Raw genomic sequence first — 141,799 nt, 5'->3', positions numbered from 1 at the left:
ACATGTATTATACTATATAGCTTTAACTAAATGATATCTGTTATTTAAACTTACATGCTGTTCAATAAAATGACATACACATGCATGTATTTACATTTATATGTACATTTGCTTTCCCTGTGATAACCCGTTGAAGATCCAATGTGTATGCACACCTTTGTAGGTGTTGCACGTCTCGTGTTAATTTCCCGAAAGGTGTTGTGTGAAAGATCGATAAATATAAAAAGAAGTTTTTAGTCCTCTTCCAACGAAGTCGAAAGGGACTTTAGGTTTGCACTCCGTCCGTACGTCAGTCCGGGAAGTCAATTTTCCTAACTTTGATTTCATTTGAATATGTTTTATTGCATGTATAATATACAACAGGCTTGAACACCAGTTCTAACAACTTACGAGGTTCTCACCTTAGATTAATTGATAACAATTGTCATAAAACATATGTATAGCCAAATAAATACATGTACTTATAGCATAAAGTGAATTACTATCATGACAATGTGCTTGAATTCAATATAAATTTGTGAACAGCATTAAAAAAAATTCATACACCAAATTGTCACTGCCCCAAAGTAAAATCCGTGTATCAATAATAGGTGAATCTTGTATTTGAAAGAGTTCGTTAAACATAACATGTCTTACTACTGAAAATCTTTTCCAAATAAAGAAAAAGCGATGTGCATCTTCTTTGATACCACAATCACAGTTAATATATTCGGCAATGTTTCTTCGGTGTAAGTCATAGTTAGCAAACAATCATGTCTTAATTTAGTATGAATTATATTTACTATTATTTTGCCGAGAAGAAAATGTTTTGAAATATTTATATTATTAGAAATGTTTTTCGGCGTAACTGAGAGATGGAGGTTGCTTTCTTTGTTTCGTTTGCTAAAGAGTTCCATTTGCGAATGACATCTGGAAAAAAAGAAGATTTATTATATATTTCTTGCTTAGTTTTAGAAAGTATATACATGAAGTCATATTCGTAACGAGTATTATAGCGCGATATATCTTTTCGAAAATTGTCAATGACATTGCCTAGATAATGTGGTAGAAGATTGAAGTGAATTCTATACATTGTCGTTAATTTTGCGATTTCCCGTCTTTTACAGTGGTTCCCAACCTCACCGTGGCCAAACGTCATTTGGATACAACCATTCTAACACAGGATACAATCGTGTTTTAACGCAGAGTACAACCAACCCTTACGGTAATTTAGCATGGGGAGTGTAGATGTCCGTGAGGACGGGTTAGAAAATGGCCCATATTTTCTTTACACGAATAATTTTAAAGAATTATATAGCCTATCAGGTGACGCAATGCATTCCGGTTAGATTGATATATAATATTCGGTCAGATCCCCTACCACGTGCTCAAACACTTGAACATTTCATGTAAATTGGTTTCTGTCGTTCGTTTTCTTCATATTTATAGAAAACAGAAAAAACCCACCTAAAATTCAATTACATCGGTGAAAAGACAACATCATTACAAATATATACCATAAATTTCAGAGAGAAAGCGCTGCGATTGAAACGTTTACCAATGATAAATAAAATATAAAAACACTGAATACGACCATTCTATGAAAGTATGACGTAGGATACAAATATTCTTTTAAAATACATTGACAATTTGCAACGATGCATGTTTTAATGCCTTTCGTGATGGCATCTGGCGTTTTCGTTATGTTTTACAATTTGAATATTGAACTTCATTGTTTTTTACGATGTAAATGATAACTGTTCCAAAGGGAAAGAAAATTTCAAGAGGGTTTTAGTACTACATTCCATGTCACCATTTTTAATAGCATGAAAGGTGAATATAACGAACAGTGATCAATCTCATAACTCCTATAAGCAATACAAAATAGATAGTTGGGCAAACACGGACCCCTGGACACACCAGAGGTGGGATCAGGTGCCTAGGAGGAGTAAGCATCCCCTGTCGAACGGTCACATTCGCCGTGAGCCCTATATCCTGATCAGGTAAACGCAGTTATCCGTAGTTCAAAATAAGTGTGACAAGAACGGTCTAACAATCGGTATGAAACACGTCAAACAGCATTTGACCCGATGATAGGTTGTATTGGCCAACTAGATTGCTTGTCGTAAGAGACGACTAGCATGTAAACCACAGGGGCCAAGCTCCTTGTGTTATTACTGCAGAAATGAATTAATTCTTCTATCTGTGGAAATTCCCAGCGAGCATAGTACAAGTATGTAAAACACAATTTCAATATCCACTAAGGTTAATGTCAATTGGCAAATTCGTAGTGTAAAAAGTTATAGAGGTCAGTTAAATCAGAAAAACATTTCCACCAAAGCGAAAATTCTAGACAAAGTCAGAGAAGGTAGTGTTGTTGAATTATATTTTAGTAACTACAAATAATCTCCAAACTTCTCAGCTGAAAACTGCTTCAAAGATGTCAGTATCATGTCTGAAATCACAATCGGTTAATGTTTTGAAGTGTAGAAATATGCCAGAGGACGTATTATGTGTTACTTATGCTCAAGCAATTTCCCCTGACAAACTACGTATTTGGCATATACGAGTAATGTATTCTACACCCGAAGAAAGTAAATATTGATAGTTATGAAGAAAACGTCTCTAATGGTTTTCTGTGCTTGAGTTAAAGAAACAATGAAATTTTCTCCGTGGCGATCCGGCTGCAAAATGTAGGCCTATGCTCGACACTTATGGCCATTGAGCAGGGAGGGATCTTTATCGTGTTACACCTACTGAGACACGGGGCATCGGCTTTTGTGGTATCATCCGAAGGACCACCCCATTTAGTCGCCTCTTACGATAAGCAAGGGATACTGAGGACCTATTCTAACCCTTCACCGGCAATGGTGACGTCTTCATACGAGCGAAATATTCTCGAGAGTCCCTCTAACAATATTCAATCAATCAAGAGCGAAATATTCTCGAGAGTCCCTCTAACAATATTCAATCAATCAATCCTTATGAAGAGCATCAATTGTTTACAAAATTGTACTGTTTTTCATTTATTACTACATGTAACGTTGATGTCAATTGGCTAGTTAGTAGAGTCTCGTGTGATTTATGTTCAATTGAAGGGAAACCTGGGAATACGGATAACGATATCATTTATTTTGAGATGACCACAAAAACAGAAAGTCGGTTCCGAGCACTTATTGTTGTTGATGTTTTTCATATGTACATATAATTATATCTATATTGAAAATTGTGTTTTCTATAAGGTTACATGTATCGTCTCATTCTTTATATAAGCATTTATATAGATGCATTAGGTATAATATAATCTTACTAGAATGTGACTTCCTAGTCACTGTTACCATATTAACTAACCAAACACAAATTAGCAGTAAGCCAGACTAGTTTTTCGGGCAGCCGAGAGTTTGATTAATAAACAAACTATACAGTGATTATAAATCATAGCAAATACAAAAATGAAATACAGCTTAATAACTATTTAGCGTTTACCCTCATCACAAACATTACTAACCAGAACAAATACATAGATAAAAAAGTATCAATATGAAAAAACTATGGAAATCTGTATCCATACGCCGGTGTTACTTAATAATGTCTAGAGAGTGAATACTGGACGTGTATTCTTTAGCTGTAATTTATCAATAAAAATACTATTTGATAAATTGTTGAAAATAAGGTGCGTCTGACCCCGTGAAAGCGCTGACTTTGCATGACTATTGTTAACCTACTCTACCTTGATATCTCTATAACGCTATCTGATTGGTCGTCCTATGACCACCCTGTGTATCATTACGCCAATACATTCGAATACGCTTCTATCATACAATTTTATACTTTAGTATAATATACTCTTTCTAGAATGTGACCTCTCAGTCACTGTTACCATATAAACTAACGACACAAAAATTAGCAGTAAGCCAGGCTAGCTTAGAATTACTGTTCAAAAATAAGTGTGATAAATAGAACATTAATAAACCATGAAGTTTGAAATTACAATATGTATATTTTCCTGTTTTTGTGAATGACTTGAAGCCCATATTTTGATTTGAACACCGCCTTGAAAAGAAAATCATTGGATGAAATGTCTACTTTCACCAAGTCTATGTAACGCTTCCATATTTTAATGAGACATGCTGAAGTCGAACCTTCCGCGAAGAAGTATAGTATTTCGTTTCCTTGTCTGTATTGATCTGTTTAGCTTTTCTGGATATTTATGTGAATGTAACCTTCTCTGTAAGAATATCTGAACAAGTTAGGGAACTCAATTCGTCAAAGCGAAGGAATCCTGCGAATGATAGAAGAATCATACACAAACCACGCACGTCTGATAAATCTGTACTATCGTTATACCTGTCACACAGCAGAATTAGATCACCAGTTGAAACTACTTCTTTTTTCACTGTTTTAGATTTGTTGTGTCTTTTTGTAACAAAAGTATAATATGTGGGATCTGGACGTCCTAAAATAGAATGCTTCCATTTTATCGAGTACATAGCACTTGGAACAACATGGTAAGAACATTTTGAATTAAGAAGGTGTGTTATGTATAATGCGACATCTAACGAGTTCGCTGGAATAGGTTGTTTTCCTTTTGAATTGATGAAATTGCACCATCGTTTGAAAGACAAAATACTTTTTGCTAGTGTAAATACTTGTTGACTTTAGTAGATAATCTCTCATTTTGGATGCCAATTCTGCATGGTCAACTCTATCGAGATCCAGTGCGGCTAATGAAAGCTTCTCTCTTATTGTTTGTTAAATATTTAACTCGGGAACAAAAAGATTCAAATGAAATGTTGATTTCTATAAATCTGTCACGTGTTTCCCCCAAATTTTGTCTATTTCGTTAAAAACTTATTTTAACACCCCAATCGTCACTATCAAAACATCTACTTAAAAATCTGCTTTTATATTGCTCTTTCTGGGAATCCAAACCATATTAAACTGAATATGTTTGGTTTCGCACTTTTTTCTATTTCCAATGCAAGCTTTTTGTAAGTGGGGTTTTTTGCTACCCACTTCTAAGATTCTACTAACATTCTTGCTGTCTGTATGCCAGGTCACTTGTTGACCTTGAGTACTTTGTCCTATGGTATTCAAACTCCTATTGACCGCCTCTAATTCCCTCCACGTTGAGCTTTGATTAGATTCCTCACTAGCCCACCAACCCAAAACATCTGGTATTTCCGGATTATTTGCAAATGCACCAAAATCGGAATCTCAGGCATCACTAAACAAATTTACATCTTACGAATGCTGGCCTTTTTTGATAAATTGACAGTTGAAACTTGTTACGTTTTTAACTCCAAAGAAATGAACTGTTGTAGAGCATGAGAATGTAAAAATAATTATAATAGAATTCCAGTTAATTCTATCCAAAATATCATGGTATAGAAATCGCGTTTGAGAACGCACCGCATTTCCTATAGCGGTTTCCATTGAAATGATTTGACCTACTATACTTGATTTACGTTTGACATGAAAACATGTGCACAGCTGTTGAACCTGTAACATAATCTCGTTAATACTTTAAAAAGCTTGTCAATCCTATTTTCTGTAGCTTTCAAGACACCTTGTTCTGTGTCCCAAACGTACCCTAACCATATGATATGACTTTGAGGCACTCAGACACATTTTGACTCTGCAATAATGAAACCCAATTCTAAAAGATCTTTTTAACCAACTGGCTAAAAGAAAAAGATATATTTCAGATGCCCCTCCTAGACCGTCGTCCAAATACATGAGAATGTTGATTCCCAGCGATATTCATTATTAAACTTCGCTCCCAATATTTTTTAAAATGTGAATGCTGCAGAAGAATACCAAAAGGTAGAACGTTAAAAACGAAAAAAATTGTTTTGCCATTCATTATCCATTCAAAACCTAAAAATGTTTTGTGGTGATCAGAAACTTCATTACCTCTTTTGATAATTTCTCTAGGAACCTTGACATCTTCCATTCTGAATAGAAAATTATGAATATGAACGTTAATATGTCCACAATCCTAGACCAATCTAGGTTTATTCAAAGTGTTGAACGCTACTGTCAAAGGATTTACTACAAAAGGTTTATCGCTGACTTCTGTCACGTAGCCCTTCTCTATTTCTAAAGAAACTATACGACAATTGTCCCTGGTTGATCTATTGTTGTTCAAATGAACACTTTCAGGTACATTTTTGAAAAGTATCCTATACCCGTTCTAAATGTCATCTAAAATATATTTATTTGCATTTATGCCATGCCATTTAGTCAAATGACTTTTCAATCGTCCAACTGGACTTACACTTTCGTCTACGTAACTTTCATATGATTTTATTTGTAATATTTGTTCATTTTCTCTGACTTAAAAACTACTCTTTCAGTAATTATGACTTAACGTTGATCCTATATGAAAGGTGAACATAACGAACAGTGATCAGTCTCATAACTCCTATAAGCAATACAAAATAGATAGTTGGGCAAATACGGACCCCTGGACACACCAGAGGTGGGATCAGGTGCCTAGGAGGAGTAAGCATCCCCTGTCGACCGGTCACATTCGCCGTGAGCCCTATATCCTGATCAAGTAAACGGAGTTAAACGTAGTCAAAATCAGTGTACCAAGAACGGCCTAACAATCGGTATGAAACACGTTAAAACAGCATTTGACCCAATGATAGGTTGTATTGGCAAACTAGATCGTTATAACGACCATAGAATTTGCGAAATGCTGACTTCAATCGAGATTGTTGAAACCCTGTACCATCAACTTGTTTGACAGTAGCTTGCCTCGATTTAAAAACTGACTATACGCAGAACAAGCTCTTGCGTATCCAATCAGTTGAGAGATATAAACACCATATGCAGGTGATAATGGAATATTGCTATATAAATATGGGAAGTTGATGATGGAGAAGCTGAATTCATCCCGTTTGTCATACAGTTGAGTTGTCAGTTTGCCGTTAATGTCTGTCTACTTTCAATAAAATAGCTAAGTATGAAGCAGAAGTGGACGACTCTGTAGTGTCTTTTATTTCGAACTCACAGGGATATATCGAATCGACATATGAATGAAAGTTATTATTGTTAATAGACTAAACGTCGTCGATATATCTAAATGACGAATTGAAGACCACAGGATGTGATGTTTTTCTTCTCACGTAGAAATTTTTGAATAAATTCTGCTTCATATGAATATAAAAACAGGTCATCTAACAAAGGAGCACAATTCGTGTCCATGGGAATTCCTACAGACTATTGGAAGTCCTGATCACCAAAGACCACGAAAATATTGTCAATGAGGAATTCTAGCATATTTTTTATTTCAACTTCAGAGTACTTGTGCGTGGAATCAGAGTGGTGTTTAACAAAGTAAGTTTTTGGATGGCTGATCACTAGATATGAATATTTCCTTTTTCCATTTTTGTTGAAGAAGCAACTGTCTATGATGTCAAAAAGTATAGTCTTTAATTTATCGTGAGGAATGGTCGTGTATAGTGTTGAAAAGTCATAGGTTTTGATGTTATTGATTTGGGAAAAGTAAATCCGCATCGGAATCAAGTGCCCGGCTTTTTATTGGACTCTGCCACGCTCGGCCAGGTTCACTGTCATGATCGTGTGCAGGATTGGACAAAACAAGATGGCAGACGGCAGTTCCGAACAAAGGTAGGCTCTTAAAACTCTTCATTTTACCGACTTATTAGGCGATGAATTTATGAATTAAAACACTGCCTGGCCAGGGAGGCATCATTAAGTTGATTGGTTGTTGGAATTCTTACTCATGTACACGTACAACTGTAAATTCATTGATCGAAGTTGACGATGTTGTCTCAATAGAACTCGAAGCGGGCGAAGATGTTTCTAATCATGTTTTCATGTATTTTAAGAAAGATAATTTCGGTAAAATAGACTCTGCAGATATCTTTTTATGAAAACTTGAAACAGTGTATGCGATTTGTCCCTTAAATTGCCTTGGTTAAATAGATATCTTGACTTGAACATTTGCTAATGTGCAGGATTGGACTATAGTCGTTTTTACGATAAACGTGCCGGATTGGACCTGATCATGACAGTGAGGTTATTGTCTACGAGACACGTGCTAACTCGCGAATGGGTGGATATTGTGTGCTCGGTCTGCTACTTCTTGCTTTATTTTTTTCTTTCATCTTTTTTCTGCTCTGCTTTCATTATTCTATTTCCGTCCTCTTCATCGGATGTCTACTCGTTTTGAGTGTATTCTTGCACTGTACGCCAACCGGCCTTGGAAGACTCGGTTAACTTTATCAGTTTTTGTCGATTGTTTAATAGTTCTATACCTTCTGTAATAGAGCCAAATGCTACTTCTGCTTTCCCTTCTGTAATGTTGTTTCTTGCGCTCGTCATTTGGTCTTTAACAGAATTGTTGAATTTAAATTGAGCCTCATTTACCTTTTTCTTGAAAGCAAAAAAACTGTCGTTCGCTGTTAGTAGTTTAGTAAGCTGCTGCTCGTGCTGAACTTTTTGCTGCTTCGCTGGCTTCTCTTCGAAACAATGAAGGATGAAGATAACGAACAATGATCGATCTCATAACTCCTATAAGCAATACAAAATAGAGAGTTGGACAAACACGGACCCCTGGACATACCAGAGGTGGGACCAGGTGCCTAGGAGGAGTAAGCATCCCCTGTCGACCGGTCACACTCGCCGTGTTACTGTTGTAATAAGTTTGTAATAACCTACGTGAATTATTTCATAAACGAATTAACTATGAGTCTGCGATTCTTCTGTTTTGAGACGTAACATTTGCGAGAAATACATTAAAGTGTTTTGGTGTGGTCACGACTGTGCGTGCGATATATTGGCGCTAGGAGGTATGTGCACATTTACATGTGAAATTGTAAACTACTATTTGTAAATTTAATGAAAGGTGAAGATAACGAACAGTGATCAATTTCATGTGCGTGACTGTATGCATTGCGTAAAGTGAATTATAGTCAATACAAATGACCAAACTTCGTAACTTCAGAAACATTCTACGTGAAAAAAAAATCTTTTGTTGTGGCCTTCATTTCGACATTTAGATATATCGACGTTGTTTTATCTATTAACAGTAATAATTTTTGTTCATATGTCGATTCGATATATCCCTGCGCGCTCGAAATAAAATACACCACAGAGTCGTCCACTTCTGCTTCATACTTAGAAATTTTATTGAAAGTAGATATTATCGGCAAACTAACAATTCAACTTTATGACAAACGGGATGATTTCAGCTTCTCCATCGTCATCTTCTCATATTTATGTAGCAATATTCTATTATCATCTGCATATGGTGTTTATATCTCTCAACTGATTCGATACATAGGAGCTTGATCTGCGTATGGTCAGCTTTTAAATTGAGGCAGGCTACTAACAAACAATTTGATGGTACAGGGTTTCAACAGTTTTGTTTAAAGTCAGCATTTCACAACTTCTGTGGTCGTTATAAGGATCTAGTTTGCCAATACAACCTGTCATTGGGTCAAATGCTGTTTGACGTGTTTCATACCGATTGTTAGACCGTTCTTGGCACACTGATTTTGACTACGGATAACTGCATTTACCTGATCAAGATATAGGAAAATAAAGCACTTATTTTGTGAATTATTTTGTGATTTTGCCCTTATTTTGGTGAATAAGGGCCCAGGTCTTTTGAATCCCTAACCTCTTACACAATTTGCTGGTGACCTTTGACTCAACGTTTCTCCCTATGACATATGTTAATGTAGCTCCATCCTCATGTGACTTATCAATATTAATGGTTAAAAATGGAAAAACTTTATTAATTTCCACTCAATAAGTTTAATTTGATTAACAACCAAAGACAATGTATATGTTGCCACCTTTTTAAAGATGTCAGACATACAAAAACAGAAGTATACATCAACATCAGAACATCACACATTTTTGTTAAACAGAATTATGAAAATAGATAAAAACTTGTGGAAATGACAAAATTTAAATATCAACAGTTTAAAAAAAACCTGCTAATTCATATATAGATTAATAGTACCAATGTATAATAGACATCCAGTAGAGGAAATTCCAGCATAGGAATTATTGCCCTTGACAACATTTTTAAAATTATAATAATTGATAATCTTAATGTAAAATATAAACTTTTTCAGTATTAATAGTTTACCAGACTTTTTTTTTTTTTTTATATCCAGTGAATAAAATTCCCCAGAAAGATATATTTCTATCATGCGCAAAGTTTAATTTATTAAGATTTTTGCAAAAACCTATGACATCACATGATCGATCAACTTAAAGGATTATTGTCCGTTACAATATGAAATCGATTCCCATAGAGATAATCATGTAATTTGTCATACAAAGCCCACCTTAGTGCTAAAAATTTCAAGTTTGTGTGGTGCATTATTTCTCTCACTTCGACGTAGACCCCTCCTTGCATAGACTATAACTCTCTTTGTATCTCCTTGTTCTTGGTAAAAGACAGGCCAAAGACATTAGAACTAGCATCTGTGTGTAGAATGAATGGTTTCCTGAAATCAACATATCCTAAAATTGGAAGGGATGTCAATTTCTCCTTTATTGTCTGGAAAGACTTTTCCCCTGAGTCGGTCCATCTCCAAGGAATTGTAGTTGTTTTCTTCTTAGCGACCTTCTTGTTGTGACTAGCCTTTTTAACAGGACTGGTCTGATGTCCTTTCAAAAGATTGTTAAGTGGGCACACAATTTTGGCAAAGTCTTACAAATTTCCTGTTCATGCAGTACCCGATGAAACCAAGAAACTGTTTAAGCTCTTTAACATTGTTGGGTGGTAGCCATTCCTTCACTGCTGAAACTTTTTCTGTATCTGTAGAAATTCCATCCTTTGAAATCATATGTCCTAAATGAAAGGCGAAGATAACGAACAGTGATCAATCGCATAACTCCTGTAAGCAATAAAATATAGAGTTGGGCAAACACGGACCTTTGGATATACCAGAGGTGGTACCAGGTGCCAAGGAGGAGTAAGTATCCCCTGTCGACCGGGCCCACCCGACGTCAGCCCTATATTTTGATCAGGTAAATGCAGTTATCCGTAGTCAAAATCAGTGTGCCAAGAACGGTCTAACAATCGGTATGAAACGCGTCAAACAGCATTTGACCTAATGATAGGTTGTATTGGCAAACTAGATCCTTATAACGACCACAGAAGTTGTGAAATGCTGACTTTAAACAAAACTGTTGAAACCCTGTACCATCAAATTGTTTGTTAGTAGCCTGAAGAAGCAACTGTCTATGATGTCAAAAAGTCTACTCTTTAATTTATCGTGAGGAATGGTCGTGTATAGTGTTGAAAAGTCATAGGTTTTAATGTTATTAATTTGGGAAAAATTCTGCGATTTCAAGTTTACTAAAAGTTCTTTAGAATTTTTTAGAATTCACATTCTTCAACACCACTTCTGGCATATGTAGTCGCACAGTAAGTTTGAAGTTTCTCCTTCACAGCTGTTAATATTTTCGTGAGGAGCAAAGATAGGGGCTTGGTAGAGCACTTACTGGATCCAGAACTGTATCTTTGTTTGTAAGGATTTTTATGTAGTTTAGGGATCCAGTAACATGTAAGACAAACCACACATATAAGTTCTCATACAAGAGGGTGACCGACCTTTAAGAGACAAATATGCTTTTAAAAAATTGCACAATGTGATCTAGTGGGGCTGGCCAAACAACTGGTAGTTGGAATTGATACCTGAACTGACTGAAGCTTTCACACGCTGTATTATAGGTCTGCTACGTTTTGTCAGCCATATATGCCTGCAGTAGTCTGCTAGCCTCTTCCCTTAAACCTGCCATTTTTCTGGGGGAAGTGGGGTAGGCACTGGATCTGCCCGAGGTGCTAATGCCCGAAATCGAGACCACTGACAACGAGAAATTGAATCTGCTATGGCATTTGATTTTGTATCTATATACTCGGCTCTGAATATGATATTAAAGGTTGGGGTTTGAAGCACAAATCGTCTGACCAAAACCATGACATCTGGAGACTTGTTTATTCATGATATAAACTACTGCTTGGTTATCAATATGAAACAATATCCTTTTGTTTGCCAGTAGGGCCCCCAAACTGATAGAGCAGCAGCCACCGGGAACATTTCCAAAAACGTCAAATCCTGAAGCCTACCTAGCACAGACCATTGGTGCGACCATCTGCCAAAAGCCCATTTGCCCTTAAAAACAATATACCACTCTCACCTCACTGACCACCAGCACTATCAGTGTAAAAATTAATAGTTCCATTAGCAACCCAAAATCTATCAGGAAATATAGTAACTCCATTGTACTGACTAAGGAATTGTAACCACATCTCCAAATCTAACTTCATGGCAGTAGATACCCTAATTTTGAAATTAGGCCTCCTAACTCCAATAGTAGCATCTATCAGCCTCCTATTGAAAGCTCGACCTGCGAATACGACCTGACAACCAAAGTTTAATGACCCAATAATAGATTGCAGGTCACATAGAGTAATTTTCTTAGCGCCAATGTAGTCCTGTATTATCTTAACCAACGCTGTCCATTTATCTTGAGGCAATCGCATCTGCATGGATAAGGTGTCGAATTCAACACCTAGAATAACTAAACAAATAGTTGCCTCAACTGTTTTGTCTGGAGCGATAGGGACAACAAGCCGGTCACTAACTTGGTGAAATACCTGTAAAGTGTGTCTACATCTGTCGTCTTGAAATGTCCCCCAAATAAAACATCGTCAAGGTAATGTATTATGTTATGGTTACCAGATGCCTTAGCCAGCAGCCAATGCAAAAGCGTGCTAAATTTGTTAAATAGAGCACAAGAAAGTTTCGAACCTAAAGGCAAGCATTTGTCATAATAATATTGACCATTACATTTAATGCCAAGTAGATCGAAGTCACCTGGGTTGGTGGGCAGTAAACTGAAAGCACTTTTCAGGTCAGTTTTAGCTAAACATGCCCCGACCTAAATTTTGGATCATAAGAACTGCTTCATCTACATTACTATATTTGATAGTACATCTGGTTAAATAAAGTAATTGACAGACCCGAATTGTGGATATGATAGATGATGAATCAAACGTTGGTCACCATCTTTTTGGGGTACAAGTCCGACTGGTGAAAGTCTTAAAGTAGGGAAAGGAATGACTTCAAAAGGACCTGCCATTCTACTCAAGCTAACTTCTTTATCTAACTTTTGTTTTACCACCATGTCCCGGTAAGAAAATGTTTAAACTATTAGATAAATGCTTTTAATCCATGGGCAGGCGCGACAACTCCTGTGACCTTGTTCAACTCCAAACATTTTGGCAACCATATATTTAATCATATTTTATAGCATGTAATCAAACTTGTACTGACACTGATCATCTGCAGCATTGTCCGGCCATATTTACAATTTTCATAGCAGAAGATATTTGGAATAGAAATCCATCAACATCGACATTATGCCGCCCAAGAAACGACGCAGAGCTACTGTTAACAGCAAAACGAAGAGCCGTAAAACGTATGGTACAGGGGTTAAAACCCGAAATGGAGGTGAAAGGGCGAGGTCAACAAAAACAAAGCCCAGGGTATCGGTGCTGTATGGTATGTGAAGCTCAAGCGGGACAGGGTCAACAGGTAACCATGTTATCAACTTTGTTGGTCACGATTCTATGTATCAGTCAGGCGAAAATCATGAAACATAAACAGGCTTACCGTTTGGTGAACGGGTCCAAGTCAGTCGGCCAAATGCCGAGTTAAGTATATTTGACTAAGTAGGATTTCATGTACCTCAGGCCATTAAATCTAAAATTTGGGCAGGGCAGTAGATTGATTTGCCCCTCCTTTTGAAGCAAGCCCGCGACTTGCGCACTGACCCCCATGTTACTGGGGAGCTTGTTATCAAGGATGGGCAAATCATGATTGAAAAGCAGCAGCTTAAAACTATAACCAACAATCATACTTGGACAACAGCTTTTATTATTTAAATGTCTATTTATTTAGAAGTTCTCAGACAGGGGTCAGGAACTGTTAAAATACATGCACAACATTCGCCTCGCAGCTAGCAGAGTGGGTCATGCTGGTTGGTCCAAATATGACGAGCAATATCGCCTTAAAAAGAGCGGTACCCATCCTCATCATGGAGGGTCGTGGATTCGGAATTATGGGTCATGTATATATCAGCCCCACAGCTTGAGCAGTCATCTCGGGTTACTGACAGGGATCCGGTCAACAATGGGAATAATTTTCCCTTTCGTAGCAATTTTAGACAAAAACAACAAATCGCACAGGGACATAAAACCCAGGACGGGGGACAAGGGGCCTAATATAACCAAGTCCCCAACAAAATTTCAAAGCCAATGGGTATCTGCAATGCCTTCAACAGGGGCTCCTGTTCTTTCAACCCCTGTAAGTTTCGACACCGATGCACGGCCTGTGGCGGACTACAACCTCAAGCAAAATGTCCCCAGTAGTGGAATTCACCCAAATTTGTACAGCTTAGCGTATACCCCCATCTAATATTTTGAGTTATGTAATGCGCTTTCATCATACCTTGTTATTCCAGATATAATTCAGAGCATGCATGCTTTTAAATGTTATTCTAGGTGTTGAATTCGACACCTTATCCATGCAGATGCGATTGCCTCAAGATAAATGGACAGCGTTGGTTAAGATAATACAGGACTGCATTGGTGCTAAGAAAATTACTCTACGTGACCTGCAATATGTTATTGGGTCATTAAACTTTGCTTGTCATGTCGTAGTCGCAGGTAAAGCTTTCATTAGGAGGCTGATAGACGCTACTATTGGAGTTAGGAGGCCTAATTTCAAAATTAGGGTATCTACTGCCATGAAGTTAGATTTGGAGATGTGGTTACAATTCCTTAGTCAGTACAATGGAGTTACTATATTTCCTGATAGATTTTGGGTTGCCAATGAAACTATTAATTTTTACATTGATAGAGCTGGTGGTCAGTCAGGTGGTTTTGGTATATTTTTTAAAGGGCAAATGGGCTTTTGGCAGATGGCCACACCAATGGTCTGTGCTAGGTAGGCTTCAGGATTTGACGTTCTTGGAAATGTTCCCGGTGGCTGCTGCTCTATCAGTTTGGGGGCCATTACTGCCAAACAAAAGGATATTGTTTCATATTGATAACCAAGCAGTTGTTTATATCATGAATAAACAAATCTCCAGATGTCATGGTTTTGGTCAGACGATTTGTGCTTCAAACCCTAACCTTTAATATCATATTCAGAGCCGAGTATATAGATACAAAATCAAATGCCATAGCAGATTCAATTTCTCGTTGTCAGTGGTCTCGATTTCGGGCATTAGCACCTCGGGCAGATCCAGTGCCTACCCCACTTCCCCCAGAAATAAGGCAGGTTTAAGGGAAGAGGCTAGCAGACTACTGCAGGCATATGCGGCTGACAAAACTTAGCAGACCTATAATACAGCGTGTGAAAGCTTCAGTCAGTTCAGGTATCAATTCCAACTACCAGTTGTTTGGCCAGCCCCACTAGATCACATTGTGCAATTTTTTAAAGCATATTTGTCTCTTAAAGGTCGGTCACCCTCTTGTATGAGAACTTATATGTGTTATTTGTCTTACATGTTACCGTACCTATACTGGATCCTTGTGCCTCGTTCACACGGATGCGCATTAAATTTTACTTCGCATCAAATTTGATGCGAAGTAAAATAATGCGCATTAAATTAATTCGAATTAAATAGCGTTCACACGGCGGTAATATTTAATGTGAAGTAAACTAATGCGCATTGAATTCGTATGCATCTCTATTAAAGGGTGCGCGAAATAAATTAAAGAATAGACTATGTTATTGAAATTATTTTTATAGATATTTTAATGAATATTGTGTAGATCTTTACAGAATTCTTTGTTCAAAACGCTATATAGGCCTACATGTAGTATACTACATGTTTAGAATTTAGGCCTACATACATAATTTTGATCTACACATAAGGAGTTTTTTGTCGTGTTTATTTATATGTTCCCAAGAAATTACTTGTTATTTCCTCCGATAACCAGCATTCAATCTAGACAATATATTGTTTCTTCATGGGCCCAATTTTAAAACTTCGGAACGTCTTTTTCACCATTCCGCTGACTACTGTTATGACGTAATTTTTATTTACTAATACGTATTATAAGTCTACTATGACGTCATATGGTATAAAAATTAACAATGAGCGGTATATATTTTAAAAAATGTAAAAAAGAAAATCATATTATCACTATTTTAAAACATTGTTGTATTTAAAAACAATTCCTTCCACATGTATTACTCAGTATGCCTATGCAGAGCACGGATTTACGTCTGACATTATCTAATGACATGCTGTTTGTACACGTTTTTAGTGATTATTATCATTTTGCTTAGTTTTTCGTACAAAACTAACATTAATATATATAGCTGACCATGGGTATGATGCATGTGACCCAAATTTGCCATTACGCATGCGTCTACATTTAATTCGAATTAGCTTCGCTTAGCGTTCACACGGAGCTAATGCGAAGTAAATTTAATTCGCATTAAATCGCGACGTCAATTTTAATTCGAAGTAAACTAATGCGCATTAAAATCTCCGTGTGAACGCGGTTCAGATTTAATTCGCATTAACTTACGTTTAATGCGAATTAAATTCTTCGTGTGAACGAGGCACTAAACTACATAAAAACCCTTACAAAGATGCATTGCTGGATCCAGTACGTGCTCTACCAAGCCCCTATCTTTGCTCCTCACGAAAATATTAACAGCTGTGAAGGAGAAACTTTAAACTTACTGTGCGACTACATATACCAGAAGTGGTGCTAATCAAATGTGGATTCTAAAAAATTCTAAAGAACTTTTAGTAAACTTGAAATCGCAGAATTTTTCCCAAATCAATAACATTAAAACCTATGACTTTTCAATACTATACACGACCATTCCTCACGATAAATTAAAGAGTAGACTTTTTGACATCATAGACAGTTGCTTCTTCAACAAAAATGGAAATATTTATATCTAGTGATCAGTCATCCAAAAAATTACTTTGTTAAACACCACTCTGATTCCACGCACAAGTACTCTGAAATTGAAATAAAAAACATGCTAGAATTCCTCATTGACAATATCTTCATGGTCTTTGGTGATCAGGTCTTCCAACAGTCTGTTGGGATTCCCATGGGCACTAATTGTGCTCCTTTGTTAGCTGACCTGTTTCTATATTCATATGAAGCAGAATTTATTAAAAAAAACTTCTACGCGAGAAGAAAACATCTCTCGCTGTGGCCTTCAATTCAACATTTAGATATATCGATGACGTTTTGTCTATTAACAATAATAGCTTTCATTCATATGTCGATATGATATCCCTGTGAGCTCGAAATAAAGGACACCACAGAGTTGTCCACTTCTGCTTCATACTTAGATATTTTATGGAAAGTAGACATTAACGGCAAACTGACAACTCAACTGTATGACAAACAGAATGATTTCCGCTTCTCCGTCGTCAACTTCCCATATTTATGTAGCAATATTCCATTATCATCTGCATATGGTGTTTATGTATCTCAACTGATTCGATATGCAAGAGCTTGTTCTGCGTATAGTCAGTTTTTAAATCGAGGTAAGCTACTGACAAACAAGTTGATGGTGCAGGGGTTTCAACAGTCTCGATTGAAGTAAGCATTTCGCAAATTCTATGGTCGTTATAACGATCTAGTTCGTCAGTACAATCTCGCATTGGGTCAAATGCTGTGTGACGTGTTTCATACCGATTGTTAAGCCGTTCTTGGCACACTGATTTTGACTGCGGATAACTCCGATTACCTGATCAGGATATAGGGCCCACGGTGGGTGTGACCGGTCAACAGGGATGCTTACTCCTCCTAGGCACCTGATCCCACCTCTGGTGTGTCCAGGGGTCCGTATTTGCCAAACTATCTATTTTGTATTGCTTATAGGAGTTATGCACAGGCACTCGACGTTTTAAATATCTATAATAAAAAAAATGTCTTCCTGTAAACATAATATTGACAAGGTATACCACGCCGCCATCTTGGTTTTCGTTTTTACCAGCTGCATCGCTTGAAAATTTCGGCGAAAAGTTTGATATAATACAATAATTAGACCCCTACCGTTTAGAAGCAACTCTGTCAAGGTCTTACCTCTCGCATCGTCATGGTGAACTGGAAATAAAGTCCATTTATCGGCTATAATCAACCGTCAAACATCGTCTACTGCTTCACAAATGCGAGAAATCGCTGAAAGGTGGACGTACGTTGACATAATTTTGGGATAGCCCTTTTTTCATTGGTCGATAAAATTAAAAATAGTAAATATTATAATTAGCAGTAAATATGTTCTAGTGAGCGAGGTAATAGATCTTGAACATTATTCTATTAATATATACTTTATTTATTTTTTTAAACGTTAAACATGATAACTTCACTTATTCATGCATTCGTTTCTGTTGAAAGTAAATTTCATAACGTAATAAGAAAACTTCAAAATTGAATTCACACACACACGCACCTACACGTGGGTATACTCTCAAACGTACACAGTGACATTTATACATCCAAATGTCCTGTCCTGCTTATCTGTAAATTTTCAGTGTTGTCACAATGGGTGACAAAACGTGGGTTGGAGTCGAACCAGGAAGAGGGGGGGGGGGGGGGGGTCATGAACATTTCCAATGTTATTTGGTAATGTGATAGATTTACTAAATTTCCCGTGTCAGCCTGTCCCGAAACCACACAATTGTGCCCGAGTTTTATTGTTTGCAGGACTGCAACTACCCTGCATTCAGTGCCCCCCCCCCCCCCCCCCCCGCACAAGCGTCAGTGGGTACATTAGCAAGGGAATTCTCATTCGCATAATGATGTCAACTTCCGTCCCTAGATCAGGAGTTATCGCATTTTGAGGAGCAGTAGACGATAGTTGATGCTTGGTTATATTTGATCAATGGACATTATTTCGAGTTTTTCATAACGATGCGAGAGATAAGATATTGACAGAGTTGTTGCTAGACGGTAGGGTTCTAATTATTGTATTATATCGAACTTTTCGCCGAAATTTTCAAGCGATGCAGCTGGTAAAAATGAAAACCAAGATGGCGGTGTGGTATACCTTGTCAATATATTATGTTTACAGGAAGACAATTTTTTATTATAGATATTTAAAACGTCGAGTGCCTGTGGAGTTATGAGATTGATCACTGTTTGTTATCTTCACCTTGCATGTTCAAAATTCAAGGCCTGGTGGACAATACCAAATCCTTCTTGGTCGCTAAAATTTTGGAGGGAGCCAACAGGCTCAAACAGACTCAAGACACTCGAGCTCTAATTACATATAACATCCTTATCAAGATCATGCAGGCACTGGGCAACATTTGTACATCAAGCTACGAAACTTGCCTATTTCAGACTGCATTTAACTTGGCGGGTTTTTTTAAATTCCTACGCGTTGGCGAATTAACAATTATATCACTTAAGAGTTCTGACAGAAGACGTAGTGACATCGATATTGTTAGATACAATGGCCGTCGCTTAATTAAGCTTACAATTCGACAATCCAAAACTGACCAGTCAGGTAGGTCATGTACTTTGTTTCTTTCAGAAACGGGGGATGTTGCCTGTCCTGTATCCGCACTTAGCCAGTATTTATCAGTCAGAAACATTGCCTTACCATCCAATAGTCCGCTGCTAGTGCATTTTAACGGTAATCCCCTCACGCGTTATCAGTTGCTGTTCTCTTGTCTAAATCTTTGAGTTTTTGTCATATTAGCAAAGCACGTTTTAAATCCCATTCTTTTCGTATTGGTGCTGCCACTGAGGCAGCAATGAGGGGCATTCCAGATCAAACAATCAAGCAGTGGGGAAGGTGGAAGTCGAGCGCTTACACCACATATATTAGATTTCCCTCATTCCAATTATTTACTAGCATTTGCTTACTTCATATGTACTAACAAACCTCAGGTTTTATAGGTGGAAAGAAAATCATTTGGGTGTTTGGTTCTTCAATCGTCTACTGGGCTGCACGCAGGAGGGAAGTACCTGAATTTGCAACTGTGCAACATCAGCATACTGTGGTTTGGAACTAGGGGAATGAAATGGGAAGACTTTGACTCCTTGTTTGAACAAATGTTAAAAACATATCCTCCCCCAGACTACCTGGTTGTACATCTGGGTTCCAATGATGTAGGAATTGTTCCTGCATTGGAACTTTTCCATTGCATCAAATGTTCGTTCTTAAGATGCAAATTGTTAGCACCCAACTTGACAATCATATGGTATGACATGCTACCACGTTTGTATTGGCACAGTGCCAACGATGCATCTAAGGTTGAGGCCGTCCGCAAGAATGTCACCCGCAAGGTCAAACAGTTTTTAAAACAAGAGGGGGCGTGGTAATTCGATACTCTTCAATCACATTTGCCAACAAACAGCTGTTCAGGTACGATGGAACCCATCTTAATGAGTTAGGTAACTCTATATTCCTCAACAATCTACAAGGGGGACTGGAAACCTTTCTGCTGTCTAAGTAGGACATCAAGGTCTATCCCGATGAAATATAGATTTGTTACCTCTCCCCCATGGCTTAAACTATATTTCTTCTCTTAAAAGTTGGGATTTTAAAATAGCTTATTGTCAAACTAATTATAATTACCATGGTTATAGCTGATAACGCTTGGTGGCGGGTGGGCTTGTATAGACAAGCCCATTTGGCGGAATTCGGGGATTACCATAAATGAGGATTTCTCTTATGTCTCGCTCAAAACTCTGGATAATCTATCCTCAGCACTGGGGAGGATTTGGGGCCACCTCAGTGGTACCTGAGGGACCGGCTTGGTCATTGCTGTACCAAGGACAAGTTTTTGGGTTTACCCCTGGGGGTCTTAACCAAGGTGTTCACCAGGTGAGGCAGGATAGAGTTAGCGCTCGAGTCAGAACTGAAATTCCTCATTGTATGTGGCGTTCACTCTTCAAAGGGGGTATACCAAGAGGTCTGTTCCCATCACAGTTACCTGTGGGGGCGCTTTGCGCCAGTGTCAAAGGGAAGTAATCCCTGGGTGCTTAGTGATTCCCCGGGTTGGTCGCAGGAGTAGATTTTAATTTTAAATTTATTGTGCCAAACACTCGCCACCAAATGTTGCAGTTTGTCAATAAATTTTTCAAATTTTACTGTTTCTCATCCTTTCTGCATCATTGATTAATATATTGATGTTTAGATTAAAGCAAATATAAAATGTCTATGTATGTCTTGTCAATGTGTGTGTCTATGTACGTTTATACGTGATATAATTGCTGTTTACAGGTTTTTCCTAGATATGATTAATAAATACATATATAAAGCTGGAACCCAAGTTATTGGATGTTAACACTGGCTACATAAATATAAACAGTTTAGGGCAATCCATCCATCTCTCTGTCAATAGCTAAAAGGTACAAAGTATCATTCGTTTGTTGCTTTGAAATAAAGCTTAGTGGTGAAGCATTCCTCCAACTGTTGAGTAGGCTCGATATTCGCGTAAGCTATTTCCGTTAAAAAAAAACCCAACAAGCGATAAAGTTTTAAAAGGGGGGGGGGGTGGAGAAAATCAAGCACATTTGAGCGTTTATTACCACAGCAAATTCTAGTAATTTTGACACTGACAAAGGTTAGAGAATGGAGAGAACACACAGTGTTTAGACCCCCCCCCCTCTCTCTCTCATGGCAAAACGTTTTAACACACAATAAAGTGTATACTTACATGGATTGAAATGGATTTTACGATAGATATATTTAGCATTCAGTAATACGTTCAAATAGGTTGTCCCTCTTGAGAATTTTTCACTCATGGAGACGTCACCATTGCCGGTGAAGAGCTGCAAAATTTAGTCCTATGATCGGCGCTTACGGCCTTTGAACAGTTTATCGTGCCACACCTGCTATGTCACGGGCCCTCGGATTTCGCGGTTTCATCCAAAGGACCAATAATCCCATTTAGTCGCTTTTTACGACAAGCAAGGGGTATTGAGGACCTTTTCTCACCCGGGCCCCCAAGGACTTTATACAAAAAGAATGGTATGTGTAAAACAACGATTGAACACTTCTTATGAAGTTATACTTTCAACATCTAAAGAGTGATACAAACTCTCAATTAATTTATATGAATTTTTGGTGATTTTTCCTGGAATGATAAAAAACTTTCAAACACTTAAATTAGAAAAAAATATATATCCGAGAAATATTTTGAATCGAAATTGAGATGAAATGGTCAAAATTCAGAAATAGTGCACATTTACAACTTTGAACCAAGCCCGATCAGAATTATTAAAAAGTAGTCATAGAGAACATCGTAATCAGAAAACTACATTTCATTGATGTAAAATGAATTTATAAAGGAAACTAATTTCTTAATGAAAAGTGCATACAGTTAGCAACAATTTGATTATTTTAGTAATTTCTATCAATTTTGATCGTGATCGGTACTTTTCTTTAGTGATATATCTGAAATTCGGTCATTTCTTTTTAAAATATATATCTCCGATATGTCTTTTTTCTAATTGACATGGGTTTTTTTCGGAAGATTTTATCCGTAGATTTAAAACATATTAACAAACAGCGTTTTCAATTTTCATAAATATTTTATTTTCTAAAACATTAGAACGTCTATCTGAGTCTTTCTGGCCTGTGTTATTAGATATTCATCTCACGCACCAAATGACAGCGAAAGTTGGGAATATCTTATTTGCAAAAACGGAGAAAAAACCCCACCAAAAATCATATAAAATAATTGAGAACGTGTATAACTTTTTCAATGATGAAATCATCCTTCATACGAGGTGCTTAAACGAGTCATTAAATAAAATTTTGGTGTAATGAGCCAGCTTAAGCTATCGCGACGGATGTGTAGTGAACAAGACTTGAATCGTCATTTTAAAAGGAAGTAAGAAAGAGGGCGTTACGGATGCCGACGGACTTTGACTGATTGAGGCGTTGCCAATAGCTTTACCACTAGACGAACGAGAACATTTGTATTTGGAATTAGAAAAATCTGTTCCAATCAAAAAATACTATCATTTTGAAAAAAATATGTAAATTTATCACTTATATCAACACTTTGATTACTTAACTTTCATGCGCTAGTCCTCCAGAATATGTACATTGCAGCATGTACATGTTCTTTGTGTACAGTATATGCATAGGTGTGTGTCTGTGTGTATGTATGTATGTATGTATGTATGTATATGTTTTGTTTTTTTCTTTCTTCTATTTTCCTTTTCTCTTTTGTTCTACTCTGGATACTGAATTTGTGTATTGTATACTGTAGTATTTGTATTTCTCTATACCTTTTGTTCTACTCTGGACATTGACTTTGTGTATTGTATACTGTAGTATTTGTATTTCTCTATACCTTTTGTTCTACTCTGGATACTGACTTTGTGTATTGTATACTGTAGTATTTGTATTTCTCTATACCTTTTTGTACATTGGTTTATGAGAATAAATCATCATGTAACAGTGTAAGAATTTAAATATCTTGGCATTATATTTCCAGATTAGGTTCTTTTTGCAAAGCAGAAAAAAAATATGCAATTACATGCGTAACCTGCACATATTTCCTGTTATTTATAGTCATTGCAAACACCATCTTCAAAATATATGCCCCGGTTATACGAAGAACTTAGGTGCATGCCTGAACAGTTCGGCGCTTCATCGGTAGTCGCGAAGGGAATCTTTACCCTGCGCTGGCGATTCGTATCTATCTGTATTTATTCACATTCTTATTATTAATAACTATTAAAGACATATTAATTTTATATCTGTTTTGCCTTAAATCATAAGTAATGAAGCTAATTTTCACCTACAATGTACATGTGTATGTAATATGATATAACCCAACTTGGGACAGTTTATAATTTTCAAGCTTCATACAACCCAAATCGATACCTCTCTTTAGAAATTTAATCAAATGCTTTTTTAAAAACACAATGTTGGCGCAATGTCTGAATGCACTGTGGCCCTTCGTTGGCCCAACATATTGGGGCAATGTTGGGCCAACGTAGTTATACATTTATGTTATTGTAGGGCCAACATTAGGCCAACATAGTATGTCGGAATGTAACGGAGGGGCCAACGTTGTAAAGGATCATGTATACAATGGAATTGCCAACATTGGGACGAACGTGGGCCAACTGTAAATGTAGGGCCAAAACTGGGCCAACAAATGGGAAAAAATGAAGTTTAACCTGAGCAAACAGATAATCCTGGAGAAGAACCAAGTTGATCATTTGCATAATAGTCATGTATTAAACCATTCTAGTGCCAACATTCATTATAATGGAGTATAATACTAGTATATTCACATCATGGATGACCTCTTCAGCATTATTCTAGACACTTAAATCCACTTTAGGTGAAGATCTAATAAAGCCTTTCTGATTGACATTTTAAAAAATCTTCCTTGCATCAAATGATATTTCTCAGGACATATCGGTCATTGTAAGAATTTTATAATTAGAAAATACAAAATAACATTCATTAAATGACTAATACTTTTAATCTTTGATATTTCTGGAATTTTAAATGTATCATAATTATTTTTCACCAGTTTAACATATTTAAGTAATGCTTCATTTGAATTTCCTTCTTTTTCACTTTCTTTCCTTTTCTCTTCATTCATCTTTTTTCTCGCTTCCCTTTTCTTTCTTCCCCATTCCCGGTCGGAGGCAAAGCGAAACCAGTCTTTTGTAATGTTATAAATTTCGCTGTCTGTTGCGGAAGCTGTAAGTCTGTTTTTCCGAACAGTTCCCGTAAAATAACAATTCTTAGACATACAGTAATGACATAATCTCATAGGCTTCAAGTACTTAAATCTTGAGACAAATGAAAAGTTAAATGTGCATTGTCTATATATTACAGTAATGGACAATATGTCGCCTACTGTTCATTTTGATCAAAAAGTTATACACCTACATGTGCAACTGAAAGGTGAAAAGCAATATTTTACAATTTTGAAATGGGGCAAAATGACAACTTATAATTTACTTGACAGCCAAATAATTTTCCAGGGGCTGCTTTCACCCAAATGAGATAAAATAAGGAAAATAATTCTTACTGGTTACCACATCATTGATTCTAAGTGAAGAAAATGCAATTTTTCCTCCCTTTCCTTTCCAGTTAATTCCAATGGCAAGGGTATTAGAAAAAAGGTAGGATAGGAGTCTTCTGGCTGTAGACTTCACATTCTCTCCTCCAATTGTGGATAAACTCTTTACCTAAATGTTTATGTTAAAGCTATTCATTGTATATATGACTTTTATGTCTTAAACCAACAACTGCATATCAAACATTTGATTACCTGTATTATGTACAAGATCGTTTGTGTTTGGCAGCAATATCTTAAAATCTAAAGTTTACAAGCAGGGGAAAACTTACCAGTTGATTAATAACTTCACCATCTTCCAACTTCTCCTCCAGTTTGTTCAAGTCCTCCCTTGTTTATAGAGGGAAAATGTTAAACTGGTTGGACTCTCCTTCCTCAACTGACTGGATCTCATAAGACTTTTTAAGGAGTGCTTGTAAGAGCTTGGTGTTTTGGTGAACTTGTGCTTTGATTTGCTCAAGGCAGGTCAGCATTTTAACGTCCATCGCTACAAAATGAACCCAGAGCAATAAGACAAAAGAAATGAAAATGGGAAATAAAATGGAACACAATATGATTATCAATTATTCAATTGTATCTTTGAAGTTTTGTCATTAGTACATGTACGTACCTGATGGTTGGGAGGGCTTTGATTTGTCAAACAGTGTTATTGTTGATGCCCTTTCACTATCTGGTGTTTTAGCCTGCTGATTTGTTTGGTTTGGTGAGGCATGGGTGTTCTCATCCTCAGAGACAGGCCATTCTGGCAAAGGAGGAAGTGGTGGTGGGACCCTTTGCTTCTTTCCTTTCCTTTGGGGATTTTCTTAGAGCAACTTTTGGCCTTTTCTGACTTACCGAATCATCATCTTCAGTCTCATCATCATCCTCACTTTCGTAGCGAGGGTTAACTCTGGGATATTAAAAAGTTATTCATTAATTCATTAACATATAACAGGATTTAATTCATTTACTTATGAGTGCTGCTCTGAGAAAAGATCAGTTATTAGAGCAAAGGTTAAATGATCAAGGTATCAGATCTTGCATATGTCTTTCCTTCAGGAAAGATTTATTGAATAAAATATACTAAAATACCTTCTCGTTCGTTTTTTCTGCAGACCATCTTCCTCTGCTTCAGTCTGCAGGTCAGATGTTTCTTCTGCTTTGGAGAATTTGTTTCTATCTTTCAAGTAATCATCTGTAAATTAGAGAATGCACATAACTATAAATAGCTTTAATACAATGTTCATATCAAAGCATTATTAAGTAACACTTCTTTTTTAGAACAAAAACAACACAATATGGTTTATCAACATTGTAAATCCACTTTGGCCTATATGTATGACTGACTTTATAATAAATAATAGGACCCATCCTTCAAAAATGCATTCATACCTGTCTGGTACAAGACTTTCACAGGGAAAAGTGTGAAGTCTGATGTAGGGGCCACCATTTGCTTAACAGCCATGTTAACTTTCGTAGAAGACTTGAAGATTGGCCAATAACATTGTTTATGGTTGGGTGTCAACCATTTGACTGGTACCACTTCCACCACCTTCTCATCAGTAAACTCAACTACTGCATACTTATACACATACCTGAACAAGGTAAATTATTTAAATGAAAAACAAATGCAAATTTAATAAGGTTCTGATTTCGAAATGCTTGATTTGTAACCAAAAATGGCAATGCTGACCTTGTGCTCACAGTTATGTACATGTAAAAAGATAAGATTAGCAACGTGTTAACATCTATTGCATCAAGTACATAAATCATTTATAAGTAAACTTCCTGGTAATAATTCTAATGTAGAACAAATAAATACTAATATGCCTACCACACGGCATCAGAAAAAGGTAGAGAAACAAAACTATTTCTATGCGGAAGTAGCACGCACTTTGCTTGTACATCACTCAGCTTTGCTGTATATATTCTGTCACTTGTTTGGGAGACTTTCAAAATACCAAGAAGACTAGACTGAAGTGGAACAGTAAAGAAGTCCTCTACGTGCGTAAATTTTTTGTATACAATGTAAACTTCAGATTCATCATGAACTAAGTTTTGCAGTAAACATATGTTCCCTCTGATCCTAACACAACTGTCTTTCTGATTAAGCTTGAAAACATTGTTTTCTGTTTTACCACAAGTATGCTGGGTTCCAGTTAACAAAAAATCTGGTAAAAGCCCTTGATTATGAACCCCTTTCAAAACAGGAAATAGTTTTGGCTCCTTTTCTACATTTATCTGCTCTGATAGCCTTCTAATAACTTGCTGAAGAGGAAAATGTGGTTTCCTAACTAAGCGCTTTAACTTTGACAGAAAGTTTTCAAATGGAAAGGATGAAATACACTCAAGGTTACCATATTTTGCAGCATATTTAGAAAGATGGACTAGTGCATGAACATTATAGAGAGCCATGTCATCACCATATATCTGACAGAAGTGAGTCACACATGCTTTGAGTAATTGCTCTGCATAGTCATTGTATGTCTGACAAAGTCCTTTGTTTATCAGAATATGAATTACTACAGATAGTAATAAAAAGTTTTTTGTACAAGTTTGGATGTAATAACTGGGCAAGAACAACAGGTCCCGTATATAGGAGAAATTGCCTAAATTCAGTTGCCTTCCACCTGTCAATTTCTTTAAGTGATCTTGGTTTTCTAGCAAACTCACTTGGTATGTGACCTTTCAGGTTAAGCAAAAGCCGAGAAATGTCTTGGATGACCCTTGTACCTAGTCTACATTGAAGAGGACCTTTAATCCACAACAGAAGTAATCGTTTCATTACTCTTAAGCACACAAAGTGCATATAGTCTATTGGAAATTGACTGATCATTCCTAACTGAATGTTAGAAAATGGAGACTGACCCGTATGATGATCTTCGTCCAATCTTTGCTCAAATGACTATCTGTTCTTAATGCAGCATTGACCTCTGGATATGTCATTTTTCCCATCCACTCACCATTTTGGACACATTTGTCACAACCATGGTACCCAGAGTAACTTTTTACTTTCTTCACAAATGTCCTAGCAGGGGTATCACAAATGACTGAGTGTATATTTATATTCAAATGTTTTCCCTCAAACTCAAATCCATTTTGCTTCAACTCATCATATTCATCAATGAATTGCCTTAAATATTCATCAAGATTATCTGGCTTGCTCATACCAGAGAAAAGTTCAATAATAAATGGACTTTTGTCATCAACATTATGGAGTTGTCCAAGGATAGGCCAAAACTGAAGGTTGGTACTTTTAAAGAGTGATAAGCCATCTGGTAAGAATTGGACAGAAGATTTTATTTTGTTCAAAAGACTGGAAATGATCCCAAAGTGGTAATACTGCCCACCACATGTTTCTTAAACATCATGTGTAAGTTTGGTTTTCAGTAAAGTACGAGGGTCCTTGGGCAGAAAAGGATGGTAAAGTATCAGTATAGCAAGCAACTTTGATAAGGTACTGTTTGGAACCTGATCACTTATTGCTCACTCTTGCAGTTTGCCTACTAAGCAAGTTTGGTCGTCATCCTCTGATGAGCTCTCGGAACTTACGTCACTCAAGTAATGACCAAAATGTAGTTCTGGAGGAAATTGATCAATATTAGCATCCTCTGTGTCAGAATCATCTAACATAATAATGTATAAAGTGCCTGAGGTGCCTAATTATGTCTTGGCCAAGTTGTCCATAAGTCTTTTAATTTCATTGGTGTTTTAGTTTTGTGTCTTGCGTTTTTATTGGTTTTGGGATTTGTTCCCTCCAAAAGTTCTTTGTGTCAGTTCATTCTTTGTCTGAAATTTGAAGTCCATAGATCAGTATATAAGTTTTGAATTGACATAGACCTAATAGTGCTACCTGAGACTGACTTTTCCTCTCAATTGGTAAGTTACTAAGTTTATTACTAATGATAATATACTTCTAATATATATCTAAAATGGTAAATCCTATAATTTTGCATTAAGATTAATTTCCTATGCACTTCATCCTGAGTAAAAGTATATAGTGAGAGATAATCATTTATTTTAACTATAAAGTGTAAATACATGTAGTTCAATTGTCTCACTATGATGTATCTTAATTAAGGGCCATATTTTTATGATAATTGCATTAGCAGCTAGTTGTAAGTTATTTGATTAATTTGCAGGTTTGAACTTTATATGGTGACATTTATTTATCACATTGGCAGTTCAACATTGTATATATTGGCATATTCCCATAGAATGGTATGTTTGGGTATTTTGAGTTACTGACTTAAATATTTCTCATAATGGATATTTTATATCAAAGTAATAACTGTAATTTTTGTATTATTATGATAAGCATAAGTGTACAGTAATTATTTTATCCATAGGCAAGAGTAAATATTGGGAAATGCATTTGTGTATTTAATGTTACATGTATAGCACTTTGTGAAAGACAAAGTTATCTCCCTTGAAGTATGTAAATATTGCTACCATTAATTGTATATCAATTAGTCTGTAAAAGTAACATTGTATTTTATGATTTATACATATGTTTGATTATTGTTATACAATTGTTACAGGGCTTTCTTTTCAAGCAACTTTATATATACTTTGCTGAATAAACGCATTGTTCAGAACCTCAACAGGAGTTGGTCATCATTAACTATTCGCAATCAACACCCTGTTACAAAATGGCGTCCAACGTGGCCCTGAGCGTTAAACAATAGGTCTAAATTCGTGACACAGAATCTACTTCACATACAACTGTTGACGTTTCAATATGGGTGAAAAATTCTCGAAGGAACGTAACCACCCCCTCCCATAAATCAATTAGTTTAGAAGCATATGGCGCACCATACTTTTGCCCTACGCACATGAAAACATTACACAGGTTAACATTTAGAATATTCCGGCAAGTGCACGTTTTAGTGTCCAATCGAGAGTTTAAGATGCATCGAATTTTCGTGTATGGGACATTGAAAACAGATCAGCCAAATCACCATGTGATATCAAAGGGTATCCAGGCAGGGGACTGCCAGTTTGACGGTTTGGGAATGACTGAGGCAAAATATCCCCTTGTTATAGCCTCGAGATACAACGTTCCATTCTTACTGGATGCGCCTAATGTGGTGAACTCTAAGGTGAGAAGATGTTTTTTCGTCCCGTTCTCCTTAAAACATGAAGCAATGTACCACATCAGGCATTTAATCACAACAGCTTAGACAGCCTTTACAAACGTTACTTGTGTACGGAAGACTATTTGTAACAAAATCATATTCTCAAATTAGAAATTTATGTACAAGTATTTCGCAAAGCCTATTATTCAGAAATTAACGCGCATGTTCTTTGTTGATATATTATTAATAATACAAGCAACAAAGACATTTATTCCGTGTGATACTATTCTATACACTAAAAATACTTATAGATTTTAACGCTCCGAATGAATTTCCATATATGTCAGGTAACTCAAGTTGTCTTTGTGACGCGTACGCTTGAGTAAGGAATATAAATATTGACAAAACATTGTAAGAGCATTTAGATTGGTAATGTGAACGTCCGAATTTCAGTGCAGGATTTAATGACCAGTCGGGAGTTTTAAGATGCATCGGGTTTTTGTATATGGGACATTGAAAACAGATCAGCCGAATCATCATGTGATCTCAAAGGGTATCCAGGCAGGGGACTGCCAGTTTGACGGTTTGGGAGTGACTGAGGCAAAATATTCCCTTGTTATAGCCTCCCAATACAATATCCCATTTTTGCTGGATGCGCGTAATGTGGTAAACTCTCAGGTGAGAAGGTATTTTTAATCCCGTTCTTCACAGGCCTTTACAGTCAGCATAACATCCACGATGTCTGTGTGTGGAACGCTCATTTAAAAGCAATCTGACTAAAGTGCAGATCAATATTATAAATATATAGAGTTTATATTATAATATAGGTCTGTACTTTAGCCAGATTGAATTTAAAGGGGCATTAACTAGGACGGAATTAATTCTGAACCGTGATTAATATACTTGAATGTGTTTTAAAAATTGAAGAAAAATTAATCTGGGAGTGAAAAAAGTTACCTCCAGTCAAATTTTATGATAGTTATGTAAAATTTCTCTGCAATAAATTATTTACGTCCATACAATAATTTTTTTTCCATTGTTACTATATAAATAAATATTTATTGTAATGTTGAAATTACAACAAAAGATTGCAGGATATTTGAATTTTAATATATCAGTGGTGATTGTTACGTACTGTGAAACAGTTTTAGTCATTTCTGTAACAATTTTGGTAAATATGACTTTGGCAGCTAATGCCCGTTTAACAAAATTATTTCCAAATTATACTTATATACTAATTCGCGAAGCCTATCGGACAGAAATTATAGGGTGCGTCTACTGTTGGTGTATTCCATATATGACGAGCTCGGTCCAATTATTACACAGTTGAGTCACGTGATTTGCTCTTCATCATCAGATCCAAATCGGTAGCGTGTGTCCCTACCCCTAGCTTCAGTCGCTGCTCTTACTCTCCTTGATATTGACCCCACCAAGGTGTTTATTAATCTTTGAGGGATATTATTCTACTCCTGAATAATAGCCTGTGTGAGTTGAGTGAAATTATATGGGACGATGACGCGCTTCCTATAACCCTCCTGTCCAGCTCGTCCCACAAATGCTCCATTGGGACAAATCTGGACTGTATGGTGACCATTCAAGAACTCGGACGTTGTTTTGAGTCAGAAAGTCACGACAAACCGTAGCAACATGGGGTTTCGCGTTGTCCTGCTACAACATAAGGTTTACGTTGATGGATAAGAGGAAGGGTGTGTGGTCTAAAGACCTGATGCCGCAACCGATGCCTAACTGGACACACTGGCCGACCATGACTGCCGACAGTTTGGCATACCGTCTCCGTCACTGTCTGAAATCGGTTACTGGGTTGCAAAAGACGTATGCTTAGTTGTTTTTTTTTATGTTATGACGGTCATCGAATCTCCCTGAGGCTTTGAGACGCCCAACTAAACGGGATATTATGGTCTCATTTACACGATATTGCTGGGCTACATGACGTAGTGAATGCCCCTGCATTATCAGAGTAATGGTCCCACCACTATCGACTTCACTTAATCATGGCATTTGTGGCGGAGTGGTTAGAGCATCACGCTCAAAATCACATGGCCTCTCACCTCTGTCGGCGCGGCTTCGAATCCCGCTCGCACCGTTAAGTGAGAAATTTCCCAGTTTACTTCCGGAATGTCGGTGGTCTCTTCCCAGGTACATTGTATCTGGGTTTTCTCTTCCACCAATTAAAACTGGGCGCCACCATATAGCTGAAAAATTGTTGAGTGTGGCGGAAAACATAAATCAATCAATCGCTCTACAATCGGTTAGAAAAGAAATGTTGTGGATCTTATCTATACTGTTCCAATGTTCGATTTATAATGATTAGTTTTTATCAGCACATATGGTGCAGGGTATCCCGGATGCACGCTTTCTTGAAAAATCCGCTGAAAGCATGCAGAGTCGAGTGGGTTACGATCGGCTGACTTTAAGGTGGGTCCTTAGTCCTGGATTTTTGGGGATTAGATATCATTTTAGCTCACCTGAGCTGAAAGCTCAAGTGAGCTTTTCTGACCACCCGTAGTCCGGCGTCCGTCCGTCTGTAAAGTTTTAACATTTTTGACTTCTTCTCAAAAACCACTAAGCCAATTTCAACCAAAGTTGACACAAAGCATCCTTAGATAAAGGGAATTCTAAATTGTTAAAATAAAGGGCCAGGCCACCTTCCAAGGGGAGATAATCAAGAAAAGGTAAAAATAGAGTAGGGTAATTAAAAAATCTTCTTCTCAAGAACCATTGGGCCAGAAAGAAATTTATAGATAAGCTTTATTAGGTAGTGCAGATTCTAAATTGTTAAAATCATGGCCCCCGAGAGTTGGATGGGGCCACAATAGGGGATCAAAGTTTTACATACAAATATATAGAAAAAATCTTTAAAAATCTTCCTCTCAAGAACCACTAAGCCAGAAAAGCTGATATTTACATGAAAGCTTTCTGACAAAATGAAGATTCAAGGTTGTTAAAATCCTGGCCCCCGGGGGTCGAATGGGGCCACAATAGGGGATCAAAGTTTTACATACAATTATATAGGGAAAATCTTTAAAAATCTTCTTCCCAAGAACCACTTGAGTCAGAAAAGCTGATATTTACATGAAAGCTTCTTAACATAGTGCAGAGTTAAGTTTGTTCAAATCATGGCCCCCGGGGGTAGGATGGGGCCACAATAGGGTATCAAAGTTTTACATACAAATATATAGGGAAAATCTTTAAAAATCTTCTCAAGAACCACTGAGCCAGAAAAGCTTATATTTACATGAAAGCTTCCTAACATAGTGCAGAGTTAAGTTTGTTCAAATCATGGCCCCTGGGGGTAGGATGGGGCCACAAGGGGGGATCAAAGTTTTACATACAAATATATAGGACTTTTTTAAAAAAATCTTCTCAAGAACCATTGAGCCAAAGAAGTTCACATTTACATGAAAGCTTTCTGACATAGTGTAGATTCAAGTTTGCAAAAACCATGGCCTCCAGGAGTAGGTTGGGGCCATAATAGGGACTACGGTTTTACATGCAAATATATATGGAAAGTATTCTGATATGGACCAAGGTGACTCAGTTGAGCGATGTGGGCCTCTTGTTGTGTTTGGAATCAATAAATTAACATTCAGAGCAATCTGACTAAAGTACAGACCTATATATATAATAATATAGGTCTGTACTTTAGTCAGATTGCATTCAGAGTAATGATAAGACAAAACAGTTAAGGATTTCCATATTAATTTTCATTACAGCCACTACTGAAGTCATGTACCCCTATGTAGATTTTTATGAAATTCATTGGAAACAGTTATTTGCTGTTATTTTAAAGTTAAAATAACAAAATATTTTTTGAATTGCATTTATTTATCAGGAAACATGTCAATAGCTAAAACACATGTTATTTTCGATATGTTCATCAAGTTTTAGAATAATATTTGCAAAATTATTGAATTAGCGTTATTCTCCAAAATGTTAAAAAAACAAAACAAATGTGGACACATTTTTCTTATAGCATGGTTTACATATAATTTTTTCTGTTTATATTAGTAGATGTACATCTGTTATAGTTATTTATGGGAAAAAATCCATACCTTTCCTTAATAATTGCAAATCTATAGCTTCCAGAGTATGTATACCCCCATAAAAAATTGAAGTCTGGCACCATACAGCTGAGCTATTCAAAATCACTTGTGGATTAAAATTTCATGTAATTTCATGAAAGGACACAGCTAATGATTCCTTATCACCTTGGTAAAATGTTTATGAAAAATAAAGGAAATCTATCACATAATAGACTTGATAAATAATTTAATGAAAACAGAGTTATTGTCCTTGGATTCAATATTTTGAACCATGTCATTGACTATTCAAATATAACTAAGACTTTTGAAATAGTTTATGGCTAACAGGATTTTTTACAATACCTATTGAAACAGACTCCAACAAAATTTATGTTCCAGTCATTAAATCATTGACTTTGTAAAATCTTAAGACATCACAGGAGTGTGGAACTACGTTAAGTAAAGAAAATGTTCAGTGCACGGAGGTAACCACTGCGGTGGCCGAGAGGTTAGAGCATTCGCCCCGCATGCGGAAGCCCGGGATTCGAATCCTGGCCGCGACAGACCTAAGTCGTTAAAACAGGTGGTGACAGTTCCATCGCCAAACGCTCGGCATCAGATGTGAATGTCACGGGTCCTCGGATGAAAAACGGAAGTAAGTGAGTGTGGCACGCTAAAGAACCCTCACTGCTCAATGGCCGTAAGCGCCAAGCATAGGCCTAAATTTGAAGCCCTTCACCGGTCTTGGTGATGTCTCCATATGAGTGAAAAATTCTCGAGAGAGACGTTAAGCAAGATACAAGCAAGCAATCAATCAGTGCATGGAAGTAGCCACCGTGACCAAACGTCATTTGGATACGACCATTCCTACGCAGGATACAATCATGCTTTACCAAACCTACGGCAGTTTACTATGGAGAGTGTAGATGTTCGTGAGGAGGGGTTAGGAAGTGGCCCATGTTTTTCTTCAAACAGATAATTCTTACGAATTACATAGCATATCAGGTGATGCAATGAATTCAGGTTTGAATGATATATAACATTTGGTCAGATCCCTTACCACTTGCTCAAACACTTCAACACAATTAGAAAATTTCGAGAAAATTGGTCTCAGTCGTTCGTTTTCTTAATTTTTTGTTAGCAAACAGAAAACCCCACCTAAAATTCAATTACATTAGTGAAAAGACAACATCATTACAAATATATACCATAAACGTCACGAAGAAAACTTTGAAATTAAGGCGATTAATATTAATGATAATTAAAGTATTTAAAAAATACCTGCGTAGGAATGGTTGTATCCAAATGACGTTTGTTCATGATGGTAGCTCAGTGTCAAAATTAATTAAATTTCGTCCACGTGTCTACAAGTTATATTACAAAAATCGAACTGGCGGTTTTTCCCTCCGCTAGTAAATGTATATATACATACATGTAGGCGACAAAACTCGGGGCATATTTGCAATCTACTGAGTATATGGTAGAGTTAAAATGTTATCAAAGCCATAAAGTTCTTTGTGAAAATGGTCAATAGTATCTATGTTTTACGTGCTTGAAATATTTTATTAAAGCTGTATGGTCCGAATTACAATATTTTTTTTCCATCTCGTAAAAACGCTATTAAATCACCGCACATATGTAATTATGAGGCTGTATGACATATCATACAATATTTCACCTGTTTTAACCAAACTTATTTGATTTCTAAACGATGTTTACAAATAACCGCGTCACTCTGCCATTTCAAGTAACAGTCACGTGACCAGTTCAAACTTTCCGATCATCGGTGGTCTTATCTGTGTAAAGCTGTGTATTTTGTTACAACAGTACCGTGCCATAAGTTTAATAGAAATAAAAATATCAAGTACTTTTTAGTAATTCGTTGTTTTACGCTCTTTCAGCCTTAAAACTAGACAGTTGCTTATGAGTTAATACATCATGTTGTGATTCCCCTGACGCGGGTGGGTCTATTTATAGACGTTTAACACTGTATAATGTATGGAATGATTTATATATATAGCACACTATATTTACTTTCTAAATAATATTCTCAGTTTTCTTTTACATGCAGATGTTTTCAAGCATGTAATTAAGGGAAAGTTAATAACTTTATAATGTAATTAATCTGCTTTAAAGTAATTATGTACAAAAATAATACATGAACATCGGGTCATACAGCTTTAAACAAATACAGAGAAATATTAATAATAAAATGACTTTCTTTTAAATTGAAGATAAAAGTAAATACAATTATTCTACAATGTTTACGACATTCATTTCCAGTTTAACAAACTTGATTGATTGTATGTTGTTTAGCGTCCCTCTCGAGAATTTTTCACTCATATGGAGACGTCACCAAGACCGGTGAAGGGCTTCAAATTTAAGCGTATGCTCGGCTCTAACGGCCATTGAACAGTACGGGTTATTTAGCGTGCCACACCTTGCATGATCGATGCTATAACTCTCAGGCGTCGGGACATACGTACCTGAGAGCTACAATATTTCACCATTTATAAAAAAAAACAAAAAAAAAAAACACACACACAAAAACCTGTAATTTATAACATATTTCTTTGTGTGTGTGGGGGGGGGGAGGGGGGGTGGCATTGGGCTCTTGTCACTGAATTCCTGCACTAACCCATTTTTCCTTTACAACTGCATCCAACCATACAACCAAACATTCAATGAAGCTCCATGTAGAGCGAAAACTCATGAGTTTCTTTTGTGTTGATGTAGCCCTGTCAGGTTGCAAGTTAAATCGAATCTCGTAATATTTCCACACTCGTGTGTTTCAATATTTTTTCTAGATTTAGAAACAATCTATAATGCCTGTGATTTAATTTAATATTTTTATTAAAATATTTTAGATGAAACCAATCCAGTTTGGTTAATAAAGAAGTGTTGAAAAATTAGATAGGTTTTAATATATAATAAAATTCACGGCTTTCGTTTTTAAGATCAACATCGCTCAGTCTTTTCCGGCATTTCGAGAAAAATCGTCAGAAATAAATACCAATCACATTCTCGGGCCTTTTTAGGCAAATGGAAAATAACCTCGAATGTATTACGATAACCTCGTTTTTTCTCTATATTATATGAATTCAAATTCAGTTAAGTCATGATTCTGTGGGGCTAGGGTGGAGTCGTAACATGGGGCAAAATTCTTAGTGGGAATCAGGAGGGTAATTTGTTTTTAACTTCTGAAGAACATCAGGGTATATGTGACTCAGGTTTTCATTGTGGTCTATGGATCTCTTGTTTAGATATCGATCCTGGAATTAGGGTGGGTCTAGAATAAGAAATCAAAGATTACATGATACATTAATATAGGGGGAAATGTTTAGAAGATCTCCAGAACAGGGAGGCGATGATGTAAACGTAGGTGAGAGTTGTGGTCCTTGGGCTTTTATTTCCTTTCACGAGGATTTCATCAACTCCGACAAAGGTTTATAATTCTGTAGACCGATTTGTTTCTGCGCTGGTGATGTTTTATCTGATCTATTTAAGACATTCATTAGACGGCGAGCAGATCTGCAATCACGACAGGGACTAATATACTCAGCGCAATGATCTTTGCCTTAATCATATGGAGGAGTAAATTGCCGTAAACATTATGTCACTCGAGAGAAATCTGTAATACAATGTACTTAGTATATCCAAGAATTAGCATTTGCTACAGACCGATTATCTTTTAAAAAACAAAAATACAGACCATTGTACTAAGGAACATTCCGCATGAAAATAGGACATTGATGTACCAATCTTTATAAACGATTCACAACTGTACATACATTCATTTCTTTTTCTTCCACAGAACGTTGAAGGCGAGGTATATTCTGTGAATGAGAAAATGCTGAGTCTTCTTGATGGGTTTGAGAGGCATCCTCAGTTCTACACCCGATGTGAAGTCCCAATTCTTATAAAAGACAAAACGGAGAAGATGTGGTGTTACTTAATGCAAAATTTCCGTGAACATCTCCTTCAGTTACCAACCACCCCGAACTATGATTCCGCGCTTCATGCTCCGTACCTGGGCGGCAAGGAACGGCCCGATAGAGAGGAAGACAGACGTGCTTTCATGTTAGAGATCAAAGAAAATATATGATGTTGATATTAATTTTACAACTACAAATATTTACAGAGTCATATGTTAAATAAATCTAAAAGAGCTATTGGCTTAAGTTTTGTATAAAAGGTTTATGTACATGCAAATGCATTATATGCGAAGTATACTGTTGGGTTGCACCACGGATTTGTCTGTCGTGTGTTGAATGCTTATAATCGAACCTCTTTTATTTGCACTTCTGGACCAATTTCTACCAAAGTTTGTTTTATAGCATCTGAAGGTTATGGACAACAAAACATAATGATTTAGTGACCCCTGACTACCTGGGCATTGAGGAGGGGGGGGGGGGGTTAAAACCTCTAAAATGACACAGTTTTTAAAATATATCCTCCAGTTTTAATTCAAGAAACCCAGCGGAGCAGCTTTGTGCATATCCATGATTAGCAGAGATACCCAAACTCATGTAGTGAAAATGTAGCACTATTATTTCGTTTCAAAAATTTGTTCTTGACTTCTAGGCATTTCGCAGGTCTTTCGGATGAGACTTTGGAAACCAAGGTTCCGTGCAGGCAAAATAAAGAACCCTCCCCGCTACGACCCTAGGTTCCATGCATACACCGTAGTTCTACATTTGTGGCACTTCATTTACAGTCTGTGACGTCTAAAAATGAATTTAAAATTCTCAAAGGGATGTAAAACAACACAAACAAACAAACAAACCATTCGTTAATTTCAGACATCACCAGTTGTGAGCGAAGTACCGCATATGTACAAAGACCTGTAGTGGTATGCATAGTATGAAATCCGGTTGAACCTATTTTTAAGAGATTAAAAAACATTGACTCGATCTAACAACTTAGTACCTCATTCTATAGGGTTGGTTATCTCGTTATAACGAGTTTGTATCTCATTATAACAAGTCAGTACATCGTCACGACGAGTTAGTTATCTTGATATAATGAGTTTGTATATCGTCATAACGAGTTAGTTTTCTCGCTATAATGAGTTCACATCTCTTTATTACAAGGTACATGTAGTTGCCGCCTCGTTATTACCAGTTATCTACGGAAACGTACAACCGCCTCGTGTTGTTGTGTTATACCTCAAAATGGCAAAATAAAATTAGTGTCATCTTTCAATGAAATGTTTATAACGTCAAAATTATGTCGACTTGTATTGACATCCGTAATTCATAAAGGTCTCATTGACCGAATGTTTTGTACATTATCTAAGGAATCGTAAAGATGGCGGTCCTATTGAGTGTTGTTAGAAAATATGATTATATTGCAAACACAAACACACAACCGGAGTTCATTATACCGTTATTACTAAAAAGGAGATTTATATTTAAAAAATAAATAAAGGGCAATAAACACCATGAAATCAAAACACGCAACGCATTCGATGATATTGACACGACAAAATCCTAATTTACCTTGTAGAAGAGGCCCGACCGAGGGTATTACAATTAAGAATTTTGATCATTTTCATTTAAAAAATATATTAAGTATGCTTATATGTGCATTTTTTATTAATATATTGATTTTTTTTAAATTCTAAAGATTCATTTCTACAATATTCGGAGTGGGAATAATAAAATACCTAAATCTAATTATGAACTATATCCTTGAAATCCCCCTCAACCAAAATGCGTGTGTCATCAAATTTTAACGGTCCATTGTTAAACAGCGCGACGCCGGGTAGATATAAAAGGAGTGAGCGAGTGAGTGCGAGTATTAGGAGACAACAGGTGATAGAAGTCACACCAAACAAGCGAAGCATGGAGTTCTTGAAAGTCCTCGTGGTTTTGTTCGTAGTTTTTCACGGTAAGATATTTTATAACTACATTTTCACTATTTGAAATGTATTCGAGTATCTTTGAGGTTTATATTTAGGGAGATTAAACCATTCGAACACGCACGAAATGTTATAAACGTATTTCCAGTATAGCGATATTCAACATCCAGAAGATTTCTGTTTTTCACATTCGTTCAGGTTCACTCTCGAAGCCTATTGGTTCTGATGATGAGCTACGTGTCATTGCCGGACAACTAGAGAGACTCGTAGGAAGCTTACGGCGGCTTGTAGATTATGTGGATATGCCAGAGTACTCGATGAGCGATACTGAAGCAAGAAGCGAGTCTACGTTAGAATACCCTATCCCAGGAACCAAATTGTTGGGGAAGCTGTTGATGCCATACTTCCGCAGTTTCCCAGATGGACCATATACATGTAAGGGCAAAACGTTTTAATCCAAAATAAGTATACAACAGGTTGGAAACACTTCCCCTATAGCGAGATATTCATGCTAAAACGCGATTATCCCTCTTTAGCGAGAAAGTAAACGGGCGTTTTTGGCGTCTTTATTGAAAATGGCAAATCCCGTGCAACGCTGAATAAGTGCGACGCACAATCAACATGATGCGAATTGTTTCTATGAAATTGACAACATAGTCAAGAAATTGCATATTAAAGTTGCTGCGTAAGAGAGTCTGAAATCGTTGGTGTTTTTGTTTTAATATATATTTGCATAAGTATCGGACATTTTAGCACTTTTCTTTTCACGTGAAACGCGAAGAGCTGTACCCCACCGGTGTTTTTCTCGATTGTACGGGGTATATTTACTCTCGCTAGAGGGGGATAATCGCGCGATTATCTCGCTATAGGGGAATTGTTCCCAACCTGTACAAGGATTGAATATAATTTTACTCTTCATTGCATCGTTTAATTCTTAGCGGAGATGTCTTTAACACAACACAACATTGTGGCAAAGTTGAGTGCATGGTACAGAAGTGATCAAATGATGTTCAGAGAACGGGCTTTCGACAACATTGCGGAGGAGCTCTTGAATGCCCATTTCCAGTGCGCAACTACAAAACTCAACCAAATAGTTTTCTGTAAGTATGGTAAAAGTGAACTGGATTACTGACGAATTTACTACAATTCATGATGCATAAATTTGTTTCATGGAGCCTAAAGCAATGCCAACGGGTTGTTTTTTACTTCAATACTTTTATTCCCCCGCCACAGTGGTCGGGGCATATAGTCTTCCCGTTGTCCGTCTTTCCTCAACACCCAATATTCCGAACTTTTTTTCTAAATGCCTTGGAGATATTAAACTGGTTTTAAGTTTTTTAGTTTTCTCCCGGTTTGTTGATTTTTGATGGTGTGCCCCTTTATCGTAGAAATGTATTTTATGGCTGTTAACAGGCCCACTCATAGACTATTTCTATCTACGTGGGTACTTATCTAGGTATTTAAACCTACACCAGGTAGCTATTTTTACCTACTTTTTCCTTTACTTGCATTTTGTGGCCAAACACACAAACAGCCCAATATGGTGTGTACCAAATTTCGTGCCGACACTTGGGTAAAAATCTCAAAGCATTGAAATCATCTAATTATGGTCCAGTTTTTATGAAATGATTTTTACCAAATGTAAAGGTACTGTAAGCAGTTCATATTTTGAAGTAGTAAATTCTAGACACCGAGGTTTGGTTAATTAAAGTCTACAATTTCTTTGTCTTCATAAATTAAAGAATAAATTCAATAACTACACGAGTTTAAAATATTTCGGTTAGAAAAATTTTAATACAGCATTATGTAATTTAGAGCTAATTTAATGTATATAACAATGATAAATGGCAAAATCATTACAATACTTTCGTCCATTCAAATACTACATGCGCATATGTAGGTATCGGTCAAACCTACAAGAACATTTATTAATTTTTTTATAGATGTTTTGAAGAACAAAGCACACGAGATGACGGAGAATGACCTGAACATGAATGTTCGCGTGAGGAAGATTCTCAAGAGCTGGATGGATACATCCAATGTGGATAATGTCGCACAGGAAATTGTTTTAGCAGCGCAGAAACAAACTTACGGGGAGATCATTGATCATATTGCATATTTCCAATTGGAAGGTATTTCTAAATCCTCGCTAATCTTCCAAGATATATAGAATTATATTCGAATTGATATTTTAAAATAGTGCTATAGTATTGTTACAATGTTTCAGATATCCTGGAATTCCTAGGGAAAATAAAAATGCTCATGAGGAGAGCTGAGCAGAATAAATGGTCCCCAGTCATGTTCGATGAGAAACTAAATCAACTTTTGACAGACCATGAATTTGTGTTTGAATGTCCGAGTATGGACGATCTATGGAGATTCCACCTCGAAATTGCCAGCCGTTTTCAGGAAAGGTAAGCTTGGATATAATTTTACATTATTTCTAGGAATAGATTTCTTGCTATTGTAAAATTCTGATTCACGGATACGGTTTTGAAATTCTAAAAATACACAATTGTGATAAATGTTTGATAGATTTCCTATCACCAAACCTTTAACGGAGACCAAAGTCTGGCTGAGGGAAGTTCTACCCACATACATAACTACGGACGCCACCCCAGCCATTACTGCCATCATCCAAGTGTACAAGGACTACGTCAAGTCGGTCATGTCCCAATTCAAGGAAGTGGAGAACCACATGATCAACGGAAATACAGCTGACATCGCAAACTTTATGTCTAAATATCTTGGTATGTTTTCCTTTTTGGTTTAAAAAAAAACTTGTACAGGGAAATTTCTTATCATGGAACCCGTGACAGGAAATAAACTTTATAAACTAGAAGACTGAACAATTTGTCCTTATCCTTATTTGATGGAAAATGTAATCAATTTCTTTAAACTCTTTTTAGGAATACAAAATTGTGAGTTGGGCAAACGTGCTAAGTAGAACAGCCTGCATACTTCAATATTTCTGGAGTCAACTGACCTTTATTATTACACGTATATCGCTGTAGTACTCATTTATTTTATGAATTTGATTGCAGCACCACATCAACTCCAATATCTGCGATCCGTCTTTGAATTCCTTAATACTAGGGATACCAGCAACGTCATGAAAATAGAAGAATTGGGAAATCCCCGGCAATCTTACAGATGCACAGAATTCAACGGAAGGTGTAATTGAGACATCAGGCATATCGACAAGTGAAATACAATCTGTGAAATCGCCTGAACATTTTCTAATGCATTCAAACTTCATAAGTTTTGAAAAATAAAATATCAAAAATGATGGAACGTGTTATTTAGTAAAGACGCATGAAATATTCTTTGTTAATTATTGACTTGCCAAGTAGCCTTTGATTGTTGATAAAGGCAGTGAAAATAGGACAGTGATGTGAATTTTAAAAAATGTCATTTATTTTGAAAATGACGGTTAAATAACGGAATAAGCTAATCGTGGTCAGAATGAGTCTAAAACAAAACAAAAATACAAGCAAGAAAATGCGTAATCGCATAGGTATGATTATGCAATCTGACCCCCTACAACACATAATAAAATATCGAAATAGAGCTGCGTGCAATCGGATAAGGTGGGTTCTCCTGACACCCCTGAGACCCTGTAGACATAACAACGTTATATAAAGTGGATGATGACGCGGTTAGCGCTCATGTTTAATTTTCACTCAACTTATACCGCACTATATATATATATATATATATATATATATATATACATTAAGATATATATATATGCAATCTGATGATGAGCGATGTTATAAGAGCTGTGTTTTCATATATATATATATATATATATTATATATACATGTATACTCAAGATAACCATCATAATCTGGAAAACACAGCTCTTATAACATCGCTCATCATCAGATACCTTCACCACACTATAGAACACAATCAAGCCGCATAAATGTGCATGATATAACTATACAATAAGATTTACGAAATCATAATGACATGTCTTTATCACCACAGTTCTTATAACATCGTCCATCATTTGACATCATCCATAGTCGCATAATAAACACATATGAAAATCACATTACTAAGAATGCATAATATACACTCGTGTGATAATACAAAATCCTATGCACAGTCCTATCAAAAACGAAAAATGTGTGTGTACTGGTTGAGCGCCAACACGTCGGAACAAATTCTTGCCTATAACCCATGAACCCGCCAAAAAAAGTCGCGACAAAGCGCCATCTACAGCGTCTCATATCAGGAGAAAATAATTCTACTCTAATTCATCAATTCAAACGAATAGAATTATATTTCTCCTGACACCTAACAACGCGTTATATAAAGTGGATGATGACGCGGTTAGCGCTCATGTCGAAAGATCAAAGAACGGGAATAAAAAATGGAAAAAAAAGTTAAAGACCCAAATTTTGACAAACCGAAAGTCTTTATTTTAACGTCTTTAATATAACCATCTTTGGCAGTCTACGACTTCCACCGACCATGTCTTTTGAATAGTCGTCTGGAATACCAAAATTTGCTGCAGCGGATGCACCGCCTGCCCTCAAACTATGTCACAATCTTTAATATTGTTAACAAGTGGGGATAAAGCAAGACAAAGGCTTATTGTCATTCCTGAATTTGAAAACATTTGAACACTTGACCAAGTTTCTAAACAAAAACGTTTCAGAATACTGAACAGAAAGATTGGCATATGAAAATAGTTTTTCTAAATTCAAGACTGGACAAAGTTTGGATCCTGTACGTGCTATGACTAACCAGTTCCCATCTCTGTAAATATCTGTTTTAATTTTCGATGAAAATTGACATATGTGATTCATGAAACGTAATGTCACAAATCTTAAGATTAAGTAATTCAGACACTCGGAGAAATCCAGCATATGAAAGTAAACACGCACAAATGGTTCGCTGAGAATTAAGATTTTCCTACTCCAATAAAGCCTCGTACATTTTGTAGATGAGATCTAGAGTTATCGGCTCCTTCTTGTGCACTGGTACAGCATTCTCTCAACAGAGGGCGCGTTACGCAAGCTTCACATACACCTCTGTCAACGCTTGGAATCACGTGACAATATAATCACATGGTATAAACAATCATTCTTGGTTTCCTTTCCCTTTAAAAGTTCGGGTAACAGGTGATACATCAGGCTCTTTTCATAGCCCACTGACACTTTAATAAGTACATATTTACCATTCAGCTGTTTGTCTCTTATTTTACAAGTTTTGTCATATTTTTACAGCCTTTCTTACGTTTGATTTCATTTTTACATTTAAATCTCCACAACGTGTATGTCCTACATTCATACGCATATTGGGAAGTAGTTCCAAATTTATGATCAGAAAACGGCGATTTTAAACAATTTACAGCAAGCATCAATTTAATAGCACTAAAAACATATCATAATATGACTAAATATTTAGTCCAAAACATAAATGTTGGATAATAGAAACTTTTACAAGATTTCTGTAAAAAGCCGTTGACAGAGATGTAGTGCGAGGAGCGCACGGAACTTTGGGTAGAGAATGCTGGTACAGATGTGCGTCTTTTGGCACCTTCAAACACATTCTTAACAAGATCGGAATCCGTCGGAGACTGTACACCAATCACTGAATGGGCCCATTTTATGCCGTAAAAAGCTTGCGTGACGGGACTGTGTGTCTTTGACTGTTGTGACAGGCAAGATAGATACAGAGCTACGTGGAGTGGCTTAGCCGGCAAACTCTCCTGAATATAATTATCACTCCCCCATTTTTTCCAGCGCATGAAAGCAGTGTAGTATCCTTTAACGGTTGATGCAGAACGACTTTCCGAAACAAGAGAAGCTACTTGTACCATTTTGCCAGCTCAGAAATATCATCCTTATAAGCCTGCAAAAACAAATGTAAAGATGGAATTTCAAAATGATATATATGCTAACGAATAATCATGCAAATAAGAAAGTACATCAATGAAAAAAAGTCAAATCTTATTGCTAACATCTTGAATGGGAGATTTATCTTCCCAAACATGGATCCAGCTTTTCCAGGCTCATAATAAACTTTATCAATAGGCAGCTCCACGTGAGCTATACCTTCCTTAATAAAACCATGACTGGTTTTTATCAGTTTCCGTGATTCTATGGGTTTTTTTTTACACATCTACCCTAGACATGATCAGTACGGGAATGTCTGATGTTGATTCAATTTCCTGGGCTGCCTAATCTTTGTTTTTGTTTGGAGTTGGTCCATTTTGTTAACTTATTCAAACTTGTTGTTTACATTATCTTTCTCTCAAACTTTGTTCATCTCTTACTTCGTTTACATACCTTATTTTCATTTATTTACTATTTATTTATTTTTTTGTATTTGTTACTTATTATTATCTTTTATAAATTACGCATGGTTAAAATAAAATCTCTCTGGGTACGAGTTAGCTTGACTATTTGTCAACGTAATTGGGTTAACTCGTTCCACTTGAGATTAATTAAGTTTATTGTTTTTCTTTTCGGACATTTTGGATCAGCTCTTTGGACGAATAAGGCATGTCCTAATTCGCTCCACTTTTAACATTGATTGGCAAGCCTAAAGACCAAAAACATGTAGTCTGCGTTGTAAATACGTTTGTAGATTAGTGTAGTTGTAGTGCTAGATGTATTTATATGTAGTTTTTGTTATTATGCTCTGTTGATATTGACCACATTATGTAATTGTTTTCGTTTGTCCTGAAGAAGGGACGGGGCGTCCCGAAAATTTGACAATCTCGTTGTTCGTGTCGGTCATTTTAGTGCTTTGTATATATATATATATATGTATGTATGTATGTATGTATGTATGTATGTATGTATGTACGTACGTACGTACGTACGTGTGTGTGTGTGGTGTGTGTACAGAGTGTATATATATATATATATATATATATATATATATATATATATGTATGTATGTATGTGTGTGTGTGTGTGTGTGTACAGAGTGTATGTATGTATATGTGTGTGTCTGTATGTGTGTGTGTCTATGTATGTATTTATCTGTATGTATATATCTGCATGTATCTATTTGCATGTGTCCTTATGTATGTATCTATACATATGTGTGTATGTATCATTGTCTGTATGTATATATATATATATACATATATATAATTCAATAAAAAAAGCAGGAAAATATACAGTTCCAAAATATATTTAAATCACTAGCGCTTTCTGGATTTTAACATCCATCCTCAGGTGAATACAAATTAATTTAAATAATATTATATATACATGCATATATATGTATTTATGAGATATTTAAATTGTCCAATTTCGGGACAGGGCTACATTTCCATATGATCTTCGTAATGGTGCATTTTTTTTATGAATAACCTTAAAATTTCTCTTGCCCTAACTATGATGAATTTCACACCAAAATAAATTGAGCATAAATCTGTATACTCCATCAAACAACACACACTGGAGCATACAGTTTAATTTATATTTTACCTACAAGGTCCAGACGGACAACGCCATACATGTACCATGATACAGATTCACCTGTTTATGCTAGGTCCAAACTTGGTACACATTCTCCTCGTGACACGTGGAGGACGCGTTTTGTTCTTCAAGGTCCAAAGGTCAATTTTGTAGTATCACTTAGTAGCAGAACATTGAAGGATTGATACAGACAGAACCGTTGGGTCTAGGACCGTCGAACGTTGGTATCACTAATTAAACATTGAACGTCAAACATGAAAACTCAATTGGTCTGGCATAGATAATTCCCACGTAGGTCAATAAGTTATATATGTAATTGCCATATGAACACTTGTTTGAAGTATTGTATATCGAGACATCACGTGTTTTAATATAATCATGTATTTTTACAATGAGCAATAATTGAATGTCTCGTATTTCACACTATTTTATGAAAAGACTCATAAATTTACAGAACTCTAAACTGCAGAAAAAAAAACCCGAAGCAGATGGTACCGTAAGAAAAAGTATCACATTCTCCGTCTAGACATTTAATTTTCTACTTGAAATAACTGCGATTTTTTCAAATACAAGGAAGTTATAAAGGTAATTAAACACTTTAATCGCAGATGCTAATGAATATGTTTTTGTACATTCGACACGAAGAGGAAATGGGACTCCATATTGACAGGAAATTACAGAATTAAGCATAAACACTTGAGGAGTTATAGATTTAATGACTGTTGCTGCCCTCAACAAGGAAACGTGACATTGCATCGTCAGTTGGTGGCTTCATGTGATCTATTTTATCAAATAGTGTTTTTACAGAGATTAATCAATAAAAAAGGATTTCTTTTTAGCTTTGCTGTTTTGTTAGTTTTTGCTTAACAAATCAAATTACATGTAGATAGAAAATACCGCATTTTTCACCATTCTTATTTTCAAATTAGTGTATTTGAAATAAACGGTTCAATAGATAAATTTCAAGTACTCGAATACAGATTTGTAGAGCATAATATCATTTTACAGACATGTCTTTCTACTTCTGTGTATAATCTAACCAACCATGACAAAAAAATCCCGAGGAGATACATACGATTCCTTGGTACAATTGCACGTGGTATCATAAAACGGGGAAGTATTATATTTAGCATTGGAATATACGTATCACGCTACCCGGAAATGTTCCGTATCTAATCGAAGGAATTTCACGGCATGGGATTTTGAGCGAATGATATATCTATTAAGCAGCAGTGTTTGATTATCAACAACGATGGGGGAACGTTCCTGGAGATGCAGCATAACAAATGACTTTATATTTGACAGAGTTTTAACGTCTGTAACTCCTGCAGAAGTTCTTGAAGAAGGCGATGACGATGAGGAGCAGGAGGAGGAGGAGCATGTACATGCTGATGCCGCTGATGGATTGTTTTCTAAGAACAGGGATTCATCCACTTCTGTATGTAAAACTTATACGGTACCAATTTTGATGTATGTATCATTTCAAATCTAATTCATTTTCTTATTCAGAGGCTAATTCATTTTCGTATTAAGAGATTGATTAATTTTCTTCTTAATCAGCAGCTCATTGCATATACCTTTCTGATCTATCTATCTGAATATCGAATAATTTCAAAGGAAATCTCGTTTCTTATTATATCATTTAGGATCTATTAATTATCTAAACACGTCTAAATGATCATAAAACGTCATATGATTTAATGAAACTTGTAGTTTTGACTCCCATTACCTGTGCAGCTCTTAGTGCGGATAATTCATTACACACGGATCTTGCATATTTCATTTGTTCTACAGAAATATGACCGAATGAAAAAGAACACATTTAGTTCATATCATCTAATATTTATTATTTCAATCTACTGAAGAATATTTCATTTTTTCAAGACATCGAGTAATTCAAGTAGTGACTCTGACGATTTGAGATCTAGAAGAAGAAATCGAAGAGCTAGAAATTTTCAGAGTCTTTGGAGCAGAGACACCATGTTCAGCCTTCAATCTACAAAACATCCTAGAAACCATGATGATGTGTATCACGTGGTCACGCAAGTTTATAGTGCAGCTCAAAACGAAATAAGGTACCAAAATTAGTTTGAAAATAGATCATTTGGCCTCTAACAGTTAAAATGAATAACACGTAGGATATTGCACAGCTATTACTATATCTGTATAGTGTGCTTCTCAAGGCTAAATCATCTAATTTACCTCATATATTATTTCAATAACTGTTTTATCATATGATTGAATAAATAAACATCGAAAACGGCTACTAAATAGTACGAGAAGACACCATCGAGCATCTTTGTTTACAGCTAGAGTGCAAGACTTCGTCAAAGGTAGTTAGATACGCGAGTAAAAATAAGCGATCCTATCAGATTAGAAATTCATGATTCATTTCTGGCCCGATGTTGGAAAAATTAAAGGTTACATTTACCTCAAAGGGACATGGAATTTAGCATAACAAAAGTTTTCTCTCTCTCTATTTTTTCTCTCTCCAGCCAACACGAATGCTCTGAAAAATTCAGTCATATAATGTTCATATCGATTTTTAGTAGCTTATATGGTAAACAAAAGTTTAAAATGAAAAGAAAAAGCGTCGCTCTAATCAACATTACGACGAGTAATATAACAAATAACAGTTAATAAGATAAATTAAAGACACGGTAACCTATTTCCTATTTACAACATTGTAAAAATAAAGTTGTTCTTTGAAATTTAGTTTTTCGTAATAGTTGTATTAGATAAGAATTACAGTATTTTAAAGTTATATCGCATCATGGCATGACAACATAACAACTTTCGATGTAGGGTAAATGACAGAATCATTGAAATCAATGAGAAAGATGTACGACGGAAAAGTATGCAAGAGATCGACATAATCTGGAAAGGACTCGCCAAAGCATCCAAAATAAAACTGGTAAGTGTAGGGAAATTTACAAGAACAGATAATGGCCAGAGCGTCAATCGTGTTTTATCTGGGGCGGATCGAGAATCAGAGTTGATGATCTGCAGAAATATCTGAAGAATTGATGTGGGAACTCCTGTTGGTCCAGGGTGAAATCCTATTGGGGGTCCAAAGGGCCTGAACCGCCATACGATTTTAAAATTTATCATGGTTTCAATTGCAAAAACTGATGTCTATGCTGTAATATCTTTTGGTTAAAGGGGATATCGCTAAATCCAATCCAAGTCCTCTCTACCCTATAAGCTTAACACGTGGTTAAACATGATTCACGCACTTTGTTCACGTTTTAGTCCTTTATTATACTGTTCCTTTTAACCATTGTAATAATATGCATTTTTATTTAATATATACCTACATGTATCACTAATCTGCGTTTTGATACTGTAAAATTCACACAGTGTGATTCCATTTTCCGGATCATCACACTGTGATTTTCTAATTCGTATTCTCTGAAACTGATGACGTCACATTGCATTAACGCAATTTTTTGTTGTTGTATTTTTAATGTTTTGTTGTTGTTGTTGAAAATATAGACCTAGTCACAAACAAAACTGCGTACACAAAAACTTATTTCACTGTATGTATGGCGTGTAAAACGTTGCACTATTATACTAATCTTCTTAGTCATATTCGAAAACTTGTAATTTATATTCTAAAACATATCATTTATATTCGAAAAGTTGCTATTCATATTCGATAATTTTATCATTCATATTCAAAAACGTTATTCTTATTCTAAAACGTGTTATTCATATTCAAAAACATGTCATTCTTATTCAATAACTTGTAATTCATATTCTAAACTTTTCATTCATATTCAAAAACATGTGATTCATATTCGATAATCTTATCATTCATATTCAAAAACATGTGATTTATATTCGATAATCTTATCATTCATATTCGATAATCATGTCATTCATATTCGATAATTATTTTATTTATATTCGACAATCATGTCATTCATATTCGATAATTTTGCTATTCATATTCAAAAGCATGTAATTCATATTCGATAATCATGTCATTCTTATTCGATAGTCATGTCATTCTTATTCGAGAATTTTTCAATTCTTATTCAATATAATTTGCATTGTGGGTAATATTATCTGTTTGTAAAGTCTCTGCTCATTGGGTGCATGTATGTGAAAACGAAAGTAGATTATGGTGTTACCATATCTGGATCATGTGTACGCAGCACATTCATAGGTAATGAATGTCTATTGATTGATTACAGAACTGCAAACTTCTAACAATGCTTACAAGATAAACTACATCAGTGCATGTAATGATGCCTGATATGCAGCAACTCCCGCCATTACCATACTTACTTTCACTTTTCAAACCAATGAAAATTCAGTTTACAACCGTCTCAAATTGCGTCATATTACCCAGGAGGCAAATTATATTGAATAAGAATAAAAAGATTATCGAATAAAAATGACATAATTATCGAATATGAATTACATGCTTTTGAATATGAATAGCAAGATTATCAAATATGAATGACATGATTGTCGAATATAAACAACATAATTATCGAATATGAATGAAATGATTATCGAATATGAATGATAAGATTATCGAATATAAATCACATGTCTTTGAATATGAATGATAAGATTATCAAATATGAATCACATGTTTTTGAATATGAATGATAAGATTATCGAATATGAATCACATGTTTTTGAATATGAATTATAAGATTATCGAATATGAATCACATGTTTTTGAATATGAATGAAAAGTCTAGAATATGAATAACAATTTATTGAATAAGAATGACATGTTTTTGAATATGAATAACACGTTTTAGAATAAAAATAACATGTTTTTGAATATGAATGATAAAATTATCGAATATGAATAACAACTTTTCGAATATGAATGATATCCATTAGAATATAAATTACAAGTTTCGAATATGAATAACAAGATTAATATAATAGTGCAACGTTTTACACGCCATATGTATGTTTCATAATATAGAATACATTTATTATCTTATAAACGTGGATTTAAAAATACATAAGGAGGTATATAATGTATTTATCATTACTACAGTAAGTTGATCCGCAGAGTTGGATCACTTCTCTATGGCAGGGGCGAATCATCAGATCAAACTCGACGCTTCGCGTCTCATGTGATCCGATGATCCGCGACTGTCAACTCGACAAGATCCTACACATCGGATCAAGTTACTGTAATAATGATATACATGTATTAAAGAATGCCCATATGATACATGTAGTAAGAAAGCACTAAAATATATCGGTTGATATATTTTAATACACACAACCAAACCATAATTAAGAAAGGAGTCAACGGTAAGCTGTTTATTTATTGTCTATTAATATCAAAATTTCAATGCGCTAATTTTTGTTTTAGAAAGTATGGCGGTGGGAAACTGACGGAGTTGGCCATAATGTTCGGGAATTAAAAATAGTTTTCGATCGCGTACATGTACATCCCGATTGCCTCATCCGGGAAATATCAAGGCTTTCACTAAGCGATAAAATTCCAAGAGCAGTCAAAAACTTTGTATGGACAAGTGATGAATTCATTCCATATCATATTCGTATTGCCAGTGAATCGGGAATTTATGTCTCTGCCAACAGTGAAAACATGACTTTATATGGCGAGCCAATGAAAGTGAATGATGGGAATAACCAATGTAATTATACTTTTACATGCAGTGTAGATAAACTTGTAATTCTGTTTCTTAAAAAACCCCAACAGGGTTGGTTTATCGTAGGAAACAAGTTTTGAGAAAATTTACAATCTGCTAAAGGAAAACTTATACTACGTCACTAGTTTGGTACATGTATGTCAGGTTATACAATGTAAATGGTAATGAAACCATTCATGATTTGATATGTAATAATTTCAAATTTTCGTATTGAAGCGCGAATATACATAGGCCTACATGTACACCTGCTTGATCATATCCTCATTGGGTTTTTTTTGTTTTTGTTTTTGTTTGTTTGTTTTGTTTTGTTTATACTAAAAATAAACCTCAAAAACTGTTACGGAAACGGTACTGTGTTGTCGGTAAAATGGTCATCATACCCTAAAAGAATATATGCCTACTCTGTATTAACGAAATATGAGACGATCCCAAACGGGGTATGTATTATAAATGATATGAAATATATTGTAAATTTACATATGAATCATATTTTAATACGATGTGGTATATCTACCAAGTGTTGTATTACGCTGATATTGTGGAACTTGTCATCCCAACATCTGTCTGTATCGTTTATAGTGATCGATGCGACGAGCTCGCTCCAATGATTACGCATTTGAGTCACGTGGTTTGCTCTTCATCAGTTGAAAAATGATGAGTATAACCTGTCATGCGTCTGCAAAAATGTCGCCGTCACTGCGGTATACTTCATGCACAGTCCCATATGTAAAACAAATAAATAGTTTGGAAAGTACCACAGACGTTATTAAAGCTTCTTCATACCTTCGTACGTTTTGTTCTTGATTGGTTTGAACGAAAGAGAAAGCAAACATAGCAGCTAATATGACGTCACAATGCACCGTTTACGTAGACAATGGGCAGTTGATGGTCTTAATACTAGTGTTGTCTATTCTAAAGGGTTAAACTTTATTTCCAATTATTGTTTGGAACTGGGAAGAAATTAATTAACTATACATATTTATTCAATTCATAATTTTCTCACAGTTAATTGGGAGATAAATTTTGATCATCCATCGGATTGAGCCATTAGTAATAAACGTTTTATAGACATTTATGCCTGGCTTCTTCTTTTGCCAAATTTATAGACTTTGGAAGTCCACAGTTGCGCAAGGGTGCAGTACCCCCGAAAAACGCAACAAACCCAAACAAAAAGATAAATAAGAAAACCACACTTCCCAAATAAAACCCTGCAAACAAACACATACAAATACCCCAATTCCAGAAAACAAGCACATAACAATAGTTAAAAAAAACATACCCACAAAATAAAAAAATTAAAAAAAACCAAATAAAAAACAAACACTTTTTTTTTAAAATTAGATAATTTTTGATAAAAGACTAATGCTCAACAAGAAAATAATGAATTATAGAGGATATTTTCCCAGAAACTTTATCCATCAACTATTGTATTTCAGTTCGTTTCCTGGTGCGATTCTTCAGCTGCATCATAGAGGATGACGTACACGGCTGCAATGCCAGGGTGGGTTTTGTGGTCCAGTATGGGAAAGATTTTGATGTGTCATCAGTCTTACCAGAGTCCACGTCCGTTCTGTTGAAGGTGAGTTTTTAATACAAGCAAACAATTAGGGAAAATATTGCCATTAATGGGCGTGATTTACTGGGAAAATTAAATTTTTATCTATTTATAGACATAAGTAATGGTGTTTTGAGAAAGTTTATAATAACATGAAAATAGAAATCTTATAACACGCAATCCAAGATTACTAGTGTTATTTCATAAAAAGCAAGCATATTGTAATCTATCTAAATAATAAAATGCTTTAAGCGGGTTATGTAATTTTTTTTCTGCAATGATTACTACCTTCATCCCCCGATGAAACAACAAAGAAAGACATGTTATTGTTTGTATTTATATTTTTATGTATTGTTTTAGAATATAAACTAGATTTAAGTATCAAAATACCATATGGTTGACCCATTCGTTACGTTTAACGGAACAGCCAATGCACTCTTTGACCTTGATGATTCTCCATATTTGGTAATGATTATACAGGCAGGTGGTACTGAAATCGGATCGAACTAGTTTGCAACAAACAGGCATTCATTGTCGCAGATGAAATCAGTGCCAATTTCAATAGAGATATATGAGAAAAGATTCAATGAATGAAAATATATAAAATAAATCAATAAAAGGGTTGAATTGGCATGTAAATCAAGGCATATTCTTTTATACAGCGCCACGTTCCCTACGACACAAAGAAATTAGACGAACGTTTCATCCTTAAACTACAGATTCCCAAAGAAGAGGACTTCTTCGAATCTCTTTCCTATAAAAGTAAGAATACAACAGAATTATACATGTATAACGTAAACAGATGTGAAATACAGATTATTTGACTTCGTGATGGAAATTCTGTCTATTATTTGTAGATATGTTTATGAAATACGACAATGAATCAAAGGAAATCAGAATGCAACACATGGATGGTCCTGGACCGAGTTACCTGTATGAGATGTTTGAGACACGGGGACCAAAATCTACGGCCAAATTCGATGTACCCACCGTATCGGAAATAGCCGACAACTTATTTGTGTTGGAACAAATCAAAGAATAAACAATGAACAGTCATTTTGTAAAGGTCAAACAACATGTTTATCAAATCTGAAGATGAGAGGGGGAAAAGCTTTAATTTTAGTATTACGAGAAAAGAGATTATACAGTGTGTTATGGGTTAGAATATTCTTAAATAAATTCAGCAGAAATCAATCACAAAGGTATTCAAAGATTTTAACACTATTTGCAAAGAAAAATATATCAGTAACAAATGACTAACTTCCAACAGATACACAGTATCAGTGTCCAATAGATACACAGTATCAGTGTCCAATATATACACAGTATCAGTGTCCAAAAGATACACAGTATCAGTGTCCAATAGATACACAGTATCAGTGTCCAATAGATACACAGTATCAGTATCCAATAGATACACAGTATCAGTGTCCAATAGATACACAGTATCAGTGTCCAATAGATACACAGTATCAGTGTCCAATATATACACAGTATCAGTGTCCAAAAGATACACAGTATCAGTGTCCAATAGATACACAGTATCAGTATCCAATAGATACACAGTATCAGTGTCCAATAGATACACAGTATCAGTGTCCAATAGATACACCGTATCAGTGTCCAATAGATACACAGTATCAGTGTCCAATAGATACACAGTATCAGTGTCCAATGTTGGTTTAATGCCGAGGTGAATTCCAACACGAGAAGGTAAACTGTAAGGAGAAAATAACGAACAGTGATCAATCTCTTATCTCCTTTAATGAATACAAAACAGAGACTTGCGCAAACACGGTCCCCTGGATATACCAGAGGTGGAACCAGGTGCCTAGGAGAAGTAAGCATCCCCTGTCGACCGGTCAAACCAGCCGTGAGCCCTATATCTTGATCAGGTAAACGTAGTTATCCGTAGTCACAATTATTGTGCCAAGAACGGTAACAATCACTATGGATCAAGTCAGACAGCATTCGATGGAATGAGTGGTTGTATTTATAGATTACTATAACGACCGTAGAATTTGCAAAATGCTGACTTTAAAACGACACTGTTGAAACCCCTGTACCATCAACTTGTTTGTCAGTAGCCTGCCTGTCACAAATCGGCTATTAAATCCAAACTCAGTCCAAAATCCTCAGATCTTATTTAATGCTTCCAAGTGATTAATCCAGTGCTTTTAAAATATTACAGTGTACATGCTGTTTTTTGGCTATAATAGCTCTAACACTTTATTGTTATTTCCGATTTCAAACATTTCGGTTGAGCATCACTGAAGAGACATTATTTGTCGAAATGCGCATCTGGTGCATCAAAATTGTTACCGTATAAGTTTAACATTTATACAAAAATGATGTTTGCTGACCTTTTGTTTGTTGAAAGTACATTGTTAGGCGAAAACAAGTGATAAGCAATCTTTATATTGAAGTGACATTGTTCTAATAATAGAATGACTCGAATCTTGTCTTGGTCACTGGTGTCAATTAAACACAAATGTTTTACAAAACAAATGTCATTGAGAGAAATGAATTCTAGTGTTTGCATTATACTGTGTCACTAGAAGAAAATAGCTCTAGTGTTTTGCATTATTCTAGTGTTAGTATTTTACAGTTTCACTAGATGAAAAGAGCTCTAATGTTTGAATAGTGCAGTAGCACTAAGTAAAAAGAGCTCTAGTGTTAATATTATACAGTTTCACTAGCTGAAAAGACCTCTAGTGTTGGCTTAGTACAGTGTCACTAGGAATAAAGAGCTCTAATGTTGGCTTAGTACAGTGTCACTAGAAGAATAGCGCTACAGCGTTTGCATTATCAGTTTAATTTCACGAAAAGAAATGAGATCCAGTTTGCATTATTCAATAAGACAGAAGTTCATCTCTAATATGAATTCTGTCGAGGATTGTGTCAGACGATGGGCTAAATATGAAAAAGAACTTGATACATTGTCAGAATGAATTAAAATTATAAGAGGAATATCAAAAACCCGCATTAGACATATTAAAACAAAAGTATGTACCACTTATCCTTTTGTGATTAGTAAACCAGAAGTGATAAGAGAATAGTAAGCATTCACGTCATTACTCGGTAGGCGGCGCGACTGTTCTAGGAGTGGTTAGAAGTGCGCTTAAATTCAAGCGTATGTATATGGAAACGTAAGTTCACAAGTCATGGATGAAACCTCTTCGCGTTATTCATGTTGGAAAGTCCCTCAGATAAAAACAGAGATGATAAAAAGAGGTGCAGTGACAACTGGTCGAAAACAGGGTCTTACAGACAGGTAAATAGTTCCTCTAATATTTACGATACGAAGTTAACAACCTTGAACTTCATCACCAGCTGATCACATAGTCATAGGTTTACCGAGTTGTGCATACGTCCCGCAAGGACGAAGTTGGATGTTCTTGGTTGTTGTTAATAAGTATAGTTGCCTGCTTCTTATGTAATCCCCTGAGCCAATTTTCCCTCAGTAGTTAATGATTGTGTAGAAATAACGGAAGTAGAGCTCTTTCATAATTTGTTAAAAACATTTAGTCTATGATGAAATACTGCAGAGGTATTAAGAACAAAATTTATTCATGATGCTATATTTTTCATTCAAAAGTTTTCGCTAAAAATAAACTTTGTGCTTTTGTCATTTCTGTACAACAGATTAATATTCACAGTATGATTTCATAATTACAGAATAATTCCATCATATTAATCTGTTGTACAGAAATCATACTGTGAATATTCCAATATCAGTGCTTTTAATTTCATCAAAACTGAACAAAAAATGAGTTCAGGAGAATTTGTTTTTAGATACATGTATCGGGTATATAAATTATAGATCAAATTTTCTATGGGTACTTACTTATAAGGCCAAAATATGTTTGTTTCAGGTCGCCTGACTCACCCTAGATATACTCACTGACCCTATTAATTTTTTTTCAATTTTCCAATTTAAATTTATCGATGTACGAACTATTACTCAAAATCATTTTGTTAAGAGTTAACAGTATCAACTACAACAATGGTGGCAAATCTTTTAGAAGCTGTTTCGTTGTCATGTAAGTAATTATAAAGAACTATCCGGTGGAAGATTAGGACTTCCACAAGAATACACATGTACAAAGTCACTCAAACCCCGAGTACAAGGGTAGTCTTTAGCCTAATAAACATTATATGGCGTATATACTATGCAATGCTTTTTGTCAAATATATTGTGTATGTGGTTGAATATTGTGTTTTGGGTAGAAGTAGCTGACACATTGATTACAAACAAATGAGTCACAATGTCCATGAATAAATACATGTAGGAAAGTGTGCACAAGTATTGTGCATATTCTGTACCACCTTTAAAAATTGGTATGGTTTCTGCTCTGTATATGATGTCCGACAACTTTGATATATGCTAAGACATATATTTATTGTAAATGTATATATATCAAAACCCGATCACATAATGTGTATTTTGTCAATGAATTAAACATTGTGCTCTGAACCCATTTTTATCTATTAAACACATTATATAACAACTGTAACTATAAAATTTTCATTGAAGGCACATATTTCTTTTTTATAATAAAAAATAAATAAATAAAAACCTACCTACCGACCCTTTTTTAAAATCAGAGACGACCTGAAACAAACATATTTTTTATTTGCCTAACCAAGTACTGAATGTCTAATTATAACATTTTGTGATACTATGCTCTATTGACATGTATTATTTGAAATTTATTAAGAAACTTGTTTGGTCGGAACAAGTTGTACACATGATTATCAGATACTATTTTATTGGTAAATTGGAGGCTTATGATAAAAATAAGAATTTCAAGGAAGATCCAATTTTACTACCAGAGCCCCTTGATGTTGGATGACCATCAATTACTTACTAATATCGATTTTATGGGTTCTTTGATAATAAAAAAAAAACAGCCCCAAGAAAACATTTTAACAAACTGTTGAGCTGTTTTGAGTCAGGTGACTCGTTCGCTCAAATGACAGCGAAATTTTGGTTTGACTACAATTGTGTGCTTGTATTATCGAATTGTGGAGTGATTGTTTCTTTTAATTGATATTAAGAAGTACAAGAAGCATCGTTTTATTGATGAATTATGAGTTTAACATTAAATTCAGCTCGCAAATATTTAAAATCGGTCCGAGCATGCCGCCTCCAGCTGGAGGGGCGAATTTCCAGTTTACGTAATGGCACTGGTTCTGACGTTTTCCTGGCACGGTAAATATCAAAATCATAAAAAAGCCAGAAAAACGTCAGATATTTCGGACTAGAGACAAAGATGCTAAGCTTCGTTTATCAAAATGTACATAAAGTCGGAAAAATAGAAATCAACTGAGCCGCGCAATAATTCACTAAGCAACAACGACAAATGCGACGTCTAGCTGTGAAGGTCGCCATCTTTAACATTAGTTCTATGGAGCCTAGCCAGTTTATGATTTATCAAAATATTGTATCGAAAGTGAAGTTTGTTATGATAGAAAATATGTATAGACTAGCTATGCATGAATGCGTATTTCGCTGCCCTTTAGAGATAGAGACAGCATAGAGAGTATGGACGATCTATGGCGATTCCACCAAGAAATTGCCAGCAGTTTTCAGAAAAGGTAAGCCTGAATGTTATTTTACATTATTTCTAGGAATCGATTTCTTGCTATTGTAAAATTCTGATTCACGAATTCTAAAAATACAAAAATTGTGGTAAATGTTTGATAGATTTCCTATCACCAAACCTTTAACGAAGACCAAAGTCTGGCTGAGCAAAGTTCTACCTACCTACATAACTACAGACGCCACCCCCGCGATTACTGCCATTCTCAAAGTGTACACTGACTACGTCAGATAGGCCATGTTCCACTTCAAGGAAGTAGAGAACCACATGAGCACCGGAAATACGGCTGACATCACAAACTTCATGTCTATATATCTTGGTATGATTGTTTTTTGTTGGTTTTAAAAAAAATTGTACAGGGAAATTTCTAATCATGGAACTAGTGACAAGAAATATAAACTAGAAGACAAAGAACAATTTGTCCTCATAATCCTTGTTACTTTGATGGAAAATGTAATCAATTTCTTAAACCCCTTTTAAGGAATACAAAATAGTGAGTTGGGCAAACATGCTTTGTAGAACGGCGTGCATACTTCAATATTTCTGGAATCAACTGACCTTTATATCTCATTACACGTATATCTCATAGTACTCATTTATTTTATGAATTTGATTGCAGCACCACATCAACTCCAGTATCTGCAATCTGTATTTGAATTCCTTAACACTAAGGATACCAGCACCGTCATGAAAATAGAAGAGTTGGGAAATCCCCGGCATTCTTACAGATGCACAGAATTCAACGAAAGGTGTGATTGAGACGACATCAGGCATATCGACAAGTGATGAAATACAATCTGTGAAATCGCCTGAACATTTTCTAATGCTTTCAAACTTCATAAGTTTTGAAAAATAAAATATCCAAAATGATAAACGTGTTATTACTTAGTAAAGACGCATGAAATATTCTTTGTTAGTTAATGACTTGCCAAGTAGCCTTTGCTTGTTTCTTGATAAAGGCAGTGAAAATAGGACAGTGATGTGAATTGAAAAGTCATTTATTTTGAAAATGACGAAGTTATATAACAGAATAAACTAGTGGGGGTCAGAATGAATCTAAAACAAATAAAACAAAAAATACAAGAACATATGTATCGCATAGGTATGATTATGCAATCTGACCCCCTATAACACATAATGAAATATCGAAATAGAGCTGCTTGCAATCAAATAAGGTGGGTTTTACAAATAAAACGGGCCACAATCCAATTGCAAATTGGATCCGCCCACCCAAAGGTAACTGGCAAGGCTGATGAACAAAATTATCAACAAAGCAGAAATAAACTCTACAAATACTATCTATATAATCTATATAAAAAGAAGTGACCGAGAACTACTCAAACCTCTGGGCATATGTACACACGTAATTCCACCCAAAAAGTATTTATGCAGAAAAATTGGACAGCAGACATCTCTGTAACACTAATGCATATATTATATAGATTTTTATACACTGTGGATTGGAATGATTGCATACACCCAAAATGATAGGTACAATAATATACCACCAATCGATAACTTCCACCAGGGTCAAAGAAAAAATTGGGTTGCAGCACATGAATTTGTGTCGATATCCAAAAATGTATACTAGCGGGAAAAAAAGAGAAACTGCATTATAAAATTTAGTATAATTTTTCTTTATTGTTTATATTTATAAAATCTAAACAATCGATAGAGGTGATGTTTTTTAACAATATCGGATAGTACCCGACTCGGATGCACGGACTTCTTCATGGTTAGTGTTCCGATGAACTCCAAAGTTTCTTGCTACGATATTTTGCGCCATTCCAGCTTGAAGCATCCCAACAGCACGATTACGTTGGTTTTCGCCGAATCGTGGCATGATAAGGGTAAATTTTGTCAAAACTAAAGTGCTTTCCTTAACGAATAGTGTCCAAACAAACCTTTTACATTTTTTACTCCAAACCGTTTTGGCCTGTAAAACTCATGCCTACGAACACTTCAATAAACATGTGTTCACACCATCCATTCATTATGGAGACTTTTCCAACAATCCGGTAACAATCGGGATCGACCACGTTCTGGGCGTCCTCGTGTGACGTCGCGTCGACAGGACAACCACATTAGACTTGTGTACCTGAGGAATCGTTTCCAAACAGCAAGTTTGACTCCTTGTAGCATTCCTGGACTTCGACCAATCAGTCTAGAACTGTGCGTAATTGTCTGCGCGAGCACAACATCAGACCAAGACTTACAGCGATGCGCCCAATACTGCTTCAATGTCATCGTATCGCTAGACTAGCCTGGTGCAGACGACATCTGCTATTCAGAATACAGGATTGTGCCAATAGTCTGTTCACTGATGAATCCAGATTTCATTTGGATCACAGTGACGGCCATTGTAGAGTGTATCGTCGCGTTGGGGAGCAGTACCACGACGCTTGTGTTGTGCAACGTCGACAATTCGGTGGAGGTAGCGTTATGGTGTGGGGTGGAATAACAGCATGTGGAAGGACCCCTCTACAAATTGTCAATGAAAATCTCACCGGCGTTCGCTATCGAGACGAATTATTCAGCGCCATGTGATACCCTTCATACGGAGACAGCAAATCCCATAACTCTGCAGCAAGACAACGTAAGGTCACATGTTGTACGTGTAGTCAGGAACTTTTTTTTTCAACAGAATGTCGATGTCTTGCCTAGACCAGCTGTTTCCCCCGATTTATCGCCGATCAAGCACGTCTGGGATGAAATGGAACGACGTCTACGCCGTTTACCAAATTAGCCAGTGACATTGGTTGATTTAGGCCAGGCTTTAACCAACATCTGGAACAACATCCTTCAAGCATTTTTGAACACTTTAGTGGCATCAATGAGGCGCCGTTCTCAAGCATGCGTGAATGCAAATGGTGGTCAACTTTGTTAATTCAAGTTCGAATACCAATGTCTTTCGAGTGAAATTGACGTTATTCGACGTTAACATTAATGGATTATGAAATGTTGTAACGAATATATTTGTTAACAGTATTACAAAAAATAAAATTTGTTCATTGTTATTTTTTTTTATATCATTTTTCATTATATCATATAATGCAGTTTCTTTTTTCCGCTATTATTATTATTATATATATATATATATATATATATATATATATATGTGTGTGTGTATTGAATAAAAAAATATTCCTCGTACATAAATATAATACTAGCGGAAAAAAGAAACAGTGCATTATATAATTTAATGAAAAATGATATTAAAAATATTAACAATGAACAATTTTATTTTTTGTAACATGACATTGCATCGTCAGTTGGTGGCTTCATGTTATTTTATCAAACAGTGTTTTTACAGAGATTAATCAATAAAAAGGTATTTCTTTTTAGCTTTGCTGTTTTGTTGTTTTTTGCGTATCAAATTAAATTACATGTAGATATAAAATACCGCATTTTTCACCATTCTTATTTTCAAATTAGTGTATTTGAAATAAACGGTTCAAAAGATAAATTTCAAGTTCTCGAATACAGATTTGTAGAGCATAATATCATTTTACAGACATGTCTCTCTACTTTTGTGTATAATCTAACCAACCATGAAAAAAAAAAACCACCTAGGAGTTACATACGATTCCTGGGTACAATTGCACGTGGTATCATAAAACGGGGAAGTATTATATTTAGCATTGGAATATACGTATCACGCTACCCGGAAATATTCCGTATGTAATCGAAGGAATTTCACGGCATGGGATTTTGAGCGAATGATATATCTATAAAGCAGCAGTGTTTGATTATCAACAATGATGGGGGAATGTTCCTGGACATGCAACATAACAGAGGACTTTGTATTGGACAGAGTTTTAACGTCTGTAACTCCTGCAGAAGTTCTTGAAGGAGATGACGACAAGGAGGAGGAGTCTGTACATGCTGATGACATTGATGGATTGTCTTGCATACCCTTTCCTAAGAACAGGGATTCATCGACTTCTGTATGTATCATTTCAAATCTAATTCATTTTCGTATTCAGAGGCTAATTAATTTTCTTCTTAATCAGCAGCTCATTGCATATACCTTTCTGATCTATCTATCTGAATATCGAATAATTTCAAAGGAAATCTCGTTTCTTATTATATCATTTAGGATCTATTAATTATCTAATCACGTCTAAAAGATCATAAAATGTCATATAATTTAATTAAACTTGTAGTTTTGACTCCCATTACCTGTGCAGCTCTTAGTGCGAATAATTCATTACACACGGATCTTGCATATTTCATCTGTTCTACAGAAATATGACCGAATGAAAAAGAATACATTTAGTTCATATTTTCTAATATTTATTATTTCAATCTACTGAAGAATATTTCATTTTTTCAAGACATCGAGTAATTCAAGTAGTGACTCTGACGATTTCATATCTACAAAAAATCGAAGAGCTAGAAATTTTCAGAGTCTTTGGAGCAGAGACACCATGTTCAGCCTTCAATCTGCAAAACATCCTAGAAACCATGATGATGTGTATCACGTGGTCACACAAGTTTATAGTGCAGCTCAAAACGAAATAAGGTACCAAAATTAGTTTGAAAATAGATCATTTGTCTCTAACAGTTAAAATGAATAACACGTAGGGTATTGCACAGCTATTACTATATCTGTATAGTGTGCTTCTCAAGGCTAAATCATCTAATTTACCTCATATATTATGTCAATAACTGTTTTATCATATGATTGAATAAATAAACGTCGAAAACGGCTACTAAATAGTACGAGAAGACACCATTGAGCATCTTTCTTTACAGTCAGAGTGCAAGACTTCGTCAAAGGTAGTTAGATACGCGAGTAAAAATAAGCGATCCTATCAGATTAGAAATTCATGATTCATTTCTGGCTCGATGTTGGAAAAATTAAAGGTTACATTTACCTCAAAGGGACATGGAATTTAACATAAGAAAAGTTTTCTCTCTCTCTATTTTTTTCCTCTCCAGCCAACACGAATGCTCTGAAAAATTCAGCCATATAATGTTCATATCGATTTTTAGTAGCTTATATGGTAAACAAAAGTTTAAAATGAAAAGAAAAAGCGTCGCTCTAATCAACATTACGACGAGTAATATAACAAATAACAGTTAATGAGATAAATTAAAGAAATGGTAACCTATTTCCTATTTACAACATTGTAAAAATAAAGTTGTTCTTTGAAATTTAGTTTTTCGTAATAGTTGTATTAGATAAGAATTGCGGTATTTTAAAAGTTATATCGCATCATGGCATGACAACATAATAACTTTCGATGTAGGGTAAATGACAGAATCATTGAAATCAATGAGAAAGATGTACGACGAAAAAGTATGCAAGAGATCGACATAATCTGGAAAGGACTCGCCAAAGCATCCAAAATAAAACTGGTAAGTGTAAGAAAATTTACAAAAACGGATAATGGCCAGATCGTCAATCGTGTTTTATCTGGGGCGGATCGAGAATCAGAGTTGATGATCTGCAGAAATATCTGATGGATTGATGTGGGAACTCCTGTTGGTCCAGGGTGAAATCCTATTGGGGGTCCAAAGGGCCTGAACCGCCATAAGATTTTAGAATTTATCATGGTTTCAATTGCAAAAACTGATGCCTATGCTATAATATATCTTGTGGTTAAAGGGAATATCGCTAAATCCAATCCAAGTCCCCTCTACCCTATAGAGCTTATCACGTGGCTAAACACGATTCATGCACTTTGTTCACGTTTTAGTCCTTTATTATACTGTTCCTTTTCACCATTGTAATAATATGCATTTTTATTTAATATATACCTGCATGTATCAATAATCTGCGTTTTGATACTTCAAAATTCACACAGTGTGATTCCATTTTCCGGATCATCACACTGTGATTTTCTAATTCGTATTCTCTGAAACTGATGACGTCACATTGGATCAACTTTGGTTGGTTTTTTTTTTGTTTTTTGTTTTTGTAATTTTAAATTTTTGTTATTGTTGTTGAAAATATAGACCTAGTCACAAACAAAACTGCGCACACAAAGACTTATTTCACTGTATGTTTGATAATATAGAATACATTTATTATCTTATAAACGTGGATTTAAAAATATATAAGGAGGTATATAATGTATTTATCATTACTACAATAAGTTGATCCGCAGAGTTGGATCACTTCTCGTTGGCAGGAGCGAATCATGTGATCCGATGATCCGTGCCTGTCAACTCGATGTGATCCGACTCATCTGATCAAGTTACTGTAATCATGATATACATGTATTAAAGAATACCCATATGATACACGTAGTATGAAAGCACTAAGATATATCGGTTCTTATATTTTAATACACACAACCAAACCATAATTAAGAAAGGAGTCAACGGTAAGCTGTTTGTTTATTGTCTATCAATATCAAAATATCAATGCGGTAATTTTTGTTTTAGAAAGTATGGCGGTGGAAATGTGACGGAGTTGGCCATATTGTTCGGGAATTAAAGATAGTTTTTCATCGCGTACGTCCCGATTGCCCCATCCGGGAAATATCAAGGCTTGCACTTAGCGATAAAATTCCAAGAGCAGTCAAAAACTTTGTATGGACAAGTGATGATTTCATTCCATATCATATTCGTATTGCCAGTGAATCGGGAATTTATTTCTTTGCCAACAGTGAAAACATGACTTTATATGGCGAGTCAATGAAAGAGAAAGCTGGGAATAACCAATGTAATTATACTTTTACATTAAATATCAACTGTTACTAGAAGCAGTGTAGATAGACTAGTAATTTTGTTAATTTTGTTTCTTAAAAAAAAAACGAACAGGATTGGTTTATCGTAGGAAACAAGTTTTGAGAAAATTTACAATCTGCTAAAGGAAAACTTGTACTATGTCACTAGTTTGGTACATATATGTCAGGTTATACAATGTAAATGGTAATGAAACCATTCATGATTTGATCTGTAATACTTTCAAATTTTCGTATTGAAGCGCGAATATACATAGGCCTACATGTACACCTGCTTGATCATATCCTCATTGTTTTTGTTTGTTTTGTTTATACTAAAATAAACCCTCAAAATTGTTACGAAAACTGTACTGTAGTGTCGGTATAATGGCCATCATACCCTAAAAGAATATACACAGACTATTTACGAAATATGAGACGATCCCAAACGGGGTATATATTATAAATGATATGAAATATATTGTAGATTTACATATGAATCATTTTAATACTATGTGGTATATCTACCAAGTGTTATATTACGCTGATATTGTGGAACTTGTCATCCCGTCTGTATCGTTTATAGCGAGCGATGCAACGAACTCGCTCCATTGATTACGCATTTGAGTCACTTGGCTTGCTCCTCATCAGTTGAAAAATGATGAGTATAACCTGTCATGCATCTGCAGAAATGTCGCCGTCACTGCGGTATACTTCATGGACAGTCCCGTATGAAAAACAAATAAACAGTTTGGAAAGTACCACAGACGTTATTAAAGCTTTCTCATACCTTCGTATGTTTTGTTCTTGATTGGTTTCAACGAAAGAGAAAGCAAACATTGCAGCTAATATGAGGTCACAAAGCACATATTTATTCAATTCATAATTTTCTCACAGTTAATTGGGAGATAAATTTTGATGATCTATCGGATAGAGCCATTAGTAATAAACTTTTTATAGACATTTCAAGCCTGATTTATTCTTTTGCCAAATTTATAGACTTTGGAAATCCACAGTTTCGCAAGGGTGCAGAACCCCCGAAAAAACACAAAAAACACCCCAAAAAGATGCATAAGAAAAGCACACTTACCAAATAAAACCCTGCAAACACACAGATACAAATACCCCAATTCCAGAAAACAAGCACATAACAATAGTAAAAAAAAAAACATACACCCACAAAATACAAAACAAAACAAAAAAAAACCAAAAAAAAAAAAAATAAAAAAATAAAAAACCAACAAAAAAAAAAAAAAAAACCAAACAAAAAAAAAACAAACAAAAAAACCCCAAACAAACAAATAAAAAACAAACAATTTTTTTTAAAATTAGATAATTTTTGATAAAAGACTAATGCTCAACTAGAAAATAATGAATTGTAGACGATATTTTCCCAGAAACTTTAGCCATCAACTATTGTATTTCAGTTCGTTTCCTAGTGCGATTCTTCAGCTGCATTATAGAGGATGACGTACACGGGTGCAATGCTAGGGTGGGTTTTGTGGTCCAGTATGGGAAAGATTTTGATGTGTCATCAGTCTTACCTGAGTCAACGTCCGTTCTGTTGAAGGTGAGTTTTGAATGCAAGAAAACAATTTGGGAAAATATTGCCATTAATGGGCGTGATTTATTGGGAAAATTAAATTTTTATCTATTTATAGATATAAGTAATAATGTTTTGAGAAAGTTTATAATAACATGAAAATAGAAATCTTATAACACACAATCCAAGATTACTAGTGTTATTTCATAAAAAGCAAGCATATTGTAATCTATCTAAATAATAAAATGCTTTAAGCGGGTTATGTAATTTTTTCTGCAATGATTATTACCTTCATCACCCGATGGAACAACAAAGAAAGACATGTTATTGTTTGTATCTATATTTTTATGTATTGTTTTAGAATATAAACTAGATTTAAGTATCAAAATACCATATGGCTGACCCATTCGTTACGTTAAACGGAACAGCCAATGCACTCGTTGACCTTGATGATTCTCCATATTTGGTAATGATTACACAGGCAGGTGGTACTGAAATCGGATCGAACTAGTTCGCAACAAACAGGCATTCATTGTCGCAGATGAAATCAGTGCCAATTTCAAGAGAGATATAAGAGAAAAGATTCAATGAATGAAAATATATAAAATAAATCAATAAAAGGGTTGAATTGGCATGTAAATCAAGGCATATTCTTTTATACAGCGCCACGTTCCCTATGACACAAAGAAATTAGACGAACGTTTCATCCTTAAACTACAGATTCCCAAAGAAGAGGACTTCTTCGAATCTCTTTCCTATAAAAGTAAGAATACAACCGAAATACACATGTGCAACGTAAACAGATGTGAAATACAGATTATTTGACTTCGTGATGGACCTTTTATCTATTATTTGTAGATATGTTTATGAAATACGACAATGAATCAAAGGAAATCAGAATGCAACAAATGGATGGTCCTGGACCGAGTTACCTGTATGAGATGTTTGAGACACGGGGACCAAAATCTACGGCCAAGTTCGATATACCCACCGTATCGGAAATAGCCGGCAACTTATTTGTGTTGGAACAAATCAAAGAATAAACAATGAACAATCATTTTGTTTGGTCAAACAACATGTTTATCAAATCTGAAGATGAGAGGGGGAAAAGCTTTAATTTTAGTATTACGAGAAAAGAGATTATACAGTGTGTTATGGGTTAGAATATTCTTAAATAAATTCAGCAGAAATCAATCACAAAGGTATTCAAAGATTTTAACACTATTTGCAAAGAAAAATATATCAATAACAAATGACTAACTTCCAACAGATACACAGTATCAGTGTCCAATAGATACACAGTATCAGTGTCCAATAGATACACAGTATCAGTGTCTAATAGATATACAGTATCAGTGTCCAATAGATACACAGTACCAGTGTCCAATAGATACACAATATCAGTGTCCAATAGATACACAGTATCAATGTCCAATAGATACAAAGTATCAGTGTCCAATAGATACACAGTATCAGTGTCCAATAGATACACAGTATCAGTGTCCAATAGATACACAGTACCAGTGTCGAATAGATACACAGTATCAATGTCCAATAGATACACAGTATGAGTGTCCAATAGATACACAGTATGAGTGTCCAATAGATACACAGTATGAGTGTCCAATAGATACACAGTATCAGTGTCCAATAGATATACAGTATCAGTGTCCAATAGATACACAGTATCAGTGTCCAATAGATACACAGTATCAGTGCCCAATAAATGCACAGTATCAGTGTCCAATAGATACACAGTATCAGTGTCCAATAGATATACAGTATCAGTGTCCAATAGATACACAGTATCAGTGTCCAATAGATATACAGTATCAGTGTCCAATAGATAAACAGTATCAGTGTCCAATAGATACACAGTATCAGTGTCCAATGTTGGTTTAATGCCGAGGTGAATTCCAACACGAGAATGTAAACTGTAAAGCGAAAATAATGAACAGTGAACAATCTCTTAACTCCTTTAAGGAAAACAAAACAGAGACTTGCGCAAACACGGTCCCCTGGATATACCAGAGGTGTGATCAGGTGTCTAGGAGGAGTAAGCATCCCATATCGACCGGTAACACCCGCCGTGAGCCCTATATCTTGATCAGGTAAACGTAGTTATCCGTAGTTACAATTAGTGTGCCAAGAACGGCCTAACAATCACTATGGAACAAGTCAGCCAGCATTCGGTAGAATGATTGGTTGTATTTTCAAACTAGATTACTGTAACGACCATAGCATTTGCGAAATGCTGACTTTAAAACGACACTGTTGAAACCCCTGTACCATCAACTTGTTTGTCAGTAGCCTGCCTGTCACAAATCCAAAATCAGTCCAAAATCCTCAGATCTTATTTAATGCTTCCAAGTGATTAATCCAATGCTTTTAAAATATTACAGTGTACATGTATTTATACAAAAATGAAGTCTGCTGACCTTTCGTTTGTAGAAAGTACATTGTTAGGCAAAGCAAGTGTTAAGCAATCTTTATATTGAAGTGACATTGTTCAAAAATAGAATGACTCGCATCTTGTCTTGGTCAATGGTTTCAATTAAACACAAATGTTTTACAAAATAAATGTCACTGGGAGAAATGAGTTCTAGTGTTTGCATTATACTGTGTCACTTGAAGAAAATAGCTCTGGTGTCAATCTGATTAAAACCAGATTCTGAGATCCGCTCACTTAGATCGCTACGCTAGGATCTGACGTAACCCCATAGGGGGTCATGTCCGCATGACCTTTCGTTTGGAATATTCATGAGAACTATCAGCCAGTCAGATTGCGCCATACAGACAATGATGGCTATTTAGGCGGTTCCTAACAATTCGTAAACAAATTGCTGTAATCTCTCTCCCAAGAAGTTTATTCCACACTGTAAATTTGTATATTCTCGCATAATGAATTTTAAACTTTCGCAATAATGCCTAATCTATTCCGTTCATTCAAACAACAAAACGTACAATATGAAATATACCCAAATTAAATTAATTGTGAATTCAGATTTATGTATGAATAGGGACGGGTACGAATTGAATAGTTTTCAAGATGGTTTACTTAAATAACGCGAGGAATATAACGCCAGTCGACGTAAACGGTGCATTGTGACGTCGCATCTAGCTGCGATATGTTTTCTTTCAAACCAAACAATTGTAACCACTTTCCTTTAATTGTGAACTCCATCGGGATTTTTTAGCGTTTGAATGAAAGAAAACCCGCAGAGAAAACAGACGTTGTTTAAATCGCATGTTTTGAAAGGTGTGCAGTCGTTTGTCAAACGCGCAGCCATTTTTTTTTTTTTTTGCATCTCTAACGTAAATAATGACGCAAAGGTTCATGGGAGAAAAATTATCGTTGTAATAAATCGACAGGGTCAATTTGATTGGCTTAACGAAAGGTCATGCGGACGTGACCCTATATGGGGGTTACGTCAGATCCTAGTGTAGCGATTTAAGTGAGCGGATCTCAGGATCTGGTTTCAATCAGATTGCTCTAGTGTTTGTATTATACTGTGTCACTAGAAGAAAATAGCTCTAGTGTTTGCATTATTCTAGTGTTACTATTATACAGTTTCACTAGATGGAAAGAGCTCTTATGTTCTAATTCGTTCCACTCAAACGAACATAAATTATTTACAACATAACAACACACATGTTAAAAGAAAGAATCGCTTACATATATGCTCGCATTTATTAAAATAAATATATTAGTTTTCATTTCAACTTCATCTGTAATAATAATAATAAAAAATACATATTAGTGGAAGCACATGATACATTCATAACTAAAACAATATCGTAACTTTGTGCAAACTGTGGGTGGAAGGGGGGTGTAAATGCGGCAAAGAAAAGCTTTCGAATGAGGAAAATCGTGCTTTGCTTGAATACCTGTTTTACAGGTTGAATGATAAAAATAGTAACCAATGGTAGTGGCTTGAAGTCATAACATAGAACACATGTTCTAGAACATATGATCAATTAATTTATGTTCTAATTCGTTCCACTCAAACGAACATAAATTATTTACAATATAACAACACACATGTTAAGAGAAAGAAGCGCTTATATGCTTGCACTTCGACAATAAAGAAAGAACTGCAGGGGGAAAAGGAGAGAAGAATTTACATATAGATGAATTAAATGCCTAAATTTTTCGAAACCGAAAGTTTTTCAACTAATTTTTCTTGAATGTAGCCGTCTTTGGCCTTTTAGACTTCCACCTACCATGTTTTTTGAAAAGTATATCCGTAATTCCGTGACTCGCAGCAGCTGTTGCACCGCCTGATCTTAAACTGTGTAGACCAAATTTTTTACAATCTAAGCCTAAAGATTTTAATGCACTAAGCAAAATTTCTCTTGCTCGAGTATAAGATAGTGGTTTATTTACACTTGTAAGAATGAACGATTTTGACTTCTTGCAAAAAAGTATAGATCTAAAGATAAATTCACTCGAGGAAGGCAACATATTTGCCTTATGTAAATATCTTTCTAACATAGTCACTGGACATGTGTTATGTGGTGTTCTGGAAATGACCACTGTACTACCTTCTTTGTATATATCTGTCTTACTTCTTTCTATAAACAAGGAAACATGAGATTCAAAAATACATATATTGGATCTTTTCAAGTTTATCAGTTCTGAAAAACGCAGAAAACCAGCGTAAGCTAACAAACACATGCAGCATAAGCGCAGATCCTGTAGAGAATCCGTTTCTTTTCCGAATTTTCCAACCAATTTTGATAGCACTTCCGGTGAAATCGGTTCCTTTTTTTCACAGTCTGGCTTGGTGACCTGATTGCAACCTCTTTAACCGATCTGACTAGAGTTGAATCACATGGATTTTTAAATCCTCCTAAAGAATGAGCCCAATTTATAGAGTAAATTGCTTCTTGAATTTTAGCTGTAGAGTTAAATTTTTCTGATAAATAAATCAAATAGGTTGCAATAGTGGATTCTGTAGCTGGTAATGGAATGACCCGAAGTTTAATAGAAGAGCACCACTTACAGAATGAAATGAAGGCGTACTTATATTTTTTACGTGTATTTTCCGCTTTGGCTTTCAAACAACACTCTGGAATTGCGTTTTTCAGAGCTGAAATGCTAGGATCTTCATTTGCCGAATTAGTGAAGATTTCCCGCCATCTACCAATAGAGAAGATGTCTGAAAAACGTAAACAATGCATATCAATTAATATCATGTAAAATCTGCAAGAGGTATGCAATGTCAAACGCAGTTATTATGTGCTTTTATTAATTCATGGACAAATTATGGATGTTGCCCATTTCCTATATTTCACGGTTCAACAGAATGCCATATGCATGGGACTCATGAATTTTAAATTCACTCTCTAAATCAAGTTATTGAATAGGATTTAAAACATTTCAATATCATTATATGTAAGTGTCCACTGGCTGCATCATGCTATGTACCGGTACCAGGAATTCAACATTTTTACTGTCTGCATCATGCTATGCAACAGGAACAATTTTAACTGGCTGCATCATGCTATGCTCCAGGAATTCAACATTTCACTGGCTATATCATGCTATGCACCAGAAATTCAGCTTTGACTATATCTCGCTTTGCACCAAAATTTCAAGATTTTCACTGGCTACATCATGCTATGCACCTGAAATGCAAATTTTACTGGCTGCATCTTGCTATGCAGCAAAATTTCAACATCTCCACTGCCTACATCATGCTATGCACCAGGAATTCAACGTTTTCACTGGCTGCATCTTGCTATACACCAGGAATAGGACATTTTCACTGGTTGCATCACGTTATGCACCAACATTTCAACATTTCCACTGGCTGAATCATGCTATTCACCAGGAATTCAATATCAAAACATATAAAGTTCCATTGGCTGTATTATATTATGCCCCAGGAGTAAATTTAATAACAAAAAATTCAACTCATTCAAAACGAGTTCATTTCCTTCGGAGTTCAAAACACAATCCCATGACAACCTTGACATAATCTTAGTATAACAATAGCGTGTCATGATGCTACATACATTTCAAAAGCTGGGGATAGTGAAATAATTTTCCCCGTAACCTTTGCAAGTTGCCTCGCTGTGACTTTAGGCATAGTCTTTAAAACACACTCTAAGGAGGTCTTAAATCACCAATGCGTTTGTGACGGATAGACAATCATTCAAAATTCCAATTAAGTCCAAGGCATTCTATAGTCTGGATAGGTTGAAAAACAGATTTTTCAAAATTAATCTGAAACCCAGCCTTCTTCAAAGTATTTTGAATGAATTTTGACACATTTTCACATTGATATTTGGAATCTGACATGGCTAGACCGTCGTCTGAATACAAAACAATGTCTATGGAATTTTCCCGGAAGTATTTGACAATTGGGCGCAGGCATTTTGTAAAGATAAACGGTGCTGTAGTAAGACCAAAAGGTAACACTGAAACAATAAAATTTTCTAGCTATGAGAACCCAAAATCTGTTTGAGACTTTGGCGAAACATCGATATGGTGATATTCTGAACGCAAATCAAATTTAACACAAAAACAATCTTTCTGAAATATTCTAAAGCTACTTTCCAGTCTCCAAATTTAACATGTTGTATCTAAAATACTCAAATCCAATATTAAGCGTTTTTTATTTTTGTTTTCTGCCAGGTTTAAAGGACTAACAAAGAAAGGCTGGAAAGGAACTTTGACAATACATTCAGACAAACGTACATGTAGCTCCTGAACAGAAGTGGAGACAAAATAATGATTACTCAATGCAGACTTGTTCTTAGACATACACATTGAGGGTGGATTGAATAGAAAAGGAATATCATAACCCGATCTTATAATTCTAAGATAGAACCATACGTATTGATACTATCCCAAACGATATATGTCGATACAAACTTTTCTTTATGCCTTCTGTAGACAAACAACACTTTCTTTATTGATTACATCAAACTATTCAATGTGTTGAAGAATAGCATTATCACCGCAATCACAAGTAATATCAAACTACTTATCTTCCACTTCATTTTTGTTGTTGCATTGATGGGAGGTCGTTGTTGCCGGCTGGGCATTTATTTTTCCAGTGGCCGTATTTAAAACACCTGAAACACATGTCGGTTGGTTGTGGGGTACTCTGTTTCCGACGAAAAAAGAATTGTGGGTAGGGGAGAAAAGGCTGAGAAGCACCAGTAGAAGCAGGGGTTTGCATGGCCAGTTGGGCGGCGGATCCAGCTACGGCGGACACAATTTCTGTTCTAGGATACGCTCTGATTCGGATATGACCTGTTCTTGGACCGATACTGCTTAACAAATTTGAGGGCACGGTTTTCAGCGCTTCTAATCTTCCTTTTCATCGTCCGAATTGTCGGCTATGTCGCTTGCTTTGTATTCATTCACGGTTTTCCAGCCTGCTGGGGACGAGTCGGCGATCCTTATGTGTTTGTTCCTCGTATCGATGTCTAGGTAGATTTCGTTGATTATAGAAATGGATTGATGGACACTCTTAGAATGGCTATTTTCTCTAGTTTTCTTACTTTATCTTTCAGGTCTTCCTTGAATTCGTACTGAATCATGTTTCCTTCATTTTTGAGCTTACTACTCACATTATCTTTTACCTTGTTTTGAATCAATTCAGAGTTCTGTGACTGTTCCGTTTGCAATTTTACTATACGTGTGGTTTTTTATGATTGTTGTAAATAAACTAACCACGTCTGTCAAATCTGGTGAAAATTCGCTTTGTTCAGTTTCTTTTCTGATTTCCAAATCACCGGAATTATCATGTCGAGACATCTGAAGTGTAAATGCGGCAAAGAAAAACCTTCCAATGAGGAAGATCTTGCTTTGCTTGAATACCTGTTTTACAGGTTGAATAATAAAGATAGTAACCAGTGGTAGTGCCTTTAATTTAAATCATAACATACATGTAGAACACGTGTTCTAGAACATATGATAAATTAATTAGTGTTTGAATAGTACAGTAGCACTAAGTGAAAAGAGCTCTTGTGTTTTTATTATAGTTTCACTAGATGAAAAGAGCTCCAGTGTTGGCTTAGTACAGTGTCACTAGAAAAAAAGAGCTCTAGTGTTTCTATTATACAGTGTCACTAGGAGAAGAGCGCTACAGCGTTTGCATTATCAGTTTCACTAAGAGAAATGAGATCCAGTGTTTGCATTATTCAATAAGACAGAAGTTCATCTCTAATATGAATTATGTCGACGATTATGTCAGACGATGGGCTAAATATGAAAAAGAACTTGATACATTGTCAGAATGAATTAAAATTATCAGAGGAATATCAACAACCCGAATTAGACATATTAAAACAAAAGTATGTACCACTTATCCTTTTGTGATTAGCAAACCAGAAGTGATAAAACAATTAGATAAGTTACATGAGGAATATGTTTTGGTTCCAGCGGACAAAGCTTTCCAAATATTGTCTTTGCTTGTAAGGCTCATTATTACAACTGTATTTCAAACGAACGTGGCTTTAATTCCACTTTTTGTAATCATACTTATACTCCAACCGCCCTTTCGAAAAACGAAATTCTTCAAAACCATGCTTCAGTTTTAGACACATTTAATATCTCAGTCAAGGGGTCGGATGAATATGAGTTACCGTACCTATACTGGGTTCCTAAACTTCATAAACACCCTTTTAAACAAAGATACATTGCTGCGTCCAGTAAATGTTCTACCAAGCCCCTATCTTTGCTCCTCACGAAAATATTTACAGCTGTGAAGGAGAAACTTCAATCGTACTGTGCGACTACATGTGCCAGAAGTGGTGTAAATCAAAAACGGATTCTAAAAAAAAAAAATTAAAGAACTTTTAGTAAACTTGAAATCGCAAAACTTTTCTCAAATCAACAACATAAAAACGTATGGCTTTTCAACACTTTACACTACAATTCCTCATGATGAATTAAAGTCTAGTCTTTTTGACATCAGACACTTGCCTCATCAACAAAAATGAAAAACGCAAATATTCCTATCTAGTGATCAGTCATCCAAACATTTACTTTCTTAAACGTCATTCTGATTCCACGCACAAGTACTCTGAAGTTGAAATTTAAAAAAAAAATATGCTGGAGTTTCTCATTGGCATGGTCTTTGGTGATCAGGTCTTCCAACAAACTACTGGAATCCCCATGGACACGAATTGTGCTCATTTGCTAGCTGACCTGTTTTTATATGTTCCCATGAGGCAGAATTTATTTAAAAACTTCTACACGGGAAGAAAAAATATTTTGCTGTGGCCTTCAAATTCAACATTTATATATATCGACGACATATTCTCTATTATCAAAAATAATTTTCATTCATATCTCGATTCGAAATAAAAGACACCACAGAGTCGTCCACTCCTGCTTCATACTTATATATTTTATTGAAAGTAGTTATTAACGGCAAACTAACAACTCAACTTTTTGACAATCGGGATGATTTCAGCTTCTCCATCGTCAACTCCCATATATATGTAGCAATATTCCATTTCCACCTACATATGGTGTTTATATATCTCAAATGATTCGATACGCAAGAGCTTGTACTGCGTATGGTCAGTCAATCAAAGCGAAGCGGATTATAAAAAAGCGTAAACTGACCCAAACCAAATTATACTCGTATAACTTGCCCCCAGAATTAAAGTCATTCCTTATAATTTAATACAAGAGACAAATATGCTAACCTTCGTTTATCAAAATGTACGTAAAGTAGGAAAAATAGAAATCAACTGAGCCGCGCAATGATTCACTTAGCAACAACGACGAAACGCGACGTCTAGCTGTGAAGGTCGCCATATTTAATCTTAGTTCTATGGAGCCTAGCCAGTTTATGATTTATCAAAATATTGTATCGAAAGTGAAGTTTGTCATGATAGAAAATATGTACATGTATAGACTAGCTATGCATGCAATGCGTATTTCGCTGTCCTTTAGAGATAGAGACAGCATAGAGAGTATGGATGATCTATGGCGATTCCACCATGAAATTGCCAGCAGTCTTCAGGAAAGGTAAGCCTGAATGTGATTTTACATTATTTCTAGGAATCGATTTCTTGCTATTGTAAAATTCTGATTCACGAATTCTAAAAATACATAATTGTGATAAACGTTTGATAGATTTCCTATCACCAAACCTTTAACGGAGATCAAAGTCTGGCTGAGCAAAGTTCTACCTACCTACATAACTACAGACACCACCCCCGCCATTACTGTCATTCTCAAAGTGTCCACTGACTACGTCAAGTCGGCCATGTTCCACTTCAAGGAAGTAGAGAACCACATGAGCACCGGAAATACAGCTGACATCACAAACTTCATGTCTATATATCTTGGTGTTTTTTTGTCGGTTTAGAAAAATTGTATAGGGAAATTTCTAATCATGGAACCAGTGACAGGAAATATAAACTTTATAAACTTCAAAGAACAATTTGTCCTTATAATCCTTGTTCCTTTGATGGAAAGTGTAATCAATTTCTTAAACTCCTTTTAAGGAATACAAAATAGTGAGTTGGGCAAACATGCTTTGTAGAACGGCGTGCATGCTTCAATATTTCTGGAATCAACTGACCTTTATATCTCATTACACGTATATCTCATAGTACTCATTTATTTTATGAATTTGATTGCAGCACCACATCAACTCCAGTATCTGCAATCTGTATTTGAATTCCTTAACACTAAGGATACCAGCACCGTCATGAAAATAGAAGAGTTGGGAAATCCCCGGCAATCTTACAGATGCACAAAATTCAACGGAAGGTGTGATTGCGACGACTTCAGGAATATCGACAAGTGATGAAATACAATCTGTGAAATCGCCTGAACATTTTCTAATGCTTTCAAACTTCATAAGTTTTGAAAAATAAAATATCCAAAATGATAAACGTGTTATTACTTAGAAAAGACGCATGAAATATTCTTTGTTAGTTAATGACTTGCCAAGTAGCCTTTGCTTGTTTCTTGATAAAGGCAGTGAAAATAGGACAGTGACGTGAATTGAAAAGTCATTTATTTTGAAAATGACGAAGTTATATAACAGAATAAACTAGTGGGGGGTCAGAATGAGTCTAAAGCAAATAAAACAAAAATACAAGAACATATGTATCGCATAGGTATGATTATGCAATCTGACCCCCTACAACACATAATGAAATATCGAAATAGAGCTGCCTGCAATCAAATTAGGTGGGTTTTACAAATAAAACGGGCCACAATCCAATTGCAAATTGGATCCGCCCACCCAAAGGCAACTGGCAAGGCTGATGAACAAAATTATCAACAAAGCAGAAATAAACTCTACAAATACTATCTACATGTATATAATCCATATAAAAAGAAGTGACCGAGAATTACTCAAACCTCTGGGCATATGTATACATGTAATTGCACCAAAAAGTATTTATGCTGAAAAATTGGACAGCAGACATCTCTATGACACTCATGCATATATTATATAGATTTTCATACACTGTGGATTGGAATGATTGCATACATAAAGAAGTGGTTTGAAACACCATCAACCCAAAAATGATAGGTACAATAATATACCACCAATCGATAACTTGCAACAGAGTCAAAGAAAAAATTTGGTTGCAGCGCATGAATTTGTGTCGATATCCAAAAATATATACTAACGGGAAAAAAAGAGAAACTGCATTATAAAATTTAGTATACTTTTTCTATATTGTTTATATTTATAAAATCTAAACAATCGATAGAGGTGATGTTTTTGAACAATATCGGATAGTACCCGACTCAGATGCACGGACGTTTTCATGGTTAGTGTTCCGATGAACTCCAAAGTATCTTGCTACAATATTTTGTGCCATTCCAGCTTGAAGCATCCCAACAGCACGATTACATTGGTTTTCGCCGAGTTGTAGCATGACAAGGGTAAATTTTGTCAAAACTAAAGTGCTTTCCTTAACGAATAGTGTCCAAACAAACCTTTTACATTTCTTACTACAAACAGTTTTGGCCTGTAAAATTCGTGCGTACGAACACTTCAATAAACATGTGTTCACACCATCCATTCATTATGGAGACTTTTCCAACAATCTGGTAACACTCGGGATCGACCACGTTCTGGGCGTCCTCGTGTGACGTCGCGTCGACAGGACAACCACATTAGACTTGTGTACATGAGGAATCGTTTCCAGACAGCAAGTTTGACTGCTCGTAGCATTCCTGGACTTCGACTGACCAGTCTAAGAACTGTGCGTAATCGTCTGCACGAGCACAACATCAGACCAAGACGTGCAGCGATGCGCACAATACTGCTTCAATGTCATCGTTTCGCTAGACTAGCCTGGTGCAGACGACATCTGCTATTCAGAATACAAGATTGGGTCAATATTCTGTTCACTGATGAATCCAGATTCCATTTGGATCGCAGTGATGGCCATTGTAGAGTGTATCGTCGCGGTGGGGAGAGGTACCAGGACGCTTGTGTTGTACAACGTCGACAATTCGGTGGAGGTAGCGTTATGGTGTGGGGTGGAATAACAGCAAGTGGAAGGACCCCTCTACAAATTGTCAATGAAAATCTCACCGGCGTACGCTATCGAGACGAATAATTCAGTGTCATGTGATACTTTTCATACAGAGACAGCAAAATCACATAACTCTCCAGCAAGACAACGCAAGGTCACATGTTGCACGTGTAGTCAGGGACCTTTTTTCAACAGAATGTAGATGTCTTGCCATGGCCAGCTGTTTCACCCGATTTATCGCCGATCGAGAACGTCTAGGATGAAATGGAACGACGTCTACACCGTTTACCAAATCAGCCAGTGACATTGGTTGATTTAGGCCAGGTTTTAACCAACATCTGGAACAACATCCTTCAAGCATTTCCGAACACTTTAGTGGCATCAATGAGGCGCCGTTTTCAAGCATGCGTGAATGCAAATGGTGGTCAACTTTGTTAATTCAAATTCGAATACCAATGTCTTTCGGGTGTGCTGAAATTGACGTCATTATTTAGAGCTTTATATATATATATATATATATATATATATATATATATATATATATATATATCCAAATTGTATTTTTAAAAAATCACAAAATCACAGTGTCCGGTATAAGATATTAAAAGAAATAGAATAAACAGTACACAAAGTTAAAATTTTAACGCAAGCGCTTTCATTTTTTAATCCTCAGGCGTTACATTTTAGAATAGTTTTGAAATGCCCTGACGTCATAAAATAACAAAATTAGCCTTGTATACCTTTTATGACGTCCTGAAAACGGACAAAACTATTTTAAAATGTAACGCCTGAGGTTTATGAAATGAATGCGATTGCGTTAAAATGTTAACTTTGTGTACTGTTTATTCTATTTCTTTTAATGTGTATATATATATATATATATATATATGTGTGTGTGTGTGTGTGTGTGTGTGTGTGTGTGTGTGTGTGTGTGTGTGTGTGTGTGTGTGTGTGTGTGTACAGAGTGTATGTATGTATGTATATGTACGTATGTGTGTATGTATATGTGTCTTTATGTGTGTGTTTCTATGTATGTATTTATCTGTATGTATTTATCTGCATGTATCTATCTGTATGTGTCGTTATATAATATGTGTGTATATGTATGTATCTATATGTATGTGTCGTTATGTATGTGTGTATATGTATGTATCTGTATGTATGTGTGTAGGTATCATTGTGTGTATGCATGTATGTGTGTATGTATATATGCATGTATATATGTATATATTTTCAAATTAGTGTATTTGAAATAAACGGTTCATAAGATAAATTTCAAGTACTCGAATACAGATTTGTAGAGCATAATATCATATTATAGACATGTCTCTCTACTTTTGTGTATAATCTAACCAACCATGAAAAAAAAAATACCGTGAAGCTACATACGACTCTTGGGTACAGTTGTACGTGGTATCATAGAACGGGGAAGTATTATATTCAGCATTGGAATATACGTATGACGCTACCCGGAAATGTTCCGTATCTAATCGAAGGAATTTCACGGCATGGGATTTTGAGCGAATGATATATCCGTTAAGCAGCAGTGTTTGATTATTAACAATGATGGGGGGACGTTCCTGTACATGCAACATAACAGAGGACTTTGTATTGGACAGAGTTTTAACGTCTGTAACTCCTGCAGAAGTTCTTGAAGGAGATGACGACGAGGAGGAGGAGTCTGTACATGCTGATGCCATTGATGGATTGCTTTGCATACCCTTTCCTAAGAACAGGGATTCATCCACTTCTGTATGTATCATTTCAAATCTAATTCATTTTCTTATTCAGAGGCTAGTTAATTTTCTTCTTAATCAGCAGCTCATTGCATATAACTTTCTGATCAATCTAATTGAATATCGAATAATTTCAAAGGAAACCTCGTTTCTTATTACATCATTTAGGATCTATTAATTATCTAAACACGTCTAAATGATCATAAAACGTCATATGATTTAATTAAACTTGTAGTTTTGACTCCCATTACCTGTGCAGCTTTTAGTGCGGATAATTCATTACACACGGATCTTGCATATTTCATCTGTTCTACAGAAATATGACCGAATGAAAAAGAATACATTTAGTTCATTTTTTCTAATATTTATGTCTTCCCTTCAAAGGGGAGACATTGTTTTTGCCATTTTTCTTCTTATTAAGATATTCCGTTTCAGACGGAAGACCTTATAGTGATTGTACTGTTTATTATTATTCTTTTGTTTTCACTGACGATTTCCCAGAGATGACTGGATGGATTTTCTTGAAATTTTCATGAATAATAGAGAATAGAAATACCTCCAGAATTTTTTTTTCATTTTTTCTAAATTCACTTCCGTTTGTCAGATATGTCCGATTTCCGTTTTTTCAAAAATATTTGTCCGCGTGAGATCTCAGAAACGGTAAAAGATTAAGATACCAAACTTACAGGAGTGATATACTGTAAGGAGTAGGCGAGCCAGTTTGGGTTAAGCACGTCCGCTGTCACTTCCTGTCGTCACCGGAAGTGATCAAAGAAATAGAAAATTTCAACTTTTCTTTTTTTATATATAAAAACTTGCATCACTTTATTACATCTCTGTTGCAGTTTCGAAATATGTAAGTCCCACAGGAAACAAAAACGACAACTTCCGGTTATAAGAGAAAATCGAAATAAATTGGATGTTTTTATTTCCCATAAATCTCGCTTGTGAATGAAGTATTTGAAATAATTTTCAAATATGTTACTGACAATATCTTGAGTAACGTCAAATATTTGTGTAAAATCTACTTCCGGTCGCGCGATTTCCTGTCCTAAAAATTAGATTTTTTTTTTACGAAAATGCTTAGCAACAGTAAGCAAGTGAAGTCTAAAACTTTTAGGAGTGATAGTCACTCCTCAGCAAATTTGCATCATGTGAAAATCGTACGTCATTGTCACTTCCGGTCGCGGCAGGAAGTGATGTAATTATCATTATTATTATTTTTGTTTTCCCCTTGATTTCTCAGAGATGGCTGGACGGATTTTCTTGAAATTTTCAGGGATGATAGAGAATGAAAATACCCCGAGTTGTTTTTTTTCTCTCCATTTTTTTTTTCAAAATTCACTTCCGGTCGTCAGATATGTCCAATTTCTTTTTTTTTTTTTTGGAAGAGATCTTGTCCGTGGGAGATCTCGGAAACGGTTATAGATTAAGGCACCAAACTTTCAGGAATGATAGATCATGACAAGTAGGTTTGTCGAATATGATTAACTCCATCAGCCGTCACTTCCTGTCCTCACCGGAAGTGATCAAAGAAGTCGAATATTTCAGACTTTTTTTTGACGTAAAATGAACACTAGTTTATTGTTTCATTCTTGTAGTTTTGAAATATGTTGATCCTACCGGAATCAAAAACGGCAACTTCCGGTTTTAAGAGAAAAACCGGAAAAATAGAGTTTTTGACTATGCCTTAATCTCGCTTGTATATGGAGTATTACAAATGTCACAATTTGTGATAATGGCATGGAAATAATCCCTCGCTGCAAACCGTTCTTTGAAGAAAGATCAAGAGTAGGTGCAAATAAGTTTATTATCGTGCTCACTAATATAGCAAGTAACATCTACACTCATACACATGCATGCACACAACAACACTCATACACACAAAAACAAAACAAAAAAATATGAATTTACAGACGATTACACGTGTACCCGACTAAAGCTAAATGTTACGTTATGTTGCCTTATGTAAGAAAACCAGCAGACTTGTTTCTCGAATTCGAAATATGTTACACAGGATGGCGAAACAAAATACGTTGACTAAAGAGTTACCACACTTTACACAACAGTCGTTGGCTGTCTTCAGGTGACACTTTGTCCATCACTTGCTCAACGTTTCTGTAGCCGTGAACGTATTTCCTGTATTTCTATAGGTCGTTCTCCAACGCTGTTCAAATATCTCAGAACACCATGTTATACATGTTGCGAGCACCTGCTCGAGCCATACAATAACACACATAGCTGGTCACCTATAATTACACAGTAACAATCGGGATTTTTACATATATTATATACTAAAACTTGCATATGTCGGGTATATTGTGTAATACAAATAAACTGGTTACATAAATTCAAAAATAGTAACAAAATTCCCTAACGTAAACAAAAATAAACAGTTCACACTCACCGCTGTCGAAATGCTCAAAATTGTGTTCTCACTTTCCACACAGGAACATCATTCGAACACCCGTACTAAATGTACATACAACGCAGGCCCAGTAAACCACACAGGTAAAACTCTTGACCACACAGGTCTATCATTTCCACACATTGGGCGGACACACCTTCCCACTTCCACGGCCTGGTCAGAACTAACACGTAAGCATTTACAAACCGGTCTGATAGCCGTGACAAGCTATTCGTAACGATTATATGGTGAGAACATACTATGGAATGCCATAACAAGCATAATAAAACAAACTCAAATTGTGACAATAAATGATTTTGTTGTATGTTATTGACATTGCAAATGTCTAGAGTAACCTAAACTATTTTGGTGAAATCTACTTCCGGTCGCGAGATTTGCAGTCTTCAAAATGAGAATTTGTTGAAGCTAATACTCTGCAAATGTGAGCAACTGAAGTCTCAAGTTTTCAAGACTGATAGTCATTCATCAGTGTGTTTGCATTATGTGAGAATCGTACGTGGCCGTCACTTCCGGTCGTGACAGGAAGCGATATAAAAATATAATTTTTTGATTTTTTTTTTTGGACAGGTATTGGGGCTAATATGGATGATGATTAGGTCTTGTTCATGTAAAATATGTCCACCGGAAGTGCCGACCGAAAAACCCGGAAGTTGTCTCAAACATGGATATTTTTGTCGAAAGTTAAAAGTATGATTAGTTGAGAATTATTAAGGTGTAGAATGAAATATTTATTCGATTGGAGCTCTTCCGGTCATGACCGAAGGGAATAAAGACAACAGGAAAGTAATTCAGAAAATAAGACTTTTCACTTTTTAAATAGAGCTTTCCCTTTTTTGTCGACACGATTTCTCAGAGATGGCTGAATAATTTTTTTTCAGTCGTTGATTATGTCCGATTATGCTCCAATGCATTTCACAAAACTGGAACCGAATGTGACTTAAGCAATCTGAACTGCAGTTTATTTCCAACACTGATGGCCTTGATATCAACGGATAATGTGTGAAGAAAATGAACATTCAATTGTACTGAATGGCTTTTGAACTTCCAATCTCGACAGGAAGTAGTATAACGGAAGACCTACTCATTACTAGTAATGAGTTTCTAGTTATTATTTCGTCTCCAAACACTAAGTGTCGGAGACATATTGTTTTTGCTCCGTTTCTTATTCTTATTTTTAAGGTCTTCCGTCTCAACGGAAGACCTTATAGTGATTCTTATGTTTCTTTTCCTCTATTATTAAGCTCTTCCGTCTCAACGGAAGACCTTATAGTGATTCTTATGTTTCTTTTCCTCTATTATTAAGGTATTCCGTCTCAACGGAAGACCTTATAGTGATTCTTATGTTTCTTTTCCTCTATTATTAAGGTCTTCCGTTACCAACGGAAGACCTTCTCGTGATTCTACTGTTTATTATTATGTCTCCGAACACAAAGTGTCGGAGGCATATTGTTTTTGCTCCGTTTCTTATTATTATGTCTCCGAACACAAAGTGTCGGAGACATATTGTTTTTGCTCCGTTTCTTATTATGTCTCCGAACACAAAGTGTCGGAGATATATTGTTTTTGCTCCGTTTCTTATTAAGGTCTCCCGTTCTTCACGGAAGACCTTATTGTGATTCTACTGTTTCTTATTAAGGTATTCCGTTCTTCACGGAAGACCTTATAGTGATTCTACTGTTTCTTATTAGGGTCTTCCGTCTCTAACGGAAGACTCTTCTATTATTCTATTGTTTCTTTTTCACTTTTTAAAATTATTATTAGGTCTTCCATCTTCAGCGGAAGACCCTTCTATTATTCTATTGTTGATTTTTCACGTTTCTTCTTATTAAGGTCTTCCGTTCTTCACGGAAGACCTTATAGTGATTCTACTGTTTCTTATTAAGGTCTTCCGTTCTTCACGGAAGACCTTATAGTGATTCTACTGTTTCTTATTATTATTAAGGTCTTCCGTTCTTCACGGAAGACCTTATAGTGATTCTACTGTTTCTTATTAAGGTCTTCCGTTCTTCACGGAAGACCTTATAGTGATTCTACTGTTTCTTATTATGTTCCCCAAACTTCAAACTTTGTGAGCTGATAGGGGGTTTTTAGGAGGGGTGACATCAACTTTTCAAATTTTCAAAATGGCCGCCGTTTCAAAATGGCGGCCAAAAAACCTAAAAAAATCAAGGTTGTCGGATTTCAACCAAATTCTATTTCTAGGGTACTTTAGTGACCCCGAGTCCATTTCCACCATCAAATTTTTTTTTTGAGCCGCCATTTTCAAAATGGCCGCCATATACTGAAATATTTGAAAGTGTTAAAATCTGTACAACATTTGGGTTCTGGGGTAAATTGAGGGTCTACAATTCATTTCTAGCATCAGTATTTCCTTCCAATCTATTTTCAGATTTTTCAAAATGGCCGCCATTGAAGAAAATGGCGGCCAAAAAATCAAGTCCGTCGGATTTCAACCAAATTTAGTTTCTAGGGTTTAATTGAGAATCCTCATCTGGGATAAAAAAAAAAAAACCATTTCTGACAAGGGGAGGTGTTCGGAGACATTTGTGTTGGCATCCCAACACAGTTATAGCTCGTTATTCTTATTATGTCTCCGAACACAAATTATGTCTCCGAACACAAAGTGTCGGAGACATATTGTTTTTGCTCCGTTTCTTATTATTATGTCTCCGAACACAAAGTGTCGGAGACATATTGGTTTTGCTCCGTTTCCTATTATTATTATTTTCTTCTTCTTATTATTATTATTCCTCTTCTTTAGTGCGAAATTTGTCCGACCGATTTTGTGAAAGTGCTTCGACAGATCCACTTCAAACTTTGTGAGCTGATAGGGGGTCACTAGGAGGGGTGCATTCAACTTTTCAAATTTTCAAAATGGCCGCCGTTTCAAGATGGCAGCCAAAAAACGTCAAAAACTCTAGGTTGTCGGATTTCAACCAAATTCAATTTCTAGGGTACTTTAGTGACCCCAAGTCCATTTCCACCATCAAATTTTTTTTTGAGCTGCCATTTTCAAAATGCCCGCCATATACCGAAATATTTCAAAAAGTTGAAATCTTTACAACATTTGGGTTCTGGGTTAAATTGAGGGTCCACAATTCATTACTAGCATCCGTATTTCCTTCCAATCTATTTTCAAATGTTTCAAAATACGTTTCATTGAAGAAAATGGCGGCCAAATTACAAGTCCGTCGGATTTTAACCAAATTTAGTTTCTAGGGTTTTTAGAGGATCCTGAGTGCATATCCGGTATCAAAAAGCATTTCTGACATAGGGAGGTGTTCGGAGACATTTGTGTTGGCATCCCAACACAGTTATAGCTCGTTATTATTATTATTATTATTATTTTCTTCTTATTTTTCCTCTTCTTTAGTGAGAAATTTGTCCGCGCGATTTTATGAACATGCTTCGACTGATCCACTTCAAACTTTGTGAGCTGATAGAGGGTCATTAGAAGGGGTGCAATCAACTTTTCAAAATGGCCGCCGTTTCAAGTCCATCGGATTTCAACCAAATTTAGTTTCTAGGGTTTTTGGAGGATCCTGAGTGCATATCTGGCATCAATAAGCATTTCTGACATGGGGAGGTGTTCGGAGACATTTGTGTTGGCATCCCAACACAGTTATAGCTCGTTATTCTTATTCTTTTCTTCTTATTTTTCCTCTTCTTTAGTGAGAAATTTTTCCGACCGATTTTGTGAAAGTGCTTCGACAGATCCACTTCAAACTTTGTGAGCTGATAGGGGGTCACTAGGAGGGGTGCATTCAACTTTTCAAATTTTCAAAATGGCCGCCGTTTCAAGATGGCGGCCAAAAAACGTCAAAAACTCAAGGTTGTCGGATTTCAACCAAATTCGATTTCTAGGGTAATATGGTCACCCCGAGTCCATTTCCACCATGAAATTTTTTTTGAGCCGCCATTTTCAAAATGGCGCCATATACCGAAATATTTCAAAGTGTTAAAATCTCTACAATATTTGGGTTCTGGGGTTAATGGAGGGTCCACAATTCATTTCTAGCATCAGTATTTCCTTCCAATCAATTTTCAAATGTTTCAAAATGGCTGCCATTGAAGAAACTGGCGGCCAAAAATCACGTCCGTCGGATTTCAACCAAATTCAGTTTTTAGGGTTTTTTGAGAATCCTGAGTGCATATCTGACATCAAAAAGCATTTCTGACATGGGGAGGTGTTCGGAGACATTTGTGTTGGCATCCCAACACAGTTATAGCTCGTTAGTCTTATTTTCTTCTTATTATTATTCCTCTTCTTTCCTGAGAAATTTGTCCGCTCGATTGTATGAAAATGCTTCAACAGATCCACTTCAAACTTTGTGAACTTATAGGGGTTCATGAGGAGGGGTGCAATCAACTTTCGAAATTTTCAAAATGGCCGCCGTTTCAAAATGGCGGCCAAAAACGTCAAAAAATCAAGACTTGAGCCGCCATTTTCAAAATACCGAAATATTTCAAACTGTTAAAATATCTACAACATTTGGGTTCTGGGGTATATGGAGGGTCCACAGTTCATTTCTAACTACAAGTCCCAAATACTTCCGTAAAAACTAAGGTAATGATAGCAGAATGGCACACTGCTAAATACCATTTTCGACGATTCCTAAGATAAAACAATAAACTGTAATGGATCAAACTTTTTCGACCGGAAATTCCTCATAAATTCGTCAAACTAAACCAAATGTTCCAGAACCAGTGAGAATTAACCCAAAGCTCAGCCAAGAATTAAAATTAAGACCGATTACTCGAGCCAAAATACGAAAATTACCCAGCCCATTAACACCCCTAACCCTCTACCCTCAAAGCCACGCCTCCTCGGAAAAAGTTGGATAACAAAACATGACACTTCCTGACGTGGTATCTCGACTGCTGGAACCATACAAACTCCAATAAATGCCTATTGAAGGAATTATGGAAAGAAAAATTCAACGCCGAATACATCTGAGACAAAACCAGTCAATTATTTACATGAAAATGGAATGGAGTGTGATTGACTTAAAGGTAACCAAACAATAACTTTTGGTTAGGCTTGACATTGAGAATAAACAACAACGAACCGATCAACAATCTGCAAGTCCGAACTTAAATTGAGATTGTGGACAGTTATCGGAAACAAAAACTGCAATTAAATGCAACTAATGATATGGAACTAGGGTCTCTGTGCTATGGAAATTGCTAAATATCAAAAGAACGACAAGGTGAGAATATACTGCGACTCGCACGCTGTGATGCTGGTTCTAGCACAAACCTGAAAAGTGTGTACGAAATAGCATATAGCGCTCCACGTCACGTACGTTGTCGGAATCATCTGTAAACTACATAAAATAAAAAGAGGCAAATTGCTGAAATAGCAAGAATACCACGTAATTGCATAGGGATGTTAATAATAGATAAGTACTATGAAGTTAATAACTCTGCATAAATTGACGGGTGAGGTCCTTGGTACCTAAAATTGTGATCGTGCGTAGTAAAAACCCGTGAACCCCTGTGACCGTGATTAGCCATGCCTACCCTGAAACTTGGGCCCAATAATGCCTAGCAAGTAAACCTAGCTAGATAATGTAGTGGTTGGCCACATTGCAAATTGAACCTCGTGGTAGGTTGAGGTCTGAGCCCCTGGTCTATGCAGTACCGACATGGCACAATCAGGTATACCTGAACGTTATCCAGGTTCATCTCTGTATGACATGTAATTGAATAAATACAAGTAACGCGACATAATGAACTGATTACAGAATAGGACGAATTAAGAGTAAGCAAGCCTTGGAATTTGTATCATGATCTGACTATGTGGTGCCCTTTGCTTGACCGACTCGCTGGCCATGCCTATGAAAGGTCATGAAACCTACGTTAACCAAGTACCTTAAATCATGAATGGCATTTTGGCCAAATAGATACAATCAAAATTGTGCCATAGGTTTGCCATTGGGATACATAATAATAGAGCACCGGCAATGCTAGGTATATTAGGTGGTGTAGGACATGACCAGGATATGAATTTACATATGGCGGCTCCCAGAAGATACATACAGAAACTAAGTATGGTATCGCCCTATGGGCTATGTTGTGCGAGTGCTTTACGACAGTCGGTAGAATTCGAACTAAGTGAATATTAAGGAATATCAAATAAATGCAGCGACTCACCATGTTGACCTTGAGAAGGGATGGTAGCCTTCGTCAGAGATTAGACAACTATCGCCGGCTGAATAGGTACCTCCTGCCTTCAGGGGAGGGGGAAGACCAGCGTTGTCGATAAAAATCGCTCCCCGCAAAGCGGCCGAGCACAGGCCAAAATTTGGAAACCCATCGCCGACAGTGGTGACGATTCTATTCAGGTTGACCTTGAGAAAGGCGAGTAGCGTTCGCCCGGGATTAAACCTCCATCACCGGCTGAATGGGTACCTCCTGCATTTAAAAGAGGGGGGGGGGGGTGACCATAACGTGCCGTGTTTCACTGCCTTGCCCTCCTAGTCTCAGACTCAAGTCCCGTGGGGATCCAGGATAGAAAGGTCCACAGCACCCATCGCAGTTGTAACTGGCCGTCAAATTAAACCGCGGGTCCGAGTCACAGGTGGCACGATAAAAATCGCTGAGGCTGAGGCTCCCCGCTAAGTGGCCGAGAAAACGCCTAACTCAGGTCAAAGTTTAGCAACCCATCGCCGACAGTGGTGACGATTCCATTGTTGGAAGATATGTTTTATTGTATTGCTTATAGGAATTAGATAGGTCACAGTTCGTTATCTTCACCATGGACAAAACAAATCAAAAACCAATCGATCGGTATTGCTTCTATCTGTCCTTTTTTTTTTTTTTTTTTTTGCTTCATCCTGTTGCTGCACTGGTAAAGGATTGTTTGGCTGCGTATACGATTGCACGATGTTAATAAATTAGCTCGATGGCAATGGATTGTCATTAAGAAAATCATTTTTCACAATGTGTTGAATCTAAGGTTTGAGCAGAATGAAAAGTTAACTCGTTCCCCGTTGGGCGGAATTGTAAGAGGCAAGATAGTTCGAACCAGGTTTATTTCGTAAACGGTACGAACTGTATTAGCCAATCTTAATTAATTGTGGACTATTTGATATGTATCAAATAATCTTGATTATTGTTCTTTTTCTTACCGATTTTGTGCACGCGATTTCTCTAAAACGGCTTGATAGATTTTTATGAAACTTTCAGGAAAGATGTAAAATTTGATTGTCTACAACGGTCTTTTATTGGTTTTGCAAAAATCACTTCCTGTCGCAAATTACGGCCGAATTTCCGTTTTTCGAATGATATTTTGTACTGGCGTTTTTTCATAAACGGTTAAAGATTGAGTCTTCAAACTTTCAGGGATGATAGATTATGAATTGTAGCTGTGCAATAAGGTATTATTTTTGCCATCCGTCACTTCTGGCCGTCACCGGAAGTGAACAAAAGAAACGTCAAATTTCAAAATTATGCTTTTGAAACAAAACTTGAGTAGACTAGTTAGGTCTCTTTCGGCGTTTCAGAAAATGTTAGACTTACCGGAAGTTTAACCAGCAACTTCCGGTTTTCAGAGAAAAACTTTTAAAAAACGGTCTTTCTTTGTCCTTGTATATCTCGATTATTTATGAACCATTTACTACGATATTTACAGATATTATTGAAATTATCCATCTCAAAAGAACCCTGCACCACCATTTCAAAATTCACTTCCGGTCACAAGTTGCGGTTGAATTTCTGTTTTTCAAATGATAATTTGTCCGGGCGTTTTCTCATAAACGATTTAAGATTGAGTCTATAAACTTTCAGGGATCATAGATGGTGACTTGTGGCTCTGTAATAAAGGTTTATCATTATCATCCGTCACTTCCGGCCGTTACCGGAAGTAAACAGAAGAGACGCCAAATTTCAAAATTATGCTTTTGAAACAAAACTTACATAGATTATTAGGTCTCTTGTGGAGTTTCAGAAAATGTTAGTCTTATCGGAAGTTTAATCAGCAACTTCCGGTTTTTAGAGAAAAACTTCGGAAAAATGGTTTTTCTTTGCTATCATATCTCTCGCTTATAAAGCAAGTGTTTTTATGATTTTCACATATATAATTGACATTATCCATCTTCAAAGTATAGTGAATTATTGTTGTTGTTTTTTTCGAAATTCACTTCCGTTCGTTAAATATGTACGATTTCCGCGGTTTTTTCTCCAAGTGTTTTCTCATAACTACTCAAAGATTGAGTCTTGAAGCTTTCAGGAAAGTTAGATAGTGACTTGTAGATGTGACATACGTGTTTCAACTTTCTTGCTGTCACTTCCGTCATCCACCGGAAGTACCATAAAAATATGTAATATTTCATTTTTAAAATTCTAATCCTCATAAAATTATTTAATAGAATGTAATAAGTCATATCATTTCCACCGGAAGTTGGTTGTTCGAAACCGGAAGTTGTCCAAAAACTCAGTATTTTTTATGGAAATTTTTAGTGTGGCTTCCTACGTGGTTCAATTGGAATTTTTAGTCGTTTTATGGACTACCGAGATACTCGAAAGTGAATGAACCAAAACCGAAATTGTTTACAATTGATAAATCACGTCTTACATGTATGTGTTTATTTCTTTCATGTATAGTCGTTCTTCAAGGTCCTATCTCGTCAGAAATTGGACGGAAGACCTATTCGTTGCTCGCAACGAGATCATTTCTAGTCTTCTTCTTATTCCTCTTCTTTCCAGAGAAATTTGTCCGCGCGATATTATGAAAGTGCTTCGACAGATCCACTTCAAACTTTGTGAGATGATAGGGGGTCATGAGGAGGGGTGCAATCACCTTTCGAAATTTTCAAAATGGCCGCCGTTTCAAAATGGCCGTCAAAAACGCCAAAAAATCAAGGTTGTCGGATTTCAACCAAATAATTTGGTGACCCCGAGTTCATTCCCACCATCCAAATTTTTTTTTGAGCCGCCATTTTCAAAATGGCCGCCATATACCAAAATATTTGAAAATGTTAAAATCTCTACAACATTTAGTTTCTGGGCTAATTGGAGGGTCCACAGTTCATTTCTAGCATCAGTTTTTCCTTCCAATCTATTTTCAAATGCTTCAAAATGGCCACCATTGAAGAAAATGGCGGCCAAAAATCAGGTCCGTAGGATTTCAACCAAATTTAGTTTCTAGAGTGTTTTGAGGATCCTGAGTGCATATCTGGCATCAAAAACCATTTCTGACATGGGGAGGTGTTCGGAGACATTTGTATTGGCATCCCAACACAGTTATAGCTCGTTCTTATTATTAGTTTCTTCTTCTTATACTTATTATTCCTCTTCTTTAGTGAGAAATTTGTCCGCGCGATTTTGTGAAAGTGCTTCGACAGATCCATTTCAAACTTTGTGAGCTGATAGGAGGTCACTAGGAGGGGTGCAATCAACTTTTCAAATTTTTAAAATGGCCGCCGTTTCAAGATGGCGGCCAAAAAACGTCAAAAACTCAAGGTTGTCGGATTTCAACCAAATTCTATTTTTTGGGCAGTGACCCCAAGTCCATTTCCACCATCAAAATTATTTTTGGAGTCGTCATTTTCAAAATGGCCGTCATATATCGAAATATTTCAAAGTGTTTAAATATTATACAACATTTGGGTTCTGGGGTAAATGGAAGGTCCATAGTTCATTTCTAGCATCAGTATTCCCTTCCAATCTATTTTTCAAATGTTTCAAAATGGCCGCCATTGAAGAAAATGGCGGCCAAAAAACAAGTCCGTCGGATTTCAACCAAATTTAGTTTCTAGGGTTTTTGGAGGATCCTGAGTGCATATCTGGCATCAAAAATCCTTTCTGACATGGGGAGGTGTTCGGAGACATTTGTATTGGCATCCCAACACAGTTATAGCTCGTTCTTATTATTACTTTCTTCTTATTTTTCCTCTTCTTTAGTGAGAAATTTGTCCGCGCGATTTTATGAACATGCTTCGACTGTTCCACTTCAAACTTTGTGAGCTGATAGGGGGTCACTAGGAGGGGTGCATTTAACTTTTCGAATTTTCAAAACCTCAAACACTCAAGGTTGTCGGATTTAAACCAAATTCCATTTCTAGGGTAATTTAGTGACCCCAAGTCCATTTCCACTATCAAATTTTTTTTAAGCCGCTATTTTCAAAATGGCCGCCATAATGGAGGATCCACAGTTCATTTCTAGCATCAGTATTCCCTTCCAATCAATTTTTCAATCTATTTTTCAAATGTTTCAAAATGGTCGCCATTGTACAAAATGGCGGCCAAAAAACAAGTCCGTCGGATTTCAACCAAATTTAGTTTCTAGGGTTTTTTGAGGATCCTGAGTGCATATCTGGCATCAAAAACCATTTCTGACATGGGGAGGTGTTCGGAGACATTTGTGTTGGCATCCCAACACAGTTATAGCTCGTTATTATTTTCTTCTTATTTTTCCTCTTCTTTAGTGAGAAAATTGTCCGCGCGATTTTATGAAAGTGCTTCGACAGATCCACTTCAAACTTTATGAGCTGATAGGAGGTCACTAGGAGGGGTGCAATCAAGTTTTCAAAATGGCCGCCGTTTCAAAATGGCCGCCAAAAAACGTCAAAAAATCAAGGTTATCGAATTTCAACCAATTTTTATTTCTGGGGTAATTTGGTGACCCCGAGTCCATTTCCACCATCAAGTTTTTTTTTAGCCGCCATTTTGAAAATGGTCGCCATATACCGAAATATTTGAAAGTGTTAAAATCTGTACAACATTTGGGTTCTTGGGTAAATTGAGGGTCCACAATTCATTTCTAACATCAGTATTTCCTTCCAATCAATTTTCAAATGTTTCAAAATGGCCGCCATTGAAGAAAATGGCGGCCAAAAATCAAGTCCCTCGGATTTCAACCAAATTTAGTTTCTAGGGTTTTTGGAGGATCCTGAGTGCATATCTGACATCAAAATCCATTTCTGACATGGGGAGGTGTTCGGAGACATTTGTGTTGGCATCCCAACACAGTTATAGCTCATTATTCTTATTCTTATTCTTCAACCAAATTTTGTCAAGGCCCTAACTAGAGAACCCTTTGACTTTAAGACTTCAAACTTGGAACATAAGGAGATGGTATGGAGAAGGGGTGCCCGCCCCCACAACTTTTGACCTTGACCCACTTATAAAGTCAGGGTCAATCTTTTACGTCAACATATAGTCCAGACGAATAGCTGGGAACCCTTTGACATTACGATTTCAAACTTGGAACGTGGCAAGAGGACATACATGTAGATACAAGGTACACTGCACCAAAATGTTTGTCCAGACCAAAAGCTCACTTGAAAACCGTTTGACATTAAAACTTCAAACTTGGAATATGGCGAGATGATATGGAAGAGTGCACCAAATTTTTTTACCTTAACCTCTTTCTACATTCAAGGCCAAATTAAGAAAAACATGAATTGACCATAACTTTAGAACGCTTTGACATTAAGACTTCAAACTTAGAATATGAGAAGGGGGAATGAGAAAAGGAGGAATTCCACCAAAATTTTTGACATTGACCCATTTATAAAGTCAAGACATTAAAACTTTAAACTTGGAATATGGAGAGGTTATATGGAAGAGGGGTACACACCACAAACATTTTTGACCTTCATCCACTTACAGTGTCAAGGTCACTCTTTTACATCAAGACTATAACCTAAGAACTATTTGACATTAGGATTTCAAACTTACAACTTAGAAAGCAGATACTGTACCAAAATCTTTAACCTTGACCCATTTCTTCATTCAAGATCACTCTTTTACATCAAAGTATAGTCAAGACTATAACCTGAGAACCCTATGACATTAGGATTTCAAACTTACAACATGGAAAGCAGACATTAAGACAAAATGTACTGTACCTTGACCCATTTCTTCATTCAATGTCATGTTTAAAAAAGCTTTTTTATGATTTTTATGATTTCATAACTAAGATTTGTTTGACATCAAGACTGCAAACTTGTAATATGGAAAGGCAATATTGAAGAGGGGGTGCACATCACCAACATTTTTTACCTTGACCTACTAGTCCTACTTACATTGTCAAGGTCACTCTTTTACATGAATATATAGTCCAGACCATAACCTGAGAACCCTTTGACTTTAGGTTTTCAAACTTACAACATGGAAGGCAGATTTAAGACAAGATGTACTGTACCAATTTTTTTTTACCTTGACCCATTCCTTGGAAAGCAGACATTAAGACGAGATGAGATCATGGTTAAATGCATTGCAGGAAATTTTTATCTTGACCCATTTCTGAAGCACTCATTATTGTTGCCCCGGTTATTAGACAATCAAACTTTGAAGGGGAGACATCTCTAGTTTTGTTTTGTTTTTTTTGTAAAAAAACAATACCCACTAGTTATTATTTCAATCTACTGAAGCATATTTCATTCTTTCAAGGCATCGAGTAATTCAAGAAGTGACTCTGACGATTTGAGATCTATAAGAACAAATAGAAGAGCTAGACGTTTTCAGAGTCTTTGGAGCAGAGACAACCTGTTCAGCCTTCAATCTGCAAAACAACCTAGAAACAACGGTGATATGTATCACATTGTCACGCAAGTTTATGGTGCAGCTCAAAACGAAATAAGGTACCAAAATTAGTTTGAAAATAGATCATTTGTCTCTAACAGTTAAAATGAATAACACGTAGGGTATTGCACAGCTATTACTATATCTGTATAGTGCTTCTCAAGGCTAAATCATCTAATTTACCTCATATATCATGTCAATAACTGTTTTATCATATGATTGAATAAATAAACATCGAAAACGGTTACTAAATAGTACGAGAAGACACCATCAAGCATCTTTGTTTACAGCTAAAGTGCAAGACATCGTCGAAGGTTGTTAAAGACGCGAGTAAAAACAATCGATCCTATCAAATTAGAAATTCATGATTCATTTTTGGCACAATTTTGGAAAAATTAAAGGTTAAATTTACCTCAAAGGCACACAGAATTTAGCATAACAAAAGTTTTTCTCTCCATTTTTTCTCTATACCCAACACGAATTCAGTCATATTATGTTCATATCGATTTTCAGTAGTTCATATGGTAAACAAAGATTCAAAATGAAAAGAAAAAAAACGTCGCTATAATTAACATTACGACGAATAATATAACAAATAAAAGTTAATAAGACAAGTTAAAGAAGCGGTAACCTATTTCCTATTTACAATATTGTAAAAAAAAAAAAAAGAGTTGTTCTTTAAAATTTAGTTTTTCGTAATAGCTGTATTATATATATAAGAATTATGGTATTTTAAAAGTTATACCGCATCATGGCATGACAACATAACAACTTTCGATGCAGGGTAAATGACAGAATCATTGAAATCAATGAGAAAGATGTGCGACGAAAAAGTAAGCAAGAAATCGACATACTCTGGAAAGGACTCGCCAAAGCATCCAAAATAAAACTGGTAAGCTGTAAGAAAATTTACAAAAACGGATAATGGAGGATCAGTCGTTTTTTATCTGGGGCGGATCGAGAATCAGAGTTGATGATCTGCAGAAATATCTGATAGATTGATGCCGAAACTCCAGTTGGTCAAGGGTGAAATCCTATTGGGGGTCCAAAGGGCCTGAACCGCCATACGATTTTAGAATTTATCATGGTTTCAATTGTAAAAACTGATGTTTATGCTATAATATCTTTTGGTTAAAGGGGATATCGCTAAATCCAATCCAAGTCCCCTCTACCCTATAGAGCTTATCACGTGCCTAAACACGATTCACGGACTTTATTCACGTTTTAGTCCTTTATTATACTGTTCCTTTTTACCATTGTAATATTATGCATTTTTAATTAATATATACCTACATGTATCACTAATCTGCGTTTTGATACTGTAAAATTCACACAGTGTGATTCCATTTTCCGGATCATCACACTGTGATTTTCTAATTCGTATTCTCTGAAACTGATGACGTCACATTGCATCAACGCAATTTTTGTTGTTGTATTTTTAATGTTTTGTTGTTGTTGAAAATATAGACCTAATCACAAACAAAACTGCGTACACAAAAACTGATTTCACTGTATGTTTGTGTTTTTGATAATATGGAATATATTTATTATCTTATAAACGTGGATTTAAAAATATATAAGGAGGTATATAATGTATTTATTGATCATTACTACAGTAACTTGATCCGAAGAGTTGGATCACGTCTCGTTGACAGGAACGGATCATCAGATCAAACTCTACGTTTCGCGTCTCGTGTGATCTGATGATCCGCGCCTGTCAACTCGACAAGATCCTACTCATCGGATCAAGTTACTGTAATAATGATATACATGTATTAAAGAATGTCCATATGATACATGTATTAAGAAAGCACCAAAATATATCGGTTGATATATTTTAATACACACAACCAAACCATAATTAAGAAAGGAGTCAACGGTAAGCTGTTTATTCATTGTCTATCAATATCAAAATATCAATGCAGTAATTTTTGTTTCAGAAAGTATGGCGGTGGGAAAATGACGGAGTTGGCCATAATGTTCGGGAATTAAAGATAGTTTTCCATCGTGTACATCCCGATTGCCTCATCCGGGAAATATCAATACTATCACTTAGGGATAAAGTTCCAAAAGCAGTCAAAAACTTTGTATGGACAAGTGAATTCATTCCATATCATATTCGTATTGCCAGTGAATCGGGAATTTATGTCTTTGCCAACATTGAAAACATGACTTTATATGGCGAGCCAATGAAAGAGAAAGCTAAGAATAACCAATGTAATTATACTTTTGCATTAAATATCAACTGCTACTAGAAGCAATGTAGATAGACTGTAGTAATTCTGTTTCTTAAAATAAAACCAACAGGATTGGTTTATCGTAGGAAACAAGGTGGGAGAAAACTTACAATCTGCTAAAGGAAAACTTATACTACGTCACTAGTTTGGTACATGTATATATATGTCAGGTTATATAATGTAAATGGTAATGAAACCATTCATGATTTGATATGTAATAATTTCAAATTTTCGTATTGAAGCGCGAATTTACATAGGCCTACACGTACACCTGCTTAATCATATCCGCATTTTTGTTTGTTTGTTTGTTTATTTTGTTTTTACTAAAAATAAACCCCAAAAACTGTTACGGAAACGGTACCGTGTTGTCGGTATAATGGCCACCATACCCTAAAAGAATATACACAGACTATTTACGAAATATGAGACGATCCCAAACGGGGTATATATTATAAATGATATGAAATATATTGTAGATTTACATATGAATCATATTTTAATACTATGTGGTATATTTACCAAGTGTTGTATTACGGTGATAGTGTGGAACTTGTCATTCCGAAATTTCTCGCGGATAATTTGTCTGTATCGTTTATAGCGATCGATGCGACGAGCTCGCTCCAATGATTACGCATTTGAATCACGTGGTTTGCTCTTCATCAGTTGAAAAATGACGAGTATAACATGTGATGCGTCTGTAAAAATGTAGCTGTCACTGCGGTATACTTCATGAACAGTCCCGTATGTAAAACAAATAAATAGTTTGGAAAGTACCACAACTGTTATCAAATTCCAGATAAACTTTCTCATACCTTCGTACGTTTTTTTCTTGATCGGTTTGAACAAAAGAGAAAACAAACATCGCAGCTAATATGACGTCACAATGCACCGTTTACATAGACAATGGGCCGCGTTATATTCCCAGCGTTTAAAATGAATAGGCATAAAGTCTTGTTGCAAGATATCTCAACGGTCACACCATAAAACATCAATCGGATAACGCATTCGTCCTTTTCCGTAACCGGTAAGAAGACTCGGACGTGGATCGGCGCAGGAATTGCATCAAATCGATGTATTTCTTCGCCGGAAGCGCGCCTGTCGATGAGGTTAGAAGGCCAGAACCGAATCCCTGTATAAAGTGTTACTCATATTTTTGCCATAGATTCAGTTTTGGTATCACTAACGTCTTATTCACTCTAATACATAAACATATAAGTGGAAAATGATAGTGGTAGAATATCTAAGATACGTATGATATCTTAGATGCATTTGAAAGCTCGAGTTTCATATTGTAACGGACGACTTTGACGTCATAGTTGCATTTGTGTATACATGGCAACATACTTTGATGGCGTCGATCCATATACGAGATTCATTTGCTGTTACGGAAATAGCCGAGTAGTTACGATTGCATAAAACATATTATTATACCTCAGTATGAGAATTCTATGCAACGCGTAATCTGATTGGTCTAGACGGTCACATGCCAGGGATGACAAAACTTCATATCTCCCTCTCAAACATCATATCTCCCTATCATATTTACCCCTTGGGCAGCCTCGTTCATTTTCCATAAATTTAACGTCAAGGTAGACAAACTGTATTGTGACGTCACAATATGTCCGAGTCATTCTACTTTCATAGTTCGTAAGGCACAAAATATGCGGGTCTCTGATATACAGTTGAATGCATGGTTTTGGTTGATACAAAAACAAGCAAGTAAATCAGCATTCAAGGAGAATGGAAATACACAAACAGGTTATCATATCTGATTATCACTGTATTTCGTTGTTTGTACCTTCTACCGTAATACGTTGACGGCGCGGTGCGTGTTACCGTTAGGACGATCTCAGCTACATACACTGTATATAGATGAGCGGACTCCAATTTAAAATGCACTTTTGAGTTTTGCTTTGTTTCGGTAAAATAAAGAAGTTGCCCTCGGGGAATATGATTTTTCTTGGGTGAATAAATCTTCATATCACCCGAACATTCATGCAATAAATGTATATTAATTGATGTTATCCGCATATCAGTACTTAGTACCCCATCACGAAACCCGTAATAAAAACTATCGACGAACTCTAATCTCCAGCAATAACAAACCGCAATTTGCGCCACATAGCATGTGTCCATTTTCAGTATAAACTGTGGATTTTTACATGTTGCACGTGACGTCAACAATCGAATCCGGCGTCAATGAATACGTTTCTCAGCTGGTTTCTGACACAGACAATTTCATATATCGTCATCATGACTGCAAAATGACGAACAGATAGGTAAACATTAATGGTGATCGCTGATGGGAGTTAATGATCTTAATACTAGTGTTGTCTATTCTAAAGGGTTAAACTTTATGTAAGGGATACAAGACGAAGATGGTCTATTATGTCAGATACGGGACTGGCACGAGCCGCGTAGCGGCGAGTGATCAGTCCCGTATCTGACACGATAGACCATCGAGTCTTGTATCTTACTTAAAACATTGTTCTATCTAAAACCAAATGCATTCAAACGCACACAAAAAACCCACGTACAAATAATCATTGGTATAGACAAATATATTTACACCTTTCGTCTCTGATTTGTTTTTAATAATTTTGATATATTAGGAATTCATAAACTTTAATGACACACAAGGTCAAATCTTGTCTTTAATTCACAAAAAACTGTTAGCTCATCATTTCAATTGTCATAATACGGTACTCCTCAAAACAGGGTTTTGTTCTTCATGGAAAGCGATTCGAACGCTTCTATTGTCTGAAGACTGTACTCAACAAAACAGATTTTCTTTTTGGGTGAATGAGGGGACGTAAAGGGTGTTCGGAAAGAATGTTTTAGATAAAACAAAACATTGATTTCCCCCGTTCCTTTCTGGGAACCCTAATAATATGATACTGACACGTAGGCTTATAACTGGTATAAAAATAGAAGCCGCATCCGTCTTTTATCATTTAGTCCGGGTGCCTTGAAGAAATGGACTCAGATGATGACTACCCTCTTACTCAAAATAAATTTCGCAATACTACTACGGATTTAGCAGACGAGAATTCTGATGCTATTTTGAATGATATTCTAGATTTAGAGGAAGAAAGAAGGAAGAACCCAAATTTTAAATTGAACTGATATATCAGATGCAGACAATGACCTCTTAGTTCAGGCCTCACAGGAAATAGAGAAAGTGGACAATTTCGAGCGATTTGCATTGCCTTTACAGGAACACGATGTACAAGACTTTGTTTTGAACTCCAAACCTGTCAATACCATTAACAAGACACGTTGGGCAGTGAGCGTCTTTAATTCTTGGAAAACCGCGCGGAAATGGCACGGCGAACTTCTGACTATGTCAAATGAACATTTGAATTTGGCATTGAAATTCTTTATTCTTGAAGTACGAAATAAGGCAGGAAAAGAGTACTATCCGAATACAGTGTATGAAATAATCATATCACTGCAGCATCATTTGAGAGCAAATAAAAGATTCGTCAGGTCATCTGCGATTCGCAACTACAAACGCACCTCCGATTAACAATGAGAGTGTTAGTGATTTAATTCAGAAACCGTCCACAGTGTCCCCGTCGGAGCCGAAAAAAGTGAAGCTCAATGAAAGTGTTTCCTTTGGATCGAGAAAAGAAATAAACATCACTGCCGGGGATGTAACAGTGAATTTGCGACTTTAATGTGCATGTGTTTAAATGAATGATTGTGACATGGATTTATAACTGTGGTGCCTTAACGATTTCATATCCGGATTATATCGGATTATTCATGAAACACTCATTTCGTATAATTTACTGGAATATTTTATGCCTTGAATATTGTATTTGATAAATAATAAATATGTTTTCTCGAACAACAAAGACTGGTCTTTGTTCCTGGTTTTTACTGCCAGTCCAGTATTTTTCATAATATTGGCCTGCTCTTAATAATACTGGACTGCTCTTAATAATACTGGACTATGTTCAGTACAGTATGAAAAATAAAGTACTGTCAAAACAATGAACTGACGTCACAACAATGTTTTAATTCCAATTATTGTTTGGAACTGGGAAGAAATTAATTAACTTGGTTGCATACACATATTTATTCAATTCAAAATTTTCTCGCAGTTAATTGGGAGAGAAATTTTGATGATCCATCAGATTGAAGCACTAGTAATAATTTTTTATAGACATTTCAAGTCTGGTTTATTCTTTTGCCAAATTCGTAGACTTCGAAGTCCACAGTTGCGCAAGGGTGTAGTACCCCCCCCCCCCCCCCCCACACACACACACACACAAAAAACCCGCAACAAAACCAAACAAAAAGACAAAAACTAAAACCATACTCCCCAAATAAAACCCTACAAACAAACGCATACAAATACCCCGATTCCAGAATACAAGCATATAACAATGGTTAAAAAAACCATACAACCCCAAAATACAACAACAAATAAATAAATGAATAATAAAAAAAAATTTTAAAAACCAAAAAAAAAAAAAAAAAACAAACAAACAAATAAAAAAAAACATTTTTTTTAAAAATTAGATATTAACTTTTGATAAAAGACTAATGTTCAAAAAGAAAATAATGAATTGTAGATGATATTTTTCAGAAACTTTATCCACCAACTTTTGTATTTCAGTTCGTTTCCTGGTGCGATTCTTCAGCTGTATCATAGAGGAGGAAGTGCACGGCTGCAATGCCAGGGTGGGTTTTGTGGTCCAGTATGGGAAAGATTTTGATGTGTCATCAGTCTTACCAGAGTCAACGTCCGTTCTGTTGAAGGTGAGTTTTGAATGCAAGAAAAGAATTTGGGGAAATATTGTCATTAATGAGCGTGATTTATTGGGAAAATTAAAAATTTTAATAGTGCGGAAATCAAAAAAATAGCTATTAATATCTATTTACACATATAAGTAATGGTGTTTTGAGAAAGTATATAATAACATGAAAATAGAAATGTTATAACACCAATCCAAGATTATTGGTTTAAGCGGGTTATGTAATTTTTTTCTGCAATGAATACTACCTTCATCACCCGATGAAACAACAAAGAAAGACATGTTATTGTTTGTATTTATATTTTTATATATTGTTTTAGAATATAAACTAGATTTATGTATCAAAATACCATATGGTTGACCCATTTGTTACGTTAAACGGAACAGTCAATGCACTCTTTGACCTTGATGATTCTCCATATTTGGTACTGAAATCGGATCGAACTAGTTTGCAACAAACAGGCATGCAATGTCGCAGATGAAATCAGTGCCAATTTCAATAGAAATATAAGAGAAAAGATTCAATGAGAGTAAACATATACAATAAATCAATAAAAGGGTTTAATTGACATGTAAATCAAGGCATATTCTTTTTATACAGCGCCATGTTCCCTACGACACAAAGAAATTAGACGAACGTTTCATCCTTAAACTACAGATTCCCAAAGAAGAGGACTTCTTCGAATCTCTTTCCTATAAAAGTAAGAATACAACAGAATAACACATGTATAAAGTCAACAGATGTGAAATACAGATTATTTGACTTCGTGATGGAAATTCTATCTATTATTTGTAGATATGTTTATGAAATACGACAATGAAACAAAGGAAATCAGAATGCAACAAATGGATGGTCCTGGACCAAGTTACTTGAATGAGATGTTTAGGTCACGGGGATCAATATCTAGATCAGGTAGGGCCAGGTGTGTTTCGTTCGATATACCCACCGTATCGGAAAGAGACGACAACTTATTTGTGTTGGAACAAATCAAAGAATAAACAATGAACAGTAATTTTGTAATGGTCAAACAACATGTTTATCAAATCTGAAGATGAGAGGGGAAAGACCTTTAATTTTAGTATTATACAGTGACATTAGGAGAAAAGAGATTATACAGTGTGTTATGGGTTAGAATATTCTTAAATAAATTCAGCAGAAATCAATCACAAAAATATTCAAAGATTTTAACACTATTTGCAAAGAAAAATATATCAATAACAAATGACTAATTTGCAATAGATACACAGTATCAGTGTCCAATAGATACACAGTATCAGTGTCCAAAAGATACACAGTATCAGTGTCCAATAGATATACAGTATCAGTGTCCAATAAATACACAGTATCAGTGTCCAATAGATACACAGTATCAGTGTCCAATGTTGGTTTAATGCCGAGGTGAATTCCAACACGGGAATATAAACTGTAAGGCGAAAAATAATGAAACAGTGATCAATCTCTTAACTCCTTTAAGGAATACAAAACAGAGACTTGTGCAAACACGGACCCCTGGATATACCAGAGGTGGGATCAGGTGCCTAGGAGGAGTAAGCATCCCCTGTCGACCGGTCACACCCGCCGTGAGCCCTATATCTTGGTCAGGTAAACGTAGTTATCCGTAGTCGCAATTAGTGTGCCAAGAACGGCCTAACAATCAGTATGGAACCAGTCAGACAGCATTCGGTAGAATGATTGGTTGTATTTTCAAACTAGATTACTGTAACGACCATAGCATTTGCGAAATGCTGACTTTAAAACGACACTGTTGAAACCCCTGTACCATCAACTTGTTTGGCAGTAGCCTGCCTGTCACAAATCGGCTATTAAATCCAAAATCAGTCCAAAACCCTCAGATCTTATTTAATGCTTCCAAGTGATTAATCCAGTGCTTTTAAAATATTACAGTGTACAGTGGAGCCTCGTTAATCCGGGCACTTTGGTTCCCAGCAAAATCGTCCGGATAAATGAAGCGTCCGGATAATTGAATCGCATATTTTCTATCTTTACATAAGTAACCAATATAAGTCTACTTTATTGATGCATAGTGAATTAAACACATTCTATCATTGGATTTGACCATTTGCATTAGTAAATAAATTATGATAATTTTAACATTTACATGTATTTCAAAGCACTAAAATCTAATGTACGTGTTAAGTGTATTTGCCCGTGCTTACATTGTGCATATGAGCCCTACAAATAAATATACAAAACTGTGTACCGTATGCACTAAAACAAATAATGAAGCACTTTATGTAACTATAAGTAAATAAATCATTACATTAGTAACTAACATAATCATTCATACTTCAAACATTTCATCACACTTTTACTTCTTAAAGAGGCCAGTAATTTCCATATGTCACGATTCACGTGTTCGGCGGTCTGTGAAAACAATCTTCATCGTCCAAAGTTGATATAAGAATTCCGTGATTACCATATCAGTTAACAATATTCTTTAACCAAAATTCAATCTGCCAGAGTTTATATTTCTTACTCTATAATTATCCAAGCCAATATCGGGAGAACAAAATCATTTAAGCTCGTAATATCAAGGCCTACTACTGCTTTGATCTAGCCACGCGCACCTACTGTTTTCATGATGCGATAATAACGGAACAAAACTCGGGTGAAACTAACATTACGGGTACATACAAAATTTAATTGTCATTTTCCTTAAAATGGTAATTTTCTCACTTCTACGCAGAGTTTAAAAATTCAAAAGCAATAAAGCTCTACAACATCGTAACAAGAATCAATCGTACACAGGTACATTCTACATGCGTGACATTCTAAACGTTAAAAACTTACTACATATACATGTGCATAAACATGCATGTATATTTCACGCCAATTAACAATATAAAATCCAGAATCTAGAAGTATAATCTACACTCTTATGTGCGAAAATTGGCAATACCATGTCACGATCGGCACGTGCTATCTAATTGACATATCATCACACACCACCTAATTATAGGGAGGTGTTGACAGGGTACAGGTAATCGCTTCAATTAGACAGTTTGGCTTGTTTTCTTTATAATTTGCGCCTTGCTGAAATTGTCCAACACAGACCTTCCCTAAACAAAATTACCGTCCGGATTAACGGTACAATTTTCAATGCATTATTACGGAAGCCCATTAGTGCAAACCAAAACTAAATAAAAAACGAAATTATTATATAAAAAACGAAATTATTATATAAAAAACGAAATTATTAAATAAAAAACGAAATTATTATATAAAAAACGAAAACTAAATAAAAAACGAAATTATTATATAAAAAACGAAATTATTATATAAAAAACGAAAACTAAATAAAAAACGAAATTATTATATAAAAAACGAAATTATTATATAAAAAACGAAATTAATAAATAAAAACGAAAATATTAAATAAAAAACGAAATCAAGAACAGTTTTTGAGAATATAATGTGTGTGTGTCAGTGGAGCTTAACAAGGAAGGAAACATGGCTCCTAATTCTTTGATTTACTGCGATTTCATCATCGCCAATGGAGTTTTACAGAAATCTAATGACATTACAAATTAGCCAACTTATCCATTCACTACACGTTTATCTACTATGTTCGCTGAGAGGTCCCAAACCTCGTGTATCGGATTACAGGATTTCTCCAAACTTACTTCAACACTAGCCCCCATAAATCTAAGAATATATATGGCTCCCATCAGCCACATACCTCAACAATCACTTGACTCTACACTAATTAAGTGTTTCGGCGGTGTGAAAATTGAGCAAATTGATTGGATTGATCGATAGATTGAAGTTTAGCTGCATGCAGATCCGCCTCATCAGAAGTCTATTTGCACTTCACAATTATCATGCAGGTTGATTATTCTGAAATGAAGGTGTGAGCATCTCCCTTAAATTTTTATTGCGTTGGTATGAACCACACTATAGGTACAATGTAGAACAGAGAAAACGTCTTTGTCTCTCTGGAGGGTGTGCCATTAATTTAAAAGCTTTTGCTTTTTGGTGGGTAATAGCTATTTTATTTATTGGGGACCTATATAGTGGAAGTTTCATAATATAGTAAAAGTATCCGGCCATGATTTATTCGCTATAGCAAATTCTGCTCATCAACTGCTTAAATTCACGTGTGAAATATCTGTAAATAAAATGCATTTCTTGGGCAGTACGGTGTATAGAGGAAAGTGATTTGAGGCAACTCGCATTCTAGATTTGAAAACGTACATCAAACCTACAAATTGGAACGAAAAAGTGCACATTATCCTTCAGTTTATAAGCGATTTATAAAAGGTGAAACTATTTGCCATATTTACTGGTAAATTAGCCGACGAATATACCACTTTATCTTAGAATGTAAATTACTATCCGCTCTACGGAAAGAATTTTGGGTTCCTAGATATTGTCATGTACCAAATACACCGAAATGTAAAGAGTTAATGACAACATGAAACCTAAAACAGTTTTTAAAAAAAGCAACTATGTATATCCATAAGTTAGTCTGCTGTCCTTCCTAAGATGTATATATATTAAATTATATGCATTATGTCCTCCACCTTTATTTTGTGCTAATGCACATACATGTGTATGTATTAGTTATATACTTGTACCCTTGCCAATGTTGTTTAAATACTAACTTATATATTTATGTACCTCGTGTACCATTGTATGAATGATTTGAGTGAATAAATTAATTGAAATGATTGAAGAAATTCTTAAAGATTTCAAAACAAACCCTCTAAAGAGGGGCTATAGTGATAATTAAATCAATAAAAAAAGTACAAGTGGTACTTGATAACTAGGATCGAGCCACCTCTGTTATCCGTTGTAAATAAAAGCAAAAAACCGGGTATACCCCTTGTTTTTATCACCAAATACAACCCACCAAAAAGCAAAAGCTTTTGAATTAATGGCACACCCTCCAGAGAGACAAAGACGTTTTCTCTGTTCTACATTGTACCTATAGTGTGGTTCATACCAACGCAATAAAAATTTAAGGGAGATGCTCACACCTTCATTTCAGAATAATCAACCTGCATGATAATTGTGAAGTGCAAATAGACTTCTGATGAGGCGGATCTGCATGCAGCTAAACTTCAATCTATCGATCAATCCAATCAATTCGCTCAATTTTCACACCGCCGAAACACTTAATTAGTGTAGAGTCAAGTGATTGTTGAGGTATGTGGCTGATGGGAGCCATATATATTCTTAGATTTATGGGGGCTAGTGTTGAAGTAAGTTTGGAGAAATCCTGTAATCCGATACACGAGGTTTGGGACCTTTCAGCGAACATAGTAGATAAACGTGTAGTGAATGGATAAGTTGGCTAATTTGTAATGTCATTAGATTTCTGTAAAACTCCATTGGCGATGATGAAATCGCAGTAAATCAAAGAATTAGGAGCCATGTTTCCTTCCTTGTTAAGCTCCACTGACACACACACATTATATTCTCAAAAACTGTTCTTGATTTCGTTTTTTATTTAATATTTTCGTTTTTATTTATTAATTTCGTTTTTTATTTAATAATTTCGTTTTTTATATAATAATTTCGTTTTTTATTTAGTTTTCGTTTTTTATATAATAATTTCGTTTTTTATATAATAATTTCGTTTTTTATTTAGTTTTCGTTTTTATATAATAATTTCGTTTTTTATTTAATAATTTCGTTTTTTATATAATAATTTCGTTTTTTATATAATAATTTCGTTTTTTATTTAGTTTTCGTTTTTTATATAATAATTTCGTTTTTTATATAATAATTTCGTTTTTTATTTAGTTTTCGTTTTTTATATAATAATTTCGTTTTTTATTTAATAATTTCGTTTTTTATATAATAATTTCGTTTTTTATATAATAATTTCGTTTTTTATTTAGTTTTGGTTTGCACTAATGGGCTTCCGTACATTATGACGTTTTGTAGTAAAAAGTGACCGTCCGGATCCGGAACGCGAATTTCCGGATTAATGATGCAAAATAATGTATAAAAATTCCGTTCCCTAGAAAAATCGTCCGGAAGGTGAAGCGTCCGGATTAATGGCGTCTGGATTACCGAGGCTCCACTGTACATGTATTTATACAAAAATGAAGTTTGCTGACCTTTCGTTTGTAGAAAGTACATTGTTAGGCAAAGCAAATGTTTATCAATCTTTATATTAAAGTGACATTGTTCTAAAAATAGAATGATTCGAATCTTGTCTTGGTCACTAGTGTCAATTAAACACAAATCTTTTACAAAACAAATGTCACTAAGAGAAATGAGATCCAGTGTTTGCATTATTCAATAAGACGGAACTTCATCTCTAAAATGAATTATGTCGAGGATTATGTCAGACGATGGGCTAAATATGAAAAAGAACTTGATACATTGTCAGAATGAATTAAAATTATAAGAGGAATATCAACAACCCGCATTAGACATATTAAAACAAAAGTATGTACCACTTATCCTTTTGTGATTAGTAAACCAGAAGTGATAAAAGAATTAGATAAGTTACATGAGGAATATGTTTTGGTTCCAGCGGACAAAGCTTTCCAAATATTGTCTTTGCTTGTAAGGCTCATTATTACAACTGTATTTCAAACGAACGTGGCTTTAATTCCACTTTTTGTAATCGTACTTATACTCCAACCGCCCTTTCGAAAAACGAAATTCTTCAAAACCATGCTACAGTTTTAGACACATTTAATATCTCAGTCAAGGGGTCGGATGAATATGAGTTACCGTATTTATACTGGATTCCTAAACTTCATAAAAACCCTTACAAACAAAGATACATTGCTGGGTCCAGTAAATGTTCTACCAAGCCCCTATATTTGCTCCTCATGAATATATTTACAGCTGTGAAGGAGAAACTTCAATCGTACTGTGCGACTACATGTGCCATGAGTGGTGTAAATCAAATGCGGATTCTAAAAAATTCTAAAGAACTTTTAGAAAACTTGAAATCGCAAAACTTTTCTCAAATCAACAACATAAAAACGTATGACTTTTCAACACTTTACACGACCATTCCTCATGATGAATTAAAGACTATACTTTTTGACATCAGACAGTTGCTTCATCAACAAAAATGAAAAACGCAAATATTCCTATCTAGTGATCAGTCATCCAAAATATTAATTTCTTAAACGTCATTCCGATGCCACGCACAAGTACTCTGAAGTTGAAATTCGAAATAAAAGACACCACAGAGTCGTCAACTCCTGTTTCATACTTAGATATTTTATTGAAAGTAGTTATTAACGGCAAACTAACAACTCAACTTTATGACAATCGGGATGATTTCAGCTTCTCCATCGTCAACTCCCATATCTATGTAGCAATATTCCATTTCCACCTACATATGGTGTTTATTTCTCTCAACTGATTCGATACGCAAGAGCTTGTACTGCGTATGGTCAGTCAATCAAAGCGAAGCGGATTATAAAAAAGCGTAAACTGACCCAACCCAGGTTATACTCGTATAACTTGCCCCCAGAATTAAAGTAATTCCTTATGATTTAATGCAAGTGACAAAGATGCTAACCTTCGTTTATCAAAATGTACATAAAGTCGGAAAAATAGAAATCAACTGAGCCGCGCAATGATTCACTTAGCAACAACGACGAAACGCGACGTCTAGCTATGAAGGTCACCATCTTTAATCTTAGTTCTATGGAGTCTAGCCAGTTTATGATTTATCAAAATATGGTATCAAAGGTGAAGTTTGTCATGATAGAAAATATGTATAGACTAGCTATGCATGCAATGCGTATTTTGCTGTCCTTTAGAGATAGAGATTGACTTTGAAGTTGCTCATCTTCGACAGATTGAGAAAATACGGGAAATTGCATTGTTTAGGCCTAGGCCTACCCAAAATAAATCTTCAAATATCTTCACATTAACTCTGTGAAAACTTCTACTACATGAAAACTTACCCTTGTGTGCAAAGTTGTCGCTAATAGTAAATCCGACACAAGAAAATATGTAAGCAAGTGACAAATCGCGATCCACATGTCAATGTGTCTGACGCCAGGTGATAAAATGTGACGTTTGAATTTTTGTTTGCTTTGTTGAAAAATGGACCAAGCAATGAAACACCCTCACGTTTTTCCCCAGTGAGAAATGTATTTCAAAATGAACAGGGTAATGCTTACTTGGCAAATCATTAATTTGAATATGATATCTTTGTTTTAATCTATCATTCGACCATACATATAGCAAAAGATGTTTTACAACAGTGATTTGCGTACAAGTAGATGCTAACATTGACAACGAGAAAACAACATGTGTATCAAGCCGAAGTATCTTATTGTACACGTTGACTTTCTATTGCATCGAAGGCTGAAAACAGTGCTGCGATGTAAATTTAGAGAGAGAGAAAAAAATAGTTCCGGCTTCTGGTTGTCAAGGGTGTGTCCCCATACGAAACCAGATAATGCAAAAATAACTTGTGTTCTTCAATTGGAATTTGACCAGTCAGAGACAAGGATACAATAAGAATTAAATTATTTTATGTTGTTCTAGTATTGAAATCTAAATAAAAACAAAAACAAACAAGATGCACATAATATAAATTTGCTACGTTTGAGAATCTTTTAACCGTGTTTCAATGGAATTTAATTAACGTTTACAAAGGAAATAACCATGTGTAAAACAGGCTGGTTACATTTGTTAACACTGCTTTTAAAATAATGAGAAAGTTTAGTTTGGAACAATGTTGATGTGCAACTAAAAATTCCCAAAGTTTTGCTCTATGTGAATTCAATCAGCTATTTCCAAGCATTATTGACTTCATCTTGGCCCAGAAGATACTTCTCTTTGAAATTAAAGAAACAGAATTACTGTAAACGTATTGTATTTGGCGTGTACGATATTTGGTGGAAATCGTTTTTTCAACAAGTTAGCGTAGATTGGATTTAGCGCATTCCTGAATTACTTTAAACATCTAGATTTACGGATGGCATTTAGCGATGTACTTGATTTAGCGGAAGCTGCGTTCCGCCAAAGTCGCTAAATAGAATACACAGCCAAATGTAATACATTTACAGTATGTAATCTCTCATAGCATAAAATCTTTAAAATAGGTCATATTATATGAAGACTAAAAAATTGCTTCAGTTTATGGGAAGAATATAGCAACCAAATCTGACGATGCAACTTTTGTACATTTTGTATTATATTTCAGTGAAGACAACCAATTTATAATAGGACACAACAAAGGGTAAATGATGACAACTCTAGAAAAATTATTCCATTCGGACTAAATCTTAATTGCGATTTTTTTTATCACGCGGGTCGCGGTAGCCTAATAGCTAGAGTAGGACGCTCGCTTGGTAACCAGGAGGTCCTCGATAATTCGCGATCTCAGCGCCGCGTGAAATTGAAGACGTTGACATAGGAAGTGTCCGTTCCTTCTCTAAGGTCCGGTATTAGAAATAAAAGTTACTGTTCATTCGGGTATGACCTTAAGAATGGAGGTCTTGCGCCAGGTCAAACTTTGTGGCACTTCACCTTAAGCTGGTAACGTCTCTGCAGGAGTGAAAATTCTCGAATTGGACATAAAACAACATACCAACAACAAAAAAACCCTGGTGGATATGCACATCATCTGATCATTCTTCGGGAGTTTTATCAAAATAACATATCCACAATATAGGCACATCCCCCATACAAGGAAATATTTTAAAAACCACAAATATTCCTGGGTATATCAGATTACTGCTAATCTTCCTTCTTCTTTCTACCCAGTTCCTTTTTACCTTTTTACGGATATGATTATGTGTTATAGAATCTTTCATATAAAGAGGTAAAGCTAAGTCAGTAATCAATTGACTAGCAGGAAATTTGTATTTATGTTCGTGTGACAAGAGGAAATACACTTAATGCTAGTCCATCTTTAAACTTTTATTTGTGTTCGTATTAGAAATTTGTGAAGGTGAAATCATTTCCGCATAAGTAGAGGACGTAATACGGGTTTATATATTTATTGATACAAACTCGTGATGGCGGCGGTGAACGTCGGACCTTCATCATGGACGTGTGAAGTAGTGGGGGACTTTACCCCGGTATTTGACAACTTCCTATTGTGTATGATGACCCCCCCCCCCTTTTTTTCCCCAGTGAGAAATGTATTTCAAAATGAACAGGGTAATGCTTACTTGGCATATCATTAATTTGAATATAAAATCTTTGTTTTAATCTATCATTCGACCATACATATAGAGAAAGATATTTTACAACAGTGATTTACGTACAAGTAGATGCTAACATTGACAACGAGAAAACAACATGTATATTAAACCGAAGTATCTTATTGTACACGTTGACTTTCTATTGCATCGAAGGCTGAAAACAGTGCTGAGATGTAAATTTAGAGAGAGAAAAAAAAAATAGTTCCGGCTTCTGGTTGTCAAGGGTGTGTCCCCATACCAAACCAGGTTATGCAAAAATAACTTGCGTTCCTCAATTGGAATTTGACCAATTAGAGACAAGGATACAATAAGAATTAAATTATTTTTTGTTGTTTGGGTTGTTTTTTTTTTTTGTCTTACTCTCTGACTACAGATATGTACAATCACTCTTACTAGTTATTATCAAAGATAGAGATGAAAAATTTTTAGTATTGAAATCTAAATAAAAACAAAAACATACAAGATGCACATGATATAAATTTGCTACGTTTGAGAATCTTTTAACCGTGTTTCAATGGAATTTAATTAACGTTTACACAGGAAATAACCAGGTGTGAAACAGGCCGGTTACATTTCTTTACACTCCTTTTAAAATAATGAGAAAGTTTAGTTTGGAACAATGTTGATGTGCAACTAAAAATTCCCAAAGTTTTGCTCTATGTGAATTTAATCAGCTATTTCCAAGCATTATTGACTTCATCTTGACCCAGAAGATACTTCTCTTTGAAATTAAAGAAATAGAATTATGTAATCTCTCATAGCATAAAATCTTTAAAATAGGTCATATTATGTGAAGACTAAAAAATTGCTTCAGTTTATGGGAAAAATATAGCAACCAAATCTGACGATGCAACTTTTGTACATTTTGTATTATATTTCAGTGAAGACAACCAATTTATAATAGGACACAACAAAGGGTAAATGATGACAACTCTAGAAAAATTATTCCATTCGGACTAAATCTTAATTGCGATTTTTTTTATCACGCGGGTCGCGGTAACCTAATAGCTAGAGTAGGACGCTCGCTTGGTAACCAAGAGGTCCTCGATAATTCGCGATCTCAGCGCCGCGTGAAATTGAAGACGTTAATTGCATGCTATGTACAATATTGTATTATATATTACGAATTACTTTTCTACAATACACATGTTGTGTTTATTTGAGAGTAAATAATTTTGTTGTTGAAAGTTACTGTTCATTCGCGTATGACCTTAAGAATGGAGGTCTTGCGCCAGGTCAAACTTTGTGGCAATTCACCTTATCGTAGGTCGCGGGTTTGCTTTCGTCATCGTTTTCGGGTACGCAAATCCTACGACTCAACGTCTTTTTACGTGCACATTCAATTGTGACGTAACAGTTGTCTGAATAAAGTATACATGGGTCATTGACTGAATATAAAGAACATAATACTTTACCGATATCACATAAATATTACCAACAGTTAATATCGAAGTAGAACATGCTTCGTTTGATTTTGTTGTCTTCCTTTCGTTTCCGGTGCAAATTTTTTTTTCATAAATATTTTTCAAATTATTTTTGTTTCGCTTTGATATTAATATGTTTTACGGCGTGACCGTGTTTGAGGGCGAAGCAAAAAAGTTTTGGCATTAGTACCTATATCCAAAACAGAACAAAAACACCCGAAGTTAGCACGAGGACATATAGAATATTACACTCTAATGTTGATCTCGGACCTGGGATTGGCCCCGAGAGTTGATCTCGGCCCGAGCCCGAAGGGCGAGGGCCGAGATCACTCGAGGGGCAATCCCAGGTCCGAGATCAACATTAGAGTGTGATATTGTTTATATCATATACCTAAAACACAACAAGTTGATAAACATTTTTTTTTAAATTGGGGGGGGGGGGGGGGTCATTGACCCAAACATAAATACATGGTATACTGTACAACGATATTTGACTATTTCATTCCTTCAGAGAGTTTACTTTAATGGTTACGTTTCCAGTACTATTGACATTGTGAAACATGCTAAAGTCTGGGTTTTGTAGCTTTATTCCATTGCTGATTTTTATTTATTTTTTCGGATTTACCAAACTCGCCCGTTTTCAATATTTCATATAATTTGTAAGAGTTGTAGAACTTTGTTTACGTGGCGTCATCGTATGAACGGGAATGTTTACAGATCTGATGCTGCTATTTCTTTGCTTAAGGAATGTTACCTTATACTGAAGTAAGTTTTTTTTTTTTTACCGTTTCCCATCTGTTTAGCATCTATAAGTCGTTGAAATATGTCGGAAGATAATGGTTTTCTCGTTTTATTGCCAAGTCCTCGGGATTTTAGATTTCAGAAATCGTTTTAAAACAGTTTTCTACATCAAAATTGCTGTAAATTAACATTTTATCTCCATTAGGACCGGGGATTTCTGAAAATGCTTCAGTATCACCCTCCATAATCCTCCTACTGTTTTCTGTCACCTAGAACGTTGATTGTTTTGAAATGAAGTTAAATGTGTTATTGTTCTAAATAAACAATTGTTACTTGGGTTACCCCCCTTTGCTTAGATACTCGCTACAATTTAGCGCTGTTTTCAAAAACGTTTTTATTTAATTTTTCTGCTTAAATTAAATTTTGTCGTGGAAGAAAGTATTATATATGAAAAAAATTGTGTCTAACATCATTTTTTCATGTAGTTATGTTAGATTTCAAAAGATTAAAGAAGAAATAGCCATTTGAAATTTGAGGGCGAGACAGCCCCTTGACAACGGGCCGAGACAGAGATATCTCGGCCCTTAGGGCGAGACAGCCCTACCTACTTGCAGCTGTCTCACCCTAGCCAAGATAGGTGTATCAGGGCTGATACACTACTAGGTATATGATATAGAGCCGTATCAAAGCATCCTAATTTTGGACATTTGATCCGCCTATATATTGAACGCGGGAAATATAACGCAATTGATGTAAACAGTACATTGTGACGTCTTATTCAGCGTCGTTATTTAGCAAATTTACAAACATAGCGTTTGAACCACAACAAAAAACATGGCGTTAATCGTGGAGTGATTATATATGATTAAGAAAATAAGATTTACATACTTTTACGGATTTTATGTAACATCTCAGAACGACGTGAACTAGGCTAAACGAGATTGAAAATGGAGGAATACATGTCCACGCGCTAATATTCGAATCGACGCCATTGGTACCAAACTTTTCAAGTTCCATAGGTATGGTTTAATTTTTCATTATTTCCCTATCTTTTCCTTTTAAACATGTATATACGTGTTACCTATAGGGAGAGCTCCGCTCTCACGGCCCTTCGGGCCGTAAGAGGGCTTCGCCCTCTAATATTATCAAGATGAACAGCACCAAATTCTGTCTATTTTAAGTTGAATTATGCAATGAATAAAGTCAATCACTATTATTTTCTATATAATTCAATGGAAAACAGTGTCGCTAGCGTTAAAACAATGGTGTGTTGAAGACGTACATGTAATTACTAAAAAAAACTGTGCTGTTGAATGAAAAACAATTTTCACAGAGTAGTATATACATTGTCAAGATACATCGGTCAAATTTTCAAATGGGGTTTTCGAGCGAGAAAAAAAGGTCTGTAAACCCGCGACCTACGTTAAGCTGGTGACGTCTCTGCAGGAGTGAAAATTCCCGAATTGGACATAAAACAACATACCAACAACAAAAAAACCCTGGTGGATATGCACATCATCTGATCATTCTTCGGGAGTTTTATTATAATAACATATCCACAATATAGACATATACCCCATACAAGGAAATATTTTGAAAACCACAAATATTCCAGGGTATATCAGATTACTGCTAATCTTCCTTCTTCTTTCTACCCAGTTCCTTTTTACCTTTTTACGGATATGATTATATGTTATAGAATCTTTCATATAAAGAGATAAAGCTAAGTCAGTAATCAATTGACTAGCAGGAAATTTGTATTTATGTTCGTGTGACAAGAGGAAATACACTTAATGCTAGTCCATCTTTAAACTTTTATTTGTGTTCGTATTAGAAATTTGTGAAGGTGAAATCATTTCCGCATGAGTAGAGGAAGTAATACGGATTTATATATTTATTGATTCAAACTCGTGATGGCGGCGGTGAACGTCGGACCTTCATCATGGACGTGTGAAGTAGTGGGGGACTTTACCCCGGTATTTGACAACTTCCTATTGTGTATGACGACCCCGTCTCCGGACGACGTTCTACAGAAAGGCGAGAGGTTACGTTCCGAAGACGAATTGGATGACGGCAAGCTCAACTACTTTCCTCTATCACCAAAAAGAAACTCGGTTTGTATAAATTAATATCTTTGACTATATACATAAATCGAAGCTACATGTACAGAGTGTACGTATATTTTAATCGAGTGAGAAATTAACTTCTGAATCTTAAAATTGATTATATATCGACGAAATTAATACAATGAAGGCATAGGCGCCTGGGTCAAGGATATTTCACTATGGAACTATGTAAACAATGGAGGAAATTCGAACCACGAATAAATATTTCTCTCTGATCTATGATGTCTCTTTATACATTTTTTCATGTTCCAGGAAGCTTAAATACACGTGTCATTATCACAGAACACTAATTTATACACGTTTTAAAAAATGTCTTATCCCACTGATTCATAATATATAACAAGGCTTGCAACTCAATCTACCCCTTTCCGTACCCCATGACAGATATTTGTCGATTAAAAGTTATTTACACTGCTTACCAGCCAGTTTCAGGGCCCCATTCACTTCCAGTAATTCTTCTTTAATAATTAAAATCCTCTAATAACAGCTGTCTATCCGTTGTATATTTTTAATATTTTTTTTCTGTCCAGAGTCATCTCATTCAAATCTCTAATCACGGAAGTGCGTAAACAGTACAAAACTCGAAACGGAATAAGGGATATCCGAATAGGTTATAGTGCAATATCCTTGACCCAGGCGCCTATGAATGAAGGTAACTGAAAATCGGAAAATCCGTGATCGGTGTACCGCTTCCTTTACGGCTTCATGCAAGACTAGCTGTGAAACACTTGACAAAAAATAAAACTGCAAAAGAAATGTATACAATATAGAAGAGGAATCTAAATCGTCCCAGGCATCTGTAATCAGCATGACTTCTATTAACTGTTTACTCCCTTCGTGTAAACAAATGTCATTTTACCATCGTTAGCGTTTTCTTTACACATATCAAATTACGGTCTATAGGTACACGCGAAATAGTTTGCTGTTGTATATCATTTATATTTCCATGTTTGAATTTTCTACACATTATGCAAATATAATGTGTATTAGTTGACATTGTGCGTACATTAATTTTTATGAAGACGAACTAATCAGTTAACTGCTTTTCATTACCTGTAGGTTACCTGATAATGAACAACACTTCACTTAGAGTTATGCATGTCATTATGTGTGTGTGTGTGTGTGTGTGTGTGTGTGTGTGTGTGTGTGTGTGTGTAATTTAAGAATGAGTAACACACCAGAGAAATAATTTGATATCGATGAAAAGTGAAGGATATGTACAGGGATATTTTGAAATTGAAAACTTTCAAATTTACTTTACCGTACCTTGTTCTTTACTTTACTTGGTCAAAACTGTAGTTTTAACGAAAAGTAATCTTTAAAAAATTCAAACCCTCCTAGACTCAAACCCGCGATATACAGATCAGTATCGACACGTTATTCGACTGATCCCAGCTCGGCAATCATATTTAAAAGGAATATACATGTACAAAGATTGCTGATAGTCGTGCTTTAGAAGGAAAAGGTGACGATAACGAACAGTGATAAATCTAATAATTGCTATAAAGAATATAAAATTAAGATTAGGACAAACACAGAGCCCTGGATATATCTACCAAAAGTTGGATCAGGTGCCTATAGGAGGAATAAGCATCCCCTGTCAAACGGTTTCACTCGGCGTCGCCGTGAACCCTATATCTTGATTAGATAAACGGAGTCATCCGAAGTCAAAATAAGTGTGCAAAGAATAGACTGATATTTGTTGGTATGAAACACTTCAGATACACTTTTAACAGGTTGTATCGTTAAAGTAGATCGTTATAACGACAGTAACATTTGCGAAATTCTGACTTTAAACGAAACTGTTGAAACCCCTTTAACATCAACTTATTTGTAAGTAGCCTACTCCGATTCAAAAATTGACCATACGCAGAACAAGCTCTTGCTTATCGAATCATTTGAGAAAAATAAACACCATATGAAGGTGATAATGGAATATTGCTACATAAAAATGGGAAATTAATGATGGAGAAGTTGAAGTTATCATGTTTGTCATAAAGTTTGCCGTTAACATCTATATTCAATAAAATATCTAAGTATAAAGGAGATGTGGAAATCAGCCATTATGACGTTGTAGTGTACTTCATTCAAGTAACATTTGTAAAGAATTTTGTTGCAAATATTTCAGTGCTTTGAATGAGAAAACAATTTTTACGTTCATTGTACTTTAACATTGTTTTGAGTGAAATCGTAGTTCAGTGATATACAATAAGGTTGACCTCCCGGATGCGGACATATATCACTGAATAGTTTACATATACATGTACAGCACGCATTGATATATTTTAATTGTTATTTTAAAATAGTATCAAGGAGATTTTTAATTAACCAAATAGTTCACTAAAATGTTTTATTATGAGATAGAATATGATATGATAAATAAATGAAATGTTAATGATCTCAACTATCAATCAATTAGGAAGAAGTCCAATGGACTACATTAGAATTAGAAGAAGGGAGAAGGTTTAGATTAACCTGTACACTTATGCCCAAAGTTAAGGGTTCTGAGTCAGGGCTACGTTACATGTAGGTCTCAGTCTTAAGGTTAGGGTTAATGTTAGATTTTGCTTCACTTACACAGACCTCTAGTAGCTCAAGTAGTTCTAGCAGTGAATCGGAAGCGGAAGAGGCGGAACTGAAAGTATTACAACTACGGAGATCGCACTCAGGACGACTTAGAAATTTCTGGAACAGGGACTGCTTGTTTCGTCTGGAATCCGCCCACAATCCAATGGACCGGAAAGATGTGTATCACGTGGTCAAAGATGTTTATGACGTTGCCGAGAAAGAAATGAGGTGATAATAAGCTTTCTCTCCAGTTGTATGCACATGTTTCTGATAAAAACAGATCAGTCACGTTTGGTTTTAATTGTCAACCGAAGTTAAAAACAAATCATATACTATATCACATGAAGTATTTTTATTTACTAGTGACGTCGACCCCTTCGATGCATTTTACTTGACACACTGAAATATGTCAAGGATAAACTCTCCTAATCTTAAGTAGGATGTAATAAAATATATACTGGATATATCTATTTACCAGATTCAAGCTATGACAACGAAGTTTTCTTTAACACACACTATGTTTTTCAAAAAGTTCTACACGCAGATCTATGCATTGCAACACAAGGAGCAAATGGGATATATCTCTGGAGCCCAGCAACATTGTTACTTACTTTTTATAATATCACTGACTTGAACCACCGTGGATTTAAACATTACAACAAAATATTTTCTAAACATTAACTTAATGCGATTACTTGATAAGGCTTGTGAACCAGAATAGATGTTGTGACATCACACATGCAAGGATCATTTTAAAATTCATATTTTTTAAAGAAATCATAATTATTGATACGTGTACGTGTATGTTATCCAACAAACGTAGGAAAAGCAAATCTATTTGCCAGTACTCCAGTTACTATTCCCAGATTATCCTGTATGCCACGAAGGGATTTGCGACACTACATGTATTTCAGTCCAGATAACAGGCCCCAATTCTGTCCGTCATATAATGCAACTATTCCAAATGAAATGACTTGCATTTAACAAAAAACTCTGAATGTAATGGAGTGTGATTACGCACTGCTTCTAATTTTAGTGGTACAATCGAATTTTTACAGAATCAACGACCGACTGGTCTCTATAAATGATGAGAACACGAAAAACAAATCATTAAAAGACGTTGAAAATATGTGGGAACTACTCAGAAAAGCTCCAGTGATACACTTGGTATTATTTTCAATTGATGATTGTCAAATATCCATCTAATTCACAGAACTACGAGTACATTTTATAAAATTGATTTACCTTATAGTTGGATCACCATAGTGTAATATTTTAGAATCCCTACAGGAGTCTGTACTATTTTGTAGAAAGTCTGGAGATGGATACTTGATATGAATGGCGAACAGATATTGGAGATCAAGATAGTATTCCGGACTAGTGAAGGAATGTACCAAGAGCTCTCCTCTTCATCACTAGGCAAAAAACTTCCTCGAAGAGTTACAAATCTTAAATGGACGTCCTCAAAGTTCCGGCCATTCCATTTGCGGATAGCCTGTAGAACAGGGATATACGTCTCCGCCAACGTGGAGGATATGGCGTTATATGGGGATTACATACAAAAAAACCCAATGCAATACCGTTGTAATTGTTTATTTTTACTTTGTTTTCTATAATTCTCTAAAATCGTCTCATATTTTCAGTCCAGTTAATAGGTTACTATTTTCGAGGTTACAGTACACATTATCTATTATAATTATCCAGTCGATATTGCCGACATTGCATATTGACAATGGTATCATTTTTACATCGTGAACATTTTAGGAACTAATGTGAAGATCGTCTACACTGTTGATATGGGTTACATTGAACACATTGTTGATTTGGGTTACGTTGGGTACATTGTTGATTTGGGTTACGTCGGGCACATTGTTGATTTGGGTTACGTCGGGCACATTGTTGATTTGGGTTACGTCGGGCACATTGTTGTTTGGGTTACGTCGGGCACATTGTTGATTTGGGTTACGTCGGGCACATTGTTGATTTGGGTTACGTCGGGCACATTGTTGATTTGTGTTACATAGGGCACATTGTTGATTTGGGTTACGTCGGGCACATTGTTGATTTAGGTTACATCGGGCACATTTGTTTGGGACACTGTGCCCATTTTGTTTACGTGGTCGACATTGCACAGTCAACAATGTGAACACCATATCGTGTTTATATCGCATCAATTTTTCAGGACCTTGTGAAAGCATAGTTTATATCGTACATTTGTAGGTATCGCTGTTACTACAAACAATGATATATCGTGTTTACATCGTACACAGGGATTGGCTGTTGTAACATAAATACAAATGTTAGTTTTCTTACCCTGACCACAGTAAGACTCTAACATTTGTACAGTCCTAAAGTGAATACCTCAGCCCTCTGTAACCTCTGGGAAAAGCTACTCCACTCGGTGCATCCTGTGAATACCGAAGACTCCTATTTTTTGTACCCTTCTGGGAGAATATCCTCAACTCTTGTATCGAGCCCGGGGTAACGATCCAGACGCTTCTACATGTACCTCACCTCGAAATAAGAACCCCAATCCCTAAAGTTAGACTTTTAAATGAATTTGAATAGAATCACATTAGTCTTTGCTGGTTAGAAGGTGCGTTATGTCGGCGATATACATGTACATGTATGTACCACATAATAGGCAACTATGCCTGTGTATATCAACTGGACGTACTTTAAATCACGCACTTAAATGTACCTCCCCATCAAAACTACGTTCCAAATAAAAATACAGATAGAAAAACGTAAACCACAAAACTTACACGACACCAAATGATTTCACCGTTTCAAATTCCACTTTTACAGTTCGCTTTCTGATTCGGTTCTTTGAGTGTATGGTAGTGACCGATGACGGAAAGATCAACACAAGAATTGGATACGTGGCAAAATATAAAGAAAATGGGACATACTTCGACATTTCATCAATAATCACCGAATCTGCTTCCACTGTAATTCTGAAGGTAAGTTATCGCCTATTTTGGACAATTGATAAAGATAACTTATGTTTACTCGCTAGTTAGGGTGGTTTACCGTATTTAGTGCGCTCATCCATATCTATTAGTAAATAGGTTTTCATTAATAGTAACAGAATACCTTTTTCTTTCTATTTTCAGCCTCACGTATCATACAAGAATGTACCAGATGAACGATACTTCATTATGTATGAGGTCGAGAACGACGATGACGTGTTCGAGTCTCTACTTTACGAAAGTAAGGATACAATTCTTCTGGAGGCATATATTTATAGTATTGTAATGGCTTAATCCTCTTCCTTAGTCGGGGTCCATAGCAAAGCTTGGACCTGACATTTGGGATCGCTGATCTGCGCATATCAATCTGAATAGGATCCAAATATCGCAAAAATTAGTATACGCTTTTCATTATCAGGATATTTGTCATCTTCAATAGCCAAGGGTTTAAAATCCGCTCCACTTTTTTACAACCCTTAGAACAAGCACAATTAGTTAGCACAATTTTCGTGTCAACAATTTCTTGCATACCATTTGATGCAGGCCAAGTCCCCTGCATCTAATCAGATAGCGTGTTACATGTACGTTACACCACGTGCAAGACGATGGAATGTGTAAACAATTAGTCATTGTCTTCAAAACTCTTCCATTCAATCAGATTTTCATAGAGTCTCCATACAAAATGGCGGTGTGTAGACTGCCATGAGGCTTTGCCTGTGAAAAAAAGTTTTAAATGATTTGCATATAACATCGTGTAACTCACTGGGCGTAGCCATTTTTATTTTAACAACACACAAAGTGCAGTCGAAAAACGCATTTTCATTGCTTGAACATGATGTAATCCAAACAGAGTTTGTTACCTCTATCCGCTAGAAGGCGTCACTCAAAGCTACGAAAATCGTGCTAACGCAGCCAAGGGTTTGTAGAGAAGCGGAGCGTATCGTAAACCCTTGGCTAGCGAAGATGGATATTTGTATTGTAACACCAAACAGCAGTTTACTGTACATGTATGCATGCATGTATCTCAGAAAACACCTTTGAAGGTGTTCTATAATTTACAAAGGCTAGAAAGATATCCTTTTTTATATCTTTCATAGAAACTTTTTTCTTCCTCAGTTTGACAAGTTCACGCGATGACTAATCTTATCACAACTACCTTAGTTCTTTTCTTCCCTGTGCTTCAAAAAATAGTTCGCTTGACATTGCATTATGTATCGAAATGCAATACTCTTTTGTGCAAATGCAAGCAAATATAAATTTGATTCATACGTAAATGGATTATCCTATTGGGTATTTATATGTAAACAAAACATCAACAGATATATTTTGTACCCGGAAGGTTTTCACAATCTAAAACCATGGGAATATACATGTAGATAAACAGTGTTCATACAGGCCTTCAGTTCTTATGCATTGTTTGCAAGTTTCATGAAAAGAATGTAGATCTACATTTTTGGAATAGGCTATGGGAATCTTTTTCCCCAGACTGTGGTTTCGTTAGTTTAAAACAGATAATTATGTAGGCGTTCTCAATATGATGTACCGGTATGTGTTTTATGTTGGTTAATATGTTCAAAGATTTATTTTCAGAATAATGTTTTTACCATCTACATGTAGGTACATAAACACACAGAACTGAGTGGTAGCTGTGCGTTTTAGGCCTAAACCTATATATTTTGATATAAATTCTGATCTTACTGTTAATTCATTAATTATCATTATGTGCTTTTAAATAACTTTAGTGTGTTTAAGATGAAGTATTGATCATGTTGAGGAATGGGGAAATGATGCAAGCACGGTATTATGTACATCATTTAAAATACTTTTGGTTACATATTTCTGAATACCCCGGACGTTACAGAAATATTCCTGTCGGTCCAATATGGATGCCTGGTCTAATCTATACAGTAATGTGTATCATGGCATCACACAAACACAACAAAACAATCGCAACCCTTCAAAATATCATGAAATAAAATAATTAACGTTTTTTAAAATGCATGGAAGTATAGCACTACACAAAAACTTAATGTTAAACTTTTTTGTCGTTGATATAATCTGACACCTTGAGCAAATTGATCGCGATGCACTTGTCGCCATGATAGTCTTGCGTCTTTTCATTTGCAGTATTAGTGGCGGATCAACTGTTTTTTCTTAATGAAAAATTATATATTTTACAATAAATGGAGAAAAGTTTGCAGATATTTAAAGGACTATTCATTTGAAAACAATGCCTACCTTATAGATTCACTAATATATTTTCTATTTATGCCGGTGGGTGGATTTTACAAATCGATGTATTGCAAAGACGCTCAATGCATCATAATGGGAGTTTTAATGTGAACCAAAGGGGAAAAAATAAGATATTTGAAAAGTGCTGCGGACTTGATGAAATCTTAGATATGAGTTATTTATGTCAAATCAAAATGCAGTTGACCGGTAAGAAATTCAACAAACAATGGAATAAAAGAATTAGGTCAATGATTTAACAATATGTAGAACTCCGCGGCGTTTTTCATACACTACAGAGATTGTTTAAAAGATCCATGAATTAAACTTGAATCTCAATCTTATTATGACCTTGCAATATCGAAATATATTGATGACCTCAATATCGCATGTATATTTTTTAAAACGTCGTGAAACTGAATCACGTGATTAGTCTTAATATAAAATATAATTGCCATGAAGATGAATGTATTTTTGTAGTCCATTATAATTTGATCCAGTATCAGTAAAGTTCCAAAATGTGCCATCCTTCCTAATCAATGATGTTTTGTAAAGATGATTTGTCTTTCTTATGCATACAATAATTGATTCTATTTGTTAGTTCGCCGAAACATTACAATAATTCGCCAAAATGAGCATTCAAATCTAAGCGTCGATTGTAAAAACATCTCTTCAACTAGTCAGGGTGTCAGGTGTTGCAGTGAGTCACATGCGACCTTCTTTGATCAGTTGATTGTGAACATACATAGGGTTAGATATCTTGTTTTAAGAACTTAAATTTCATTCACCATTGTTCATCATGAACAACATAATTTTATTCCGATGTCGACAAAATTCCGAGTCTTAAAATTCAACCACTTTTAAAGTTTGAGTGACAAGTGCGTACAAAAGTTAAGTATTTCATACATGTAAGGTGTCATCTAAATGTAGTCATAACCGATGTAAATACTCTAGAATGTGGCACACGTGTGTCATTTTTCATTTCCAAGGTGCGAGTGTGGATTTTTATGAAATGATAAAGACCAGAACATAATGCCAATATGCTGTTACAGTAGCTGTGCTTGGCTTCTACATAACCATTTTCTCGCAGTTTATCCGGATCTCTGCCCAGGTGCTATTTCGAAAAGTGCATGAACATAGACAAACAAACATGTAAACTTGATTATATTTCAGAAATAGTCGACAACAAGTGCAAGAAGCCAATACAAACAGGGGATACAACTAATGAAAACATTGGTAGTCAAAATCATGTTATAAATAGGCAAAAAAGCGTTCTTTATAAATCATTTCAATCTTAAATTAAAAGTGGACAATCGTATTTTTGTACCTTGTGTTCAATTAAATTGATATAGATAATCAATCAATATCATTGAAACGCTTCCTCCTTTTAGAAACATAAACCAAAGAAAACATCATCATAATATGGATCACTTCGAGTCTATTTACTGAATAAAATAGTAGATAGGTCCCCAAGTGACAATATCATTAGCATTTTATCAACACGGATCCCGACTATCCTTACTTTCAGTACTTTGATTTATGAATGCGTAGTAATGCTATCTCTTTGATTACTGTCTTTATTTTATGTGAGTGAATTCAGTTTATTTAAGCGCAACATCATAATATTTGTCATGCTGTGAATATATTGACAGTAGCGACTGGAATTAATCATTAGGAATATGCACATATATAGTTATGGCAAGACACCATTATGTTTATTAAAGAGATAATGCTGTGTTATAGATATGTTCATGAAGTTTAACAACGAGACCAAAAAAGTTACCATGCAAGAGCGCCAAGCACCAGGACCATTCTACTTGTTTGAAGCGTTTGTGGCCCGTGGGAGTAAATCACCACAGGTGGACATTAATTGTTTTTCAGACGGGGGACGTTTGTTTGCGTTCGAACCGATACCTGAAGATGACTGCGCCTGTGAATCTTAAATAGTTCTAATGTCTACCATGGGTGGATCCAGGATTTCAGTTTAAGATGGGTGATAGAATAGTTTGAGAGGTTATGGGGTTTAGGCCCCCAGAGGGACCAGAGAGGACGAAGCCCACGGAAGCTTTCGTGTTTTACTGTATTTTGATTGTTTTACGTTGTAAAGATTTATGATTCGTAATGAAGTACTATTTTCAATTTCATAACAGAAACATTATTTGTAATTCGTTAAAAAAGACTGTTTCTAGGGAAATTGTTGATAAGGGCGGGGGAGGGGTATATTTAAGATAGTATTTTCATTAAGCTATCAATTTTTTTTTCAAGGGTTGTTTCACGGGGGAAAAAAAATAAGTAAAAAAACCTTGACTCCGTAAACCTAACGTATTGAGGTGGAGATGAATGTAGTTTCTTATCTAATGATTTCGATGTCCATAATTATTCATGTATATATATTCACTGTGTGTTTTCCGCTTCATTTATATTGAAATGCATTGCTTGTCATTTACAACTATGACGACACATTTTGTTTCGATCTAGTTATATCTGTTATAGCGCCATCTGTATGCCTGTAAATATTTATGTATATTACACGAAGTCCACGACCTACTTCGCGACATAGTTGGAAAATAAGATTTTTCGGTTTGTTTTTATCTCTTATTCGAATACCTATAAGAAATAACGATTATTTAGATTATACGATTATTTATTTTATGTGTTTAGAGTTTGTATTTCTTGGACTATTTTCCTTTACCAACGTTCAAATTATAAGTCAAGGTCAGGTGATTTTTAGCTGTTGTGTATAAATAACTTTCAGGTCAATGGTATTTATATTTCAAGTACTTGGAAGTATTTATGTTTAAATTTTACCACGGTTAGTGCGAAGATCAAAGGAATGTCCCGGTCATTATTCTGCGAGATACCTTCATACGTAATAACTAATTATGAGAAAATTGATACTCATCTCGCTTGTACTTCGTATTTTGCTAATGCAACAATAAAGTCGATAACTGCATAATATCGTATAGTGTGGTTGTTTTCGCGGTGTGAAAAATTTGGCTTATTCAAGCAGTTAGATAGCTTTCCGCCAAAATTTCACCCGCCAAATATGCACCTAATTGCGACTTCAGTATTTGCAAAAGAGATAAATCTTGCTTGCCCGTCAAAATTGTATTCCGCTAAATTGATTAGCATACCTTTGAAACAGTAAATCGCCAAATTCTAGACACGCGAGAAAGAAGAGAAAAAAAAAAACGCTACACGGTATGATATTCGATTTTTTAATTTGTGAACATTAATCAATATATGTCGATGACTGATAATTCAATTCTGTAATCATATATCATCCTTTTCTTCAGCAAAGGATATATTGGAATACGACTGGCTGAATACTTCTGAGCCGTAGTAGAAAAGAAATAAAGTTTTCATTTTCGTGTATGTTGCAGAATAACCTCCTTGGTCTCGAAACGTTGTTTGAAATATACATGTACATATACCGTAAAAGCCTCGGTTAACGTCCCCGCTTTTACAATTCAAAAGAATTGTCGACCTCGGAAATTATCCTGCAACATATACCAAAATCGCGATAATTATTTCTTAAACAATAACCAGAAGAGCAAGTGTGGTCAACAAATAGCAAAATTTGAATACTTGACAACAAAGAGAAAATACATATTATTCGACAAGAGTCGGATTTCGTCAAGTTTGATCATCCCATGCAGTACATAGATTGATTATTGGAAAAGATAAAACGGAACAAAAACACAATTTCAGCAATATTCACATTTGAGCAAGTGCTTCCACGCTTATCACACGTGCATATTTGATTTTTTCAGTACTTAGTACGCTGCACCTTTTTCGCTTTTCATCGTTGGACATGTTCCTATTATGCATCAGAATGTAAATATTTAGAAATAAATTTCCTTTTTGAAAATATATGAGAGCATGAAATTCAACGCTTCAAGCTTTTAAATGAAGTAGACGTAATCTGATTAACTTTTAACATGACGAAAATATTTCAGCGGATTAACAATTTTTGTATTGTTTAGTTTCTAGATTTATTCACTTTTATATTATATTATACATATCTATATGCCCACTATTAGTTTCTAGTGTGCATGTGACAAGTTTCGATGTTTGATAGTGAAATACACTTGAATTTAAGTAACAGGAAAACTTGGGGAAAAAATAACATGTACATGTAAGTGTTTAACGATGCTAACGATGATGCATGTACAAGTGTTATTTTGACACTTGTTTATAAATTAAAACGTGATGCTATAGATTTGATTGCAACAGTGTCCATTCATTTTACAACTATCACATATTACATGTGATGTCACTATCAAGAGGAACAATATCAGGTACTATTGCTACCGCTTCACATTGTCTCCAGTGACTTCATTTAAGAAATCTGTATCCCATGTACCATAAAGATATTTAGCGATCTTGTAGGTTGGTCAATGGAATGATACTTATGTAAAACTTATACGGTACCAATTTTGATGTACCAGATGTGCATTGCAACATTATGCATTATGCTTTCATTTAATGTTTTTTATCCGTTTTGTTGATTAAAATCGCAAAACCACCCGTCATGGTAGAGATGTGGACACTTGCTTTGCAATTTGGAGATCTCGGGTTCGATTTTCAATCCGTCTGCCCCAAACCTAGGACGTTTAACAGGCAGTGACTGTTCCTACAACAAGCGCCGGATTTTGAAGTGAAAATCACAGGTCTTTCAGAAATGGAGGTCCCATCACTGCTACGGCCTAAACGTCGTGCATCGATGATTAAACTTTGTAGCACTTCACCTACATGTGCAGGTCGCGACTTCTCCATATGAGTGTGAAATACTCGAAATGGACGTAAAACGACAAACATACAAACAAAATTGTAAAATGCATGCAAAATAAGATAAATTAGGCCCTCCTTCCCACTTTTTTGTAGCAGTATTGTAAATATAACTGTAAATATAACCATGTATTGTAAGATGAACGCTCGCCTCTCTCCCTATAGCCTTTCATGTTTTTGTGATTCAGCTTTTCGTAAATTTGAGAAAATTTGTCAAGCAAACTTCTTCTCTGCATTCCGACTGCCCCCTCCCCCGTTGTAAAGCGATGCTATATGCCAGCAAATTGCACATTAAATACTTTTCCTTCTATTCGAGTTGTCTTCCGTTTGCTTTCATCTTCGTTTGGTTCATATTAAGGAGTACTTCTACATCGTCATAATGGCTGACTTCCTTTAAAAACATGGAGAAAAAATCAATATCAGCAATATTTGACTTTTCAATTTAGATACCTTGCCGAACCTACACGTAACTGTATGCTTGATAAAAATATTCTCAAAGGATATAGGTTTAAATTTAAACTCAATAAGTGGTATATTTGCTAATTATTGTGAAGTAGGATTTTTAACATGTGTTCTTTATGCAACATAGATTTGAAAATGGTAAAGTGCTGTTACCTAAAATTATGACACTATGGAACGTCATTCTCGAATAGGCATTCTCAGCACTTTTTAAAAAGACAACATAGTCAGCATTGTGATTAAGGCAGATAGGCGGCGATGTACGAAGGAGAATATGCCATAAAGTGAAAGCACGTAGTGTTAAAATCGCCTGAAAGAAGAATATAATGTGGCCTATCTAGATCTGCTGACGGTCACTTTGTAGCATTCCATGTCCTTCACTTGGTATGGTATTAAAGGGACATGGACACGATTTGAGCTGAAAATTTTCATACAGTGTATTTTGTTTTTCCATTTTTAATGTTTAGAATGCTTAACTAATGTATTTCTAATGGTTAGGTAAAAATTTGAATGTCAGTTGTCAAGGTATATGGGAGATACAGAGCTCACAATTCTTTGTTATGTAAACAAGGCTCGTGCTATGGTTTTGTTTACATAGGTTAAATATACTAGTAAAAGTTTCGTTTAAAGCAGATTTTTTTTAGTTTACAAGTCAATTCTGAACACAATTTAATAGTTTCTAGTGTTTGGCACATCTCATTTTGTTTTAAACATGCTATTTTCTATTTTATTAAGCCATCTATATGTAAACAAATAGTGTTTGGCACATCTCATTTTGTTTTAAACATGCTATTTTCTATTTTATTAAGCCATCTATATGTAAACAAATAGTGTTTGGCACATCTCATGCTATTTTCTATTATGCCATCTATATGTAAACAAAAACATGACACGAGCCTAGTTTACATAACAAAGAATTATGAGTGTTCTATCTCGCTTGTAACACAACAATTGATATTCAAATTTTGGTTGACCATTAGAAATACTTTAAACAATAAAAAGGGAAAAATAAAATTTGAAAAATTTCGGCTCAAATCGTGTCCATGCCCCTTTAAGTTACCTGAGCCAAAGTGAAGTGAGCTTTTCTGATTAAAATTTGTCACTGTCTTTGTCGTTATCTTTTCACATTTTCACCTTCTCCAAATCAAACTTGGTACAAATCATCCTTTGGTGAAAAGAAATTCAAGTTGATTCAATTGAAGGATCATATTCCTTCATAGGGGAGATAATCAAGAAAAGGTAAAAATAGGGTGAGGTCATTTAAACATTTTCTCAGGAACCACTAGGCCATAAAAGTAGAAATTTACATGTCAGCTTCCTGACATACTAAGGGTAGATTCAAATTTCTTCACATCATGACCCCCGGGGTTAAGGTGGGGTTACAATAACATGACCCCCGGGGTTAAGGTGGGGTTACAATAGAGGATCAAAATATTAGTTGGGGCATTTAGTAAACATCTATAGAATTCTTAACAAGAACAACAAGGTATAATAATATGCAAGCATCTCCAAATACTGCAGATTCAAGTTATTATTTTTTTCAGATTGTGGCCCCCGAGGGTAGGGCGGGGCCACAATAAGGGATCGAAGTTTTACATGAGAACGTGTTTAAATCATGATCCCCCGGGTAGGCTGGGGCCACAATACGGGATCAAAGTTTTATATAGGGAAACGCGCAAATTACAGTTTGTTTAATTCAGCTAGGGGCCCCGGAGGTGGGCTGTGACCACAATAGGAGATCAATAGTTTACATGGGAATATGCAGGATATCATATAAACCAAGTCTTCTCAGCACACGAAATCATATCAAAATACAATTGTTCCTAGGTTGTGTGATTTCAATTTTTTTAAGCCCCCGACTTCATACTATTGGTATCAAAGTGTTTAACCTTGTGACTTTGACATTGACCTACTCTTAAGAAACCCAAATCTAGACAGTATCAAAGTCCAAGTTTCGACATATCAAAGTTTTCTTTGAGAACTCCAAGTGAGATTTCATGAAAGTGGTACGACTGGCACAAGACGGAGACAGAAGGCGAGCAGCTGTGGAAGCCTTATGCACTGACCAGTGTAAAGAGGACTAAGTAAGTAAGGTACGACTGGAAGACATTTACCATTACCTTAAATTCTGCTTCTGAATCATGTCCGTCAAAGGCATACGACAAATACAACTTACAAGGCTTCAGATTCATCTCCGGGTTTGCATGACGGATTGTCTACATATAAATTTCAATATATTTGATGTGACAGTTCCATATAGGGTAGTATTAAGATTCCCTATGGTTTATTCGTAATATTTATACAACTGTCGTTTTGGAATACTGTATCAATCTATAAATAGTGAAGCTGTTTGACAACCGTAATGAAGAAGATACAGAGAGAGAGAGAGAGAGAGAGAGAGAGAGAGAGAGAGAGAGAGAGAGAGAGAGAAATCATTGTGCTGAAGCCCGCCATCAGACCAGAAGATTTGACAACAGGAACTTAATGCCTAACATTCCTCCCAGCGGATTGCCTTTGGAGCGACACAACCTGTTCTGCATGGTCCGTGACCCAAACAAGGATACCAATTGTCCAAATGTTGAAGAGTGATGATGGTGAAATTCTGTTGTTGATGATTTACAATATAATTTTTTCTTGTCCATAATTGATCACTACTTCAGAAATCAACTTAGCATTGTTTATACAGTCATTAAAATGGTCACCATTGGTATATTCTTTGATTACATTTGATAGAATTCATTTGCTTTAGATATTTAAGTCTTTGTTTTCTTTACAATGATGTTCCAATGATCTTGACGTTATAATGACGTTATCAAATGATTTATGACGTTATCTCAGGATCAATGCATGTATTTCATATCAGTATTACTATGGTTCAAGGTAAACTTTGGTATCAAATAACCAGGAAGCTGTATGGTTTCAGAAAAAAATAAAAACCCATTTTTGAAAATATTACCCCGAAGGACCCTTTTCGCTTGACGAAACTCAAGTTTGTTTTGACCTTGTAACCTTGACCTTAGATTTTGACCTGCTTTTAAGAACATTGACTAAGCAATATCTACTGAACTGTTTAAGGAAGGGCTTTCAGATTCTGAATATAAATTCCTTACGACAAGACCTTACATTTCATATTATATAAATATTGCATGTAGTTGAGGGTAATACCATTGTCAACCGAGGCGTAGTCGAGGCTGACAATGATTTCTCGAAGGGTGAAAATTTTCAATGTTACCCTCAACTACATGAAATATTTGTTTTATTATACTGAATGTTATATAAACAACAAAGCAGAAAAAACTTACGTCTGTTTACATTTGATCAATCACTATCATGCGATATTTGTATATCGATTCGGGTATTCGTGTTTATTACAAATGCTCAAACGACGTCGTCTAACAATCTACGGCGAACCGTACGCGCATAAATTTGACGCATGTGATAATTGTTTATAATATCACCCATTGTCAAGTACTGTTACCCGTTGCTAGATACTATAACCCTGGAGTGCGTGCTTTCTGTTCTCAGAGGGTAACAATATGTTTTTTCAAATGCTTCTCGACCAATCAGATTCGAGAATTTTACATGAAAGTATAATAATATACCTTGTGTCATGGTAATGTCTTGGCCCTTTGGGGCTAGGTTGGGGCCACAATATGGGGTAAAAAATTTTCATGGGAATAAATATTGATAAAATCATTTTAAAATCACAATAGCTGAACAACAGCAGGGCCAATGTGACTCAGGTGAGCGATGTGGTCCGTGGGTCTCTTGTCTGGTATGTGTTGATTACATCATATTCTAAATTCATATTGAAGGACGGTGGATACAGGCTTTTTCATTATTATTAAAATGCAGAGCTGTGATAAGTGTCCTTATATATCTGTAATAATTCTTGCTGGATCCTCATTTTTTAAACTTTAAATTCTATTCAGTTACGCGAAAATATTAAAATCGCCAACGCACTTCATAAAATATGCTGGTGTAAAGGGTTGCAGTTTATACCTTCATGTATTTTTTTATAAATGAATTTTATTTCTAAATCATTTGCAACTTTTAAAAATGAAATTTTATTCTTAATCATTCGCAACTTTTAAAACTTAATCATTCGCAACTTTTGAGAGGATGAGACAGTGAAGAAATCTTTTTGAGAAAAATATTCTTCCAATAGGGGAACTGTCCAAATTTCACTCTTGCAATAGAAAAATAAATAATTAAAAACAATCAATTTGTTAAATCAAGTGTCACACCCATGTGATATACATAAAAGTATTTCCGTTATACAGGTTATAGAGACATTTCTCATGACCATTAACTAGTTTTCACCTTTACAGAAGCAATTATTTTATGTTCGTTGTCAAGCCCATGGACATTTCAATAAATATTGGGTAAAAACTAATACGTGCCTGTTTTGGGACGAATGTTGTGATGTACATAAATTATACACAAAACTTATCGACAGAATTATTCTTATTTTGATATTTCTAAGTTCCTTTAATTTGAAAAGATCCATCCTACCTGTTTTCACGTGGATTTCATCGCATATTTTAAAAACGCATTTAAGATCCGGTGGCGTGCCTACTTTAATCTTTTGTATCCGATGAAATTCATTTAAAAAACCAGAGGAATCAAATAATGAAATAAAAAAGGTTAAAAGGTCATTAATGTTATAAATCAATACATAAAACACAATGGTATGTGGTCAGTTTGGTTCTTTTCTATCAAACTACTTCGATCTATCCCCTGTGTGGTATTATCAAGTTCAATCATGATTCATAGATCAGACGAGATTTCCACAAAGTCGAAAATAATTTGACGGTATCAGGGACAGGTTTTGAGATTTGGGTTTCTTTCACAGCAAAATGAGTACTTGTTCAACAATTTGCAATGATGAGAAAAATTGTAATGATGAGATTGAGTATATTGTAATTTAAGGCAGCAGTGGTGGATGAGAAAATTGATAAATGTTGAAGAAATGAATTTTAGAAATACAAGAAGGTATAAACTGCAACACTTCAGACCAGTATACATCATGACGTGTGATTTAAGATATGGTAGGGCACAAGTGTAGTAGGGAAATTTGTTAGAAAATTTTTATATGAAATTTTTGTAAGGGCGACTCTAGAAGACAGCGATCCTGCCACAGGGGCTGCATGTAAGCCCGTTTTGGGGTCCAATCTCTGTGATACCATGATTACATTTAACTATAATTATGGTACCTCAGAGTTCGGGCCCAAAACGGGCTTAGCCCGTGGATTCTGCTCCACAAATTCGAAGGGTTTTATTTATAAGGGGTGGATCTGTAGCTCTCTGGTCTGTCCCAATATTTTACCATAGAGACACAGATCTTCAGCTACTCGTGAAGATGTTGCAGTTGCAAACAATGTGCGTATGGATATTGATAGATCTATATGACAAGTTTATTATAACGACTGGGAAGTCCAACAGAAATGAAAGTAGGATGTAAATACCGTATATGAAATAAATTTCCCATTTGAAAATACAAGAGGGCATCAACTTTTCACACCGGCATACTTACATGTATCATGAAGCGTCAACCTTAAATTCTTGATTACATTTGGTTATAGAAAACTGAGATATAAATATACTGAATGAATTTTATGTTGGCGAAAACGTGAGAGGACGGTAAGGGTTTCAAAGGATTTGATAGGGGAAGGAAAGCCAAAACGAAAACTGTGATTGCAAAATATATAAGTTTTGTTGTTTTGTATGTTTCACGTCCCCATTTCAGAATGTTTAAATCGTATGAAGCTGTCACTCGATTTGAGATGAAGTGCAAAAACTTTTGACCTAGACATGTCTCTTATGGCTATAGCAGCGAGGGTTCCTTATTGTGGATCAGCTCATCAGACAAATAGGACGTATCTAATACGGGACTTTCGAGATACGGATCCACTCCGACTTTTATCGCTTGTTGAACGTAATTTGTAAGGCATGTCATTTCGGGATTACACTTACAGGTATAACAACTAAATAAACAAGCATGAAGTACTTCAATTGCTATCAAATTACTGTACTAAAATGCTAAAGGAATCACTACAACCATTTATAGGAAAATGCATTCGATTAAATTATGTGACTGAGTTGGCGAGGAAAACAAATCTAAGGAATATCTTGAGGATATCGGTAAAACTTCACGCCTTCCATCCAAGGATACGAGTCTAAATGCGCCTTTTTCCTTCCATCCAATTTACACTCAGGTACTAAGCACCAACAGTGACTTGGATCGTCATCGTGGGACTGCGCATAGCACTTTACAGACCCGTCTTCTAGCGAAACGCCAGTTGTATTGATGTGAACTTTGCCCTACAATTGCTTACTATCACGTGACCATGGTGTATAAACGTCAAGTCTAATCGGTCACATCCCGAAAGTTCCATATTCCCTCCCTAGAAAACCTATTGAATGGGAAGCCAAAACCCAACGTATTCATAAACATGTAATTTTTAGTTTAAATATGATTGTAAATGTAGCGTAGATTTAGTGCTAGCTTTTTGTACTTGAAAAGACGAAGATAACGAACTTTTTCTGTGATTAATCTCTTAATTTCCATAAAGAATACAAAATTTAGAGTAGGACAAACACAGACCCCTGGACTCATCGGAAGTGGGACCAGGTACCTAGGAGGAATAAGCATCCCCAGTTAACCATTCACACCTGATCAGGATATATGGTTCACGGCGGGTGTGACCGGTCGACAGGTGTTGCTTACTCCTCCTAGGCACCTGATCCCATCTCTGGTGTGTCCAGGGGTCCGTGTTTGCCCAACTATCTATTTTGTATTGCTTATAGGAGTTATGAGATTGATCACTGTTCGTTATCTTCACCTTTAATTCATCAGGAAATGTCTATCATTACAATTGGTAAAGATGTCGAGGGCAAAAACATTGCAAATGTAAATATTCTATGGAGCACCCAATTAACATAAACTTAAATAACTGAAGATATCTTTAATCATTTCAAGACAGCAATTCATTTCGTGCAAGCAACAGTTCAATTAAAGATCTCTTCAAATAATTAATTATATCTTCAGATCTAAAACATTGCCTGCATTAATTTATCAATTATTCAGTTGAATTGAGGCGCGCTATAATGGCACTTATGCTATCTTCAAATGAATTGATAATATCAACTATTGAATTGATGCGCGCTCTAATTCAAATAAAAAAAGTTTAATACATTACAGTCAAGTAATGGAAATGAATATTGACCTTTTTGCACTTGAGATAAAAAAAATCATGATATCAAATTCGAAAGTTTAAAAGGACATATTAGGAGTAATGTTAATTTCTAAAATTTCACATAATTTTCAAGGTCTTGTGTTAAAATTGAAAATGGAACTAAAAATAGTGGGGTTTAGAGGTCTACATTTTAAAATTATTGGCCAAAATGCTGATTTTTTATTACAAAATTTCGAGTAAATTGAATTAAACTTTATAAAGAATCGGTGTACTGTTTGGAAACAACAATTGAACTAGTTCCAAGTCTCAACTACCTGTATCATAAATTATAAAACTGAAATATACGTATATATACATGTAGGAGTATAAAAATAGAAGACAGAAATTGCGATACCATGCAGATTTAGAACTTTTTGATTAATCATAATCAGTCCTTCCGCCAAAAAATGTAGCCTCTTTCAAAATTTGAATTGACACAAATTTTTTTCAACTTGATAGAGTTCAGTAATAAATGTGCAATATGTTTGCACCAATGGTATCAGTATTGAACCAGTAAATACTTACATAAATTAATTGTAGCATCCTGCGCAGTTGTGTTCAAAAGCTCATGAGCTAACTTCCTTAATGCGCGAAATAATTGAATTATTGTTCCCTTACAATTAAAATATTATGCGTATCAATTCAATTAATGTACATGTACACAATAATTGAATTAGTGCCCTCTTCAATCAAACTAATCATATCATTGTTTCAATTGAGGAGCGAAATAATTCATTAAGAGAAAGAGAGAGCAATTATTCAACAAGAGATATTTTCAATTCAACATATCCACAACTGAATTAATGATATCTTTAATTGAATTGTTTCTCTCTTTACACGTAAAAGAATTGATATGCGCATTAATTTCTTATGCGAAATCGTTGTAAATAATTAAAGATATCTTCAACTGAATCGAAAAGATCATCAAATCATTTATATCGAGTTCTAAATTAAATTTTGCGAGCACTAATTCTGCCACATTGGTGCACGTATCAATGTAATTGATGAGAGTAATGATTAATTTGATGCGTGCATCAATTCAATATCGTGCGCTATATTTCAATTGATCCAATCATCAATTCAATTATTGCCCGCAAAAATTAATTTGATGCACGCAGAAAATCAATTATTGAGCGCAATAATTCAATTGATGTGCGCATCGATTCAATAGATGAGAGCAATAATTGATTTGATGAGCGCATCAATTGAATCATTGCACGCAATAGGCCTAGATAGAATTAATGATATCTTCAAATACTTGATATCTTCAATAATTTGCGTTTATCTTAATAAACACCATGTATTTATAGTGTCGCTCCATATTATTCTCTTACATTATAGTGCAGCACGTACTGCGACGGCATTGATAGTTATAAGATCCGAATTCTATAGAGGAGCATTCCAAGGAACAGATGCTAGAGACAAGATTGGTCAACTTAATCAAATACTGCTGTGATTTTGCCATATCATATAGCATGCGTAATGTAAACTTCACATATATGACATTGTGCATCATTTCATTCAAGATTGAAGAAATTTAAAACAAATGAACATGTTTGATGAAGGAGTTCTGATAATATCCAAGTGGTGATTGAATTAGGGATAGCAAAAGAAGTGGTGGATATTTTGGTCCGATGTAGATGAAATACACCTTGAATCCAAAGTAAATCTTACCACATTTTGACCACAGTTATAGATAAAAAGGGGAAAGAAGAGAAATTTTTCAGTACAAATAACGCATCTGTTTCTGATTCGTATACATAAATTACGGTCAGAATTTCATAATATTGTGTCAGTCTGAATACGACGTACGTTATGTAATGAACGTCTGTGCTGATTGATGATTCACTTAATACATGCATAACGTTTTTCTAATTTTAAGAGCTAAAACATATGTTTAATTGATGTCAATTCAGACCTATACTTGCTGGTAGAGACGTAGGATCTTTCTCCTTAGCAGCAGCAACTAATTTTAAATTCTATTTACAAGCGTGTTTTAAACGACAATGTCGACAAACTCGAAATTCGCTTGGGTAAGGGCATGACTTAAAAAATCTTAAAATGGAGTGATTTTTAATATTCTATCTCCACACAAGTATTGAATTGGATAATTCATTATTTCTTGTTATATATTTCATTCAGGCACTATACAGTTTCCTTCATGAATCGTTTGTCCACGTCTTCAATGTGGGTGATATTTTTCATCCTTGAAAGTCTCCGTTTGCATGGTTACCGAGATTAAGTATCTTTTTGAATAGAAACTCCGATGAATGCATGATGACGTCTAAATTTTCCACATGTTAAGTAAATGTCACTTTTTTTTTTTTTAATGTTGATGTAACATCATTCTCAT

At 35.5% G+C, this 141,799-nt stretch overlaps 6 protein-coding genes, 1 long non-coding RNA gene and 1 pseudogene across 8 annotated transcripts; 6 read left to right on the top strand and 2 right to left on the bottom strand.

Moving 5' to 3' along the window:
* Window positions 1-23,560: 23,560 nt before the first annotated feature.
* LOC130050544 (uncharacterized) lies at window positions 23,561-28,713 on the bottom strand (annotated as a pseudogene).
* Window positions 28,714-29,884: 1,171 nt separating this feature from the next.
* On the top strand, window positions 29,885-38,371 carry LOC125658201 (putative gamma-glutamylcyclotransferase CG2811). 2 transcript variants are annotated; one of them, XM_048889368.2, is made up of 2 exons: window positions 29,885-30,182; window positions 38,016-38,371. In XM_048889368.2, exons 1-2 carry the CDS (start codon window positions 29,916-29,918, stop codon window positions 38,304-38,306), a joined length of 558 nt encoding a protein of 185 aa, XP_048745325.1. In that variant the 5' UTR covers window positions 29,885-29,915; the 3' UTR covers window positions 38,307-38,371. The 2 variants fall into 2 exon arrangements, with proteins under 2 accessions (XP_048745325.1, XP_048745326.1); XM_048889369.2 differs by lacking the exon at window positions 29,885-30,182 and adding an exon at window positions 30,518-30,836.
* Window positions 38,372-39,943: 1,572 nt separating this feature from the next.
* LOC125658198 (uncharacterized) lies at window positions 39,944-43,353 on the top strand. Its single transcript, XM_048889365.2, has 7 exons — window positions 39,944-40,093; window positions 40,263-40,499; window positions 41,003-41,164; window positions 42,008-42,196; window positions 42,292-42,478; window positions 42,600-42,814; window positions 43,109-43,353. Exons 1-7 carry the CDS (start codon window positions 40,048-40,050, stop codon window positions 43,246-43,248), a joined length of 1,176 nt encoding a protein of 391 aa, XP_048745322.1. The 5' UTR covers window positions 39,944-40,047; the 3' UTR covers window positions 43,249-43,353.
* Window positions 43,354-44,032: 679 nt separating this feature from the next.
* LOC130050177 (uncharacterized) lies at window positions 44,033-47,947 on the bottom strand. The gene is made up of 2 exons (XR_008798590.1): window positions 47,525-47,947; window positions 44,033-45,932 (listed from the first exon to the last, which is right to left on the bottom strand). It is a non-coding gene; the product is annotated as an uncharacterized LOC130050177 (long non-coding RNA).
* Window positions 47,948-48,260: 313 nt separating this feature from the next.
* Window positions 48,261-55,925, top strand: LOC130046293 (uncharacterized). The gene is made up of 7 exons (XM_048889361.2): window positions 48,261-48,953; window positions 49,400-49,590; window positions 50,321-50,429; window positions 52,869-53,154; window positions 54,606-54,748; window positions 55,387-55,486; window positions 55,582-55,925. Exons 1-7 carry the CDS (start codon window positions 48,768-48,770, stop codon window positions 55,764-55,766), a joined length of 1,200 nt encoding a protein of 399 aa, XP_048745318.2. The 5' UTR covers window positions 48,261-48,767; the 3' UTR covers window positions 55,767-55,925.
* An 8,071-nt stretch (window positions 55,926-63,996) lies between these two features.
* LOC125658195 (uncharacterized) lies at window positions 63,997-69,741 on the top strand. The gene is made up of 7 exons (XM_048889363.2): window positions 63,997-64,277; window positions 64,668-64,855; window positions 65,586-65,694; window positions 66,727-67,006; window positions 68,435-68,577; window positions 69,214-69,313; window positions 69,409-69,741. The coding sequence occupies exons 1-7, from the start codon at window positions 64,089-64,091 to the stop codon at window positions 69,591-69,593; spliced, it is 1,194 nt and encodes a 397-aa protein (XP_048745320.1). The 5' UTR covers window positions 63,997-64,088; the 3' UTR covers window positions 69,594-69,741.
* Window positions 69,742-82,495: 12,754 nt separating this feature from the next.
* LOC125658193 (uncharacterized) lies at window positions 82,496-106,769 on the top strand. The gene is made up of 7 exons (XM_048889360.2): window positions 82,496-82,785; window positions 97,597-97,787; window positions 98,512-98,620; window positions 99,669-99,945; window positions 104,593-104,735; window positions 105,333-105,432; window positions 105,528-106,769. Exons 1-7 carry the CDS (start codon window positions 82,597-82,599, stop codon window positions 105,728-105,730), a joined length of 1,212 nt encoding a protein of 403 aa, XP_048745317.2. The 5' UTR covers window positions 82,496-82,596; the 3' UTR covers window positions 105,731-106,769.
* Window positions 106,770-118,598: 11,829 nt separating this feature from the next.
* Window positions 118,599-131,186, top strand: LOC125658202 (uncharacterized). The gene is made up of 7 exons (XM_056149348.1): window positions 118,599-119,177; window positions 121,771-121,985; window positions 122,816-122,924; window positions 123,068-123,341; window positions 124,566-124,720; window positions 124,874-124,970; window positions 128,702-131,186. Exons 1-7 carry the CDS (start codon window positions 118,977-118,979, stop codon window positions 128,899-128,901), a joined length of 1,251 nt encoding a protein of 416 aa, XP_056005323.1. The 5' UTR covers window positions 118,599-118,976; the 3' UTR covers window positions 128,902-131,186.
* Window positions 131,187-141,799: the final 10,613 nt, after the last annotated feature.

This window comes from Ostrea edulis, chromosome 9 (genome assembly GCF_947568905.1).
Source record: "Ostrea edulis chromosome 9, xbOstEdul1.1, whole genome shotgun sequence".
Lineage (NCBI taxonomy): Eukaryota > Metazoa > Mollusca > Bivalvia > Ostreida > Ostreidae > Ostrea > Ostrea edulis.
The sequence above is the reverse complement of the archived record's forward strand: the minus strand, read 5'-3'. Positions and strand labels throughout refer to the sequence as shown.

Bases quoted from the DNA above. Each gene is read 5' to 3' on its own strand.
- LOC125658195 (XM_048889363.2), top strand. From the start codon at position 64,089: ATGATGGGGGAATGTTCCTGGACATGCAACATAACAGAGGACTTTGTA. The intron at 64,856-65,585 runs GTACCAAAATTA...CTTTCGATGTAG, and splicing joins GCAGCTCAAAACGAAATAAG to GGTAAATGACAGAATCATTG. The intron at 68,578-69,213 runs GTGAGTTTTGAA...TCTTTTATACAG, and splicing joins CAACGTCCGTTCTGTTGAAG to CGCCACGTTCCCTATGACAC.
- LOC130046293 (XM_048889361.2), top strand. From the start codon at position 48,768: ATGGGGGAACGTTCCTGGAGATGCAGCATAACAAATGACTTTATATTT. The intron at 50,430-52,868 runs GTAAGTGTAGGG...TTTTTGTTTTAG, and splicing joins AAGCATCCAAAATAAAACTG to AAAGTATGGCGGTGGGAAAC. The intron at 54,749-55,386 runs GTGAGTTTTTAA...TCTTTTATACAG, and splicing joins CCACGTCCGTTCTGTTGAAG to CGCCACGTTCCCTACGACAC.
- LOC125658198 (XM_048889365.2), top strand. From the start codon at position 40,048: ATGGAGTTCTTGAAAGTCCTCGTGGTTTTGTTCGTAGTTTTTCACG. The intron at 40,094-40,262 runs GTAAGATATTTT...ACATTCGTTCAG, and splicing joins TTTGTTCGTAGTTTTTCACG to GTTCACTCTCGAAGCCTATT. The intron at 42,815-43,108 runs GTATGTTTTCCT...ATTTGATTGCAG, and splicing joins CTTTATGTCTAAATATCTTG to CACCACATCAACTCCAATAT.
- LOC125658201 (XM_048889368.2), top strand. From the start codon at position 29,916: ATGAAAACATTACACAGGTTAACATTTAGAATATTCCGGCAAGTGCAC. The intron at 30,183-38,015 runs GTGAGAAGATGT...TTTCTTCCACAG, and splicing joins CTAATGTGGTGAACTCTAAG to AACGTTGAAGGCGAGGTATA.
- LOC125658193 (XM_048889360.2), top strand. From the start codon at position 82,597: ATGATGGGGGGACGTTCCTGTACATGCAACATAACAGAGGACTTTGTA. The intron at 82,786-97,596 runs GTATGTATCATT...CATTCTTTCAAG, and splicing joins ACAGGGATTCATCCACTTCT to GCATCGAGTAATTCAAGAAG. The intron at 97,788-98,511 runs GTACCAAAATTA...CTTTCGATGCAG, and splicing joins GCAGCTCAAAACGAAATAAG to GGTAAATGACAGAATCATTG.
- LOC125658202 (XM_056149348.1), top strand. From the start codon at position 118,977: ATGGCGGCGGTGAACGTCGGACCTTCATCATGGACGTGTGAAGTAGTG. The intron at 122,925-123,067 runs GTATTATTTTCA...ACTATTTTGTAG, and splicing joins AAGCTCCAGTGATACACTTG to AAAGTCTGGAGATGGATACT. The intron at 123,342-124,565 runs GTAATTGTTTAT...CCACTTTTACAG, and splicing joins AAACCCAATGCAATACCGTT to TTCGCTTTCTGATTCGGTTC.